Source organism: Phyllobates terribilis, unplaced genomic scaffold (assembly GCF_046119375.1).
Source record: "Phyllobates terribilis strain yellow unplaced genomic scaffold, ASM4611937v1 Scaffold_7__3_contigs__length_470593459, whole genome shotgun sequence".
NCBI classification, from domain to species: Eukaryota; Metazoa; Chordata; class Amphibia; order Anura; family Dendrobatidae; genus Phyllobates; species Phyllobates terribilis.
Window position 1 is genome coordinate 51,211,233 of NW_027362767.1, and position 119,937 is coordinate 51,331,169.

The 119,937-nt window shown below is 46.9% G+C and overlaps 1 protein-coding gene across 1 annotated transcript; it reads right to left on the minus strand.

The window, feature by feature from the left end:
- Positions 1-26,386: 26,386 nt before the first annotated feature.
- Positions 26,387-116,827, minus strand: MAP4K5 (mitogen-activated protein kinase kinase kinase kinase 5). Its single transcript, XM_073638552.1, has 32 exons — positions 116,527-116,827; positions 77,369-77,426; positions 65,090-65,180; positions 63,585-63,649; positions 62,790-62,845; positions 60,844-60,891; positions 60,721-60,763; positions 60,566-60,638; positions 60,350-60,481; positions 60,041-60,103; positions 59,684-59,765; positions 57,592-57,708; positions 57,416-57,488; positions 56,796-56,851; positions 55,844-55,884; positions 55,590-55,632; positions 55,116-55,326; positions 53,251-53,342; positions 52,813-52,854; positions 52,411-52,495; positions 43,174-43,253; positions 43,024-43,084; positions 41,696-41,698; positions 34,326-34,440; positions 33,760-33,818; positions 32,124-32,227; positions 31,465-31,642; positions 30,957-31,025; positions 29,842-29,934; positions 29,683-29,753; positions 28,822-28,877; positions 26,387-27,851 (listed from the first exon to the last, which is right to left on the minus strand). Exons 1-32 carry the CDS (start codon positions 116,635-116,637, stop codon positions 27,764-27,766), a joined length of 2,559 nt encoding a protein of 852 aa, XP_073494653.1. The 5' UTR covers positions 116,638-116,827; the 3' UTR covers positions 26,387-27,763.
- Between the last annotated feature and the right edge of the window lie 3,110 nt (positions 116,828-119,937).

The window sequence follows — 119,937 nt, forward strand, 5'->3', positions numbered from 1 at the left end:
TCTGAATTGTCAATCCGGTGAGGTGCTCCGTTGGGGGCAGGATTGCCATGAGACCTGCCTGGTTCCGGTTCGCCCTGCTCGACCTCCATCTACTCCGGCTAATTTACCTGGTCTACCGGCACCTTACTGGTCCTATGCTGATGTCTTCGATAAGAAGGAGGCAGAGACACTGCCACCTCATAGGCCATATGATTGCCCTATCGACCTGGTACCCGGTGCCACTCCACTCCATGGGCGTATTTATCCGTTGACGTTGGCCGAAACCCGGGCCATGTCGGAGTACATTGAAGAAAATCTGGCTAGGGCATTCATCCGGAAATCTTCCTCCCCGGCTGGAGCCAGATTCTTCTTCGTAAAAAAGAAAGACGGTTCACTACGCCCCTGTATTGATTATAGAGGACTCAACCAAATTACTATTAAAAACATATACCCCCTGCCGCTCATCTCTGAGCTGTTCGACCGCCTTAAAGGCGCGAAGATCTTCACCAAGCTCGATCTTCGTGGGGCGTATAACTTGGTCCGGATCCGCCAAGGAGACGAGTGGAAGATGGCATTCAATACCCGGGACGGTCACTATGAATACTGTGTGATGCCCTTCGGTCTCTGTAGTGCTCCCGCCATCTTCCAAGAATTAATTAACGACATCTTCCGTGACCTCTTATATTTTTGCGTGGTGGTGTACCTCGACGACATCTTGGTCTTCTCTCCAGATCTTCCTACACACCGGAGGGATGTTCGTCAGGTACTGCTTAGGCTCAGGCAGAATCACCTATATGCAAAATTTGAGAAATGCCTCTTCAAGCAGACCTCTCTTCCATTCCTGGGCTATATTATCTCTAAGACAGGTCTAGGGATGGACCCCGAGAAGGTCTCGGCCGTCTTAAAGTGGCCCCGTCCGGAGGGGTTGAAGGCGATTCAGCGATTCCTGGGCTTCGCCAACTGTTACCGTCTCTTCATCCCACATTTCTCTTCCCGGACTGCTCCCATCTCTACGCTCACCCGAAAGGGAGCAAATCTTAAGGAATGGCCGTCCGAAGCGGAGGAGGCCTTCCTCTCCTTAAAACAAGCCTTCTCTTCTGCCCCTGTGCTGCACCGTCCGGATAGCAACACACAGTTCTTTCTGGAGGTTGATGCTTCCTCTTCCGGAGCAGGAGCGGTGCTCACCCAGAAATCTCCAACCGGGAGAATGGTAACCTGTGGCTTCTTCTCCAAGCTCTTCTCCTCGTCTGAGCGCAACTACTCCTTAGGAGACCGAGAACTGCTAGCCATCAAATTGGCTCTGGAGGAGTGGCGTTACCTGCTCGAGGGGACTCTGCACCCGGTAGTCATCTATACTCAGGGTCGGACTGGGGTGCCTAGGGCCCACCAGGGGAACTGACTCTAGGGGCCCACACTACAGCCCACCATAAACGGTTTTATTACTTGTTATGCTTGTTTATAATGCACTATAGTTACATGATTGGTCGCGCTGTGGAGCACTGAGCGGCAGGACTTTGTTCGAACAGTCATTCCGTACTGCCAGAGTCCGTTTAATGGTAACTTGTCACCTTGAAAAACGCTATTTATCTGCAGATATAGGGGTAATCTGCAGGTAAATAGGGTTTAAAGCCTGGTTAGACGGCTTATTGGAAAAGCGTTGGCTACACAGAGAAAATTACATTTTATTCTCCCTGCCGCCACTCGCTTCCTGTCATAGGATCGGTGCAAGGAGGGAGACATTACAGTCACCGCGAACTACAAAGTGAGGGTGCTGCAATAACGTCCGGCACCTGGATTGTGACACTTCCATGGAGCCCAACCTCAGGCTGAGCTTCATTGAACGACTAACATGGCAGCAGCACCTGGTAACTAGTGCTGAGCGAGAATGGTCAGATAAGGTGTGATCCCAGCATGCTCAGGTGTTATCCAGGTATCTTGTAGTGCTCTGCTAATATGCTCGAGTCCCCAGGGTAGCATGTTTTGCGGCGGTAGACAGACGCAACACATGCAGGAATTGCCTGTTTGTTAGGTAATCCCTGCATATGTTGCTTCTGTCTACCGCCGCAAAACATGTTACCGCAGGGACTCGAGCATATTAGCAGAGCACTACAAGATACTCGGATAACACCCGAGCATGCTGGGATCACACCTTATCCGACCACGCTCACTCAGCACTACTGGCAACCCATCAGCAATCTGCAACTGCGTCACAGGGGGCAGAAGGGAGCAGGTGACTGCATGCAGCGGCCATCGTGCTAGCTAAATGCTGCTGTCAGTGATTGACAAGGGCACTTAAATACTCAAAACAGCAGCAATCAAGGCGAGCTCTGATCACTGCTGTTACAGGCAGACGCCGGCTATGTAACACAGCCGACATCTGCCCGGTATGGAGCAGGCTTAGCTCCTGAACCCGCTCCATACAAGTACAACCCTATAGTTATGACAAGGTTAGCAAATTTCACTTGTCTGTTCCTAAATGTGGAAAGACAAATGGAATTCCCTAACACATGTGAGTGAGTCCTAATAGATTTAGTAAAGGTGCCTCAAGCATATGAATGTTATTACACACCACAATGGACTCTTACATACACGCATCTTACAAAATACATATTATTCCAGATACGTAGACGCGCACAAACACGCAGAAGCGCACACACACGCAGACGCGCACAAACACGCAGACGCGCACAAACTCATCAGTACATGAATACATCATCTGAACCACCATCATTTGTAATGTCAGGTCAGCCCCATATATCTTTGTATCACATAAACCTACAACTCCCAGTATGTAACTAACAATAGAGATACTGGGAGTTGTTATCAGTCATCATCAGACTGCGGACCATACAGGAACCACAGTACTGATGAGACACAGGCAGGATCACAAATGAACATTTACATCCAGGTATCTTACCTGAGACGGCTTCTCTGATTAGAGTCGTTCTCTCTCTTTTCGTCTCCCTCTTGTCCAGACTCCATGATGACTTTTCTCATCCACAGATCGTCTCTGCAGACTTCCATCTTCTCCGGTCTTCTGCAGATCATCCCCACACGATGCCCTTAAAGATAGCAGTGTCATTATAATGCTCCTGAATAAAAATATCTACACTGAGCCCCTGAATAAACCTAACTCTTACAATGCTCCCTGCACAAAACATGACATACACTCTACCCCTCTTATGGTACCTGCTCTCCACACTGTCCTCTCCTTACCATACTGGGCCCCCTCTTCACATTGTCCTCTCACACTGTGTCCCCCCTATACTGCCCAGTCTCTATACTGTGCCCCTTCATCACACTCCCCATCCTCAGCATACTGTTCCCTCCTTTCTGTGCCCTCACACTGTTTCCCCCATACTGCCGCATCTCTATACCTTCCCCCACACTACCTAGTCTCTGTGCTGTGTCACCTCACACTTTTCTCCCCCCATACTGTCTCCTCACACTATTCCCCCGCTCTCCATACTGTCTTATACATCCCTTCCCCATTCTGTTCCCGCACCCATTCCCACCCCTCCCCTAGTTCACCATACTGTTTCTTCACACATCTCCCCATTCTGTCTCCTAAAATTTCTCTCCCATCTCTCTCCAAATATAATAAATCTTCGGAAGAGCACACAGACATGCAGAAGCATGCTTACACACACAAAAGCGCACACAGACACATATTAAGGGCTCCTCCACACGTCAGTACATGCGGTGACCGTTTCCACACGTACCAGAGACACTGACACACGTAGACCCATTCACATGAATGCGTATGTGCACATGTCAGTGTGTTTCCACTTTCTACAGACCATGTGGTGTCCGTGGGCAAAACACGCTGGCATGTCTGTTTTTTACCTGCTGTCCAGACCGCAAAAAGTCCCGCACACTGATGACAGTTAGCACCCGGTGCTTGGGAAGAGCGCTGAGCACTGCCCTCATCATAGATCCCTGCAGGCGCTGCGATCAGTACCAGCAGGGTCAATGATGAGAGTAATAGTCTATACAAGCTGTGTCCAACTGTAAAAAGAATAAAATAAAAAAAAACTTATACTAACCTCTACTAAGTGTCACCCACTGTAATCCGTGCGAGCGCTCACGCCGAGGAGAATGTCTCCTGCAGCGAGTGGGCTCCGGAGCTGCGCTCAACAAGCGGTGCCCTGTCATTCACTAAGCGCAGCTCTGGAGCAAGCTCGCTGCAGAAGTCATTCTCCTCGGCGTGAGCGCTCGCACGGATTACAGCGGGGGACACTTAGGAGAGGTGAGTATAAGGATTTTTTTATTTTATTCTTATTTTTACAGTTGGACACGGACACGGTGGTAGTAGACTACTACTCTCATCATTGACCCCGCTGCTGCTGATCACAGCGCCTGCAGGGATCTATGATGAGGGCAGCGCTCAGCACCCGGCTCTTGGGAACAGCGCTAACTGTATACTGATTCCCAAGCGCCAGTATGTGTCACTAAGGATGACACACAGGTGGACACGGATATCTCCAGTCCCGTAAATATCAGGACATGTGAAAGAGCCCTAATATACACACGCAGATACACATACTCACAGAAATGGGGACACGTACACACACAGGCAAGCACACACAGAAATGCACAGACACACTCAGACAATCACTCACAAAAATGCAGACACGCAGGGAAGCACACACACACGTATGTGTGAAGACACATAAACACACAGGCATACACAATGGACACACACAGGCATATACACACACCGGCATATACACACACAGACATATACACACACACACATACAGGAATATATACACACACACACAGGCATATAAACACACACAGGCATATAAACACACTGTACACACAAACAGGTATATACACACACACAGAGACATACACACACAGGCATATACACACACTGTACACACACAGGCATATACACACACTGTACACACACAGGCATATACACACACTGTACACACAGGCATATACACACACTGTACACACACACACACACATATACACACACTGTACACACACAGGTATACACACACTGTACACACACACACAGGCATATACACACACTGTACACACACACACACAGGCATATACACACACTGTACACACACAGGCATATACACACACACTGTACACACACAGGCATATACACACACACACATACAGGCATATATACACACACACAGGCATATAAACACACACAGGCATATAAAGACACTGTACACACACACAGGCATATACACACACTGTACACACACAGGCATATACACACACTGTACACACAGGCATATACACACACTGTACACACAGGCATATACACACACTGTACACACACAGGCATGTACACACACAGGCATATACACACACTGTACACACACACAGGCATATACACACACTGTACACACAGGCATATACACACACTGTACACACAGGCATATACACACACTGTACACACACAGGCATATACACACACTGTACACACACAGGCATATACACACACACACACACATACACATATACACACACTGTACACACAGGTATATACACACTGTACACACACACACAGGCATATACACACTGTACACACACACACAGGCATATACACACTGTACACACACACACAGGCATATACACACAGGCATATACACACACACTGTACACACACAGGCATATACACACACACTGTACACACATGACGCGCCCCCTGGGCCAGTGCTGTAGGGGATACCCGGAGCCGGATCTCGATGGGGGTAGTAGTCCTTGTGGCGGTGACCCGGTCCGTGCCCAGGGTGTCAAACTAAGTGGCAGTCTATGGCAACAGATGTTAACTTGATTGTCGACTACGCCACCCGTTGAGTGCGGCTTTGAAGCCGCCGCTGCAGAGCAGTCCACTGAGGCCGGTGGTATATGTGCAGCAGTGATGGTATAACCCCCAACGGGAGGGGTATGGCCTCAGGGCAGAAGGTGTAGATGATGGGGGTTGTGAAGATGCAGAAGGGAAGACTCAGACAGGAGATGCAGTTCAGGGCTTTTACTTACTGGTGTTCTTTTGGTCACTCTGGCCTTGAGTGACCACCCGAGCCGTGCTGCGTCCACCAGGTCCTGGACTCGGCCAACCCCCAGGCAATTCTGGAGCGTGGTCCTGAGCTCCTTTCTGACTCTCCCTTCCTCTGGCCATTCCCACCAGGGATCCACTTTTGGCCGGCTCCCTCGGGTCTCTTGGTGGTCAAGCCTCCTCTGGGCTCCCTGACCCTATGCTCGGTGTGCCTTTCTAGTGGATTTGGTGAGGGTCGTGGCAGATCCTGCCCACAACCTCCGGTTCCTGGTTAAGGTTCGTTTTGGCCTCTGCCAGCTTGGGTTCCGGTACCCTTGTTCGCCAACCCCTCACCCTTCTGTCCTTATTCTGGGATCTTGGGGTTCCTTCTTGTGTCCTCTCTGGGTCCTTCTCACTCCTCTCTCTCTCTCTCTGCAGGCCTTGCTCTGGAGCTGGGCCCAGCCGGAGCCACAGCTCCCTGTCAGCCCTCCTGGCTGAGCTCCTCTGCTCTTCTCCTCCTGCCTGAACTGACCCTGATCTAAGATGGTGCCCACCTTATATACTCCCTCTATGTGTGAGCTCAGGTGTCCAGCACCCAATGAGCTCCTATCTTTACCCAGACTACTCCCCCTATCTGCCCCTACACTACTGGGATGTTCCACCCCCCTCCCACTCCAGCCAGGGACAGACGCTGTCGTACCTGCACATAAACTGGTGGGAGTACCGTCGTTCTGTCCCCCGGAAATGGGATGTATGTAGTGCATGCAGCCTACTAGCTCAGTTCCACACTCCATCCTTACCCGGGAGTGGAATACCACACCTCTGGCTTGAGGTGTAATACCCCTGTAGCAGTCGAGTCCTCAGGGTGCTACACACACACACAGGCATATACACACACACAGGCATATACACACACACTGTACACACACACGCATATACACACACACTGTACACACACACAGGCATATACACACACTGTACACACACACATGCAGGCAGCATATACATAAAAATCCATACAAACACACAAATATTACAGTACCTTGGCTTGTCTCCAGCCCATACAGTGTACAGACACGCTCCTAATGTGGGAGACTGCAGTGCAGGGCGCGCTGTGACATCACTTTTAGCAGACGTGCTTCCCTGTCTGCTGAGTGTGACGTTGCAGTGCAGCCCCTGCTCTCCTGCTCCCAGGCCCCTCCCGCTTCTGTCCTGGGCATCGCGTCAGTGAAAGTGCGTGCGCGCGCCCTTAAAGGGCCCACGACCACTTTTTTTTTTTTAAATTCTTCAGTTCCCTCTGCATGGGGCCCGGGGCCCACCGGGAAATTTCCCGGCGCCCCGCCAGGCCAGACCGAGCCTGTCTATACTGACCACAAAAACCTGGCATATCTACAGAATGCTCAAAGACTCAATCCGCGTCAGGCCCGGTGATCTTTGTTCTTCGCCCGCTTCAACTTTACCCTACATTACCGCTCGGCGGACAAGAACGTTAAAGCCGACGCCTTGTCTGAATCCTTCCTGTCTTCCGATCAAGAGGAGGAGCCTATGCATATCATCGATCCCTCCAAAGTTATGAATGTGGCCCCCTTGGACCTGTCTCGTCTCCCACCCAGTAAGATGTTTGTAGCAGTTCCAGATCGTAAGAAGGTTCTTCACGGGGGTCATTCATCCAAACTAGCCGGCCATGCTGGCCAGAAGATCTTCCTGCTCATTACCCGGCATTACTGGTGGCCTGCCCTGCACCAGGATGTGGTAGACTTCGTCACGGCCTGTTCGTCCTGTGCCCGCAACAAGGTTCCCAGACATCTTCCAGCCGGCCGTCTCCTGCCTCTTCCCGTACCTGCTGCCCCGTGGCAACACATTGCTATGGACTTTATTACTGATCTCCCTGTTTCTGCCAGTTGTACGGTCATTTGGGTGGTCGCTGACCGCTTTTCTAAAATGGCTCACTTCATCCCCCTGCCTGGTCTCCCGTCTTCATCTGTGCTGGCTAAGGACTTCATCCATCACATCTTTCGTCTCCACGGCCTACCCCTCCACATTCAGTCTGATCGAGGGGTCCAGTTCACTTCGCACTTCTGGAGAGCTACGTGTAAGCTGCTGGATGTCACCCTGGATTTCTCCTCTGCTTACCATCCACAGTCCAATGGCCAAGTGGAACATATCAACCAGATCCTTACCAGCTTCCTCCGACACTTCGTCAACGCTCACCGTACCGATTGGGTGGCGCTCCTACCATGGGCTGAGTTCTCCTATAACAACCATGAGAGCGAATCTTCTTCCAAGTCCCCGTTCTTTGTGGTCTACGGTCAACATCCCCGGATTCCGTTTCCCATTTCCGCTTCAGTGGACAACCCTGTCGCGGAGTCTCTGGTCAGCGAATTTTCCACCATTTGGGAAGACACTAGGTCCGCACTTCTTCAATCCTCCGAGCGGATGAAGAAACATGCTGATAAGAGACGTCTGGATCCGCCTCAATGCTGTCCGGGAGACAAGGTTTGGCTCTCCTCCAAACATGTTCGTCTCAAAATACCCTCCTATAAATTGGGTCCACGGTTCATCGGTCCATTTGAAGTCCTCAAGCAAATCAACCCAGTAGCCTACAAGTTAAAACTCCCGGCCACCTTACGGATTCTCAACTCCTTCCATGTATCTCTCCTCAAACCAGTTGTGCTTAATTCTTTTTCCGACAATCCAGGTACCTCCCCAGCTGCGGTATCCGCTGAGGGCGTCTATGAGGTAGAGAACATTCTGGCCACCAAGAGGGTAAGAGGAAAAACCTTTTTGTCTGGTAGATTGGAAGGGGTTTGGCCCAGAGGAGAGAACTTGGGAACCCAGGGAAAACATCCACGCCCCCCTTCTCCTTAAAAAAATTCTTTCAGGCCTAAAAAAGAGGGGGCGTAAAGGGGGGGGTACTGTAGTATCGGCGTCTCTGCCCCCTGACAGGCAGAGACGCCGTCCCTCTTACCACCGCACTCCCCGCCCGGCGTCCTCCGGCTCTCCTGCTTCTGCTGTTACCGGCGCGCGCAGCTTCCCGGGCACTGTGCTTAGGGCGCGCGCGCGCTCCCTCCCTCTTAAAGGGGCCGCGCGTGCCGTCCTAAGGAGTCCCCGGCCAATGGCCGGAGGACCTCTCATATAAAAGGCACCTCCTCCAAAATGGAGGTGCCCGTGCCAGGTTATAGTTTTGTGTGTTAAACTCTGCTTCAGCCCTCAGGTTCTGCTGCCAGCCTGACTACCAGTCCAGTCCGCCAGCCTGACTACCAGTCCAGTCCGCCTGCCTGACTACCAGTCCAGTCCGCCTGCCTGACTACCAGTCCAGTCCGCCTGCCTGACTACAAGTGCTGTCCGCCAGCTTGTCTACTCTCCAGCCCGACAGTCTGTCTACAGTCCAGTCCGCCAGTCTGTCTATGGGCCCTGCCCACCTGCTTACCTAGAGGCACCTGTCTGTTACCGGCTGTGCCTACCAGCCAGCCTACCTGGAGGCTCATGCTTGTTACCTGCTGTGCCTACCAGCCAGCCTACCTGGAGGCTCCTGCTTGTTACCTGCCATGTCTGCCAGTCCGTCTACCCGGTTCACCCGTCAGCCTGCCTGCCGTGCTCATCTGCTGTACCGGTCAGTCCCTGCCTTCTGACCCGTGGGAGTCACCTGCTCTCATACAAGGTCTGGCCCAGAGTAGCACCTGGTCCCTCTGCTCAGTCCTTCCTGGTCACGGAGTTGATTGAGCCACCGTACAACCTTGGTCAGTCCGAGTTGATACCTAGTCTACGCCCCTCTGGTCCCTCCTTGCACCGCAGCACAGAGGTTCCACCACCCGGATCCGTAACACCCCTGTTTACTGCGGGGCAATGGCTGATACACACCTGTAATCTGAGGTGATGGCCCCTGTGTACTGTGGGGCAATGGCTGCTAGCACACCTGTAATCTGAGGTGATGGCCCCTGTGTACTGGGGGGCAATGGCTGATACATACCTGTAATCTGAGGTGAAGGCTCCTGTACATTTCCCATTCCTTTTACATATACAACTGACTTTGGCTTAAAAAAAAAATCTGCTCCCAAACCTGCCTGTCTCATTCCAGCCTTAGGCCACGGCCCCACTATCAGTATTCGATCAGTATTTTTTCCAGGGGTGGGAGCCAAAACCAGGAGTGGGTGATAAATGCAGAATTGGTGACTTGTTTCTAATATACCTTTTCTCTGATTGTTCCACTCCTGGTTTTGGTCCTGATAGTTGGGCCGTGGCTTTACAGGGTTGTACAGGGAGATCTGGATTCTGAAGAAAACATAATTTGTTAATGACCCGGTTACATGATTCTCCTGGTCAGTACGATTACAGCCATACTAAACTTATACTTCTTTTTGTTATCTTAGGGGCTTAAATTTTTTTTTTTAAAAGTGCTTTGTGTCGCCATGTTCCGAGACCCATAACGTATTTATTTTTCTATTAATTGAGCTGTGTGAGGCCTTGTTTTTTTGTGTCTTTTAATTGATGCAATTTTAGGGTACATACGACTTTTTGATTTTTTATTGCAGGTTTTCATGGCGGTGCGGTGGCCGAAAAAATGGCAAATCTGGTATTTAATTTTTTCTTTATAGCTTTTACCTTAACAGTTAAATCAATTTATAATTTGATATATCAGACCTTTTCAGACTCAGAGAAGCTGAATATGCTCTTTTTTTTTTTTTCAAACTGTTATTTTTTATTTTTTTTTACTCTTTTTCCAACCAGGCGTGTCCACATGGAGAGCTCACGGACTGAAAAGGCTCTAGTCACATCACCGTATTTTCTCTCATCTGAGAGAATCGGGCCAATTATGGCAGATCAGAGTGTGATCATTGTGCGATCTGATTTTTTCTGACGTGGAGCAGATGGAAACAATTCCATTCTGTCAATCAGTGCCGTCTCATTTTTTTGATGGACCCATTGACTTGCATGGCTGAATGCGATCCAATTTACAGATGCAAATCGTGCATGCTGCAATTTTTTTTCCTCGGACACACTCGGTCTGAGGAAAAAAATCGGACATGTGCATGCCCCATAGAATAACATTGGTCCGAGTGAGATCTGATTTTTTGCTCGGTCATCTGCACGAGCCCTTAATGTGCCCTTAGGCTGAATTCAGACAAGTGCATGAAAACGCATTGAGAAAAAAAGGGATGATTTTCATCAGTATTCCATCCATATGTTGGTTTTTACATCCATTCGATATCCGTTTTTAAACATTTAAAAAAAAAGTTCAAGAGCTAATACAGTTTCCTATGTAAAAAAAAAAATACAGATGCAATATGGATTCAATGGTGAGACTGATCTGACACTCTGGTCAAAAATGAACGTCTGTTTTTTGGAGCTGAAAAGCTCCATAAACTATAATGGTTACATGTTCTGTCTGTGAGAACAAAAAATAAGGCGAGGGCTACAAGGCAAATATAAATAAGAAATTCACAGCACATCAAAATTTTGATTTTAGAAGTCCTTTATATTGAAAATGAAGATACAGAACATCCATATCATATTGTTAGTATTTAAATTTACATCACCTTCGCAGTATATCACAGGTCGCAACGCAACAGAATAGGAAATCACTAATTTCAATGTTGCAATGTGTCACTGCGATTTCAGTGTTACATTATAGAACCTGACCGTGAAACACAGGCGTCTGATCAGACCTTTATGTGAGAATACCCTACAGAGTCTGACGGAGCAGATCATGATTTTCTTTGTGTAGTTTCATAAGGAACCTGACATGAAAAGTAGTAAGTATGAATTTGGCGGCAAACAGGTACAGTAGTGGGGTATGCATCTCTCTGCTGTGGGTATGACAGTAATTTGCAATGAAGCACAAAATGTAGAAAATACAGTTATATTAGTAGTTTTGAGCTGTATTCATACATGTCCATAGTTTTTATACTTTTATGACACCTAATCTATGTATTTGATAATTCAGCACCTTTCAATTCCCATTCATGGATGACTTTAACTTTATTTGGTCAGGTGGAGTTGTTACAGTACTTATTTAAAAAAAAAAACACTTTCTCACAGACTAAATGATTAACAGATGCCTGCCTGACTGGAATACAGACCTTAATACATTAACAAAAGCACGTGAGCTTTGAAATGAGAGATCCTTCTTGAAGTTAAATAGCAAGTTTGTTGTAGGGTAAATTCACACAGGTCAGATTTCCTGAAGATATATTCTGCAGCATATTCACAGTGGAAAATTACATATAGCATAATAATTTAATCTCGGCATTGCTTGAACCACTGACATAACATAGATCAGGGTTTTCAAATTACTCACTGACTAAAATCATGTCTGTGGCCAACTTTAGGCAGAAATGGACCTTCGAGCCTCCTAATTGCAATATCTGATTATGTCCTTAATTTATTTTTTTTCTTGCCCATATACCGGTAATTAGAGCACGGTCACCTCTGCTTGTTCACAGATTGCCATGAGGAAATTACTCCAATTACCAATATGACTTTGTCTCCTGGAGTTTCACTAATAAGGATACAAATCCCAGAAGTCTTGTGTTATACATTCAGGAAGCGATTAATGATGTTTGTGAGGAACTTGTCCCTATGGCGACTGCAAAGGACCCAAATAACGATGAAATGATGTAATTACGGTACAATGTACAAATTATATATATGTATACTTATACACATATGTGGTGTATATACTTATTTGTATATACAGTGGGGAAAATAAGTATTTGATACACTGCCAATTTTGCAAGTTTTCCCACCTACAAAGAATGGCGAGGTCTGTAATTTTTATTATAGGTACACTTCACCTGTGAGAGACAGAATCTAAAAAATAAATCCAGAATATCACATTGTATGTTAATTAGCATTTTATTGTATGAAATAAGTATTTGATGTTTCCTGTAGTTCTTAATCAAGTTTTCTCACACTGCAACAGAGATTTTGGCCCACTCATCCATACAGATCTTCTCCAGATCTTTTCAAGTTTTGGGTCTGTCGCTGGGCAACATTGAGTTTCAGCTCCCTCCAAAGATTTTCCATTGGGTTCAAGTCTGGAGACTTTCTAGGCCACTCCAGGACTTGAAATGCTTGTTACGGAGCCACTCCTTAGTTGCCCTGGCTGTGTTTCAGGTCATTGTCATGTTGGAAGGCCCAGCCACAACCCATTTTCAATGGTTTTACTGAGGTAAGGAGGTTGTTGGTCAAAATTTCAAGATGCATTACCCCATCCAGCCTCCCTTCAATACGGTGCGGTCATCCTGTCTCCTTTGCAGAAAAGCACCCCCAAAGTATGATGTTTCCCCCACCATGCTTCATAGTTGGGACGGTGTTCTTGAGGTTGTACTCATCCTTCTTCTTCCTCCAATCACAGCGAGTGGAGTTGATACTAAAAAGTTCTTCTTTGGTCTCATCTGACCACATGACCTTCTCCCATGCCTCCTCTGGATCATCCAGATGGTCAATGGCGAATGTCAAACGGGCCTGGACATGTGCTGGCGTGAGCAGGGGGACCTTGCTTGCCCTGTAGAATTTTAATCCTTGACGGCATAGTCTGTTCCTAACGGTAATGTTTGAGACTGTGCTCTCAGCTCTTTTCAAGTCATTGACCAGGTCCTCCTGTGTAGTTCTGGGCTGATTCCTGACCTTTTTCAAAATCATCTTTACCCCATGAGGCGAGCTCTCGTATAGAGCCCCAGACCGAGGAAGATTGTCAGTCATCTTGTGTTTCTTCCATTTTCTAATAATTGTACCAACAGTTGTTGCCTTCTCACCAAGCTGCTTGCATATTGTCCTGTAGACCATCCCAGCCTTGTGCAGGTCTACAATTTTGTCCCTGGTGTCCTTAGACAGCTCTTTGGTCTTAGCCATGGTGGAGAGGTTGGAGTGTGATTGATTGTGTGGACAGGTTTTTTTTTTTCTACAGGTAATGAGCTTAAACAGGTGCAATTAATACAGGTAATCAGTGCAGAGTAGGAGGCTTCTTAATGAAAAACTAACAGGTCTGTGAGAGACAGAATTCTTTCTGGTTGCTAGATGATCCAATACTTATTTTATGCAATAAAATGCAATTTAATTATTTAAAAATCATACAATGTGATTTTCTGGATTTTTTTTAAGATTCTGTCTCTCACAGGTGAAGTGACCTACGATAAAAATTACAGACCTCTCCATTCTTTGTAGGTGGGAAAACTTTCAAAATCGGCAGTGTATCAAATACTTATTTTCCCCACTGTACGTACACACATATATCTATATCTATATATATATATACATATCTATATATATATATACATATATATATATATATATATATATATATATATATATATATATGACGCGCCCCTGGGCCTACTTGGTGTAGCGTTGCGCACGCGGGGACTACCCGGAGCCGGGCCTGTTGGGGGTAGTAGTCTCGTGGCGGTGACCCGGTCCGTGCCCAGGGAGTCAAACTGTGTGGCTGAGTATTAGCAGTAGATGTTGGATGACTACGCCACCCGTTGAATGCAGCTATGGAGCTGCCGCTGCAGGGCAGACCGCTGAGGCCGGTGGAAGGATTGTGCAGCGTGGATGGTATAACCCCCAACGGGAGGGGTATGGCCTCAGGGCAGCCGACGTGGATGATGGGGGTAGCAGGAACCACTCAGAGACGATGCGGTGTAGTTTTGGGTCTTTACTGGTGACAAGGTAGACCCTCCCGGAGCACTGGCTAGCGATCGGGGCCTGGTCAGTCCGTGAGCTGATGGGATCTCCCCTGGCCAGGCGGAGTTGTAGGCCTCCCCAACTAATCGTACTCTTCTGGCTACCTTGCTAAAGGCGGGTAAAAGTAGCCCACGTCCCTGAGTGTACCGTGTGGTGCTCACCCGTATGGCCGGTGACTCGGGGCCTTTTGGTAGCTTCCGCTCCACGTCGCGGTGCTGGTCCCTTGCGTGTGACCGTGCCTTCGGGTTTCTTGGCCAGAGGACCTGAAATCCCCTGCCGGGCGGTTTCTGCTGCTGGGTAAGGATTAGTCCCCACAGCCTCGGACTCCGGGTCCGGTAAGAACTCTTCAATCAGGGCGAGCTCTACAGCTTCCAGCCCCTGATCTCTTTTAACACAGCTCCCACAGAGCTCCTGATCTTTCTTGTCCCTAAAGCTGCTCCACTACAGACCAGACTGTGTCTCTGTCTGTGTTCTCTGCTCTTTCTCTCCTAACCCTGCCTCAGCCCCAGCTTTATATAGGGGAAGTTCTTCCCTTCCCAGGACTGGGCAGGAGGTGTGGCATGCATAGGATGTCTGACCAGGAAACCTCCCACCTGCTCACAGACGTAATATTGCTATTACTGTGGAAACCAGACCCCTGGGGTGCCACATATATATATATATACACACACATACGCATATACAGTGCCTTGTGAAAGTATTTGGCCCCCTTGAACTTTTCTACCTTTTGCCACATTTCTGGCTTCTAACATAAATGATGTGTTCCTTTTGTCTTCATGATGCTCTCTGCACGTGAAACAGAACCCTGAGACTATCACAGAGCAGGTGCTTTTATACGGAGACTTGATTACACACAGGTGGATTCTATTTATCATTACCAGTCATTTAGGAGAACATTGGATCATTCAGAGATCCTCACTGAACTTCTGCACTGAAAATAAAGGGGCCGAATAATATTGCACACCCCACTTTTCAGTTTTTAATTTGTTAAAAAAGTTTAAAATATCCAATAAATTTCGTTCCACTTCACAATTGTGTCCCACTTGTTGTTGATTGTTCCCAAAAAAATTTGAATTTTGTATCTTTATGTTTGAAGCCAGAAATGTGGCAAAAGGTAGAAAAGTTCAAGTGGGCCAAATACTTTCACAATGCACTGTATATACAGTATACACAAACACAGCAAAAGCACACTTTTCAAAGCTAAGTATCAGTGGCGTACCGCCAATGGCGGCAGGCCACGCGACTGCTATGGGGCCCGTGAGCCGGGGGGGGCCCGATAGCAGTCGCCCCCCCTTCTGCAACCCCCGCTCCGCTGTTTGATTGCCGCCGCCACCCACCGCCACTGTGTTCAGACATTGCCATGCGCTGTGCGGCTGTGTCTTGTAGTAATGATGGCAGGGGCGACACTGCGCCTTTAATTGAGCTTGTGTCGCCCCTGCTGTACCATTACTAGCAGACACAGCCGCACAGTGCACTGTCTGCGGCGGCAATCAAACAGCGGAGCGGGGGGTGCAGGAGGGGGGCCCCGATGGGGGGGGCCCTGTTTAAGGGAGGCCCCGATGGAGGGGGGTCCCTGTTGAAGGGAGGCCCCAAGAGGGTCCCTGTTGAAGGAAGGCACCGAGGGGGTCCCTGTTGAAGAGACACCCCGTGGAGGTCCTTGATGAAAGGAGGCCCTGTGGGGGGCCCTGATGAAGGGAGGCCCCGTGGGGGTCCCTGATAAAGGGAGACCCCGTGGGGGCCCTGTTCAAGAGAGATCCCGTGGGGGGCCTTGATGAAGGGAGGCCCCGAGGGGGGGCCCTGATGAAGTGCCGGCAATCAAACACCGCCGGAGGTCATCTCTGTGGACATGCTGGGGGAGTGGTCTGGGCCCCGACGGCGAGTGGGCCCCTCTGATGGTCCAGAGCCTGTGATGGCCATCAGACATGCCGGCGGCCCTGCACAGCTTAACCGGACACAGGACAAGGGGCAGGTAAGTGAGGCTTGTCGCCAGATTCCCCAGTCCCCATATTAACCCTAGAAAGCATACCTGTGGCCTCGCAGGCCCGCCCTGTTAATTGTTTTCTATTTTCTGCAAGATTACTTTAGTTAGAATTTTGAAACTCTAGGTATTCTTCATGTATATAGTTGTTGGTCATTTTTGTTTGAGTTATTCCATGTTATTTGCACACGGGCCTAAAGGGCCCCAGGTATGTGAAAGTGTAGATTTTTATGGTCATGCGTTCTAGGGTTAAATATATTTCTAATGTGTATTGTGTGTATATCAGTGTGTATTACTGTGTGTGTGTATATATATATATATATATATATATATATATATATATATATATATATATATATATGTATGTCTGTTTTATGTGTTTTTAAGAATGTGTTCAAATATATACGTATCTGTGTATGTGCTTATCTGCATATGTATGTGTGCATATCTGTGTACCATCTGCATGTCAGCGTACTGTGTGTGTACGAGCATGTCTGCGTACTGTGTGCATGCGTGCATGTGTGCGTACTGTGTGTGTGCGAGCATGTCTGTGTACTGTGTGTGTGCATGTCTGCGTGCTGTGTGCGTGTACGTGCATGTTTGCATATGTGAAGGGTGAGGGGACAGCCTTTGCCCTGTGTTGTATACCTACATTTCTCCGCCGTATCTGTGCATCATGAATGCTGTATGTATTAAAGGGGCCACTGAGACTCTTTCGCCCAGGGCCCACGAAAACCTGGAGCCGGCCCTGGTTGAAAGCAATGATGGAGGAGGGATAGTCATATGACACTCCATCTCCCTCATTACTCCTCTGCTTCTGACGCAGTGGGGTGATGACGCTCCATGCTGTGTCAGACAGTGGAGCTGGCAGCTGCTGAGGTGATGAGAGAGACGCGCTGCAGAGACTGAAGCAGCGGGGAACGAGGAGCGGTAAGTATGTATTTATTTATTTTTGTAAATCAGTGAGTACTGATAGTACTGGAGGACTGGGGCTGCATTTTACCCTATGGTGGGGGCTGCCTTTTACCCTATGGTATTATACTGCATACAGAACCATGGGGAGTTCTTTATACTATGTGGAGGACCATGGGGAGTTCATTATACTGTGTACAGGACCATGGGGAGCGCATTATACTGTGTGGAGGACCATGGGGAGTGCATTATACTGTGTGGAGGACCATGGGGAGTGCATTATACTGTGTGCAGGACCATGGGGAGTGCATTATACTGCGTGGAGGACCATGAGGAATGCATTATACTGCGTGGAGGACCATGGGGAGTGCATTATACTGTGTGCAGGACCATAGGGACTGCATTATACTGTGTGCAGGACCATAGGGACTGCATTATACTGTGTGCAGGACCATAGGGACTGCATTATACTGTGTGGAGGACCATAGGGACTGCATTATACTGTGTGGAGGACCATGGGGAGTGCATTATACTGCGTGCAGGACAATGGCGAGTGCATTATACTGCGTGCAGGACAATGGCGAGTGCATTATACTGCGTGGAGGACCATGTCGAGTGCATTATACTGTGTGGAGGACCATGGCGAGTGCATTATACTGCGTGGAGGACCATGGCGAGTGCATTATACTGCGTGGAGGACCATGGCGAGTGCATTATACTGTGTGGAGGACCATATTGAGTGCATTATACTGTGTGGAGGACCATGGCGAGTGCATTTTACTGTGTGGAGGACCATGGCGAGTGCATTTTACTGTGTGGAGGACCATGGCGAGTGCATTTTACTGTGTGGAGGACCATGGCGAGTGCATTTTACTGTGTGGAGGACCATGGCGAGTGCATTAGGCTGCGTGCCCACGATGCGTCTTTCATGCGTTTCCGCTGCGGAATTTCCACAGCGGAAACGCATCAAAAACGCATGGTAATCCGCACCCCATGGTTTCCAATGGCATTCCGCAATGTCAATGCACATGCTGCGGATTATTCCGCAGCATTTCTGCGGCGCTCAAAAATCCGCAGCATGTTCATTAATTTTGCGGAAGCGCCGCCATTGCCTTGCATTGAAACGCATATAATCCGTGTCTGTACATTTGTACACGCGGATTATATGCGTTTCAATGTGCGGATGGTACCCAGTTCTGGAGGAGAGAATACTCTCATCCAGACCTGGGTACCATTGTACCTGTGAAAAAAAGAATAAAATAATAAATAAAGTTTATATTCACCTGTCCGGCGGCCCCTGCAGCACTTCTCCTTCCAGGACCTGAGATGACGTCGCGGTCATGTGACCGCAGGCTGTCTCGCGAGAGGCCGGCAAGCCAGGAAGGAACGCGACGGCACACACGGCAGCATCGACGGCAAAGTATAGCTTTATTTTTTTATTTTCACGGTCACACTATATAAATCCATGCCGGTTGCATGGATTTATACAGTGTGACCTAGTTGTCAAGCACTTTCCAAGTGATGCTATCGCCTGGAAAGTGCTTGTCAGTCGCATGCGGAAACACATGCGTTAACGCATGTGGATACGCATGTGAATCCGCATGTATTCTGCAGGAAAAACGCATGCACAATCTGCATGCGTTTTTTCTGCCAGGGAGATGCAGAAATGCTGCAGAAATTTTCTGCTTAATTTCTGCATCGTGGGCACATAGCCTTATACTGTGTGGAGGACCATAGCGAGTGCATTATACTGTATGGAGGACCATAGGGAGTGCATTATACTCAGTGGAGTGTGGAGAGGTGTGGGGGCCATTATACTGTATGTAGGCCCACTATACTGCATGGAAGGCTGTGTGGGGGTCACAGTTGGGGGACTATACTGTGTTGGGGTCACCATACTTTGCCCTGGGAGTTGAGGTGGGGTACAGTAGGCAGGGCTGTGGAGTCAGTAAGCCAAACCTCCGACTCCTCAATTTCCATGACATCGACTCCAACTGCGACTCCCTCATACATGGCTCATGTTTAAGTGATAAATTTACTGTAGCACAGATTCATCTCAGCTACAAGTCTAGACCCTTAGATCAGGAATAGGACAGACATTTATAGGACATTTCATAACTTTCCCAAATTCTTATGAAAAAAATATTCCCCACAAACTGCATTGAACTACTGTAACCAATTTATTATATATTTTAGGAGTCTGTCCATTTTATACCGACTCCCACTCCACAGCCCTGACAGTAGGGTCATTACACTGTGCATGTAGAGGCTAATGAGGAGGAATGCACCATGGGGGTATCATACTGTGTTAAGGGAGGGGGACACTTTTGTTGGCATCACATTTTATGTGGCAATGAAAGAGGAATCTAGGACTTCAGCAAGGAAGAAAATTGCTATGCAAAGGCTGGAAAGTTGTGAGATCTGCTCTTCTGTGCCCCCAACAATTATTATTTATTTTTTTTTTGGGGGGGTGGGGGCCCAATTAGAACTTCTGCTATGGGGCCCCATGATTCCTATGTACGCCCCTCCTAAGTATCCGATATAAGGAAGCTCACACATAGTCGATGTGAGGTATGTATCACAGAGGTGGTTGTCCTCTGTAATGTAATCCTGGAATGTTGCTCTAGTGCACGTAAGCACTGAGGGGATCGTTTGGTGCATCCGGGTCCTGGTTTTATGGGCAACCTGAGAGACGGGCGGGTCTTGTTGCCCACATTACCCAATTAACCACCCCTGGGTTAAAATTGAGGCTGTTGTTTGGCACATGGTCTGTGTTTGGAGGGAGAAGGCCTCTTTTGTGTTGTGGTCTCCAGATAGAGCCCATCTACTGGATGCTATCCAGCCTGTGTGCCCACAGGACAGGGCTACCTAGAGACTTTGCCTAAAGGACTACTTTGCTTTGCCTGCACTAAAGGCTGTTTGTTTTGAACGGTTTATGAAGCAATAAACCAACAGGGATATTTAAATGAAAACGCTTCCTGACGCACCCAAGTGAGTAGAAACCCTACAATGGACACACATCTTAATCATTGAATTCAAGCTTTTACACCCATTGCCTCTGGTGTGTGAAATTTGGCTCCTAACCATGCAGTCTGTCTTTATTAACATGTGACAGAATGTTTGGTGGTGCAGAGCTCACTGATATCAGCGCGGTCCTGTGATAGGAGCCACCGTATAACAAGTCCATTCATAACGTCTCTTCCTCCTAAATCTCCCCCCATCACTAGTGAGTGATATTATTGAGAAGTGGAAGGAACTGCAGCCACAAAGTGGAGCCCCCGTAATGGTAAAGAGCAGGGTCACCGAGTGCTGAGGAGCAGAAAAGTCACCACCGCTCTGCTGACAGATTTCTACTCCCGAGGAAGCTACACTTGCTGTAGCGATACACGTGGGGCCTTCTCCTCTCTAACATTATAATGGACACAAGTTCCATATAAACCATGCATTTTGGATTGATGTGGGCCCAGTTTTGGCTCATAGGATTGCATTTACTCTGCCTTTATCTTCTTGTGGGATTGTCCTATTAGAGTCATTTTTTTTCTTATTTATTTTTAGGATGTTTTTCTAGAATTATCGGATTTTGCACTTTATTTATGCAAATATATTTTTCCTCACTCCTTGATTTCTGAGATTGCAATCCTACATATTTAGATATATTTTTATAGGTCTTTGACCTATGCATTTGGAGGACCTTATTTGTTTACCTTTGTTGTCGTATTGTTAGTCAGGGTACGCCATAACCTAACTAGGGCTTTTGGATAGATTTCATGTGGCCTTTGAGCTTTTGTTTTTAATTTGTTTGTATATACATTTTGTGCCAATAAAATTATTATATTGTGAGATCCCTCGTATGTGTGAGCGAGCCAAGGCCCTTTCCTGTTCCTCGTGACTGTTCTCCAGTGCACAAACCAAGGTCCTTACAGGCATGGTTGGGGGAATTTGGTGTGGAAGAACTTGACCAGCCGCACAGAGCCCTGACCTCAATCCCTTTCAACACCTTACTGTTTGAAGTTTGGCCAGGAGTGGTCTTCGTGGAAGAATGACAGCCTAAAAATCATACATTCAACATGGAAACTGGATCAAGGCCTATAGACTCAACTCTGCATGAAACTATAGGAACTGTGGTGCAGAAAAATGGCAGCAGGTGCCCTGGACTGAGGAGTCAAAATGTGAAATATTTGTAACAGAAGGCAGTTTGTTCACCAAAGGACTCAAGAGTGGTACAATACTGAGTGTCTGCATGCAGCAGTGAATCATGGTGGAAGTTCCTTGCAAGTTCAGGCAGGCAGCTTCCTTTACTTTTGCCAACTAATGACATCTCAGATGTTCTCGATGAGAGACAAATCTGAAGATGTTGCAAGCCACGATAGCACGTTTAGGCCACACAGGTTGCTCACAGTAACAGAAGCAATACACAGCCTGGCGTTGTCAGGTTGAAAAACGGATTCTGGGACACTTGAGAAATGACTGTACCACTGGTTCCACCTCCAAATCAATGTAATGCCGAGCCGTTAGAGTACCTAAAATGAAGACTTGAGGGGTCCAGTTACCGAACATTATGCCACCCCCCACATAATCCGGTGGGGGCCCCAACTGCTGACCTATAAGATATTACCTATCCATGGATAGATAATACATATCCTTTGCCAGAATACCCTTATAAGAATTTAAAGAAGCTGCTTTGATTGACAAAACAGCATTATATATTTTTTTATGAGCACTGCAGGTCTCACCTGAGGAAGCTATGTAAAAAAAACAAAAAAAAAAAACAAAAAAAAAAAAAACAAATCAGCAGGTGTAACCCTATTAATTATCTCAAAAATAATTAAGAGGTTGGTCAATGCCTCAAGAGATAGTATTTTGCTTGTTCGAGTAACCAAGTTACATTGTAATTGCCAGCAATGAACACAGTATTCACCTTCCTCTATTGTGTCAAAAGAAATTCCTAAACTAAATGCTTTTGACCTAGTATGACTTTAGACGTGTGCTCATTCCCAACATTGTAATAAAGTCCACACCACAAACACTGCTAAAAAGAAATACCAAAAACAATACGATGTACAGTTTTTGCATGGTTTTCATTGGCACTATAAGAGACACATTTGGAGTATATACAATGGGAACAGTTTTAGGTGTATAGACTAGAAGCATGCACTGCCTCGTAATTATATAATTGAACCGTACGCTTAGATGGTGCAAAGTTATGTACTCTTCAGAAAAAAAAAAGTTATAGAATTGAAATAGTTCATCCCTATAAAATGATCTACTTAAGTAACTTAAAAATAGTTTACTTGCTACACTCAGTATTTGCACTATGCTGGTGATCTATCTGCCCCATACTTATAACCATTGCAGACTGGTGCTATATGCAGAATGTATAGCGTTGTGACTGCAAGCAAAGTATGCCTCCTGCTGGCTGATGAAGACAGTACAAGTCCTACAACTCTTGGTAAACTGCTTGCAGGACGGGACCCTTGCAGCCATGGGACCATTCTAACAGTCTGTGTTTGTCTTATTTTGAGAACCCCTTTAAAAAAAATAAATAAATAAACTACCCAGGGTTTACATTTATGTTTATGGAGTATCTTAACCACCTTAGCACAATACAGCTAAGGAATATATACACCTTCAGAAATAATTTATTGTGTATTTGCTCACTAAACACAAGGTTAAGCAACTTTGTAAATGGTCTTCGTTAAAAATACATATTCAACTATTTAGTTGCAGCAGTGTCCATAAGTCCTTTATATAGAAGAGTGCTTTTGCAAAAAATGTTTCAAGTCCATCAAAGTTCCCATTCAGTTCTGACTGGCTTGCTCTGTTCTCTACCTTAGCTCAGTGAGATATCAGCAGTGAAGAGACATGGATGTACACAGATCTTAAAAACAATAGAGGGTTTAGTTTAAAGTATCTACAGATGCAGAGAAAAATGGCTTTAGAGAAGAAGGAAAGCTCATGAAGGTTAAGTGCAGGACGGAAAAACGCTGATACACGAGCTATTGAAGAGTGCAACACCCCGGATACACACAGACATCACATCCAGCCTATATTACTGGGAGAAGACACTCCCACGAGAGAAAAATATGAAATGTGAATCAGGCTGCAACTGGCATATTGGGGGGTCTGAAAATGAAATTAGATTGCGGACTGAAACTTAGTGGTTAACTTTAGTTAAACTGCACTAATATGTAAAAATGTTTACCATGTCAAAAGGTCTCTATTGCCTTTAAAGGAAATGTCAACAGAATATAATTTTATTGTTTTTAATAGAGATAACAAATCAATTCACAGGACCTTGATCCATCAGTCGTCTGTGGTCAGCAGGAGCCCTGCGAACCGTCTACCTGCCGGAAACCCCAGCGGCCCCCTTCTGATTAGTAGACCAGTGCCTAATCATGCATGCGTCATACCGCACTGGTTAAGTTGCTCCTTGCCTACAAGTCTGAAAAGGTGCTGGGATTCTTGAACGTAGGAGGCAGATCACGGGAATCCTGTCCGTCAGCCACAGAGACGTACATGGCCGCTGCCCCATGGGCCATGCGAATAAATAAATTCACTGTCTAGTTTTTATGTGAAATGTATTTTTATCTTTTTTTTTTTTTTTTTTCATTTTTCCAAATCACTTGCCTATATGGAAAAATAAAAAACAAGAGATTTAATAGAAGCCACTGATTTCCTATTCTGTACCGAAAGCTTTTCAGTTTCATCCTCACAGACAGGATTACAATGTGAAGTAACATCCATATACAGTAGACAACAGTATCCACCAATCACAAAAGGTGAAGTCACAGCTTACCTCCTCCCTCTCCCTTCATAATAATCTTTGCCCAGATTAGAGAATGTACAGTAAATACTTCTATACACACAGGGGTTCAGTCTATTGCAAGATTTTGTTTTTGGAATAGTGATTTGAAAAAAATTATAACCCTCCCCGATAATAAGAAAATTACCATTAAAACTGTATATAAACAAAATTAGCATATGCAATTGAACCAATCATCCGCAAAACTCCCTTCAGACATCAGTAAACCCAAGTGAAGGTCCAACTTTATTAAAAATACAAAATGTAACACCACGTGAAATATTAGCATTGTTTATTTCAGTATTCTCATTCATGAAAATCTCAATACACATGATGAGTATTCCCTGGAAATAAAACAGAACATTGGAGATCTTACAGATGAGGAAGCCTTTGGTAATTTTTTGTTTTCAAACAGGGAAAAATAAAATCTAATTCCCTATAATGTTAAACTCAATGGGGGGAAAAAAAAAAACCCCCCACGATATGTAGAAATACAAATGGCTTTGGGCTCCTTTGGTAAAAGCGCTTTGTGCAATGGTTGTATGTGCGGAGAACGTAACGCTGGTGAAAGCTCCAAGACGCTTCCCTTGGTGGCAATAAAAAGGCACACAACCCACATTGCCAGAAATAGAAACAACACTTTGGCCTCTAGTATTAATACTAAGATTAGGAGGATGCATAGATTAGAAAGGCCAATAAATTCAGCACACGAAACAATATTTACCAGGATCCTCAATTCCCTTATTAAGAACTGTAATAATATGTAACCTACACTTTATAAAATGACCTTAGCTGAGAACTCGCAATTGCCCTCATACACCAGAACCGCTATATCCTAAGTGGGTATTATCCCACGTTCATAACTGCGTCGTCCAGGTCTAGTAACACATTCCCCGCTTTACAGGTCCACTTTGTACAGAACGGATTCCCGCTTGGTATAATAAGGCACTAGCACTAAAACCAGAATACACATGAAAAGTTCCCCTATACAACAGTTAAAAATACAAATCTGCTGCGAAAGTATCTTACGGATAAGCAGATATGTTACCCACTCAAGCACAGATGATTAATAAATAAGAATAAAGTGGTCTAATTTACAGAAGGCAGAAGTACGACTTGGCTCTAAATCTATAGGTAAGACATGCCCTGTAGTGTCAAGCACTCGGCAAACAGCGAGGATATAGCAAATCTGCCAGGATATCACTTTTTAACACACACAGTGGATTTTCCTCATTGTCACTAATCAGATTGCAACCCTCATTTGGAAAGTAAAAAAAATTGGCACCAGATTAGCACCAGTGCATTTATCTATACATGAGCCCGTAGTGCTTTATCGTGCCAAGGGGCTACAGCTAGCCAAGGGACAGTTGAAAAAAACAGTCACAGTAAAAGGTTTATGGGGGGAAGTACGTTTGTAATAGCAAGAAATTGGTTTATGACAGTCTGCAGCCTTATAGCTCGGATCAAGACAGGGCTGTAGCAGTTTGGAAATTACAAATTGCACAATGCTGGGAGTTGTAGTTTCAGTTTCCTTAACAGCCTGAAAGCTACATGTCGCAGAACAGTTTTATGAAGGGAGATATGCAACCGTGGCAAGTATGACTGGCTGCTACCATTGGCAATATCACTCTAAAATAAAATATCATACAGAAAATGCTCTACCCAGACTACATAATAGAGGGGAAAAAAAAAAAAAAAGATCATTTAGCAATAAAAACAAAAGGTTAAAATATTTTTGGAGTCTATGATGGTGAAGGCCCGACATGGTGAAGACTGCATCCCCTTTATGGTTTATGCAGGCGCGGCGCCATATGTACGAGTGAGGTTACACCTGGTAATGCAGCAGCAAGCAGACAAACAAGCGGCAATGCCATTGTGTAGGGGCTGATGTACCACTCCGAAATCCAAGGGGTCAGACCCAAAATTATTCAACTTCCAGAAAGCTTTGCTGAAATTGATGTAAATGTTGTAAATGCATTCACGATACTTGGGGTAAAACTAGCTTATGATTGGTCTGTAATGACTGACCTGAAATGATTTAGCTCTGCAGTTACTGCTTACGAATACTAAGTCCATGTTCACACTTTGTTGATTTGGTGAGAATTTTATGCACACATTTGTAAACTGAAATCTGCAGCGTTTCTGCATCTAAAAATCCACACATTTTCTGCACTTATTCATTGCTTGCAGCAGAAATGCACCAAAATGTAACAAAACAATCCCAGCTTGGAGCTTTGACCTACAGACATAGGATCCACATTGAAATGAACGGGTAAAATCTGCACTATAAGGGTGCATATATGCAACAAAAATGGATATGCTGCGGGTTAAAAAAAAAAGAAACAAAACAACACTGCATCAAAAGTTAATTTCTGTACGGATTCTACACAAAAAAAAAAAAGAAAAAAAAAAAAGCCGTATGTGGATGAGATCAACTTTAAAACTCATCCATCTTGCTGGTACTGTAAAACGTGGCGGATTTGATTTGTGGAAAATCTGGGTGTTAAATCCACAAGGTGTGAAGCTATCCTAAGAATTGCATCACACTGTGCATCTGAGGATTTGCATGTGGAAAATCCCCAAATAGAGAGCGGAATTTGACCTGCAAAGCAAATTTTTAAAACCTGCAGCATGTCAACTCTTTGTATGGATTTTACCCTTTGCAACAAAGAGAAATTTGAGGCAAACCTGCTGCTAAAGCGTGGCTTTTGCTGTAGATAGACTGCGGAAAAATCTGCACCAAATAAACAATGTGTGAACTTAACCTAAATGTCCCATCATTGTAATGCCTATATGACAAACAGGTAAAATACAGTATGGGACTATAAGGAAGATCTTGATCCGCAGTTTGCAGAATCTGGTTACATCTCTTTTAGGTTTAGGAGCGCCATGTAGAAATTGGGGGCTGCTGCCCATAATCAGAGATGCCAATACAAAGATCTACTCACATAAAGAAAATGGCAACTGCGGTGAAAGCTACAGATTTTGCCCAATAGAAATATCCAAGCTGATATTAGCATTTTGTCAGGCAATGAAAGAAGAACACATCAAGGCACCCCTTTATCTTTGCTGGAGGAGAAGGTAATCCGCCATCTCCCGCTGCCCCCTTCCACTTGATCGTATAAAAGGGCTGTAAATCACAGCTTTTTATTAAGCAACCAAATAAAAACCAACACCACATAGTGGTGAAAGGAGATCTAGCTGTTTTCAGCAGCACAAAAAAAAAAAAAAAAAAAAGTTAAAATCAAGAATTCTACCAAATACAGATATAATACACATACAGATATGATCAAAAAAATACAAGTTGCAATACAACTCGTCAGAGTCCCAAGTTGGAGAAGTTTATGATGGAATTGAAATTCCTATGTCATTTGTATCATGCCATGCCCAGTGCCTAGTAGCTGTTCTCATGCCCGGCCAGGATGTACAGGTTGCTGTGAGCTGTAGGATTTGAGGTCGGCCTGCTTTCCAAGACGACGACCCTGTAAAAGGCAGAAGAACGAAATTGCACATTAATAACTTGCATATAGCGAATCAACAAGCGCAACCCACATGTATTTTCTAGCAGCTAAACGCTCACATAGAAAACCACAAACCGAAAGAAAAAGACCCAAAGCTGTAAGAATAATAGCAGCGCACACTATGGGCATCTAGAAAAATACTATTTTATTACAGCTTCAATGCAAAACTCAAGGAAACAACACACATGGTTAGAAACTCCATATTTTGCTACACACAGAAATTAAAGTGTCTCACCATGATGAGTGGTCAGATTTACCCCCTGCCGCCTGTAACCACAGGTCCGTGGCCAATGTAAAAAAATGCCATAAGTGCCATATAGCATAAAGTGCAATTATGTAGTGTAACAAGCTCCATGCATACAAAAACCAGGAATAATATCAAAAAGTGTTTGCGTAGGTAATGAATACCATTTAAGATCATAGCTGATGTTTGTATGTCCCTTCCCCAGAAGAAGAAGCCACATGTGCTGTGGCGATATACGTAGGACATACAGACCCATCAGCTCCCTAGGGTCTGTGGTATTACATGCTATTTATTCTTTGCACTAACACACATTTTTTATATTATTCCTGGTTTTGGTGTATTTGCTTTAAACATGCATATCCTTTGTTACACTACAGAATTGCACTTTATGCTTTGTGGCACTTACTTTTTTTGTGTTGGCCAGGAACCTTTCTTTACAGAAGGTTGGGAGTCATTTTGGCCACTTATTATGGTAAGGCAGGTTAATTTCTGTATATAGCATACTATTGCTTTTTTAAGCATTTTTAACTCTGTTTGTTTGTGTTTTGCATTGAAGCTTTAATAAATTGTATTTTTCATGTGTGTATTGCTATTATTTTTATAGCTCTTGGTCTTTTCCTTTAGCACATTATTAACTCCTGAAGGGAGTAAGTATATAGGATGAAGAATATACACATTCAATATTACCTGTCTGATCCTAGCAGGCGGAAAACTCTGGACTCATCAGATATCTCTTGTGTAACCTTAAAAGAAATAATATAAATAAAAAAAAATAAGGACAAAACCTAGTACTAAGTGTTACATTTCTTTTAACAAGATTCCGCTTAAGTCTAGCTTACAATTCTCCATTTCAGATAACCCCCTTTGAAAACACCATATTAAAAGGGTTTGTCTCACCATCATGAATGAATAAAATTGCAAAGTGCTTGTAAAAGCAAGCAACTTTTCAATTTACCTCGTATTAAATATGTTAAAGAGTATACTGCTCATTACCAAGGTAACCAGCCGCCGCTGCAGTCTATTTATTAGCAGTAGCTAGTTCCCTAGTCAGCACTTTGCTATAAGAGATTGTCAGCGCATTTCTGAAGCTGGCCAGATCAGAGGATACCGCAAGCTCCAGTGCCCTTGTGCTCATCCAATGTTAGAGGCAAAGCTGCCTTTTCTTGCAACATAGGAGAGTGCACAGTTTGGGGCAGTGGTGCAGCTATGCTGATGGTCCAAACTGTCAAGCATCAGGAGGGCACTGCCCCCCAGCAAGGAGGAAACTGGGAAGCAGGGGAGTGGTGTGCTCCAGAAGATCGATCATGAGAATAACCCTTCAAACAGGTAAGAGAATTATGTAGCCTAACGGAGACCCGGGCTATCTCCCGAGATCAAGAAAATAAAATAATATAAATTTCAGTGCCGAGTTACACCACCAATAAATCACATGGAAACTAATGTGAATGGCCAGAACCTGCACAATGCTGCACCATACAAGCAGCAGGAATAATAATAAAAAAGAAAACACAACAAGATTTATGCCGCAGATAAATAAAATGCCCTCACCTCGTTGGACTTGAAGTTCTTTCCCTGCATACCATGTTTCCAGAAAGCCAAAACACTGTCCTGCAAGCAGACTGTAAGAAAGGAGAATGTGCAAAAAGTTATCGGAAAGTTCTGTTGCTGCCCCACCGATGTGTTCATCAGTCCTCGCCTAACACTCACCTACAGACACAATCTGAAAGTTGAAGCTCAGTTCAGAGGCCAGCTTCTTACTGGATTTAAGTTTTCCCTGAAGGTTGACTATTTTTACATAATCTGATATAGAAAAAAAAAAACACCAGTCATTTAACATGTTTACAATGTGGTAATATCTGTATAATCCTTAAAGGGACTTTTCCATCTTATACAGGGATGACACTGAATCTGAGAATAAGGTTACATTCAGAAGAACGGTGTGCTGTCTGTGTGCACATTGGCACATGGACCAATACAAGCGAATGAGTTCGTGCATGAGCCATTAGGTCCGAATAGGTGAAGTGTGGGAAATGAAAAATTGCAGCATGCACAAGTCTTGTGACAAGATTGTGCTGCTTGGCAAATAGCATAATGTGGACAATCACACGGTGCTGCACACAAACGCAATATTGTCTGCAATTTGCGTGATTGGCTTGAACTCACATGCTCATGTGGGCTGGGTTCACGTTCTGTATTTGGTGCAGATTTTATGCACAGAATTCTAAACTAAAATCCGCCGTGTTGATGCATCTAAGATATTTTTTTCGCACATTTTTTACATTTATGTTTATATGTGCAGATTTTTAGTTGTTGTGGAAACACACCAGAAAACTCAGCAAACCATGCCAGGACCAGCGGTTCAACCTGTGCATTTAGGATCACACAGAAATAAATAAGATACAATCCACATCAAAAAGGTGCATTTCTGCAACAGAAATTGACATGCTGTGGATTAAAAATAAGACGCAACAAAACCGAATTTCTGTGCAGATTCTGCACCAATAATAAAACAAACAAAAAACACAGCATGTGTATGAAATAATGTAAAACTCATCCACTTTGCTGGTTCTGTAAAATCCAATCAAATGTGCAATGAGTGATCCTAGCCCAAAGCGGAAGCAGCTCAGTTTGGTCTCCCCTGCACATTTACAACCCGGATGTGCAGGGGACTGCGGCACAGTGAATGGGGTCAGCAGCAGTTTCCTGCACAGTCGGGTGACCAGGAGCGCTGCGTCCCCTTTATTCTCAGACTCATATGTCATTACTTTATCACATGGGAAAATGCCTCCAGCATATCAAAGTTGGGTAATTTGAAGACTTACGATCAAGGCAGACCAGGACAGTATCCCTCTCCAGCTGTGTCACGTGTATAGCGTCAATCTGATGACCCTCTGCTGAGAGAAAAAGAAAGAAAATGTTAAACGTCAAAAAAGCCATCAAAGCTTCAAACAGATCAGGCTTTTTATAATGATGGAGGAATAAAAAGATAATAGATATGTTTATTATAGTCAAGAAAACAGCAATATATATATAAGGTCCAACTGAAATCAATAGGCCCTCCACTGATCTAACTGGGGAACCAGTAACTCCTCTGCCTATTGACATCATTGGTGTGCCATGTAATATTGCTTAGCAGACCAAACCCTGGCAATATCAAATGCAGAATATGCAACATAGCAACTTTGCAGGGTCGAAAGTAAGTCTTGATGATCACCAGCCCTCCCTGATGCAACATTAGTTCTCTGTGCTACTGAGAGACTATGGCACCCAGAAGCTCTAAATAGCAATCATGGAGGTGAATATTACAAGTTCACGTTATGGGTGTGTTACCTGTGCCAATCTTTGTAAACCAAGAAGAAGCGGAGCTCAGATTGATGGTCTCAAACTGTACGACCTGATTAGGTTCCATGCCTTTGCTAACGGCGACACACACCATAGGGTACTCCTGCTCTGGTATTACCAACATTTCGAAGACCCTCAAAGGATTCGGAAGGGGGAAGTCAAAGTGCTGAAAAACAAAAAGTTGAAGGCATGGAGCATTAGACTACTTCAAAAGGTCCAAGCGATCTGACATCTGCACACCGGCGAGGCAACTGTATGACACACCGTGAGTATTGAGCACTGGTCCCATTAGACCCCATGCACCATACATGTTGGACATTGGATGATTATGGAGGCTGAATGTTACAGAACATTTAGGTAGGACTATCAGTTTACTGACTGATTTTTCCAGCTACTGACAAAGGAAGGACACCCCATACTCTAATTTTCGCCCGCAGGTATGACCAAGGACGTCAGCTGATTGTCCAGGTAATCTGACCACCTAGCGTAATATGGATTTAGCATATGATAGCACTAACATCTGATACTTAGGTGTAAATGTACTTTAGGGAGATATACATACACACACAGCATCTAAACAGCAACAGAATGAGGATTTATAAAATACAATGGCAGCAGGTAATGAACTCATTCACTAGGATACCAACCCGTATCAACATGAACTTCTGCATGGGTTCATACCACTGCAGCAGCACTATGCCAGATGGCAGCGCCCCACACAGATACTTGTGTCCTGTATATGGGTTTCTCACTATATGGAAAGAAAAGAAAAAGTTATTGTATGACCAGATATTTTCAGAATACGCTATATTATCACCACTTTAGGCTGACCATAGATACAAGAGTCATCATTTCTGGAGTTTTCTGTGAATAAAGGTTATTTTTTAATCACAAAAATTTCTGTAACTTTCTAACTACACATTAGCCTGAATCATCATTTTGCATGCCAGTTTTAATAAAGCATGTGCTGGATTAAGATGCGGTACATACATTAATAGAAGTTGAATGTGATTCATCTCTCAGCTACGGTGTGTCAGCGTGAGACATGTACTGCAGCCAGGGACCGGAGTACATTTCTGTAGAAATTTACTCCACTTTTATGATAAATGTGTTGGCTGATGCTCAGGGACGTCCCATTCCGACAAATCCCCACATATTTTTCCAAAAGGTCAGCGAAGTCGGCAAAGACTGGTGTAAAAACGTCAAAAGTTAAAATATATTTGTGCAACTATGAGTTGTCCAAATATTTTGAGACATTTCGAACCATTTTATGCCAGAAATCTGGGGAAAACTGATGAATTGGGGCTTGTGTGTTTCAATTCCTCTCCGCTTTCAAGATCTCTGCTTTCTGCCACTCCAAGGATTCGGATTTATTAGAGGAAGTCCTATAATCCGTCTACTGCACCGTACCGTGTAATGCTGCTCTCTCTGCACTACAGTTGATTAAAAAGATTCGAGCTACTCTGGTCTAGCACCCAGTCTGGTCAGGGGTGTACATAGAAATCATGGGGCCCCATAGCAGAAGTTCTAATTAACTCCCCATGGTCCTCCATACAATATAATACAGCCCCCCATACAATATAATGCAGCCCCCCATGGTCCTCTATACAATATAATGCAGCCCCCCATGGTCCTCCATACAATATAATGCAGCCCCCCCATACAATTTAATGCAGCCCTCCCCCCCCCCACAATATAATGCAGCCCCCCATGGTCCTCCATACAACATAATGCAGCCCCCATGATCCCCCATACAATATAAAGCAGCCTCCACGATCCTCCATACATTATAGTGCAGCCCCCATGGTCCTCCATACTCTATCATGGCCAACAGTGACTAATTGTAAAAATAAGTACTACAATACTCACCTCTCCTCATTCCACCCGGTGCTCCGGTCTGCTGAGGGTGTGGTGTGAAGAGCCGCACATCTCAGAGCAGCGGGCACGCTGTAATGATGTCAATGCACCCGCTGTCGCCATTGGAGATACGCCACTGAGTCCTGTCTTCAGTGGCAGCCAAACTAGTCTCAAAGTTTTGCAGCTGGCATCCTGGGTGCTTACTAGACCCTGTGACCCATAAATAGTAAAAAGACTGTGCAAAACAGACAAATAAGCCTTAAGGAATTTGTCCACTACTTTTTCATTGATGCTCCGTAGGCCAATAATTGAAGAGTGACCAGTGCCATGAGGGTTTTCTACCCCTTTAATTTCAGTCATAAAAAGGTTAAGTATGTGATCAATCCCTCCTATCCTTGTGCCCTTACACTTGCTGGATATACTCACCAATACAGCACTTGTGGCAGCCCTTTGTATCTGGGATCTTTGTAGTGAGGGCAAACTTCCTGAAGAGAGAAATTACAACAATTTTAGGCCATTTATGGTAAGTTCTCTGAAATTACTTCTTCACTTTACTACATAATGAATTGTATGATAACAGGAGAGGGGAAAAAAAAAAAAAGATAAAAGGAAAGCAGAAAAAATAAAATGTGAGAGCAAGGCAAAAGAGAGAGCACGAAAAAGAAAGAATACGGAGAAAGCATAGAAAAAAAGAAGAAACGGAGAGCACAAAGTAAAAGAAAAGGGATAGAGAGAAAGCATGGAAAAAAAGAAAGAACAAAATAAAAAAAGCACAAAAAGAAAAGGAAGGAGCATGAAAAAAATAAGAAATAGAGCACGTAAAAAAATAAAAAAAAAAAAGGTAAAGGAGAGCAAGAAAATAAAGCAAAGGGATAGGAAGAAAGCACAAGCAGTAAGAAAATAAAGTGGGAACAAAAAAGGAGAATGAAAGAAAGAAATGAAGGAAGGTAAAGAGGAAAGAAAGTTAGTTTTTCATAAAAATCTTTCTTTACCTAGGTAAAATTCTATCTGGAAAGCGATGGGTTTGGATATGTGCAGCCAGTCCGGGCTTTTTGGCTTGCTCAAATAGACCAATCAGATTATGTGAATAAAGCTGCAAAGTTTTACCTAAAAAGTAAAATCAAACAAATCATCATATCTCCCCTGTAACGCCAGCCTACAGAAGGGGCAGTGAAGGCCAATTCCTGTACATTTCCAATTCTAGGACACTCCAATAATAAATGCTACCATTTATCACATCACAGATCCATATTTACATGAGGCTGGAGAAGTCTATACAATGTGAGCAATGAGCATCAGTGATGAGCGAGCACTAAAATGCTCGGGTACTCGTTGCTCGGGTCGAGCACATTGGAATACTCGGGTGCTCGACCCGAGCAACGAGCCCAATGTAAGTCTATGGGAAACTCGAGCATTTTTCAGGCGGCTTTCCCCGGCGGTCTGCAGAGGGCCTAAAAATTGCCCAAATTGATGGGAACAATGCTCAAATGACATTGGAACAGCATGGGGAAGACCCCTGGAAGCATTTCTGCCCCCAGGTCACTTCTGTCAACAACGTTGTCAGAGTATTACACCACTTTTACGGACTCACAATAAAACATACAAAAACTAAACCAAAATGGATTTTCCTGGGAAATATGTTAAGGAATATCCTTTCCAGGGTAATGACTTGTATATAAGGCAAAATAAATAACCAAAATCAAAAATGCTCCTCCACACCTTGGGCTATGTTCACACGTAGCGTTTTTGATGCGTTTTTTTTGCACTTTTGCATTGCTTTCAACCGTGACAAATGCATTCACCAGGAAATGTAATTGTAACATTTTACAACCTTATCTGGCCATGTGGTGTGTGAGATGTCATCAGACATCGTGTTTAATTTATGAAGGAGGGACTCTGAAAGTCACAAAGCCTATTTTTATAGGGCCATCAGGCGGCCTTTACTATTCTTAGAGAGCCATCAGCCAGCTATGTTTTATGGTTCCCATTACTAGAGTGGGTCTCCTATACTGTTATTGCGTATGCAGTGAGTGGCAGGACTGCCCAAAATTTGGACGCACCCCAATACCCCTTTGAAGAGACTTAGAGGAGGGCCTCCTGAAAACAATGTTCCCATTATTAGGAAGTGGGTCTCCCATTGTGTTTGCCTATGCAGTGAATGCAAGGGCTGCCAAAAATTGGAAGGCACTCCAATGCCCCTTGGAAGAGACGTGGAGGAGGACCTCATCAAAAAGATGTTCCCATTAGAAAGGAGCGGGTCTCTTTTACTTGTAATGCCCATGCACTAAGTGTATGGGCTGACAAACATTTACCCCTGGGGGGTATACATGAACATACTGTATAAAATTTTTTTTTTTTACGGGCATCATAAACACCCTTTAAAAAAAATTAAGTGGGTGTTGCATCACGGACCATGGTCACCCTAGTGATATGGTGTTGGAGGATGAGGAGAAGGAGGAGGACCAGAGCAAATAGCCAAAATCAGGACGCATATACCCATGTGTGGATGTGAAGAGGTGCATGGGAATACACCTCCCAAAAAACAAAAGACACTGGATTTGAGTTTATGTTAAGCTGCTATCATTCGGTGGTGTTGAGAAGTCTGGCCCAATCCAGCCCTTGTTCATTTTTATAAGAGTCAGCCTGTCAGCATTTTCAGTTGACAGGTGGATGCGCTTAACGTTTATAATTCCACCAGCGGCACTAAAAACCCGCTCTGATAAAACGCTGGCGGCAGGGCATGCCAGGACCTCCAAGGCGTAGAGAGCCAGTTCATTCCACGTATCCAGCTTGGATACCCAATAATTTTAAAGGCACAGAGGAATTAAAGAGGACGTTGGTACGGTTGGCAAGGTACTCCCTCAGCATCTTCCCAAACTTTGCACTCCTTCTGAGAGTACCCTGCGCCTCAGGGCCTGTGCAATGGGAGGGTCTGAGAAAATTCCCCCAGAACTTTGACAGTGTTCCCCTGCCTCTGCTGGATTGAAGTTGTGTCTCTCTCGCCTGTACTCCTTGGTTGTCCAACGAACTGTGACCTCTGCCGCCAGTGTTTTCAGATGGGAATTTTTTTTTAATAGTTCTGCAACAAGGGCCTTCTGGTACAGCCCAATTTTTGTAGTAGACCTGTCCGCTTCCGGAATAAGAGATATAAAGTTCTCCTTGTAGCGTGGGTCTAGAAGTGTCACCAACCAGTAATGACTGTCACTCAAAATTGTGAGAACGCGAGGGTCATGGGAAAGGCAGAGTAATAAACTCAGCCATGAGTGCCATACTGCTAACAGGCAAGACTTCCATGTCCTCACCAAGAGGATGACTGGCCATGCTCTCCTCCTCCTCACTGTTCTTTGGCCATCCACGCTGAACAGACTGTATGACAGCTGTGCAGGTAGTACCGTCTATAGCGCATGAAACTAGCTCCTGTTCTTCCTCCTCCTCCTCTTCCTCATTGTCACCCAATCCATGTTGGGATGAGATGAGGTTGGGCTGTGTGTAATCACCCTGTATGGTTCCTTGCTCAGTCTCATCGTGCTCCGCCTGCAATGCATCCTCTTTGACTGTGAGCAGAGAGCATTTCAGAAGACAGAGAAGCGGGATGGTGACGCTAATTACGGAGTCATCGCCGCTCACAATCTTGGTGGAGTCCTCAAAGTTTTGGAGGATGGTACATATGTCTGACATCCATGTCTACTTCTGAGGTCTTATATGTGGAATTTGAACTGAATACCAACGGCCTTGTTGATGCCGGTACTCAACAACTGCCCTCTTCTGCTCACAAATCCTTCCCAAAATCTGCATTGTAGTGTTCAAACGCGTGGGGACATCACACACCAGTCTGAGCCGGAAGCTGCAAACGCTGCTGAAACACGGCAAGGGCGGCGGAAGCTGTAGGTGACTTTCTAAAATGGGCACACAGGCGGTGTACTTTAACAAGCAGATCCGGCAGCTCCGGGTAGGATTTGAGAAACAGCTGAACCACGAGGTGAAGCACAAGGGCCAGGCATGGTACGAGTGTGAACTCGCCTCAGAGCCGCCACCAGGTTCCGGCCGTTGTCACACCCGACCATGCCTGGCTGTAGGTTCAGCGGTGTCAGCCACAGATCTGCCTGCTCTTTCAGAGCTGTCCACAACTCTTCAGCATTGTGCGGTTTGTCACCTAAGCATATTAGCTTCAGCACAGCCTGTTGCCGCTTGGCCGAGGCAGTGCTGCAGTGCTTCTAGCTTGTGATTGATGTGGTCATTTCGGAGATGGACGCTGAGGAGGAGGCTGAGGAGAAGGAGGTGCAGGAGCTGTAGACTGGGGGGGCAACCCTGATTGACCTAGGGCCCGCAATCCTTGGCGTCGGGAGGACGTGTTACATCCCAAGGTCCGACTGGGTCCTGGCTTCCACTATGTTAACCCAGTGTGCCGTCAGCGAGATGTACCGTCCCTGCCCACAAGCACTTGTCCACGTGTCCGTGGTTAGGTGGACTTTCCCGGTAACTGCGTTGTTGAGGGCACGGCTAATGTTGTGGGACACGTGCTTGTGTAATGCAGGGACGGCACACCGGGAGAAATAGTGGCGGCTGGGGACAGAGTACGGTGGGACGGCCGCCGCCATCAGGTTGCGGAATGCTTCAGTCTCCGCGAGCCTAAAAGGCAACATTTCGAGCGCAAGCAGTCGTGAAATGTGGGAATTTAGTAGTGTGGCCTGTGGGGCGTTGGCTGCGTATTTGCACTTGCGTTCCAAGGACTGGGGGGGTATGGACAACTGAACGCTGCGCTGGGACAAGGACATGGACGGGCTTCCTGATGCTGCTACTTGAGAGTGTGCAACGACAGGTGCATGGCAGGAGGCATCTTCGCATGCACCATGGACAGGGGATCGGCTTGCATGCACAACAGCGGAAGAAGCAATGGTGCCACCTGCAGACACTGTTCCTGGACCCTGGGGTTCGGCCCACAAAGTCAGGTGCTTTGCTGCCATGTGCCTGATCATGCTGGTGGTGGTCAGGCTGGTCGTTTTGCCACCCCTGCTGATGCTGGCCTGGCAGGTGGTGCAAATGGCCTTTTTGGGGTTATCGGCAGAGTCTTTAAAAAACAACCAGACTCGGAAAGACATAATAGTTGTACTGGAAACTTCCTTCGTGTTGGTGGGGAACGGTTGCCCGCCTTCTGTCTGCGGCCACCACACTGCTTCTTCCTGCCTGTTGGGGTGCTCTGCCTCCCTCCCCCTGTGTGCTGCTGTCCTCACTCTGCATGTCCTCCTGCCAGGTTGGGTCGGTTACTATATCATCCACCACCTCGTCTTCCACTTCCGCACTCTGGTCTTCCTCCTGACTTTCTGGCAATTGTGTCTCATCGTCCACCTCTTGTGATACTTTCCCACTGTCGCCTTCGTGTGACCGTGGCTGCTCAAATATTTGGGCATCGCTACACGCGATCTCCTCTTGCCCCGCTTCAAGTGGACCGGGCGAGACGCCCGAATCTATAAATGGAAAAGTGAACAGCTCTTCAGAGTGTCCAAGTGCACTCGGCATGATGGGAGGAAGGAGGTTCAGGGTGAGGAATATGCGGTCCAGACTCACAGCTACTGAGACTTGACAGTGTGGAAGACAGGGTGGTGGTGGCTAGCATTATGACTGGAAGCATTATCCGCTATCCAACCAACAACCTTTTCACACTGCTCTGGGTTCAATAGTGGTGTGCTGCGGTCCCCTAGGAATGGAGACAGGAAGGTCAGGCGAGAAGATGTGGATGTTTGTTGTGGCACAATTTCAACTTGCCCACGGCCTCGGCCTCAGCATGCAACATCACGTCCAGTTCCCCGTTCCTTGCCACACGCCTTGCCCATTTGAAATGGAGGACAATATCTTCCACGCTCACTACAAATGGCTGAATTTGGAGCGAAGTTATATGTAATCCGTGTGACAGAGAAACCACAGTTTCAAATACCTGCCCTGTAGGTAACTATTTTGAACAGCAAACCGGTGTCAAAAACTTTGCTGACACACTGAAAAAAAATTTGAATGGAGGCCAAAAATGGCAGTATTTTCAGCAAAATTATAGGTGATCCGTGTGACGGACAAACCACAGTTTTAAATATCTGGATTTTTAATGCTGTAATATGGAAAGCACCTGGCTATATTCTGCAGTGCCAACAAGCAAATGGTACAGAAAAACGGTGTTCTCTGGATTGCTTTTTAAGCAAATAATGAGGATTAAGATCCTAAAAATATTATTCCTGGCCCCTGAGACCTGGGCCTATCTCTAGAAATATAACAGCAGCAGAAGGCAGAACTGGAATGGAGCCTCTTGTGCTATATGCACTGCAGTCTGCTATATACCCTGCCTGCCTGATATCTTTGCAGATGGATTAGTCCTCAGAAGGACTGTTTGTTAAGATGGATATGTGTAATGTACTTGTTTTCTCCCTACACTACCTAATACACAAGTAAATCTCTCCCTAGCTCAGCAACAGCTCTCCCTACACTGTATGATTCGGGAGTGACTGTGATGAACACAGCGGCGCCAGGTCTGATATAGACCTGATGACGCTGTGTGGCCAGCCAGTCACTGTAATGCCACAACCAACATGGCTACAGCATTACAATGACTGGCTGGCAATCCCTGCATGTTGATTGGATCTCTAAAGAGCGCCAAACATGCAGGGAGGGGACCCGAGCATCCGCCCGAGCATCTCGCAAGCTCCGAGCATCTCGAGTACGGAGATGCTCGGGCGAGTACAGAGTACTTACAAGTATGCTCGCTCATCACTAATGGGCATTTCTCACAAACATTAATTTCACTTATAAAAAAAACCTGTTGGAAATTATTCTGACTTCCTAGAGAAGTAACAGAAGCCAGGTCACAGCTAGCAATGGCAGCAACTGTTCCCGATGCGACGGTCACTACAATCCTGCATAGCATTTATTTTAAAGATGATTAAGACACACTTACCTTCTGCAGAATGGCCCAATGGGTACACAGGATCATAGGAAGAAAAAAGGAAAATAATAGTGACACATATCCCATATTTCAGAGTCAATACAACTGATAATAGTTACAGCAGAGACGTCAATGTCGGATATGATACATTACATACAGGTGTATTTGAGTCGCCCTCTGCTCACAAGTTATTTTCTTATAGCTGCTATCTGGTTCAGCTAAATATGGCAACCATTATAGCTAAAATAGGGGTTGTTGGCCGCGTCACAAGGAACTGCACACTACACTATTCCTTACATTACTGTAGGATATTATTATTATTATTATTATTATTATTATTAGGATACTAGAATGATGGAATATATAGCGCTATGGGACGGCCAGGCATTGCACCTGCATAGCTAAACACCTGATGGGGATAGTCAGTGCCTCGCACCTCCATATTAATAGGGGACATGACATCGGTCAGCCGTGTACCAGGTATCATGCCCAGCAGGGTTAGAATAAGAAGCATACACAATACACGGCCTCTCACCTCCTGATGTGGAAGTAAGTTACACCATCATAAAAAAAACCCATTATACTAAGAAGAATGTGAAGTGAATGGTGTCATTCAAAACTACAGTAACTAGAAAAGAAAAAAGCCTCATGCGGCTGTGCTGATGACAAAGTAAAATAAATGGTATCCCTTAGAAGAGGAAAGAAAGATGAAAGCACAAAAAAAAACAAAAACACTACCCTTTCATACATGAATTTAATGGGGACTCCAGAGTTTTGGGTCCACTTTTATAAGTTTTACTTTGTAATATGAAAGTTAGTCCTATATTCTTTGGGGCAGGGGGTTTATTATATGTACGGTGCCAGCTGCAGGGCGTCCGGAGACAATGCAGGACAATAAATGCTGCTCATTGCTGTCTTCATATTGGCAAGTAAAGAGGAACAGACTTAACAGTGAAGGAACGGAGCCAAAGCACACTGTTCTCAAGCCATTTATTAGCTTCTCCTGTCCTCAGCACAGTGTGTAAATGTCACATCCTGCATTAGAATGAGTGCGATGGAGCTCTGCCATCTGACATCTAATGTGTCCTTTGTTCCCGGCATATAAAAAAAAAAAAAAAAAAAAAAAAGTCTCCCCCACAGTGACGATAGACCCTGACTTTACCAGCCTGGTTTCCACCTCGCCTGATGCATTTAACACCAACTTTCCAGGTTGCATCAATGTCAACATCGGCTGCTACAAAAACATTAGTAAGTTTTACTAATTATTTTAACTGCAGCAACAGGACAATTGAAAACACTAGTATGAACTAATATGCATATTATCTCTGTTTCAGTATGTTCCTACCTCATATCAGGCAATGAAAAGACTAACGCATTAGTAGGATAATGGACAGTGAGTCTACCATTGAAATCAGGACCATCTCACAGATCCGAGACCCTCTAGAAGTTTGCATATGCAGGTGTAGAAGAGAAAAGTTTGCAAGGGTAATAGAGAACACACCATGACACTAGTAGGTTATGTTGAATGAATTCTCGGCTGTAAGATTTTTCACAGGACTACAGGTAAGCCTGCTGAGTTAGGCTAGATCACATTGGTACTTCTGCAGACATAACATATGCGCTGAATGTATATAATAAAAGTGTATGGAAAGGTGTGCTATATGTCAACCTATGTCTGCCTATATATTGATGCATCTATTACGTTATTCTACGTCTGTTATGGTTGTTTTTTTTTTTTTTTTTGTTTTTTTTTTATAAAGTATTCATTTCTCCCCACCATATTTAAGGGCTTGCCCCACTTTCAGAAAATAAACCATACTTTACTGACCCTCCCCGGGTCCAGCGCCAAGTCTCTGCCGCCAATATCAAAGCCCGGTATTGGCTGCAGCACTGATGTCATGATGGCACCCATCTAACAGCTCAGCGGTTCTGAAAAGTGCGTTCCCTCTACACAGACAGCGGCTGAAGCTCACAGTGTGCCGCCACGCTGTCGACAGGACGTCAGCACCGCAGTAAATGCTCGACACCAAGAGCAGAGCCAGAGATGCAGAGCGGGGAGGGCGAGTAAAGAGAGGTTGCAGATGATACCTGTAATTAAAAACCATGTACTTTATAGACGAATTGGAACATACTGCTTTATGTTTCAATTCGACTCCCATTAAAAACTGTGGAGTAAAAAACACAAATATAATTAGTAAAAAAAAAAAAAAAAAAATTGTGTTTTTTTTTTTTTTTTTTTTTCAGGGAATGAACTGTAAAATGTGAACCCAACCTTAAAGGGGTTACAATACTGATGACATATCCTCAGGATAAGTCATCAATATCATATTGGTTGGGGTCTGACACCCGGCATCCCCATTGATCAGCCATTTTCAGCTCCGGTGAAGGCCACTGTAGCTGACAGCAGAGTGGGTGCTGGTTGTCGGATACCTGCCATTCTGATATTGATAACTTACCCTGGATATTTGTCATTTATATAAGCCAGGACATCTCCTTTAAAAGAAGAAACATTTTACTCTGTAAATCACAAATTTAACTCTGCTACATCTGTATGTGTGAATGATACCAGCAGTCTTTTCTAAACTGTGCCCTTTAGTTGTGTCGCTCAAATAAAGAGGATCTGCCACTAAGGAAAGGGAGCTCTGCTTTCTTCCGCTTGGGTTCAGAGTTAATGCAGTAACACATACACTGGGGAAGATCAAATCCTTAATCAGGAACTGAGCAATGTAATAATACAGGACATCACAAATAAGCATAGGACATACCTGATAGTGACATTAGGGTGTTATTGATAACATACAGCCATGTGCACTTCCGGGGGAATAGCTACAAAATAAACACATGGATGAGATATTGATCAAGGAGTCTGATATCAGCGGCCCACCCCGATATTAACAACACATTCCTGATCATACCTGTTCCATTGTGGCTTCATGTAATTCATTCAGATTCAGAGTGTAGATCCCATCCTCAGTGCCGAAGATCAGGTACTGGTCTGACGGGAGGAAAGGACTTCCGTTATTGGACCTAACTTTCCACTACATGGCAATATGTTATGCCTAATATTCTTCATGCAAAAAAACTTTGTTGGATATCACTAGTATAAGGAACACTTACCTTATCCATGGATATGCTGTGTATGAATCAAACCATCAAATATAGCACCGTTTTGTGAATACAGCTCCTCTGCAGACCTGCTCCCATTACAAAATTGCATACAGCCAGGATATGCCATCACTTTAAGATTAGTGTAGGTCTGACCCCTGGGTCACACAACAATCCTAAGAATGAGGCTGGGGCTCAATGTTGACTTTGGCCGTGACATATATCGCACGGCCAGAGATCGCTGTATGCTGCTGGTACATTGCAGCACAGTGCAAGTGAATGGAGTCACATTGCAACTAGCATTGTGCGAGTCACAAAAAATTGCAGTTAGATTTGTTATGCAACTTTGTTACAGGACCTTGCAGGTCGCAATGCGACGCCATTCACTAACACTATGCTGCGGTATGGCAGCAATCTTCCCCGACCTATGTCACAGCTAAAGTCGCCATATAGTCTCACCCTAAAGGGGAACCAACACTGCTTTTCACTGCATAGTGCTTTAAAGCCGCCAAGCTGTGCAGGGTATTGTATCCTTTTCACACTCAGTATGTGAAATAAATAATGGTATGTATGTATGTATGTATTGTGAGGCAGTGACTGGGATCGTACACGAGGGACGTCATATATCCCCCAGAATGTGTACAGATACCTATTAAATCCATTGGAGTGCATTGCAGTCACAGACACAGCTGCGGCTGCAATGCAGGAATGAAGGTGAGCATTGACCTGGTCAGGCTATCTGGCTAAGGCAGATTAAGTAAAACCCAGCAGGGCCTTCATTTCTTGGGGGAGGCTACAGGAAGGCAGTGGGGCGGCCTCCTCCCTCCAACCCGGGTTTTCCAGTGGCTCTTGCCACAGGTCCTTTAAAAACCCTGCATTAAGGATTAGTGTTGTTCAGCGTTGGGACCTGCTAGGAGCACAGCAGGAAAGCTTGGCGGGCCTGTGAGTAGCTGAACCCACGCCTGGGAAGGATCTGCACCCGTTAGGCTCTGAGCGGCGCGGCCGTTGCCCACAGCAACAGCAGGAGTGGGAACAGCAGCAGCTACTGTACCATCAGCAGCAAAAAAGCAAATAAACTGTTGCTGCAACAGATTGCTGTACGTTCGTAGATGGTCAGAAAGGCTTCCACATCGTCCTCCGGTCCCATCTTCCTTAACGCTGAGCGAACCTTGTCCCGGGCCTCTCAAAGTTCCGGACTCGGCGCCTTAGCCGTTTCCCGGCGGACAGCAGAGCGGGAAAACCTACCAGCCGGACAGTGGGCAGAAGTGGTGGCTCCGTTTTTGGTCGGAGATGCCCAGAAGGCCTACTTCGACCTCAGTCGGGAGGACGCCCAGGACTACCAGAGGCTCAAAGGTGAGAACCTTGCCCGACTGTGGGTCAACACATACGTGAGGGCTCAGCGCGTATTTTCATGGGCCTATGTGGAGACCCAGCCTGCCCGTTCTCAGGCTTACGACCTTTTGCAGCAGGTAAAGAGGTGGCTCCTGCCCAGATGGTGGAGAAGGTGGTGCTCGAGCGGCTGGTGAGGAATCTGCCGGCCGCTATCCAACGTTGGGTGGTGCAAGGGGACCCCGCCACCCTCGACCAGGTGATCAGCCTGAACGAGCGCTACTCGGCCACTCAGGACTTTATCCGAGACTCTGCCCCCTCGCGGCAATCACGCAGATCCCTGCCAACCCAGTAACCGGGAAAGGGGTCACGTCCCTCTGCTGAGAACAGTCAGCACTGTACCCGTGCTAAAGGGGTACCCCGTAGTGAGAGTGTCAGGAGACAGATTGCCTCACAAACAGTCATAAGAACAGAACCCCCACCATTAGGTGCTGGCGGTGTCAGGGGCCGGGACATGTGGTTGCTACAGTGCCGGCAAAAAAAATCTTTACACTTGCGCAGCAAAAAAAAACTTTACATATAAAATCCACATCATAATTTCACTTTTTAAAAGTGTACACAATGGGGGAGATAATAAAAAACTGTCTAATATTAAAGCTGGCTTTGTTGCAAATATCAACCAATCAATGCTCAGTTTTCACTTCTCTGTTCAAGCGAAAGCTGCACTCTCATTGGTTGTTATGTGCAGCTCTGCCAGTTTTGCTATTAGGCAGTCTTTTATTATCTCCCTCAGTTTTTATTATCTCCCACAATGGGTCGAAAGAAGCTTAAAATGGAAGAGAAATCCCGTGCCTTGACTCTGCTCGTGGAGGGGAATTCAGTGATTGCTGTAGCTAGAGATCTGGGAGTGTCAAGAGAAGCAATTTTCAACTGAAGCGGTCGGCGGCATCATTGCCTCCTGGGATGGTACCGCAGAGGAAGTCAGGCTCTGGCGCACCTAAGAAGACTTCAACAAGGACTGATAAGCTTCTGGAGCGTGAAGTGATGTCACATCCTTCTATAACTGCCGTTGAAATAAAAAATAAGTACCCTATGCTCCTCCAGAACATCTCAACTAGGACAATTCGTCACCGCCTGCAGAAGGACCTGGGTCTATCAAGTTGCCGTGCCGCAAAGAAGCCCCTGCTCACAGCAGCAATGAAGAAGAAACGGCTTGCATTTTGTAAGAAATATCAAGATTGGACATCTAAAGAGTGGAAGAAAGTGATGTTTAGTGATGAGAGCACTTTCAGGCTGGTCAGGGGAGGCTCAAAGGTTGTGCGTCGTCCGAGTACAGTGTCACGTTATGACCCAAAATATACAGTTAAGACTGTTAAACACCCTGACAGTGTGATGGTGTGGGGTGCATTCAGTGGAAGAATGGGCAGGGCAGGTTTGTACTTCCTTCCCAAGATTATAACTATGAAAGCAAGCAATTATATTACTGTTTTGGAAGAACACATGCTTACTTTTTGGGTCATACATCAGTGTGATTACTTTATGCATGATGGAGCCCCTGTCCACAAAGCCAAGGCCGTGAGAAAGTTTCTCAGTGACCATAACATTAACATTTTATAGTGGCCAGGTAATTCCCCTGACCTTAACCCCATAGAAAATGCCTGGAATTTAATGAAAAACAAGGTTCAACAGACACGACCCAGCAACATCAACAATCTAAAGGAGGTGCTGAAGACACTGTGGGTAAACATGGACTCCACATACTTAGCCAGCCTTGCTGAGTCCATGCCTAAACGACTGCAGATGGTGATAAAATGTAAAGGTGACATGACAAAATACTAATTGTAATAAAATATCCACAATAAAACACTTGAATCCACTTGAATATTAAGATTTTGTGGTTCCATTGAACTTGTAAAGATTTTTTTTGCCGGCACTGTAACTGCCCCGACTACGGAGCCCATGGACTGCGGGTATAACCGCCGGGTCTCAATGTACGCCCAATCAGTCTGCACTGCGAGTGCCAACCCCCCGGACAGTGAACCCCAACTGTGCCAGGTACCGGTTAATGGGTACCCCACGGAGGCCCTCCTAGACTCGGGGAGCCTAGTGACTTTGGTACATGGCTCGCTGGTGGCAGGAGGCAACCCCAGTGGACGGACAGTCAGGGTTGTGTGTATCCATGGGGACCTCCGAGAGTACCCAACCGCGGAGGTAGTTTTGTCCACGCTATGTGGCGACATAAAACATGTGGTGGGGGTGATAAAAACTCTTCCCTATGGGACTGTGTTGGGAAGAGACTTACCCCTGTTCTGGACTCTGTGGGAAAACAAAAATCACTCTTCTTGGTAAAATTTATTACAGACGCAGTACCTGACGAACCTGAGTCAGGGGTACCTGCCGCAGGAGTGTCCAACCTAGGGACAGAGTGTGACCCTGATAGGTCTTCCCTAGAGGTGCTGGCAGGAGAGGTCGAGGAGACCCCATCGATCCCCGAGCTGGAAGTGTCCCGGGACACATTTGGGACAGCTCAGCTACAGGATCCCACCAGGCATGGGAAAGGGTGGTGGAGGTAAATGGTGTAGCTCAACAGCCCAGTGCAGATACTGTGTTTCCACGCATGGTGGTCAACGGTGAGTTGCTCTATAGCAGGGGTCCTCAAACTACGGCCCGCGGGCCACATGCGGCCCGCAGAGGACTTTTATCCGGCCCGCCGGGCTGTGGGCAGAGGGGAGTGGTGTCAGCGCCCGCCCTTCCCCCCGCTTTCTCAGAGCCCCGGCAGCCCGATACTTACCTCTCCCCGTGCCTCTGCAGATCCGCTGTCTTCCTGCTGTGCGCTCCCTGTGACGTCTCAGGTCAGAGAGTGCGGTGACGTCTTTCCACCGCGCCCTCCCCTGAGCCGTCACAGGCAGCGCAGAGCGGGCCGCCGCCGCCGTGACGCTGGAGTCCGGACCTAAGCAGCGGCAGCGGGCAAGGAGGGAGGTGAGTATTGGATTTTATTTTTTTTTAATGTATGGAGGCATGGGACATAATATTAGGGGTGACATCCTGCATGTGGCATTATATGGGGGGGGGTTTGACATCCTGAATGGGGCATTATATATGGGGGGGGTGACATCCTGAATGGGGCATTATATATGGGGGGGGGGGGTGACATCCTGAATGGGGCGGGGGGGGGGGGTGACATGCTGAATGGGGCATTATATATGGGGGGGGGGCTTGCATGGGGCATTATATATGGGGGGTGACCTGCTGCATGGGGCATTATATATGGGGGGTGACCTGTTGCATGGGGCATTATATGGGGGGGTGACCTGCTGCATGGGGCATTATATGGGGGGGTGACCTGCTGCATGGGGCATTATCTGGGGGGGGGGGGTGACATCCAGCATGGGGCATTATATGGGGGGTGACATCCAGCATGGGGCATTATATGGGGGGGTGACATCCAGCATGAGGCATTATATGGGGGGTGACATGCTGCATGGGGCATTATATGGGGGGGGGGGGTGACATCCTGAATGGGGCATTATAAAGACAGGGGGGTGACATCCTGCATAGGACATTATAAGGGGGAAACAGCCTGCCTATTGATGACCTATGTGCCTATTGGGTACATTTACCTGCCTATTGAGGACCTATACGGCCTATTGGGGACATTTACCTGCCTATTGAGGACCTATACTGCCTATTGGGGACATTTACCTGCCTATTGAGGACCTATGCTGCCTATTGGGGATATTTACCTGCCTATTGAGGACCTATGCTGCCTATTGGGGACCTATGCTGCCTATTGGGGATATTTACCTGCCTATTGAGGACCTATGCTGCCTATTGGGGACATTTACCTGCCTATTGAGGACCTATGCTGCCTATTGGGGACATTTACCTGCCTATTGGAGACCTATGCTGCCTATTGGGGATATTTACCTGCCTATTGGGGACATTTACCTGCCTATTGAGGACTTATGCTGCCTATTGGGGATATTTACCTGCCTATTGAGGACCTATGCTGCCTATTGGGGACATTTACCTTGCCTATTGGAGACCTATGCTGCCTATTGGGGACATTTACCTGCCTATTGAGGACCTATGCTGCCTATTGGGTACATTTACCTGCCTATTGAGGACCTATGCTGCCTATTGGGGACATTTACCTGCCTATTGGGTACATTTACCTGCCTATTGAGGACCTATGCTGCCTATTGGGGACATTTACCTGCCTATTGAGGACCTATGCTGCCTATTGGGTACAGTTACCTATTGAAATACCGGTTGATTTAACTTTACTTGTTCTTCATTTTAAATATTGTATTTGTTTCAGTATTGTTTTTTTAACTACAAAATAAGATATGTGCAGTGTGCATAGGAATTTGTTCATAGTTTTTTTTAAAAACTATATTCCGGCCCTCCAATGGTCTGAGGGACCGTGAACTGGCCCCCTGTATAAAAAGTTTGAGGACCTCTGCTCTATAGGGTAGACAAAATCAGGGATGAGGTAGTGGAACATTTAGTGGTACCTCAGTCGTACCGTCGGGCGGTTCTGGAGATGGCACACACACCTGCTAGGTGGACACTTGGGGGTTAAAAAGACACAAGAGCGTATCTTGCAGCGGTTCTTTTGGCCTGGGGTTTACGCGGAGGTCCAAAAGTACTGAGAATCCTGCCCCGAATGTCAGCTGACCACACCCACCGCCAGTTTCCGTAGCCCATTGGTACCTCTGCCAGTGATAGAGGTACCTTTTGAACGGATTGCAATGGACTTGGTAGGGCCCATTGTAAAATCCGCTCGTGGACACCAACATATACTTGTGGTCGTCGACTGTGCCACCCGGTACCCGGAGGCTGTACCGCTACACCACACCTCGGCGAAACTGATTACACGGGAGCTGTTTGCTATGTTCTGTCGCCTTTGGCTACCTAAGGAGATCCTGACGGATCAAGGGACCCCTTTTATGACCAAGATGACGAGGGAACTGTGCAAACTGCTAAAAATAAAACAATTGCGCACCTCGGTGTACCACCCTCAAACCGACGGGCTAGTAGAACGGTTCAATAAAACCCTCAAGTCCATGTTAAAAAAGGTGGTTTCTAAGGACGGAAGGGATTGGAACATGTTGCTACCCTATTTGATGTTCGACCTCCGTGAGGTACCCCAGGCTTCCACAGGGTTCTCTCCCTTTGAGTTATAGTACGGCAGATACCCTAGGTGTCTGTTGGACGTAGCCAAAGAGACATGGGAACAAGAGCCGACTCCACATAGGAGTATAATTGAACACGTGGCTAGTATGCAGGACCGGATCGCGGCGGTCATGCCCATCGTGAAAGAACATCTGTTAGATGCCCAGGCAGCAGAGAGGCGCACATATAATAAAAGAGCCAGAGTCAGGTCTTTTAACAAGGGCGATCGGGTGTTAGTACTGGTACCCACAGCCGAGAGTAAGCTCATGGCCAAGTGGCACGGGCCATATGAGGTTCGAGAAAAGGTGGGGGAGGTAAATTACCGGGTGTATCAGCCCGGAAGGAGGAAACCTGAGCAGCTTTACAATGTAAACCTGCTAAAGCCTTGGAAAGATCGAGAGTGTTTAGTTACAGACGTCACTCTGGGCATATCACCAGAGAGTTCTCTACCTTCAGCCAGGGATGCGTCCGGGGGAGAGGTCCGGATAAGTGATGCTCTCACTAAACAGCAGCGATGGGATGCTCGCTCACTGGTGCAGCACAATACCGACGTGTTCTCAGAGCTACCGAGTAGGTCTACGGTTCTCCAACATGACATTGTCACCAAACCTGGGGTAAGGGTACGAATGAGACCGTACCGGGTACCCAAAGCCCGGAGGCAAGCCATCATGGCGGAGGTAAAACAAATGCTCCAGTTAGGCGTCATCGAGGAATCCACGGAGTGAGTGGGCTAGCCCCATCGTACTGATTCCGAAACCAGACGGATCGTTACGCTTCTGTAACAATTTTCGGAAATTAAATGAAGTGTCGAAATTTGACCTTTATCCAATGCCCAGGGTGGATGAGCTGATTGAGAGACTGGGGCAGGCCCAGTACTTTACCACGCTCGATCGCACCAAGGGTTACTGGCAGGTACCTCTCACAGATTCGGCGAAGGAAAAGACCACCTTCATAACTCCGGAGGGTCTATATCACTATGTGGTCTTACCTTTTGGGTTACATGAGGCCCTGGCTACATTCCAGAGGCTGATGGACATATTGCTCAAGCCCCATCAGGAGTACGCGTCTGCGTATCTAGATGATATCATCATCTTTAGCACCGACTGGCATGCGCATCTATCCCAGGTACAAGCGGTGCTGGATTCTCTCAGAGCCACGGGGTTAACGGCAAACCCCAAAAAATGTGCGATCGAGCTAGAGGAAGCCCAATATTTGGGGTATGTGATTGGCCGAGGAATTATCAAGCCCCAAATCAATGAAGTTGAGGCCATAAAAAACTGGCCTAAACCGTCAAGTACAAAGCAGGTGAGGGCGTTCCTTGGCATCCTTGGGTATTACCGCCGGTTTATCCCTAATTTTGCTGGGAGAACGGCGGCTCTGACCGATCTCTTGAAAGGAAGAAAAAAAAAATAATAATAATCGGTAATGGTTCGGTGGAAATCTCAGGCAGAAGCAGCGTTTCGGTCCATGAAATTGGCCCCGTGTGGACAGCCGGTCATCATCAGCCCCAACCTTCAAGGAAACCTTCATTGTACAGACAGATGCCTGAGAGGTGGGCCTAGGAGCGGTAATGTCACAAAAAGTGAATGGTGAAGAGCACCCGGTCACCTACTTGAGTAGAAAGCTTACCCCGGCAGAGAAAAACTATAGCGTAGTAGAGAAGGAGTGTTTGGCTATTAAGTGGCCTTGGAATCACTATGTTATTTGCTCGGGTGTCAGTTCCGCTTGGTGACGAACCACTCACCCTTGGTTTGGATGAGAAACGCCAAGAACAGGAATGCGAGAGTCACCAGGTGGTTCCTGTCACTGCAAAATTTCAGTTTCTCTGTAGAACATCGCCCTGGGAAGTCGCAGGCAAGAGCGGATGCCCTGTCCCGGGCACCCTGTATGGTGTCAAATGTTCAACCCCACAAGTTTGAACAGAGGGGGGGATATGTGAGGCAGTGACCGGGATCATATACGAGGGACGTTATATATCCCCCAGAATGTGTACAGATACCTATTAAATCCATTGGAGTGCATTGCAGTCACAGACACAGCTGCGGCTGCAATGCAGGAATGAAGGTGAGCATTGGCCTGGTCAGGCTATCTGGCTAAGGCAGATTAAGTAAAACCCGGCAGGGCCTTCATTTCTTGGAGGAGGCTACAGGAGGCAGTGGGGCGGCCTCCTCCCTCCAACCCGGGTTTTCCAGTGGCTCTTGCCACAGGTCCTTTAGTATCCCTGCACTAAGGATTAGTTTTGTTCAGTGTTGGGACCTGCTAGGAGCATAGCAGGAAAGCTCAGCAGGATTGAGTGTGTCTGAACCACCGCCTGGGAAGCCTCTGCACCTGTCAGGCTCTGAGCGGCCCGGCGCGACCGTTGCCCACGGCAACCGTTGTTTATGGACTTTTGTTAACCCGGCTGCGAACCGTAAGACTTTCTGTTTACCCGTGAGTGCTGAATAAAAGCTGCACATGTTGGACTTGCTTGGGTCACTGCCTCAGTTACTGCACGGTGTGAACACCGCCGTCTTACAGTATGTATATGCATATAATAGTACCTTTAGTATCTGGGTGTATCCAGGACGTTGCACAATTTATCTTTAAAGGACAACCATCAAACACTTTGGAGAAACAGGCTCCCATCTAAAAGGCAAAATTATAAGTTGTGAAAAACATTAATCAGAATTAATTTAAAAAAAAAAGGTAAAATTAACTGGGGGACAGGACATCCTCTAAAACACAGACAGAGCAGTGTCGAAAAGCAGCACTCAGTCTGGAGCACCAGGTACATGCATGCATTCCTATGGACGGTCCATTGATACCAGCTAAGGGTGTATATAATGCCTCCGCTCCGCAGGGCACCAGCTGCAGGACCCCTCACCACCACTTTATCATCAGAGAAAACTGGTCTCACCAAACACATTACTGCCATTTCTGTTTGGCAGACTAATCATACTTACCAGCACCTTGGGAGTGGGTGGTAAACCATTAATCGTTGGTTTCTAGAAAAGAGAACAGTAAATTAGAATAGCAGAGGCATAAACACAAGAACAACACTCAGCACCAGAATCTTATGGAAGACTGAAGGTTTTAAGTGTGCACCTTATACCTTTTAAATCATGATGGATTAAAAGTTATATTTTAACTTTTCATTCTTTTTTTGTGGTTGCTGGATTTTTGCAAACATATGGATTACAATTTTTCCACAAAGATCACCAAAAGTCATTTTTTAAAAATAAAATCTTGACTACTAGGGGGCAGCTATTATAGGGAATGTAAAAAAATAATAATAATTCCAACTACTAGTGACTGTGCACAGGTCGACCTGATAATCGGGCCTCAGTGATTGCTGCCAAGAAAATACAAAGCTGTGACGACACCTGAAACACGTCACGTACTGGGAAATCCTTCTTATCCTTCTTCTGTTGGAGTTGGGGTTTCGGGCTCTCTCCAGTTGGACTTCCAAGTCTCAGAGGACTTTCTCCATTCCCTGCAAAAGAGGGGATGATAAAATTAGTGCAATAAATAGAACCATCAAATTAAAGGGCTTCTCCAGTTTCAAAAACCTCTTTGAATTTAAGGGCGGCACAGTCATTTTAATGGGATCTTTCTGATTATAATGTGCATGTATAAAAAAATATCTCAAATGATCGAAACTGGACAATCCCTTTAACACAGTAACGAGCTGAGAATCTGGTATCCACATGACAATGAAGATAAGCAAGTAAATCATGCACATGAGGGTGACTACCAGAGGATGGACAGAAATGCAAAAAAAACAGGTTAATGAGGAAAATAGCCCAATATAAGCTCAAATACACATTGACATCTGTATAATCCACCGTTGTGATGCAGTAAAGGCCACAAAGCAGTCAGCAAGGAGATATGTGGAAGAAAACCCGTCCTGTAAGACGGCTGAAGTTAGAACGCACGGTACTGAAATGTGCAAATGGGTGAAAATGTACATTGTGACAGTCTCATATAATGCGGATTATAATGGAGGGTGGAGTGAGCAAGGCAAGGTGAAGTGCGAGAATGAATAGTATGAGATGGAGGCCATGCCTGCACACTTCCACGTGGTGACACATTCACTCTATTCCCTTACTGTTGTGTGAACGATGGCCTGCAGATTGTTACCGGACCAGAGGGATGACTATCAAGCTTTGATAAAGAAGGCAAGTTTTGCGTTCGAAACGCATAGCCCTAGACTTTTATGGAAATTGGCTATGGAATCTGATTTTAATTTTCAATACATTTTTTTGACTATATATGAAGCTGGAATTCCTTCTTCCTTTCCAAAGGTCCCTCTGCCACATAAGGCATCAGTATAAAAAATGGCAAATGGTAATAGGGGGGTCACGTTATCAATTTTGCATTGAGGCCCATTTTTATTTGTTGTTCTTAGGGTTCACTTAGAGGGAAATATTACTTTTTGGGTGGTACTCAGGGGGCAGTATTACTTATTTGGGGGAAGACATGGCATTACTAAAGAGGTTTCCGGTGTCTATTATCGTCTGCAGAGCTGACATCAAGTTGACAGCACTGCAGACAATCATACTGTTGACTCAGGGCAGAGTTGCTGAGCTCAATTACTGGCTCCAGGGATGTCTAAAATGTCAGCGCTGCAGACAATAACACCAGGAGCAGCGAAGGAGACTCATCCCAGGACACGAGGAAGCAGAGTAAAGCCAACTGCAGATGGGGTAACAGGGGTTTTTCCAAAACTGGATAACCCCTTTAATTATTAGAGTGGACACTCGGGGGCATTACTATTGTATAAGGGGAACTCAGGATAATCTAACTTGATAAGGGATGTTCAGGGTATTACGACTTTTAAGGGAACACTATACATTACTTATTGTTGCACTCTGCAGCCATCTACCATGTATTACAGTTCGGCCATACCAGTTGCAAATCCTGAGTGATGTGTAAATCCTTTCTGCCACCAAATATACTCATCCTGCAACTAACAAACCACTAACCGTGACCAAATATCACCCAGAAAAAAAGAGAAAATTGCTCTGTAATATTCCGGCTGGATGTGGCTGGTTTTGGGTCCATGTGTAATGATCGCTCCTGCCACCACATGAAGTGTGATGCTGGGAAAATGCAGAATTAGGGTGAGGCGAGTGATGGAAGCATGTGGTCACTCATTCCTGGTTGTGCTCATAGTCAGCCAGCCATGTAATGATGTGTTATCCCTTGTATTTGCAAGGTCGCAGTGGAGTTTCCGTCCTCCCTGCCTCTGCTTTGTGCTATTTACCCAACTGATAGAGTTTACAGCGGTACAATCCAGGGGAGCGGATGCTGCTAGTGAGGAAATTATTATTGGGGGGAGCGGTGTGGCGACCACAACCTGGGGAGCTCTGCCTGCGGTAGAACGGGGAGGCTCGGTTATCTGGTTGATGTTTGATGGTGTTGGCTCGCTCGTCGTCAGCCATGCTTTCATCTGGGCAGCTGTTCATTCTCATTGGCTGTTGGAATAAAAGACCCCATTAGTGATGTCCAGGATATTCTATTAATAGTCATATCAATAGGACCTCAATTTATGGGAAAAAAATAAAAAAGGTTTCATGACTTAACACAGGAGGCAAAGAAGGGCAGTGTAAACAGTCGGCAGCAGCGCTTTCTTTTATTTAGATTTTCGTTCTGTTATAATTCCTCTTTATTTGGAAAAAAACTACATTTCATATAAGTTCTACAATTTTCTAGGAGAAATGACACAATTATACTGTACCTTAGGAGGCAGCGGCGGAGGAACAGCCCGTTTCATGGTGGAACTGAAATAAGAATGAAAATAGGTCTGACTTCCTAATATGCTGGATTGCAGCAAAGATGCACAGGAAAGAATAAAGGAGGGCAAGTCATGCAAAAAGTGACAAAGAAATCCCAAAATGTTGAGAGGATACTGTTACAGGAGAATGGTTAATAACATAAGAGGTGCTCAGAAACATAAGCTAACTCCAGCTAAGGCACAAGTAAAAGCCATACTCATGGTTTGCTCCATTCGCAAAAGGATTCCAGTTGATGCCCTAAAAAAAAGAAATGACATAAGATTGGGAGATGCGAGAAGCAGCAGTATACACACAGGTCTTACTGTAATGAACAGCACAGGCGGCCCATATCCAGAATAATAATAATAAATCATTTCCAAACATGGCTAAGGAGCTGCACCCCAAACATATCTGAAAACCTGGGCAAACGCTCTAAACAAATATGTTCAGGCACAAATGTTCTATATTCCCCTATATTGCATCTCAACATTAGGTTTTCTACCTGTATTTTAGATTATACATTTCCCACAAAAGTTAAAGTAGGAGAAAAAAAACAAAAAAAAAAACAACTTTCCTAAAGTATAACGAATAAGATTGTCCCTGATCCATGTTACAATAATTTCCAACAGTGCCCGACCCTTGTGTCCAAGGCATCAATGGAGTCCGAGAGCACACACAGATCCAAACCACGCTGTTCACATTATCGCTGCGGTTTCAATTATAATTGAGAGCATGACCACGTGTCAGATCCATTACAAGAGACACAACAATGTCGTCTCACAAATCCCACTGACTTTTAATGGAGTCAGTCATGGCATCTGTCGTTTTGTTGAAAATAAAAAGCATAGCATGCGGCTATGTGCAAGCTGAAAGAGGCTCTGGGTCTTGAATGGTAGTGTGAACATAGCCTTTAATGGTCATAAATAGTAAAAAGAAGAAAAGAAAAAAAAACTATGTAGAACAATTCCAAGCTCCACCAGCAGGTGTCGCTGCAGAGCGGCAATGATCTGCCGAATGACCATTAGTCTGCGGCTGGTGATGGCTGCAGGCACGGAGCAAATCTGCCGCGATCTCCAGAGCATGGTCGCCGCAACATGTAAACGTGACCATAACAAAGGCGTTTTTTTTTTTTTTTTTTGGGCATTATATCGTCAATCTTACAAACTCACCACTTCATTGGCTTCAGTTTCCTTCCTGAGTGGAGGCTCAAACTGCAGCTTGTCAACTAGAACAGAGAGATGTGGTTACCACGATAGACGGACGTGCTAGCAGTCTACAGAGCAAGACCCCAGTCCAACACACAGAAAAGAAAAACGAATACTTTTAGAGGAAGTACCCTGCGCCGAAGGACCTATTCTCTGTAGATACACAAAGCTTTAGGATACAAAGGTCTACTAATCCAGTTCTTCTTTCGTCTCGGCTATGTAACTGCAAGCAACTCAACTTCTGAAGAGTATAGAGGGGCTGAATGATCGGGAGCCGGAGCTTTCACTACTCCGTTATTATCGTAAAGAGGAAACTATTATTTTCTAATTTGCTCAGACGAGATATATTGCATCGCTCACTCCTCCTAATACGGCCAGATAAAGAGAAAAGGGGATCCCCATCCTCCTGTGCAGTGTGGGACACAGCGGTGAAGACCCCAACTTGTTCACCTACGCAACTGCTGAAAAACAACTCTCAGCATGCATTGAAAGCGGAGATGTTGGGAGTGGTAGTTTTGCAATAGCCATGGAGCCATTGCATTATATTATTATAGATATCCATGTATTTTTGACTGGCTACTCACAGTTGAGCTCAGACACAGTCTTCTCGGCTCTTTTGTTAGTAGACTTGATGGTATGGCGCACAGCAGATATGGGCTGCAAGAGATCAAAATGCAATTTATTACTTCTGACAAAGTGCACATTATTGGGAGTTTCAGTACACTTAACCAACTTGAAAAGATTGGTAATTCCCACTTACCTCTAGATCATCATCATCAGGCTCGATATAATGGTGGTGGTGGTCTGGATTGTTGACCTTGTCCAAAAGCTCCAATGCAAGTAATCTCGAGAGACCTCCTTGTGCTACGAAAGTGTGCTGAAATGTAAGAATACTCCTTATTAAGGTCACGGGGTATTAAATATATCTCAGTAGTAATAATACCAGAAAGAGGGTCCCACAGCAAAACCCAGAATGAGCCTGAGCCCCTCTGAAAGCACGGCCACATGCACTAAGCTTTTATCTATAGTTGCAATCAAAATTATCAACTTCCATTGCAAATTAGGTGTATTAGCAAAATTGACAAACTTTCTGCTGTTTGCATGGTCACAGCAGCATACGCCTACGGTTCCTGTGTCCCCCAATGAAGAGACAGAGATAAAACCATCAAACAAGAACAATGTAAAGGGATCAACACAACTAATATTTACAAGTGGTTTCTCCACATTCAGCACAAAGTGCCATTTTCCTGAATACTGCAGTCTCAGGAATTATTCACGCCTTCATGAGGAGCGTCTTTAGCACTTAGTGGAGCCTCTCTGGCTGTTATGACCTTCTTGAAATGTTTTTCATAGAAAGGCACAAGCTTCTAGCAGAGTTCCTGAGGAATCTTAGCCCAATCCTCATGGGCAATGTCCTCCATGTCAGTAATATTCTTGGTTTGTGTGCTGGAACCGCCTTTTTCACATCCCACCAAAGATGATGCATGGGGTTTAAGTCAGTTGACTGACGGCCACCAGAATCTTACAGGGCTACTTATGAAACCCAGACTTGATGGACTTTGAGGCTTGATATCATTGTCCTGTTGGAAAGACTAATGACGGTCAAGCTTCATCTTCCTCACAGAAAGCATGAGGTTTTCTCATAGGATTTCATAATACTTAATTAAATCCATCTTATCTATCACACGCTGCAGATTTCCAATGTCAGAGGAAACAAATCAGCCCCCGAGCATCAACGAGCCCCCACATGCATCACTGTAATTCTCACCAAGCCACTGCCATACGTCACTGTACACATCCGATCACTGCCATTCTTCCCTGCAGGCATCACCGAGCCCCCGCTATGCTTCACTAAATTGTCACCAAGCCACTGCCATACTTCACTGTACACATCAGACAACGGCCATGCTTTCCTGCAGGTGTCACCGAGCCCCCGCCATGCTTCTCTGTAATGCTCTCCAAGCCATCACCATGCTTCCCTGCAGGCAACACAGAGCCCCTGCCATGCTACTCTGTAATTCTCACCAAGCCATAACCATGCTTCCCTGCAGGCATCACAGAGTCCTTGTCATACTTGCCTGCAGGCATCACAGAGTCCTTGTCATACTTGCCTGCAGGCATCACATAGCCCCCACTATTCTTTACTGTAATTCTCACTAAGCCATCGCAATGCTTCCCGACAGGCATCATCGAGCCCCGACCATGCTTCCCTGCAGGATTAACCAAGCCCCCGCCATGCTTCACTGCAGGATTAAACGAGCCCCCACCATGCTTCCCTGCAGGATTACAAGCCCCCATGCTTCCCTGTAGGCAGGGTGTGTTTTTTCAGCATATGCTTCCTTCTTCCTACGCCAGATACTGCTGATGCATAGGCCCAAAAAGTTCCAGCGTCATTTCATTGCTACACAGGACAAAATCCCAAAACTTCTGTGGCTATTTATATGGCTTGCACATATTGGGAGCAGACTTTTCTTCTACTTTGGGGTCAGGAGAGACACATGTCTTTGAAGATCGGTCATGAAGACTGTCAGTGTTTACTTTCTTTGCATTGTCATAAAGCCAGCCCCCTTAGCCTTTGATCACACTCAAACATTGGATGAGGTAGACCTTCCTGGGTCACATTGGCCTCCCACGAGATATCAAAGGTTTTTAATCACATATAAAATTTGAAATAACAGAAATAATCAGCTCTGCAGCCCCTCTGTTCCAGCAATTAATGGGGGGGGTCTTGATTGATGAACTCAGACCTCTACCTAAATGCCATGCCAGTAGTTGCTTCAGTTGTGACTGGATTAGATTTTTCTGTATGGCATATTGGGTTTAACTATTCAAAGGCCAAAACTGGTACTTACAGTTAACAGTCGCTCTGCAGTTGGTCGTTTCTTTGGGTTCTTCGTGAGGGAAACTTTAACAAAGTTATGAAAAACCGGCGTCCTGCAAAAGAACAAATGCAAGAGGCAATGAACTTTACACGAAAAAATCAAATGAGGAGCTCGACCAGTCAATGCAAAGATCTGATTCTCACATAAGACACATAAAGGGGTAAGCTTCCCCTAGCTTCCTTCTCTTCCCCATGACAAAGCCCCATAGGAGTAATACAGTTTGTAAAGAAGGCCAAAACATGGCTCTTAGATTAGTAGTTGCCTAACCTCTATGAACACCGCTACTCTTTGGGTGGTGAAGATGTCAGATGTAGGCGCTCTACTTACCATTTCAGCTTCTCTTTTAGTTTTGGAGGCTGGAAATTGCTCTTTGACATGAGGAATAAAGCTCTATGTGAAATAAAACATGGAAATATAGATTTAATCCTGAATAATAAAACTTATTTCCATGCAATATAGTAGATTAGTACACAGGCATGCACTTCCTGCGTTAGGCATCAGGGTTTCCTGCAGTCATGTGCAGCTTGCCATAAAGTAAACAGCTGAGCAGCAGATATAAAATATAATCTTTACACTCACGCAGTGGATGATCCCTTTAAATGGAGAGCAATGATAATATATGACATAATAACAAACCTCATTGGATGCAGATCAAACAATGGCGGCTGCAGCTCTGCCAGTTCTATTGAGGTGATGCCGACAGCCCAGATGTCGCACAGCTGGTTGTAGCCTCCGTTTTTCTCCACTGCTGCCACTTCTGGAGCCATCCTGTAATGCAGCGAATATAGTTATATACAGGCTACATACAGAGGATCTTAAAAGAAAAAAATATACAAAATAAGGTCTCATTACCAGTATGGCGTCCCGATAAAAGACTTCCTCTTGGCGATCGTTGCAGTTATCTTTGCTGCCACCCCGAAGTCGGCTACAAGAGAAACAGGGGAGTGAGCTACTATGAAGATAAAGAAGACCCTGCCCCATAGAGAACATAGAAGATAAGATGGTACCTAGTTTGACATCCCCATTGTCTGTGAGTAGTATGTTGGCACCCTGCAAGTGACACATATATGGCATTGATAAAGGAATCTTATGTGAATAAATATATATCATCACATCCATATTCTCCGTACCTTGATATCTCTGTGCATTTTACCCTTACTGTGTAAATATGCCAGACCCTAGAGGGAAAAAAAAAAAACATGAGTAAAGGCGGCAGTAAAGCATAAGGATATGACCACATTCACATTGAAGAACAGTATCAGGCTTTAAAAATAACATTTTTTTATCAGAAGCTACACAGCGACTTTAGCCAACCTGCAAGTAACAGCATCAATATATAATTACCAATCCATAAGGATGAAGACTTCACCTACAGATTGCCCTTTTGCAGATACAATAGCTTCCATTCTTCTGGGAAGGATTTCTACAAGATTTTGGAGTTTTCTGTGGGAATTTTTGCCCCTTTATACAGAAGAGCATTTGTGAGGCCAGAACCTGATGTTGGGGAGAGGTTGAGCTCACAATCTAGTTCTAGTTCACCTTACAGGTTGGATGGGGCTGAGGTCCAGGCTCTGTGTGGCCGCTCATGTTCCCCCCTCCATGTCTGTATGGACCTTATGCATTGGGCACAATTATAGGAAATAAAAAAAAGGCGAACCCCAAACTGTTCCCGCAAAGCTGAAAAGTTACAACTGTCTTCTGCTGAAGTGTTAAGATTTCCCTTCACTGGAACTGAAGGCCCGAGGCCGCCCCCTGATAACAGCCCATAGCATTATCCTCCTCCACCATCTGTACAGGGGGCACAATGCAGACAGGGGGTAAAGCTCACCTGGAATCGCCAAACCCAGACTCCTCCATCATAGATGTGCGATCCATCACTGCATAGAAGACGTCCCCTGCAGAGTCCAGTGGTGGCGGCTTTACACCACCCCATCCTACACCTGGCATTGTGCTTGGTGATGTACGGCTACATGCAGCTGCTCTGCCATGAAGCTCCCGGCGGGGGCGAAGTGTTTGTGCTGATGTTATACCAGAGGAGGTGTGGACTCTGCAGTTATGGGGTCAGCAGAGCAGTGGTGACACTTCAGCTCCTTAGCACTCGGCCCCCCGTTCTGTAATGTTACAGGGTCTCCGCTTCGTGGCTGCGGTTCCTTCAATTTCTCAATAATATCACTCACAGGTGATGGGGAAGATTCAGGAGGAAGAAATGTCATGGACGGATTTGCTCCCCCGGTGGCTCCTATTACAGGACCGCGCTGGTATCAGTGAGCTCCGCACCACCGGCCAGTCTGTCACATGTTAGTAAAGGCAGACGGCATAGCGGGGGCCATAGATTATACGACCGGAGGTTATACATGGAGGGGGGCTAATAGGACTGAAAGGAATACCTGAACTCCATTCATATATGCAGGCAAATGCAGAATATTGTGGTATCGGTTAACACAAGACGGGCCGCGTGTCAGTCGGGTCAGCATTAGGAAAGAACTAAAAACCCACATCCTCTTTTCTCTACATTAAAAGCTGAAAGCTACAGTCACATAAAAATCAAATAGTGCAAAAGCAGAAAATCGGATTCTGGATCTCATTATACTACAGAAGATAATAGAAATCATCCGTCAAGGAGAGCTAAGCTGTACAACTATGATATCCTTGGGAGTGAACAGACATCCTGAGCTTTACACTTTCCTCTCACTCGGAAGTAAACGCTGGTGATCAATTTTCCGCACATTTTTAAAAGATTCACAAACAGATATATCTTTATCTATATCTCTATATATCTCTCTAGCTAAAATAATTAAAGAAAATTTGGCAGCACTACAATGTTTCGGCAGATTTCTCTTGGCTTATCTATCTCTATTTCTCTCTCTATATCTCTATCTTTATCAGGGAAGGAGCTTTTCCCTCCTGCACATGGAGGTGACCATGGAAGGTGTTCATCAATCCCTGTTGATGGCTGCTCTAAATCATTGGCAAGCATAGTTCCCATTACAGAATGTACACCTTGTGAATATTTGCAATGGCAAGCAATTGTCACAGGATTTTTCTCTTTCTGGAGTTTGCATGAAAATACAAATACCTGCAAGGTTTCCCGGCACATGTAGGAGATTTGGTTTTCTGAGAGTGGTCCAGTGACTGCAAGGAGAAAAATGACATGGATAAACCCATATTCATGGTCAAAGATCAAAGTTTGCCAAGTAATACACCAATAACCTTTCAAAACGTGGGCTCCTTAAACAAAGGATTGTTTTGCCAGTGGCCAACTTCTACTCCCACAACCGGCATGGTCATCGGAGGCAAGAATATAGGCAGATGCTCCCTCTGATGACATTTATCTCAGGTAAGACAATAAAGGCTTATACCAGTTGTAATCCCAACTTTTCCAATCAGAACTTTCCCCAACAGAAAACATTAAGGGTACAGCTGCATATATCTCAATAGGGTTGGTTCTGTAGAAGGTGAATATAATTTTGCAAACCACATGGAGACAAATGGGATAGTCGGGTCATCCTGACACAAATGATGTACTCCAGGAAAATTGTGGGAACCGGACACCAAAAATTTAAATTTAGACTGATTGGAAAGGAAGATCCGGCCCATATATACCAAAGAGGTAGTTAGCTTAAGTATGGAGACCTCTCAGTTATGACTTCTGATCCAAGCACAGTCCATGTTGACGTTATTTCCGGCTAACCAGTCTAGCTGCTGAAGAGTTATATTGGGTTGACACCAACTGGACAATAATGCTTGTTAAGATCCATGGTTTTGTTGAAGAGTCTCCAAACTGGACATTGTACCCAGTGTCGGTAAAAAAGTGTTTGAGAGAGATTACACGTCAATTGTGATGTGCTCAGATTATAGGACGGTACCTTACCATGATATATGTCCTGGAGAGACCCTCCACCGCAGTACTCCATACAGATCCATAGCTTCTCCCGGCTTGAAGAGACAGAAAAGGGAAAACAAATCACTAGATTAATGGAAGCATCCAGCAGAAGACAGATTCACCGGTGCATATCTGGTAATTAAAACGTATACGCCTTTCTAGAGGGATACAAAAGACCGACCTTTCACATCACAATGTAAGAGATTAGTGTTCTAGAACCCGAGACATGGACATCTATACACCAAGTCTTTAATATAGAAGAGCATCAAGAAATTATTTGAAAAAAATCTTAAAAGGGTTATTCCTAACCTTAAAAGTGATCACCTATCCGAAGGATAAGTTATAACTTGTGGATCAGTGGTGGTCTAACAGCTGGGACCCCCAGTGATCCCAAGAACAGAGCTCTGAAAAGCTCCATTCTCTCTCTGTAGGACTTCTGGAGATAACTAGCGCTGAACTCTGGCAATTAAAGAATGAATTATGAGTGGTGGCACGCATGCACGGATGCCCCTCAATTCTGATGGAGCATTTTAGAGGCACCTTTAGGGTATTGTCCCATCAGTCGGTTCCCCACGAACCATAATTTATCAACTATCCAGAGTCACAGGGGTCAGTGGATGATCTCGTCCGCTGGCCTGGCCGTCTTTAGAAAGATCGCATGGACCAGGGCTCATCCCACTGAACACTCGCTCTCCTTCCCCGTGGGCAGAATACTACTCAGACAACACAGGTTGAGGGTAAAACAGTGTGGCAATAATCAATTCAAGAATCAACGTTCAGCTTCTATGAACAATGGCTCAGGTCTCTTGATTTACTGAAGAAAAATATGTGTGGCCTAATTAAAATTAAATGCTGTGTCATCACAAAGGGTTATCCCCAACGTAAAATGTTATCTTAATTTGTGGATCATGAGAATCCAACTGCTGGGATGGTCCCAATAATTTGCCTCTAAAATGCCCCATTGGGCTGAACTCTCTCCCTTTGGGCCTGCCGTAGATAGCTGAGGAACTAACTCCCATAATTGGGATCGCTGGGTTAGGAATAAACCTTTATGCATAAAGCATATTATGAAGTATCAGTAATGTCGTTAGGATATGCCATCGCTTTATGACCAGTGAGGTCAAACGTTTGGGACCGTGATTGATCCAGAGCATGAGGGTGATGCAGTGCCTTAATTACCGCATTCTCTTTACTGTATTTCCCTGTGACTCGTCAGCATGGCCACCCGGCTGTGCAGAAAACTGCGGCTGGCCCATTGAGCCGGGAAAGACAGAAAAAGCACAATGTGGGGAACCAGCAGATGTCCGGGAGTGCTGGACTCCCAGCAATGATAGAGCAATGGCATACTCCTTACAAGATGGGAATCCCCCTGTAACAGCAGCCCCTCGGACCTGCCCAACAAAGGACCTGTGAAGAGGAAGAACTCAGAAAGCACTAAAATGGACCGGTCTCTAATCGCTGTATATGGAGGGGTATCAGAAACCGAACTGTACCAGAGATAGCTGCCGAAGTAGGCCACGATGTTGGTGTGCTTACACTCCTTCACCATGAAGATTTCTTGTTGTATTAGAGAGAAGTCATCACCTGCAGACAGAGAGGAAAGGAGAAACCGGAAATTCCGGCATGAAGAGCTTCCACAAGCGTACCTCATTTATGTGGGGTCTCTAAGGGTGTGTACATCCATGTTACAGTTTTTTACAATTATATAAACTTTTTTTCTTTCTTTAAAAGGATATGGACACCTGAAGGTTTATTATTATTAGTATATTCATTCAGTTGAGTGGCTTATATTGAAAAAAAATTATCCATTTAAAAAAAAAAAAAAAAAGGTCTTAGCAACCACAAACCTCAAAATTTTGCTGACCTTTGATGAAAACTTATCTATTTTATGATTTATGACCACATCAGACATTTAACTTTTTGTGTGTGAATAGTGACGTCCGGTCCGGCCTCATAGGCGTATGAGCTCGGGTTAGGAGACACACAGCCAGTCTGGACATTATGACCTGTACAAAGAAGCATTACATACGCTACTGCAAAACGAGTTCACTGACGGATTCTCAGTGAACTCATTCTGCAGCCAGAAATGTGCAGCTAAACAGAGAGCTTGTAAAAAAAACTAAACAAACACAGTGCAATATATTTAAGTGAAAAACAAATAGTTAAATATTTAGTCCAAAATGAATCTCATACAGATCCACCATGCTATGTGAGCCATATAAATTCTATCTTGACATCAGTGAAAAGTTCCTGTAGGCTTTTCATATTCCCAACAATCAGAGCTACAGACGAGATGTGCAGACAAACCTTGTGCACCATTTGTCACGAGCTTCACGTCCCGGCTGGTGTCACAGATGAAGTACGTGAGTCATCGGCTGAAGATCGCTGTACATGGTTAGCACAACTAAGAAGCAAAATCAGCCACAAGCTACAGACGTCTTGCATTTCCTTAGTTGCAGAAGAAGAAAAATGATTTCCTGTAGCTCCTCTGCTTTTTACAGATGGATCATACTTAGAATATAGACTGGGTTTTAATACAAATCCCACAAAAGCAGGACACCAAGTATGAGCTGACATGAGCCTACACTTACTCATTACTGCAATGTATAAACTTATTATTGGAAATGATCTATTAAATGGCAAAAGGTCCAATAAAAAGCACCATTGTATTACATATCCAGTTGCAGAATATAGGCTGCAGTTTACAACATTTGGCTTTGCAAACTATGCATCGGCGTCATACCTTTTAACTGGATTATTCTTAATAAATGGAATAATAAATGAAATATACCTTGATAAATCGTTTAAAGGGGTAAGTTAAGGCATACTTTTAAGATGTACATTAAAGGGTTATACCCCATCCTAGCCAATGGATGGAGAATAAAGTTGTTTTTTTGGGAATAACTTGCGGATTGCTGTGGATCTGACTGCTGGGGCACCTAGATCCTGAGATTGTGGCTCTACAGCACAGTCTTTAATATGGTGCTCGACCTCCGCTCCATTAATTGTCAAATAAAACAGAGTATAGTGATACACTATATCTGTCAGCCCCATATACAATGAATGGAGCGGATGATGAGCAACGCGCACCTACACCCCAATTAAAACGGTGCAGAGCCCTAATCTCAAGATTGCTAGGTGTCCCAGCAATCAGACACCCATTGATCAGCAAGCTATTTCCTAGCCTATGGAAAATGCACATACTAAACTGACCACAGTATGTCAATTTATATTATGGCTTTAACTGTGGATTTCACCCTTCGCAATGCAAAACTGCAGAAAAAGCTGCAGATCACATAGTATTACATGCAGATTGGATGCCAATGTCACACTATGCATTCACTATAAAAACCTGCAGAAAGAATTGACATTTTCAGGATTTGAGTCGGCATTCCAGGCCAATTTCCTATGCGTGACTGACCATGGTTGTGCGCCGAACACTGTCTATCCATAATGATAGTATAATGTCCAAAGCATAAAACGTGACCATTAGCTAGAGTAGCCACCTTCACTGGGTGCAAGTCCAGAGCCATCCACAGTCGCTCTAGAGAATATTTATACTGGGAAACGCCACTTGTCGCTCAAGTCTTCCTAAATTCCAATGCACGTCACAACCCAACAAGAAGAGTGAAACGCCACTCCCAGTTAACCCCTAACTATAATGATCTCAAATTAATACATATATTGGGTTGTCAAGCTACAATCCGGCTGTCAAGACTCGTGCCAAAAATACATTTACACTTCTTCTTGGAGCCGGCGCTATCACGTTGCATGTGCATACATGTAGCACTGCAAGCAAAGAACTACCTGTCAAGACTCAATTCCCTTTGCAATGCAGTTCTACGAGGAGGACAAGCCGGGACGAGGAGGACAAGCCGGGACGTGCCATGGAATGATTTGTTTACAGAAGTTCTGTCAATTGTCAGTGGCGGGTCCAACGCCCAAGAGCGCTGCGATTGTCTGGGGAGGAGATGCTTCACCTGCTATTCCAGAACAACGCCAGGGAGCGGCATCGTCTGATGGGAACATGGTATTAAACAACAATGCAAAGGAATGCAACAAGGGCTCACACGTCAAGTCACAGTCCTCTATGGATATGGAAGCAACAACTACAAATAATAATAGAAGAAAAGCTGGAAAAAAAATGCACAGAATGGAAGTCACTTAGAGGAAGCGAGGAGAACAATGAATCAGCGGGGAAGCCTTTGAGGACGGATTGAGTCCAAACTGAGCGAGAAGAGTCTACAGAGACACACACCGGCTACATATGGCGGCAGGACGGAAGAAGCTTTGACTTAAAAACGTGGAAAAAAAAAAAAAAAAGAAAAAAAAGAGCATGAGGAGGAGGAACGCAGAAGGCAAAACTAAGAATCTTAAGGGACGATTCATAAAGGGTGAAAATCCCAACAGCTTCCCAAAAAGTTTGCAAGCAAGAAGATTAGTAAAGAACGGATGTTATTTTCCGGTGTTCACACATGTACTCGTGGAATATTTGTGATTTTTACAGATGTCGCCCTTGAAAAGCTATTTGTGACGTAGAATGAACCGTCCTATCTGCGGGAAGCAGGTGATGGAGGAGCGGAGTATATAGTTATAAATCTTTGTGGGACCTAATGACAGAGTTCCCTGCTAACTGCAGGCTCAAGAGTCAAGGGGGCGGAGTCATTTAATGATGAGGGAAACCACCCCTTGGACTCCTAAATCCAAAGCAGGGATTTAAATAATTAAAGCGACAAAAGAAAAAAGGGAAGTGGCATTGTCAGCCATCAATAACAATCCTACACAAGTAACATAAATCCAGATCTAAGATTAGGCTCAGATGTATCATAAAGGAATTACTGATAATACGGCCAGTCCTTATTCACCAGCTCCAAAGCATTATTGTTTGCCATGCACAGACATAAAGGAGTTACTGATGGACTATAGTACGGTGCCACTAGGTTCTGGATCAAACGCCGTTTCAGTTGATCCGTGGGGGTTCTGGCTCTTGGCCCCCAATTCTCTCATACTGATGACTAATCCTACAATTAGGACATCAATAGGCCAGTCACAGATGACGCCTTTCAATGGGTTGTCCACTACTGGACCAGCCCTTAAACAGCTCCACTGTCCATCATAATATATATAAACTGCACCCCTACCTCCCGGACCGGCACCGTTGTTCCAACTGCAGTGCTGTGTCCCCCAGCGGCCACGTGACTGTTACGGGACTGCCACCGTTTTTGGAAAATATGTATAGGGAGTCTGCCTATTCTTCCCCAATAGATGATGTTGGGGAAGATAAGAATTGGGTGCAGAAGAAGATAATTTGATTAAATGATTCTTTTGATCTGCAGATAGTCAAGTTGCTGCCAAATGAGTCTGGCAGCAGCCCACTCCACTTTCCCTATAGAGAACAGACGCTCGGCTGCGAATAGGGGGGAGTCAGGAGTTTGGTCGTCAGTTATCTAAGCTATATGGACACTATTTGCATGCAGTAAATTTTGGTTTAAACTGCATTTAAATGGCAAAATAGTGAGGAAGCATAACCCTGTCCACTAACGGCCCAATTCATTATTGCATTGGCATTTAATTTTTTTTTTCTAATTTGTGGTGTTTTTCATTTTCATATTATTCTTCCTTTAATTTACGCCTTACTATCTTGTATGCGCGTTCCTTTATTTTTTATTTTTTCTTACATTAGCCCCTTTGGACATGATTTGGCGTTTCCAGACGTTTTAGGCAACTTTTTAAAAATCTGTCAAATTTTGGATTAAATTTTTCTCCAGTCCCCCTTTACAGTGATATTATTCACTCCTGAAAATGTTGCACAATTCTGGCAACAATTTGCCAGAATGTGTGACGTTTTATGTTAAAAATGACCATAAAAAAAAAAAAAAAAAAAAAAAAAAAAAGACGCATTTTTGATTTTGTGCAAAATTCATGAACGACTAACACTATTTAAGAATTTGGACCAAAAACCAAACTAAGAAACAAGACCACAAGACAAAAAAGAAAAGTGGTTTTAAAAAAATTAAACATGAACCTCACAAATGATGAATTGGGCTTTATATTCTGCCCTATATTTAGTGCATTTATTACCAGACAGAAACCAAAAGAGCATAAAAAAAATAGCAGAGCAAACTATGAAACCACATCCTGTTAATTCCAGCACATAAAAACGCAAAAAAAAAAAAGTGTAATGCATATTGGGTGTTTTATGCCACTGTACGGACATCAGGATTGGGTTAATAAAACTCCAACTAAGCTCAACATCTGAATTTTAGGTCCAGAGGTTGGAAGCAGCAGCAATAATCTGGGATAATGAGGATGTCATCCAGATTATGAAGCCTCTGGGCTACAGAGATTCCCTGTCACTCTTCCAGCCGGCGGCTGTGGATGAGGTCACCCTGTGATGTACGCCGGTTACATGAAACCACACTGACCTCAGAGCGATACCAGCGTACCTACAGTCCACAATGACACATCCGCATTACCAGGGATCCTCCCTGTATAGAGTTACACTCACGTCCTGGAGAACAAGAGCTGGTTACATCAGTGACAGGGAGACGGCACACCGCTCAGGACTTGTGTGATCGGAAAACCTCACCTGTCACCTGGGGACGTGTACACTGCCTGGCATTGTACCTGCAACATAGTCGAGACTGGGAATGGCAAATAACACGACGGAACGTAATAAGACACAGGTATTGTCAGCACGCAGGACACCTTTTATCATGTCTGATCACCTGCAAAATCACCTACTGCAGCGGAGCGTTCCTAATCCGATGCACAGTCAATACAATGCTGTATAAACAACGTAAACCCAACATAAGACATCATTTACATTTATGGCTTATCAATAACATGCCATGAATGTATGAAGATGCAGGTCATATTCACTTTCAAGGACGATCCGGAGCACATTTGCCTGTGCTGCAAATCAGCAAATCCTCAGCTATGAGAAGATTCAGGTCAAAACTAGTGTTGAGTGATACCTTCCGAAATCAGGAAATATCGGATCGGATTGGATCGGACCGATACCCAAAAAGTATCGGATATCGCCGATTCCGATACCGGAAACCAATGCAAGTCAATGGGACACAAATATCGGAATGAAAATAAACCCTTTCTTTCCTTGTAGGTTAATTCTACATGAAGGAAAACAACTAACAATAATGTAGAATGTATTGGGGGAGGTGGTTGCCCAAATCGATGGCAACAGTGCTCACAGTGAAACATGAAAAGCCGGCAATTCAGCAGCGGCATACACCGGTACCCGACAATTTAGAACAGACAGAATAGAGTATCACACATAGATTAGATAGATAGAAACATGTCAGTCACATATATAAGAAGTACAGTGATAGTGTTGATTACTGTACTTGTCATTTAGTGTTAAAATAAAGGATTTATAAAAAACAAAAAAAATTGGCGTGGGGTTCCCCGTAATTTTAGTCTCTAGCGGAGGTTAAGCAGACGGCTGGGGCAGATGTTCGAAGCCTGGGAAGGGGGTAATACCCACGGAGCTTCCCAGGCTACTAATATCAGCTCCCAGCTGAATACCTAGCCTTTACCAGCTATTAAAATGGGGGACCCCCCCCAAAAAATGACGTGGGGTTCCCCCTATTTTAATAGCTAGCAAAGGCTAGGCAGACAGCTAGGGGCTGATATTAATAGCCCAGGAAGGGAGCCATGAATATTGGCCCCCTCCCAGGCTAGAAACACCAGCCGTCAGCCGCCCCAGAAATGGCGCATCCATAGGATGCTGGCACTTAGCCTTGCTCTTCCACGCTGCCCTGGTGCGGTGGCAGGGGGTAATAGGGCTGGGGTTCATGTCAGCGCCAGCTGCCATGAAGCCCAGGTTAGTAATGATGGGCATCTATAAGACACCCCCATTACTAACCTACAAAGTGTTAAAAAGAAAAAACACACACTACACCCAGAAAAAAATAATTTATTTGAAATAAACCACACCATTTTATTTAATTCTTAGTTTACTAAAAAAAAAATAGTTACCTGTCCACGTTCCTGCGCTGATCTCCCATGCACAGCTGTCACATCTGGAGATGGTGACAGCTGTGCATGGCTGCTGTAAGCTCACGCTGCCGGGAACACGTCCGCTCCCGGCAGCGGGAGCCACTGACTGAGGTCACCGGAGTGCATTCAGGCAGCGCAGCTCCGGAGACCTCCTTTATGGCACTGATGTACCGTGGGAATTTCTCACGATACAGCAGGGCCGTAAAGGAGCTCACCGGAGCAGCGCTGCCTGAACTCCGGCGAACCCGCTTATGCAGTGACGGGGCTGCTTTACGGCCCCAACATTCTAGCGGCGGCAGCGGTTCAGAGCGGTCACATTCTATGTGGCTGCTCTGAACTGGAGATCTTCGTGGGACACTCGTGGACTACTACGGAGGGGTAAGGATAAGGTTGTGGTTTATTATTTTATATTTTATTACAGGAGATCGATGGCTTCGGGGAATTAGGTGTCTAGGTGAGTATAGGTGTAGTTTTTTATTTTTTACTTTATTTTAGGTGGCGATCGGCGGGGACAGGTAATGTATGAACTAATTTATTGTAGGCAACCACTGGCCACCAATGACATGTATTTAAAATTTATTGGGGACACAGTAGGGCAATTTAAATAGCAGGATCAGGCTGATGGGAACTACTGCTCCCATCGAGCTGATCCTGCTGGCACGAGTGGACGGGGGACAGACATAGGCCGATGGGAGTAGTAGTGTCACATCGGCCTATGTCTGCCTGCACGCACACACCAATCATGACGGGCTGATGGTCTGGGAGGTGAGGCTGACCTGTGTGGCCGTGGGAAAGTTCATGTGAGTTCATGCAATGCAGTCAAGCATGAACTCATATGAACCCTCTGAGGGCACCGTGGCTACTTCAAATGAACAGCTGATCAGCATCACCTGATACCTCAGCTGTTCATTTGAAATAACCGGCGGGAAAGCGCAGCACAGAACGGGAAAGCCGGCGGTGAAGTCTTTTCACTGCCGGCTTCCCCGCCCGGGTCCTTCGCTCCCCGCTCCTTGGTGCAAGCGAGTATGGGGCTGAGTGATTGTTTAAAAGCCGGCGGGCGGTAAAAAGCCGCTGGCTTTTAAACAATCAGGAGAATTCTCCCACGCTGGGATGGCATTCTGATGACAGGCTGGATCGCAGCTGAGCGCTGCCATCCAACTTGTCATCCTTCAGAGACACTGCAGAGTGCAGGCATTATGGGAACTTCCGATTCCGGTATCAGATATTGTAAAAATATCGGAACTCAGTATCGGAACTCCGATACCGCGAATATTGGCCGATACCCAATATTACAGTATCGGAACGCTCAACACTAACGGATGTAAACACGTAGGCTTCTATTTAGTGGATTTCAACACACGGTAAATAAAGTGTACATAATGATTTATCAATATTCAAAAATTAAAAGGGATAATCCAATACAGGGCCCAGCAGACAGTTACAAAACAACACATGTCTAAAACAATTTTGGTTCTCAAGTCCTCTGACAGTTCTCTTCTCCTCTTTCTGTTCTCCATACTTAGTGTGGCGCGCACAGACACAAAATGCAAATATTGTGTCAACTTCTCCCCTTTTTATATGATTTCAAGTGCGATTTTCATATTGCCCACTCCTGTTACTTGTCACAGGGGAGTTTTAACGAGCATCACATGCTTGAAACAAAGTTGTTTACCCACAATTTTGTCCGGCCCATTTTTGGGGTTTTGTGTGAAATTATGTCCAATTTTCCCCCTTTCTTTCTTTTTGTTTTGTTCCAATACATACAAAAGGAAATAAACATGTGAATAACAAAATGTGTAATTGCAATAATTTTCTAGGAGAAATACTTAATTTTCTGGAACAATTTCAAGGGTGCCAACACTTTCGGCCAAGACTGTACACTGTATTGCATTGTTGCACTGCATGCTACTCCACTGTAGCAAAAACAACATCTCCAGCTGTGAAATGTAACATGATTCATAGAGACACTGATCCAGCAGGAGGGACCAGGAGTTGTGGACTCAGAGCTGGTAGCAGAAATCTGAAGCTGAACCGGATGTGAATGGCGTCTTAAGCATAAAGATATAATACACATAAGCGCCATTTAAAACACAACTTTAGTACATAAAAATATCTCGGCTTTCAATCTCGGTTTTGTTTTGGAGGGAGGTGGGGGGTTGTTCTTTTGCTCTTCCTGTTGGTTTACAAACCCACTGATGCGAACTCTTCACACACCTCCATCTACTCATGTGGGAATACATCTGCTTTCACTGCACCCACTCAAATAACAGTGGTCTACTGTAGAGAGCAGTGAGGAATCGATACTGGTTTAATTTCATTTTACTTGATCTATGCAAATAAGCAGATAAAAAGCACCATAGACATTACACATATCAGATCAGAAATGTGCAGCAGGTTCAAGCCTAGGGTCATCACTGCTGGGCCCGGAGGGCAACCAGGGAACTTACTCGAAAATGACCGTATTATGCAATGAACTGTATCTTGTACACCAATGATATAAAACCTCAGACTGCAAACTGGTTACGCGCTAAAAGGGAAAGTCTAATAAAAAACAATAGGTGTTTTAATCTTTTTTTCATTTCATATCACTAGGAGAAAAATAAAACTGAAATCTTGCAATTTTTACAGTTATATCATTATTACAGCCAGGATTACAATGACTGATAACATCTCTATATACAGTAGATAGCACAAGATCCAGCATTCACAATGGGTGATATCACAGCTCACCTCCTCCTCATCCTGTACAATGACTGATAACACCTCTATATGCAGTAGATAATACAGGATCCACCATTCACAATAGGTGATGTCACAGCTCAACTCCTCCTGTACAAGGACTGATAACACAGGATCCACCATTCACAATAGGTGATGTCACAGCTCACCTTCCCCCTCCTCCTGTACAATGACTGATAACACCTCTATATACAGTAGAGAGCACAAGATCCATCATTCACAATAGGTGATGTCACAGCTCACCTCCTCCTCCTGTACACGGACCTTAGCGCTGATTAGAGAATGCTCAGATAACACTTCCTTAGAAAAAAAAAATAGGGTCTGGATCAGTTTATTGCTGCCCATGTCCATTTGCCCAACAGGAAGGAGTCTATGCCCAGTTGTCAGTGTGAAAATGGCAAGATTTTTTTTAAATTCTAATAGATATATTGAAATGGAAAAAAAGATAACTAAACAAGGAAAAAAAAAACAGGTCATTTTTCTGCTAACATATTTATTTTTTCTAAAGGAAAAGTAATCTGACAAACTGCGGTTCAGAGTTTTCTAACATCCGGTGACCGTTTGGCTGTGTGCACACACTGCAGATTTGGTGCGTTTTTGCCATGCAGATTTGCTAGAAAAACCTGATGCCAGCAAAGTGAGAAACCTGAAGCGTCAAGCACACATATTTTTCACTTTCAGATTTGGTGCAGAAAATAATCTGCAGCATGTCAATTCTCTGGCCGTTTTTGCCTGCATAATTCACTCATTGAATGCACTGAACAAATGCAATGTTTGTGAGGCTTCGTTTTCCTGCCAAGAGATGCAGAAGAGGTGCAGAAATTTCTGCACACAAAAAATACTCAACGTGTGAACATACCCTTATTCCCCAGGAACCAACTTACTGGCAAAAAAAGTGGCGCAGAGATGAGCAGGGTTTGCCAGAGCAACACTGCGTTCTAGGCATGAAGAAGTATATGTCTATAGGTCAACATATATGGCATTTGGAGAGGGGCTGTCTTAGGCCACAGCCCCACTATCAGTATCCGGTCAGTATTTTTTCTCAGGAGTGGGAGCCAAAACCAGGTGAGGAACAATCAGAGAAAAGGTATAATAGAAACAAGTCCCCAATTCTGCAGTTATCACCCACTCCTGGTTTTGGCTCCCACCCCTGAGAAAAACTACTGACCGAATACTGAACAAATACTGATAGTGGGGACGTGACCTTAGTGAAACGAGCAACTAAACTTTGGTAACCTTGGAAAATTCTTTTACAGTTTTCTTTCCCTCCCCCTCCCCCCATGTCTAAGCTCCCAGCATCCTATCCACCTCCCAATAGGAGCAGTCGCATGGACAAGATACAGCAAAGGCCACATGGGGTCTAGCTGCAAAACCGGTTATGTATTTATCCAGGTATTTGTGCTGCAGCCTATTTATACTTGGCTCATTGAACATCTTGTACAGGATCTCTGCATCCAATCGTATGGAAAAATCAGACAGTGATGTATTTTGGCCTTTGCAGCTTGCTCCATTGTAATCACAGACTTTCATTACAACAGACTCTGGCCGGCAGCCACCCAAGACACAATAGTCATGTGAGAAGGTTTCGACTGTCTATTCACGGCACCTGTCGGGTTTGTGGTTTTCGGATATTAATTATTACTCAATTACCTAAACAGAAATCAATGTCATACTAATACTTCACCTCTCTCATGTGCCTGTATGGGCAAAATCACCAATGACTTACAGTTGAAACCAGAAATTGACATACACTATATAAAAAGACACATATGCATGTTTTTCTCAATATCTGACAAAAAATCAGAATAAACCTTTCATGTTTTAGGTCAATTAGGATTACCATCATGTTTGTACAGATGAACGAGGCACCTTCAGGTATCTTGATATTGTACCCAAGGATGAGCCAGACTTGTGCAAGGCCACAATTCTCTTCCTGATATCTTGGCTGATTTCTTTAGACTTTCCCATAATGCTAACCAAAGGAGTGTGTTTCAGGTGTGCATTAAAATACATCCACAGGTGTCTCTTTAATTAACTCAGAAGTTAGCAAAAAAAACGATCAGAAGCTTCCAAACACATGACATCATCATACGGGCAGTCCAGAATTGTTTAAAGGCATAGTAATCTTAATGTATGTAAACGTTTGACTTTGCAGTAAGTAATAAAAATGCCTTAAAACATTCTCTCTCTCATTTTGCAATTTGGCAAATATTAAAAATTATGGTAATCCTAACTGACCTAAAACGGGAAAGGTTTATTCTGATTTCACATCAGATATTGAGAAAAACATGGATATGTGTTTTTTATTATAGTGTATGTAAACTTCTGGTTTCAACTGTACATACGGCTGATACGGCTTTAAAAAGGTCCTGTCACTTGCTGAAAAAAACTGAACTAAAAACCTTGTACAAATCCCTGAGCGCCCCCAATTCTTTTTTTCTTTTTTGCGCTGCGCCGCTCCAATGCAGAGATATTCACATCTGTTGCTTTTAGAGTGCGGTATGTGAAATCTCTGGGGCAAAAAAAAATGACAAAAGTTGGAAAATTCTGGAGACTTTTCAAAGTTTTTATGCCAGAATTCTGAAAGCTTTGATGAATTGGGCCAGTTTTTTTTTTTTAGGACAGGCAACCAATATTGGATCAGTGGAAATCTCTCAGCACCTTTTTGAAGCAACTGTGGCTCCATTGTGAGCACAGCATGGTTTACTACATTGAAGGGGCTGCAGCGCTCACACACACCCTCACGCTCACACGCACGCTCACACGCACGCTCACACGCAGTCCATTCAAACATGGATTGGTGGGGGTGCTGAGAGTCTGACCCTCACTGACCCAACATTGATGGCTAAGGATAACCAGCAATATCCTGATACCAGGAAATCCTTTAACTATGATGACTGCTGCAGAGAAACGCTCAACCAATAGGACGTCTCATTGAACAGCAGACATTTGGATCAAACACATTCACATTAAGATTTGTGACACCTCTTCCTGTACATTGTGAGAGAACTCACCAGGCTCCAGTTTAATAATCTTCACCGCAGCCAGCTCTCCCGTCTGTAGATTCCTGGCCTGGAAGCAAACACAAAAGGAACAGTTCGTTATTTTGCCTGTACAAAAAACAAAAACAAAACAAACAACATCTCTCCGTTATTACGTCTGCGAGACGGGCGTTCAGAAAAAGTGCAGCGCCAGCATCTCTCCATTATGGTGTCTGTGAGACTGCCATTCAGGAGGAGGAGTGCAGCATCTCTCCATTATGGTGTCTGTGAGATACATGCCATTCAGGAGGAGGAGTGCAGCATCTCTCCATTATGGTGTCTGTGAGACTGCCATTCAGGAGGAGGAGTGCAGCATATCTCCCTTATGGTGTCTGTGAGACTGCCATTCAGGAGGAGGAGTGCAGCATCTCTCCATTATGGTGTCTGTGAGACTGCCATTCAGGAGGAGGAGTGCAGCATCTCTCCATTATGGTGTCTGTGAGACTGCCATTCAGGAGGAGGAGTGCAGCATCTCTCCATTATGGTGACTGTGAGACTGCCATTCAGGAGGAGGAGCGCAGCATCTCTCCCTTATTGTGTCTGTGAGACTGCCATTCAGGAGGAGGAGTGCAGCATCTCTCCCTTATTGTGTCTGTGAGACTGCCATTCAGGAGGAGGAGTGCAGCATTTCTCCCTTATGGTGACTGAGACTGCCATTCAGGAGGAGGAGTGCAGCATCTCTCCCTTATGGTGTCTGTGAGACTGCCATTCAGGAGGAGGAGTGCAGCATATCTCCCTTATGGTGTCTGTGAGATACATGCCATTCAGGAGGAGGAGTGCAGCATCTCTCCATTATGGTGACTGAGACTGCCATTCAGGAGCAGGAGCGCAGCATCCCTCCATTATGGTGTCTGTGAGATACATGCCATTCAGGAGGAGGAGTGCAGCATCTCTCCATTATGGTGTCTGTGAGACTGCCATTCAGGAGGAGAAGTGCAGCATCTCTCCCTTATGGTGTCTGTGAGACTGCCATTCAGGAGGAGGAGCGCAGCATCCCTCCATTATGGTGTCTGTGAGATACATGCCATTCAGGAGGAGGAGTGCAGCATCTCTCCATTATGGTGTCTGTGAGACTGCCATTCAGGAGGAGGAGCGCAGCATCTCTCCATTATGGTGTCTGTGAGACTGCCATTCAGGAGGAGGAGCGCAGCATCTCTCCATTATGGTGTCTGTGAGACTGCCATTCAGGAGGAGGAGCGCAGCATCTCTCCCTTATGGTGTATGTGAGACTGCCATTCAGGAGCAGGAGCGCAGCATCTCTCCATTATGGTGTCTGTGAGATACATGCCATTCAGGAGGAGGAGTGCAGCATCTCTCCATTATGGTGTCTGTGAGACTGCCATTCAGGAGGAGGAGCGCAGCATCTCTCCCTTATGGTGTCTGTGAGACTGCAATTCAGGAGGAGGAGCGCAGCATCTCTCCCTTATGGTGTATGTGAGACTGCCATTCAGGAGGAGGAGCGCAGCATCTCTCCCTTATGGTGTATGTGAGACTGCCATTCAGGAGGAGGAGCGCAGCATCTCTCCCTTATGGTGTCTGTGAGACTGCCATTCAGGAGGAGGAGCGCAGCATCTCTCCCTTATGGTGTATGTGAGACTGCCATTCAGGAGGAGGAGTGCAGCATCTCTCCCTTATGGTGTCTGTGAGATACATGCCATTCAGGAGGAGGAGTGCAGCATCTCTCCCTTATGGTGTATGTGAGACTGCCATTCAGGAGGAGGAGCGCAGCATCTCTCCCTTATTGTGTCTGTGAGACTGCCATTCAGGAGGAGGAGCGCAGCATCTCTCCCTTATGGTGTCTGTGAGACTGCCATTCAGGAGGAGGAGCGCAGCATCCCTCCATTATGGTGTCTGTGAGATACATGCCATTCAGGAGGAGGAGCGCAGCATCTCTCCATTATGGTGTCTGTGAGACTGCCATTCAGGAGGAGGAGTGCAGCATCTCTCCATTATGGTGACTGTGAGACTGCAATTCAGGAGGAGGAGTGCAGCATCTCTCCATTATGGTGACTGTGAGACTGCCATTCAGGAGGAGGAGTGCAGCATCTCTCCATTATTGCGTCTGTGAGACTGCCATTAAGGAGGAGGAGTGCAGCATCTCTCCATTATGGTGTCTGTGAGACTGCCATTCAGGAGGGGGAGTGCAGCATCTCTCCATTATGGTGTCTGTGAGACTGCCATTCAGGAGGAGGAGTGCAGCATCTCTCCATTATGGTGTCTGTGAGACTGCCATTCAGGAGGAGGAGTGCAGCATCTCTCCATTATGGTGTCTGTGAGACTGCCATTCAGGAGGAGGAGTGCAGCATCTCTCCATTATGGTGTCTGTGAGACTGCCATTCAGGAGGAGGAGTGCAGCATCTCTCCATTATGGTGTCTGTGAGACTGCCATTCAGGAGGAGGAGTGCAGCAGCTCTCCATTATGGTGTCTGTGAGACTGCCATTCAGGAGGAGGAGTGCAGCATCTCTCCATTATGGTGACTGTGAGACTGCCATTCAGGAGGAGAAGTGCAGCATCTCTCCCTTATGGTGTGTGAGACTGCCATTCAGGAGGAGGAGTGCAGCATCTCTCCATTATGGTGTCTGTGAGACTGCCATTCAGGAGGAGGAGTGCAGCATCTCTCCATTATTGTGTCTGTGAGACTGCCATTCAGGAGGAGGAGTGCAGCATCTCTCCATTATGGTGTCTGTGAGACTGCAATTCAGGAGGAGGAGTGCAGCATCTCTCCATTATGGTGTCTGTGAGATACATGCCATTCAGGAGGAGGAGTGCAGCATCTCTCCATTATTGCGTCTGTGAGACTGCCATTAAGGAGGAGGAGTGCAGCATCTCTCCATTATGGTGTCTGTGAGACTGCCATTCAGGAGGAGGAGTGCAGCATCTCTCCATTATGGTGTCTGTGAGACTGCCATTCAGGAGGAGGAGTGCAGCAGCTCTCCATTATGGTGTCTGTGAGACTGCCATTCAGGAGGAGGAGTGCAGCAGCTCTCCATTATGGTGTCTGTGAGACTGCCATTCAGGAGGAGGAGTGCAGCATCTCTCCATTATGGTGACTGTGAGACTGCCATTCAGGAGGAGGAGTGCAGCATCTCTCCCTTATGGTGTGTGAGACTGCCATTCAGGAGGAGGAGTGCAGCATCTCTCCATTATGGTGTCTGTGAGACTGCTATTCAGGAAGAGGAGCGCAGCATCTCTCCCTTATGGTGTCTGTGAGACTGCCATTCAGGAGGAGGAGTGCAGCATCTCTTCTTTATGGAGTCTGTGAGATACATGCCATTCAGGAGGAGGAGTGCAGCATATCTCCCTTATGGTGTCTGTGAGATACATGCCATTCAGGAGGAGGAGTGCAGCATCTCTCCATTATGGTGACTGAGACTGCCATTCAGGAGGAGAAGTGCAGCATCTCTCCATTATGGTGTCTGTGAGATACATGCCATTCAGGAGGAGGAGTGCAGCATCTCTCCATTATGGTGTCTGTGAGACTGCCATTCAGGAGCAGGAGCGCAGCATCCCTCCATTATGGTGTCTGTGAGATACATGCCATTCAGGAGGAGGAGTGCAGCATCTCTCCATTATGGTGTCTGTGAGACTGCCATTCAGGAGGAGGAGCGCAGCATCTCTCCATTATGGTGTCTGTGAGACTGCCATTCAGGAGGAGGAGTGCAGCATATCTCCCTTATGGTGTCTGTGAGATACATGCCATTCAGGAGGAGGAGTGCAGCATCTCTCCATTATGGTGACTGAGACTGCCATTCAGGAGGAGGAGCGCAGCATCTCTCCCTTATGGTGTATGTGAGACTGCCATTCAGGAGCAGGAGCGCAGCATCTCTCCATTATGGTGTCTGTGAGACTGCCATTCAGGAGGAGGAGCGCAGCATCTCTCCATTATGGTGTCTGTGAGACTGCTATTCAGGAGGAGGAGTGCAGCATCTCTCCATTATGGTGTCTGTGAGATACATGCCATTCAGGAGGAGGAGCGCAGCATCTCTCCCTTATGGTGTATGTGAGACTGCCATTCAGGAGCAGGAGCGCAGCATCTCTCCCTTATGGTGTATGTGAGACTGCCATTCAGGAGCAGGAGTGCAGCATCTCTCCATTATGGTGACTGAGACTGCCATTCAGGAGGAGGAGTGCAGCATCTCTCCATTATGGTGTCTGTGAGACTGCCATTCAGGAGGAGGAGCGCAGCATCTCTCCCTTATGGTGTCTGTGAGACTGCAATTCAGGAGGAGGAGCGCAGCATCTCTCCCTTATGGTGTATGTGAGACTGCCATTCAGGAGGAGGAGTGCAGCATCTCTCCCTTATGGTGTATGTGAGACTGCCATTCAGGAGGAGGAGCGCAGCATCTCTCCCTTATGGTGTATGTGAGACTGCCATTCAGGAGGAGGAGCGCAGCATCTCTCCCTTATGGTGTCTGTGAGACTGCCATTCAGGAGGAGGAGCGCAGCATCTCTCCCTTATGGTGTATGTGAGACTGCCATTCAGGAGGAGAAGTGCAGCATCTCTCCCTTATGGTGTCTGTGAGATACATGCCATTCAGGAGGAGGAGTGCAGCATCTCTCCATTATGGTGTCTGTGAGACTGCCATTCAGGAGGAGGAGCGCAGCATCTCTCCCTTATTGTGTCTGTGAGACTGCCATTCAGGAGGAGGAGTGCAGCATCTCTCCCTTATGGTGTGTGAGACTGCCATTCAGGAGGAGGAGTGCAGCATCTCTCCCTTATGGTGTCTGTGAGATACATGCCATTCAGGAGGAGGAGTGCAGCAGCTCTCCATTATGGTGTCTGTGAGACTGCCATTCAGGAGGAGGAGTGCAGCAGCTCTCCATTATGGTGTCTGTGAGACTGCCATTCAGGAGGAGGAGCGCAGCATCTCTCCATTATGGTGTCTGTGAGATACATGCCATTCAGGAGGAGGAGTGCAGCATCTCTCCATTATGGTGTCTGTGAGACTGCCATTCAGGAGGAGGAGCGCAGCATCTCTCCATTATGGTGTCTGTGAGACTGCCATTCAGGAGGAGGAGTGCAGCATCTCTCCATTATGGTGTCTGTGAGATACATGCCATTCAGGAGGAGGAGTGCAGCATCTCTCCATTATGGTGTCTGTGAGACTGCCATTCAGGAGGAGGAGCGCAGCATCTCTCCATTATGGTGTCTGTGAGACTGCCATTCAGGAGGAGGAGTGCAGCATCTCTCCATTATGGTGTCTGTGAGATACATGCCATTCAGGAGGAGGAGTGCAGCATCTCTCCATTATGGTGTCTGTGAGACTGCCATTCAGGAGGAGGAGCGCAGCATCTCTCCATTATGGTGTCTGTGAGACTGCCATTCAGGAGGAGGAGTGCAGCATCTCTCCATTATGGTGTCTGTGAGATACATGCCATTCAGGAGGAGGAGTGCAGCATCTCTCCATTATGGTGTCTGTGAGACTGCCATTCAGGAGGAGGAGTGCAGCATCTCTCCATTATGGTGTCTGTGAGATACATGCCATGAGAATTTAAGTGGAAACAACAGAAAGGAGGCATCTGATGGCTGAAAACTCAGCACAGACGTCACAAAATACAAAACTCATTCAAGTCAGGAAATGTTCAGAATTAGTTAAATATATATCTGCTTTCATCCAGAAATAGCGCCACATCTGTTGTCCCTGGTATTACACCTCAGCTTCATTACAGTGAACTGGGCTGAGCCGCATTACCACTCACAACCTGTGGGCAGGTGTGGCGCTGTATGGAAGAAAGCCGACAAAAGTTCTTATCCTAGACGAACGTTTCAAAACTTTTAGCCGTTAGCGAGGGGTAAAGCAGCACTTCAGGAACAACATACTTTTAGGGATCCAGATTAATGGCAGCGTATGTTCATTTTCATCAGTATTACATGTATTGTGGGATGTGCAGACAATGCTCTAGGATTAAAATCCCCCTCTTTGGGATCAGTATACTGAACATTAACTAAACAGATCCCCTTCCCCTATGTCCCAAAATGACGACGCAACTGCAAACTGCACAAAACGCAGCAGCAGAGAGACGACTGCATTTCTGACAGATCTGTTCCTGTTTTATGACCGGGTACAAATATGCACAAGCAACTGATCAACAGCCATCTCCTAAATGATTGGGAGTCGGTGACAGCTTTGTTCATCCTTAGCTTCCTGGTTCATAAACTGGAAGAACAGCAACAAAGGCAGCACAGTAAGGCTATGTTCACACGTTGCATTTTTGCTGCATTTTTCTAAAGCAAATTTAAGCTACGTTTTACAGTACCAGCAAAAGCTACGAGATTTCACAAATCTCATGCTCGCACTTGTTTTTTCTTCCCCTGACCGAATTGGAAAACTGCTGCGCTTTTGATTACTGCAGTATGTCACTTTCAGCATTTTTTCACCCATAGAAAGCAATGAGTAAGTGAAAAACGCAGCAAAAAAACGCAGGTATCAGATCTTACTGCGTTTTTGGTGCAGAAAACTCAAGAAGTTGCATCATGGATTTTTTTTGGTGGGGAACTCAACTTTATCAGCATGCACAAGAGACAAATGTACCTGAAATAGAAGCAGTAAAACCAGCTTTTTGTAAGCAGCTTCTTTACTGCCAAGAGTGCAGGTTTTGCTTGCACAAAAAAAAGCAGCAAAAACGCAACGTGTGAACATAGCCTAAGAAGAAGGAAAAAGGAAGAATGTAAATGTCTAACAATGCAATTTGCCTTTAAGAGCAGTACATTGAATTTCATATGATTTCCCTCATTCCAATAGGCAATATCTACGCCTGACTCTGGTCTTACTTGGCTGCAAACACAATGCTGGCTCATGTGATGGGAATGACATGGGGTGACAGACATGTGCACTAGGCGTTACAATGTATCAGGAAAATCCCAAACACTAAGGATGCAACTTTATATCTAATGGCACATATTCAATATTCATCTCCAGTTAAGAAACCTTGTCTCCCAAAGTCATTATATCGCTTCCTCCAGCTGCATAATGAACGCCCAACTTATGCCCAGGGCAGGGACTGTTAGATCACTTCTTACAGCACGCTCAGTACTTGAACACCCATCTCTAAATCTGGGGCAAGCAATTTGTGTGTTCAGTACAGGGTGCAATGCACTAAATATAGAAGACAATATACATAAAAAGGAAAGAACTGAAAAATAAAACAGTAAAGTAATGTAAAGGGTCAGGATCAATGTGCACAGACAAAGAAAACATAGTAAAAGCTCTTTATCAGTATCGTCTCATACCACAGACAGCAGTACAGCAGGCTTGGATCATTGCATTATCCTTTTAGTCATTGCCAATGTTTGTTTAGGAACCAGATTCCAGGACTCCAATCTGTAGGAATTGCCCAACATTAGGCATGGATACAACTACAGTTCAGAGGTTTTCAGGAGCCAGCTTGGAATTTATATAGTTTCCAATTATTAAAACTCCTCCAGGTATCAATCATAACCTACCTGAAAAGATAGGTGCAACTATTAAAAGGACGAACCTCTGACATTTTAATGCGATTTTTAGCCTTTAGGTCTTCTTCACGTGTTGTATTTTTTTTTTTTTCTTACACCAGTTTTACATGAAAATCTAAAATTGTGCATGAAGTGAAAATGATGTATAACACAAAAAAAAGACGGAAAAAGGTTTCCTAAACACTTCCTCACAGCAATCCATAAAAATCCATGTGCGGTCCGTTTTTTTTCTTCTTTGCCATTCAAGTGAATGAGTCAGAGTTTGGTTTGCAAAATAGATCAGAGTAGGAGAAAACCCAGTGTTTTTGGATATGTGAATAGCCCCATATAACACATTCATTAAAATATTATATAAAAAAAAACAAAAACCACAAACCACCACACAAAAGGGCAACCTTATATTTGTAGGATAAGCTGTGCTGCTAGTACAGCAAATTGCAGAAGCGAGTTGGAGGGGGAAGAAGTTTTCCAAGCTGCATGAAAAACTCCAGTGAAAAGAGAACCCTGCAGAGCGTCCATAGTAAGATCCCAATAGAGCTGCGGATGACTCTAATTCAGTGCACAGATGCAAGTGGCCGTAAGAAAGCAAACGGGATGGGGGCACTCACTGAAAATTCAGCTGGTGCTCGAGACGTCCCAGAAGCCTCCCCCTGTCGTGTGCCAGAAGACTTTGGTATTTGGCCTTCAGTGGAATCCCAGCTGCTTATGGATTAAGGTTCAGGATCGGATCCTGCAGAGATATCACCAATGTAATAGAATATTCCTGGCAAACTCCTTCTGCCATACCGGACTGCAGGCAAACCCAGAGTCCTGGTCATGTAGCTAAATGATTCGTCAAGCCAGTTAATTTAAAACGTACTTGTTGTTTCAGGTGACTTTTCAGAATAAGCCGTCCTGTGTGGACGTACATAAGGAATAATACTATTTCTGGTCATTATATGACTTGTATCCTGCATGTTTCGAAAGTATTCCCCTCAGAAGGACCCATTTTCGGCAGTGTTTTAGCTAATGGGTGCAGACTAGCTCTCCTGTCTCCCGATTTCAGAACCTGCGTGTTCACGGAGTATATTATACAGTAGTATTGAGCAAGTGTGGCTGTGAATCCAACACTTGTTAGAAACTATCAGCACAGGATTGTCTCTCTTTCTCTCTCTGCTCCTGCTCACCTGATAAGCTTCAAAAGGCAACTGTAATCTGATCCCTCAGTAAGATGATGATCACCTTTGTTTTGACCAAGGGTGGATTTGAGAAGTTTTTCAGAGTGAATGATGAATTTAAGTGTAAGGGGAGAACAAAAAGAGGAATTTCTCTGCTAACATATATTAGATAGTTTCATAGCTTGAACTACTGATTTATGCAAAGTTTATTGAAAAGACAGTGGCCACTCAGATCTGGACATACAGTGCCTACAAGTAGTATTCAACCCCCTGCAGATTTAGCTGGTTGACACATGCGGAATTAACTTGGCATTGTGACATTTGTACTGTAGATCAGCCTGGAAGTGGGGAAATGCACTGCAGCAAATTATTTTTTTTTTTTTAAAAACGTAAAAAGTTAATTCAGAGTGTCATTTATTATTCAACCCCTCAAACCACAAGAATTCTGTTTGGTCCCCCAAAAGTATTAGGAAGTAGTTCAGGCACCAAGAATAATGAGCTTCACATGTGTGGATTAAAGATCTCTTTTGCCAGCCTTTTCTGACTATTTAAGACCCTCCCCAAACTTGTGAACAGCACTCAGACATGGTCAACATGGGAAAGACAAAGGAGCATTCCAAGGCCATCAGAGACAAGATCGTGGAGGGTCACAAGGCTGGCAAGGGGTACAAAACCCTTTCCAAGGAGTTGGGCCTACCTGTCTCCACTGTTGGGAGCATCATCCGTAAGTGGAAGGCTTATGGAACTACTGTTAGCCTTCCACGGCCTGGACAGCCTTTGAAAGTGTCCTCCCGTGCCGAGGCCAGACTTGTCCGAAGAGTCAAGGCTAACCCAAGGACAACAAGGAAGGAGCTCCGGGAAGATCTCATGGCAGTGGGGACAATGGTTTCAGTCAATACCATAAGTAACGTACTCCACCGCAATGGTCTCCGTTCCAGACGAGCCCGTAAAGTACCTTTACTTTCAAAGCGTCATGTCAAGGCTCGTCTACAGTTTGCTCATGATCACTTGGAGGACTCCGAGACAGACTGGTTCAAGGTTCTATGGTCTGATGAGACCAAGATCGAGATCTTTGGTGCCAACCACACACGTGACGTTTGGAGACTGGATGGCACTGCATACGACCCCAAGAATACCATCCCTACAGTCAAGCATGGTGGTGGCAGCATCATGCTGTGGGGCTGTTTCTCTGCCAAGGGGCCTGGCCATCTGGTCCGCATCCATGGGAAGATGGATAGCACGGCCTACCTGGAGATTTTGGCCAAGAACCTCCGCTCCTCCATCAAGGATCTTAAGATGGGCCGTAATTTCATCTTCCAACAAGACAACGACCCAAAGCACACAGCCAAGAAAACCAAGGCCTGGTTCAAGAGGGAAAAAGTCAAGGTGTTGGAGTGGCCTAGTCAGTCTCCTGACCTTAACCCAATTGAAAACTTGTGGAAGGAGCTCAAGAATAAAGTCCACATGAGACACCCAAAGAACCTAGATAACTTGGAGAAGATCTGCATGGAGGAGTGGGCCAAGATAACTCCACAGACCTGTGCCGGCCTGATCAGGTCTTATAAAAGACGATTATTAGCTGTAATTGCAAACAAGGGTTATTCCACAAAATATTAAACATAGGGGTTGTATAATAATTGACCCACACTTTTATGTTTAAAATTTAATAAAATTCAACTGAGCAACATAACTTTTTCGTTTGTAAGATTTATGCTTCTGTTCATAAAACCTACTCTCGTTTGCAGTTTGAAGGCTCTAACTTATTTGCATCTTATCAAACCAGCTAAATCTGCAGGGGGTTGAATACTACTTGTAGGCACTGTAGACGTAAAAGACTTTGGGTCTTTCCAAATTGCATGTGTGAATTATACCATAAAGACCACCTAGGAATGGCAGCCTTCGTATTAATAGGGAATGTCTGACATCAGCGGGTTAAGCAGGGACATTGCATGAATACTAGAGCTTGCATGATGCTAAGAAACCTAGCCAACATATGCACTGTCTGTCTATGCAAGTACCAGCCCGTGCCTCCATCAGAGGGTTATGGGAGGCGACTGCTTCACTGTCACCAAGACAGGGAGCCGAGTGTTTCTCCGGGAAGCCAGGACGGTGGTAGACAAATGGGGTCCTGTCACTCCGCAGCTACTGCATATTGTCCACACAGGCCCCGCACCATGAATGCACAAAGAATCTGCATTTTATTATTATCACATGAGATTCCTACGGTCTAACCATGTGCAGATGTCTAAATCTATCAACCAGTCCCTATAGAAAACCAACAAGCAAATAATGCTGGAATCTACTGCAGGAGGTGTCCCCCAAATCCTGCACAATGCAGTCCTTGCTCCCCTACTGCTGCCATTCAGAAGTCTTGGCAAGCTGGACACCACCCACAAGGACGCAGCAGCATAATGTTTAGAGGGGAATGGCCCGCTCTCCCGATGTGTCTGCTTTAGTAAATACTTGTATTCTCAATGAAGCATCTTTTCTTAAAAAAAACCTTTGCTTTGTGATGTTCCTCAGTTGTCCCTCCTGGAAATTGATATGCACTTGAGTTTTACAAGTCTTTATAGTAAATAAAAAGAAGTTAAAACTTAGAGACCATTTTCCAAGTGGTGCATTAAGTCTAAATGTACAGTGCACCAATAAGAGCATGATTAATCATGGAGGGACTATTCGTGTCTGGGAAGCCGGGGTGTCCTTGTAACTATAGGAGAACTGGTTTCTATAAATTTTTTAGACCCAGCTGCTAAATTCTGACTAAACGGAGGTCCATAGGCATCATCATTCAGGATGCTGATCAAACAAGGCCATGTCTGCTGCTAAATAACTGCATCATGTATATAGGATTTTCTAGAATTTATAACTTTTTTTCCTACTGTTATTGTAAAATCATAACCCCATTCGAGGAATTTTTGGAGTACCGTAGATTATTTTCAAGCCCCATCTATAGTAAATGCTGAGAAAAGAATTATCAAGGAGCACGGAGGTAATCATTGTGTAGCTGCGAGTGCTGGAGCGTGTGGGGCATATTTCTAGCAGGCTTCCCCTTAATCCATGACTAATTATATAGAGAACAGCTTACTGCGAGCGCACGGTCTGGAAAACGTGCCAGATCCCTGCAAACCATTCGAAAAGACTGGGTCACAAAACCCATTCATCAGCAAAATACTGCGCCGCGACACCGGCTCTGGGCGAACGTAACCCCAAAACGCAGCTACAGGGAAACCTCACCGAGACGACCACCAAAAATTACAGTGGAAAGTGGTCTTCCAGTGTGCAGAATTTATAATGGAGAAGGGAAGGGATCTTCTCATTAAAAAAAATAAATAAATAATAATAATAATAATAATTATATTTATTTTGGAGACGTTTTATTGAAATAAATTAAAGAGGTATTCCAGTCTACAAAGATTCCTAAGGGACCTTCAGGGTCATCATGTACAATCCCCTCGCTCAATACAGGATTCACTAAACCATCTGATCCTCTATCCATTGGATAGTCATTGACTGTTAGAACGGTGGGAGACACAGCCAACAGGACCTTGTTTTCCCCTTGTCTTGTGGCGGGGGGTGCTGAACGAAGTGGCCGGTCATGAATGCCCCCTGCGGCTTCATTCTCAATTTATAGCACCATAAATATGAAGACGGCCAAGTGTGGCGCTGCGCTCAGCTACCTTGGTCAGTAGCATGGAGCAGTAGGGAGTATGCGGCTCCATTTAGCTCCTCCAGGCAATAATCTTGCAGCCAGAGGAGAAGCAAAGACGATGGAAACCGATCTAACAATTAACTATTCCGTGGAGGATACCGGAATCACCTTTTAATGAACTTTTCTACCAAAACAAAAAAGAATAGAACACAAACTTCTGTGTGACAAGGGGGAACTGGTGATTACATTTTATCCCCCCTTCCTAAAGTAATCTGCTTGTTCCCAGTATGGCGGTATACCTTATAAAATAGAAATATAATATTCCCGCAACAAAAGCAAATAAAGCATGATGTGTCTGCTGAGCGCTGACGTTTTTTAATGCTAATCTAGCCCACTTTATCCTGACGCCTCCAGCGCCATCCACAGATTTCTTCTAATCTCATGACTGCAGTGATCCGATGAATGAACATTGGGCTGTCCATGCAGCGGACAGAGACTATAGCTGATCTCCAGCTTTCATCAGTCTCGTGTATTTATCCCTGACCAGAGAATCTCGGAGGCTGACTGATAGTTTTGATGCTTTTTTTTCCATTAACAATTCCCCTTCACTATATTGATGAAGAATTGGCAGCTTAGCTACTGAAATGAGCAGCCAGCCCCCTTCACAAGCAGCGTCGGTCACGTGCCACATGAAACCCTCTCCTGTGCCAACTACAGGCGGAAATTACACGTGCTGGAAACGGACCAATGCGGACATTTGAGATGGGAAAATCTCTAAGTGTATCAGTAAGTTATATTTAATCTAAAAAAAAAAGACCATATATTCACCGACAGCAAGCAGAAATCTATCATATACTTTGTATCGACTCATTGCCTTATTAGAAAGTTGCAGAACTTTGCACTGAACTATGACAAAGCTATTTTACATAAGTTTGGAAAACTCCCTTAAGTAAATTATATAAATGTCACATTCTTCCTTGTCTGCAGAAAGCCATGATACCACGAGAAAGCTAGAACTAAAAACGTGCTCAAACTATTGGGGGGGGGGGGGGGGGGGGGGGAGGAGGAAAAAAAAAAAAAAAAAAACAATGTACGAAGAGCCCGATCGAAACAATTAAAATTCTCTTCTGTAAAACCAGCCGGGCGTGATTTCCATGAAATCTGCAGAAGGACATGTCACAACTGCAGTACATCCTCCGTAACCAGCATGGCCATTCCTCCGGCTCTGACATTTATAGACGGCAGAGAATACCCCTTAGGGGGGATTATAGCGTCACTTCTTGTTTGGATGAGGGGTCTAAAGGGAACCAACCAGCTACAAGTTCAGTCACTTAATCTGAGCACCAAACACATTTAATATATTCTCACTGCTCATCTTCTGATTATAATGGATGCAAACCTCAACGTCCATCTACCCCACGTGACAAGTCTGCAGACAATCACTTACTGCAGCAGTCAAAACCCTTCTTGGGTTTATTCACATTGGGTTTGATGGGAACTTAGAAGTATGTGCCGGAAAAAGCTCCAAAAGCTCCCATTAATCCGACAAAGGTACTCTTCGCCACTGTTGGGCAGAGAAGCTTTTTTTTTCCAGCATAATTGCATAGCTGATTACACCATCTTATACAAAGGCAACAACAGAAAAAATATATTATAAAATCAGTCCAAATTATTATTTTTTGCACTGGCACCTGTAAGTGTTTATACAGAAAAGAAAAAGGAGCAGATGCAGAGTAGCTCCAATCAATATTTACTCACAGGCCAGGATGTAAGATACATACTGCCCCCAGAGAGGCCACTTTCTGGCTCTCTGCACACTGTGTCATTACCCTATGTTTGGAATATATACTGGAGAAAGCTCTCGGCACAGATATACAGGGGTCCATTCATCCCACGTGGGCCAAAAGAACTTTAGCGCCCATCACACACCACCCCACCCCACTCCTCCTTCTATTTTCACAGACAGAGGTTCAATGCAGAAAACAGTTTACTTCCCAATGTTAGATAAGAAACAGAGACCAAGGTGTCAAATATTACAAGTCTTTGCAACATTTTTGCACAAGTTGTAACTTTGGAAGTACCAAACGACATGTATACAATGTCAGACAGGAGCGGAGGATCAAATGTGGCAAATGTCGCACCTTAATTTGGAATTTGCAAAAATTGTGACCAACGCGTGTTAAATATGATTGCGACACTAATTTATTTGTTCTGCGTTTTTGTTTTTTTAAGGACGGCTATGAACAGTCTAGAATAGGCGACTTCACGCCAAAGGGTTAAGCACGCCACCTTTTCCTTATCAATTCAAAGGGTTAGCTTTAAAAAAAAGTAAATAAAATGTAATAAGTAAAACGTTGAAAAAGATAATGAAATATCACAATTTACACAAATCTGTACTTATCACTAGGATATACTGCACGTCCTGTAATGTGCACAATGCCCTGGGAAAATGATTTAGAATTTTTACTAAAGTTTTTTATTATTTTTTTATTTTGTATGGAATAGTTGATAAATGCATGATAGATTGAGACCCATCACAATAAGAATTACTGCTTACTTCCAGGTACCACACCTGTCCATGGGTCGTACAGCTCAGCTCTATTGAAGTGAATAGAGCCAAGCTGCAGTACTGCACAAAACCTATGTACAGGTGGGGCGCTGTCTTGGAAGTAAGCAGCCATGCTGATTGTGATTGGTGGGGCTCCTAGCAGCTGGATCCCCAGAGAGCCATTATACCTAATAGGCCAACCAAATAAAACTCCAGGTTTAATATTTGCTCGAAGTTGATAACATCAAAGCAGATATCCGAGAAGGCGACGATGTCGCTTTTAATTACACAAGATCAAAATCAGTCACCTTCTTCAAGATCAAATGCATGAAGACGACATATAATTATTTTTTTCAAAGTTTGTTCAGTGACACATAAGAAATTCCAGTGATATTTTGGAAACAGGAGCCTGCACCCGGATATGGGGCCAGAGTCATCCTTCAACGCTCCAACATAACCACAGAACATCGGAGAGGTCAGGATATAAAAAATACAAGATGTTAGTGAGTATACAGTCAGCAAGCAGAGATACTGAAAAGTGAAAGACAGTATTTAGTCGTTTCTCACAAGAAATGTTTATTTCTCCTCTGGAGGTGGCTTATTTCAACTGTTGCCTATGGATTAAGCTATATCATGGCCCCCATCAATTAGGATGCTGCAGCCCTAATACAATACCACAGTAAAGGCTCGGCAGCAGCAAAACATGGCGTCCATGACATGGCAGTAACCTAAATAGGGCAGCCGCAGGTACAGGATAGGGGGCATTCCTAATCTGAATACTAGAGAATGGTAATATGCTTCGTGAAAGGCAGTGACTGCTTCTTGCTGCACAAAACCATCGATCTCTTTCTCCCTTTAGTGGTTTAAAAATTTGGTGGAAAATTTGCCAAACTGGCGTGTCACAAAATGCACCGCTTTATGCCGCTGTCAGCAATTGACAGCAGCGTTTAAGGGGGCTAAACAGCAGTGACCAGAGCGAGCTCCGAATGCTGCTGCGTACATGTATAGTGGCTGATGGGAAGGGGTTGATAAATGAAAGTTAAGCTCTGATTGGTTGCTACAAGTCACAATGACAGTTTTTGATAAAAAAAAAAAAAATAAATAAAAAAAAACTAAAAAAAAACACCACACACTAAATCCATTTTAGTAGATCGATGATAAACACAGACAGGAACCGACTTATCTAGAAGGACTAGTTCTGAAGCACAAGCGGAAATATGAAACGACACATTTGCTTGTTAAATATTAACAATCTGCTGGTCGTACAACTTGCCAAATGCACAGAAAAGTAGCAAATATAAACAACGATCGTGCATGGCACTAATAAAGCAATCACACGCCGCGCCAGGACGAGGGCACATGCCGCGCCAGGACAGGTGTGTGTGTGTGCTTGTGTAAGGTATAGAAGGCAAGGGCACAAGTCGCGTCAGGACGGGGACTTTGCAACGGCTAGACAAACGAGCATCTGCAATTTGGCCCTTTTCTAAGTCTAAGTAGCTTTCCACAGGTTAACATCAAGATCTGACTGTTTATTCACTGCCTAATATACAAGTGCTTATCACTACATTAGAATATCATCAAAAAGATAATTTATTTCAGTTCTTCAATACAAAAAGTGAAACTCCTATATAATATAGAGTCATTACACACAGAGGGATCTATTTCAAGTGTTTATTTCTGTTAATGTTGATGACTATGGCTTACAGACAATGAAAACACAAAAGTCATTATCTCAGTAAATTAGAATACTTTATAGCAACAGCTTGAAAATTATTTTTATTGTATGTTCAGTAAATGCCCTCAGTACTTGGTCAGGGCTCCTTGTGCATAAATTACTGCATCAATGCGGCAATGTGGCATGGAGGTGATCAGCCTGTGGCCCTGCTGAGGTGTTATGGAAGCCCAGGTGGCTTTGATAGCAGCCTTCAGCTCGTCTGCATTGTGGGGTCTGGTGTCTCATCTTCCTCTTGACAATACCCCATAGATTCTCTATAATAGATTCTCTATGGGGTTAAGGTCAGGCGAGTTTGCTGCCAATCAAGCACAGTGATACTGTTGTGTGTAAACCAGGTATTGGTACTTTTGTCAGTGTGGACAGGGGCCAAGTCCTGCTGGAGAATGACATTTCCATCTCCAAAAACCTTGTCGGCAGAGGGAAGCATGAAGTGCTCTACAATGTCCTGGTAGACGGCTGCACTGACTTTGGTCTTGATAAAACACAGTGGACCTACACCAGCAGATGACATGGCTCCCCAAACCATCACTGATTGTGGAAACGTCACACTAGACCTCCAGCAGCTTGGATTGTGGCCTCTCCACTCTTCCTCCAGACTCTGGGACCTTGATTTCCAAATGAAATGCAAAATTTTATTTCATCTGAAAACTACCGAGCATCAGTCCAGGTCTTCTTCTCCTTGGCCCAGGAAAGACGCTTCTGGCGTTGTCTATTGGTCATGAGTGGCTTGACACAAGGAATGCGACACTTGTAGCCCATGTCCTGGATACGTCTGTGTGTGGTGGCTCTGGAAGCAATGACTCCAGCAGCAGTCCGCTCCTTGTGAATCTCCCCCCAAATTTTTGAATGGCCTTTTCTTAACAATCCTTTCAAGGCTGCGATTATCCCGGTTGCTTGTGCGCCTTTTTCTAACACACTTTTTCCTTCCACTCAACTTTCCATTAATATGCTTGTATACAGCACTCTGAACAGCCAGCTTCTTTAGCAATGACCTTATGTGGCTTACCCTCCTTGTGGAGTGTGTCAATGACTGCCTTCTGGACATCTGTCAAGTCTTCCCCATGACTGTGGAGCCTACTGAAACAGACTAAAGGCCCGGTCACACTTAGCGATGCTACAGCGATCCCGACAACGATACGACCTGTCAGGGATCGTTGCTGCGTCGCTATGTGGTCACTGGTGAGCTGTCAAACAGGCAGGCTCACCAACGATCAGGGGAGCAGGGACATCGTGGAAAGAATCTTTCCACGATGTCCTGCTCCTGGTTACCAGCCTGCTGAAGCAGGAGCAGGCTGGTAACTATGATAAACAGCAGGTTACTAGGGGCACACGCGCACCTAGTAACCCGCTGTTTATCATGGTTACCACTCTGCTACGGTGAGCGGGAGGTTACCGCTCACCGTAGCAGAGTGGTAACCATGATAAACAGCGGGTTACTAAGTGTGCGTGTGCCCCTAGTAACCCGATGTTTACCATAGTTACCAGCCTGATCGCTGTGTGTGACCAGCGGGAGCAGCGATGTGTGCTGACCTGCGGGAGGGCAAAGACCAAAAAATGGTCCAGGACATTCTGCAGCGACCTCACAGCAGGGGCCTGATCGCTGCAAAGTGTCACACATAGCGACATCGCTGGTGAGGTCGCTGTTGCGTCACCAAAACCGTGACACAGCAGCGATCTCGCTATGTGAGACGGGGGCTTAAGGGACCCTTTTAAACACTTAGGAAGCCTTTGTAGGTGTTTTTTGTTAATTATTCTAATTTACTGAGATAATGACTTTTGTGTTTTCATTGGCTGTAAGCCATAATCATCAACATTAACAGAAATAAACACGTGAAATAGATCCCTCTGTTTGTAATGACTCTATATAATATAGGAGTTTCACTTTTTGTACTGAAATAAATTAACTTTTTGATGATTTTCTAATTTAGTGAGAAGCACTTGTATATATTATAGCTAAAGGATATATATTTTACGGAACATTTAGCAAATATTTTGGTAAAAGGTTGCTACTCCTTCAGATGAATTAATGAGTTGGTAGTAGAGGATGACTGTTGATTTTATTTTCTTTTTTTTAAACGCATCTGCCATCAATAGCCGACAGAGTCCCCAATGCCTGGAGATGGGCTGCAGCTGAAGGCTGCAGGAGCCATTGCTCAAGTGTAATCATTGGCTAAGTGTTCAGTTTTCCTGTAGCGCCACGAATGGGGACTCTAGGTAATACACGCTGCCCATCCACATGCGCACTGTTTATATAGTGGAGGACAGGACAGGTCCTCCAGAGCGGGAGACGCTCTTCATTACTGCTCTCCACTCCAAGTCTTCTGTTTGGGATCCTCATCTCTTTATCAGAGAATTCTTCGTGGACCAGCAATAAGGACTTTCACAGTCACTGGTGGATAAAAATACTGATAAATCTGTTTAACACAAAGAAAACGTAAAACTTGGCAGAAAACCTCAGCTCCCGGTGGACGGCCAAGTAGGTCACAGGAACACAAAACAATCTGCGCAAAAGAAATGATGTCTAGCCAAAGAGAAAGATAGCAAAAATCTTTGGCACCTAATAAACACTACTGTGCGGATCTTCTGTACAGATTAAAATTAACAAGTTTGCACAACTGTAACATTTATTTCTGTGGGCTTTGATGGTGTAGTGCCCACCATAGCACCCCTAGATTAAATGTCTGGTCATAATGCATGTAATACAGACCCCCTTACTCATAAGAAAAATGGTCGATTTCAACCATAACAAACGACTGCCAGTTATTTCAGTCTTGGATTGTCGGCCGGCCTTCAGGACAGATGAACAAGAACAAACGATCATCGTCGTTCAAAACAACGATCAAACAAGTTATATCTTTTTTCCTGACAGTAATAAAAACTGGCTGCATCATTGGCCGTAAAAAAAAAAAAAAAAATCCAACACGATACGGTCTGAAATATTTATTTTTTTCCTTGCAGATGAACGACCCATTTGTTCGACTGATGATTGCTCACGGGGCCATTATTTTTTGTGTTATGTGTATGGGGACATTAATAGATAGACATGGTGAAAAACAGCAACTTGTACACAACTTAGTGGCCGCTACAGAGTTCTACAATTTATCTCTCAATAAATAAGCACGCCCATCAAAGTTTTTATCCTCTTAATATATTTCAGTCATCATACTAGATAGCACTGTGTACTTAGAATTGCTCATTTTGCCTTTCTACCCCGCTAATTCTTCTCTTTTCTTTGCTCTAAGTCACAGGAAGTCTCTTGTCCCTGCATTTATTATCCCCCTCTTCAGACCCAGCTGTTCCCTCCTCCACCATGCCAGGGACTTTTGCAGTGACTTATGACTCATACAGAGAAAAATTGACCTCCTGTTTCTACCTAGAGCTTAGAAGGATTCAGCTAGTCAGTTTTTAATCACGCGAGGTCATAGACCTAATGGAAAAGAGAAGAATTAGCGGGGTAGAAAGGCAAAATGAGCAATTGTAAGTACACAGTGCTATATAATATGATGATTGCAATATATTAGGAGGATAAAAACATTGATGGGAGTGCTGCTTTAAAGTGATGGCCTATGAATAGGTCAATAAATTTTAGGTCCTGTACAGGGAGGGTATTCCAGCAGTAACACAATCACCTATGCACAAAATAAGTGATAACTACTAGATTGATAGGAGACTGTACAACTGCCAAGACTCCCAGCGATTGCAAAAACGGGGGACTTTTGTTCTGTGCTTGAATTGAGCAGCAGTCATTGTGCATGGGGCTGCAGAAAATAGAGCGATGTATCCGGCTATCTCCACCAGTCCCATAGTGAATGGATGAAATGCATAATCACGCTTCATTCAAACAAGGGCCAGATAGCCCTCATTTGGGCAACTGCTGGGGTCTTAGTAGTCGGAGTCTCGCTGACCTAGCAGTTATCTTGCTGTTATTGGAGCATCCACTTAAGGCTTATACAGACGGCAGTGCGCTGTCCAGGTCCACAAACCTGCAGTAGTCACAGACACAACTCATTTGAAGGATATGCCACATGGATCATGTTGGGGGAAAAATAAAATCAAGGCACGCACCATTGTAGAGGCTGGATGAGTAGAACTGTACCAAATATGACACCAGCAGGCGCGTGTGGACCGGTGCACGGTACAGCACACCAGATGCAAACACTATCTGCACACATCATGGATGATACTTCACATGATCATCTGAATTTAGCCAAACAGATAGGGATACATGCAACATAATTCAACTCTCTGCATAAGACCAGGCACCTTACGTCAGCCTGTGGGGCGAAATTACCTCTGCTACAGGAAAGGTTTCCACCCAGGATCATTTCACCCCCAACCAGTTTGTTTCTGTGCAGGAATGTAGTACAACATATCCAAAGCCTGGAAAAATAAGGATTCACCTTCAATTTAAAAAAAAAACCCTCCTGACAGAAGCCAGCTGTGAAATCCCTGGCAGAGGGGCACGCGTGGAAAGATCTGAAACGTGAATGGGTTAAAGGGAGGGCGGCTGGGCACGGCTCCTTTTCCCCTGTGTAATTATCAAACCAAACTTGTTTGACAACGCCAAAAATAATAAGTGGGATCGAGGTGCCAAGAAGCTTGTCAGCCGCAGTGCACTTTTCCAAGGCTTCTTCACATCTGCTTTCTGCATTTTCTTTTCAGAAGATGGTACTCGCTGCCGGAAAGTATTTGTTTATTGGCCGGTGAACCTTCCTCTCATAGAGAAGAGCAGACACAAAGCAGAGACGCACAGACGCAGGACTGATCCAGGAGTGGAGGTGGCCGTGCACACCAGGTGAAAGTTGACTGAGCCACTTGATAATGATTTTTGTGGGGATCATAGCGCTCCCCAATGACAGATTTCAGAGGAAAAAACTATCAGGCATGCTGGATTTCAACAAGTCCAATCCATTTGCACTCATGGAAGATAAGCGGGGGCAGGGAAGTCAGGATTTTTTCACAAGTGGGTGGACGAGATATCATAAAATCTCATCCGCAACATCAGAGTATTACTTCTCTGTTGTTAGAACAGTCTGTATTTACTATGAGACGTGTTCCTTTCAGATCAGTTTCATATATCCTTCACTGTACTCAGCATTGCACATGGCAGTAATCCTCCACCGGCCGTGGTGCACTGGAGAGGAAGTCAGCAGGAACTGTGATTCTTTAAGAAATTATTTGGTGTGGAAGAGGGAAAAAAAAATACTTCCTTTCTGAAATACAATGGATTCTGACAAACTGCAGTTTTCACCTTTTTTCAGATTCTTTAAAAGGGCTGTCCGGTTAAGACAAGCCTGAATCTCCCCACAGGATAGGCGATAACGGCCTGATCGGTGGGTGACCCTGTTACAAGATGGCGCGGCAGATCACCGACCACTGCTGGAAAAGCCGATCGCAGACCTCAGCAGGCGCGAGGAGCGAAGGAGCCTACAGGTCAGGCGCGAGGAGCAAAGGAGCCTACAGGTCAGGCGCGAGGAGCGAAGGAGCCTACAGGTCAGGCGCGAGGAGCAAAGGAGCCTACAGGTCAGGCGCGAGGAGCAAAGGAGCCTACAGGTCAGGCGCGAGGAGCAAAGGAGCCTACAGGTCAGGCGCGAGGAGCAAAGGAGCCTACAGGTCAGGCGCGAGGAGCAAAGGAGCCTACAGGTCAGGCGCGAGGAGCAAAGGAGCCTACAGGTCAGGCGCGAGGAGCAAAGGAGCCTACAGGTCAGGCGCGAGGAGCAAAGGAGCCTACAGGTCAGGCGCGAGGAGCAAAGGAGCCTACAGGTCAGGCGCGAGGAGCAAAGGAGCCTACAGGTCAGGCGCGAGGAGCAAAGGAGCCTACAGGTCAGGCGCGAGGAGCAAAGGAGCCTACAGGTCAGGCGCGAGGAGCAAAGGAGCCTACAGGTCAGGCGCGAGGAGCAAAGGAGCCTACAGGTCAGGCGCGAGGAGCAAAGGAGCCTACAGGTCAGGCGCGAGGAGCAAAGGAGCCTACAGGTCAGGCGCGAGGAGCAAAGGAGCCTACAGGTCAGGCGCGAGGAGCAAAGGAGCCTACAGGTCAGGCGCGAGGAGCAAAGGAGCCTACAGGTCAGGCGCGAGGAGCAAAGGAGCCTACAGGTCAGGCGCGAGGAGCAAAGGAGCCTACAGGTCAGGCGCGAGGAGCAAAGGAGCCTACAGGTCAGGCGCGAGGAGCAAAGGAGCCTACAGGTCAGGCGCGAGGAGCAAAGGAGCCTACAGGTCAGGCGCGAGGAGCAAAGGAGCCTACAGGTCAGGCGCGAGGAGCAAAGGAGCCTACAGGTCAGGCGCGAGGAGCAAAGGAGCCTACAGGTCAGGCGCGAGGAGCAAAGGAGCCTACAGGTCAGGCGCGAGGAGCAAAGGAGCCTACAGGTCAGGCGCGAGGAGCAAAGGAGCCTACAGGTCAGGCGCGAGGAGCAAAGGAGCCTACAGGTCAGGCGCGAGGAGCAAAGGAGCCTACAGGTCAGGCGCGAGGAGCAAAGGAGCCTACAGGTCAGGCGCGAGGAGCAAAGGAGCCTACAGGTCAGGCGCGAGGAGCAAAGGAGCCTACAGGTCAGGCGCGAGGAGCAAAGGAGCCTACAGGTCAGGCGCGAGGAGCAAAGGAGCCTACAGGTCAGGCGCGAGGAGCAAAGGAGCCTACAGGTCAGGCGCGAGGAGCAAAGGAGCCTACAGGTCAGGCGCGAGGAGCAAAGGAGCCTACAGGTCAGGCGCGAGGAGCAAAGGAGCCTACAGGTCAGGCGCGAGGAGCAAAGGAGCCTACAGGTCAGGCGCGAGGAGCAAAGGAGCCTACAGGTCAGGCGCGAGGAGCAAAGGAGCCTACAGGTCAGGCGCGAGGAGCAAAGGAGCCTACAGGTCAGGCGCGAGGAGCAAAGGAGCCTACAGGTCAGGCGCGAGGAGCAAAGGAGCCTACAGGTCAGGCGCGAGGAGCAAAGGAGCCTACAGGTCAGGCGCGAGGAGCAAAGGAGCCTACAGGTCAGGCGCGAGGAGCAAAGGAGCCTACAGGTCAGGCGCGAGGAGCAAAGGAGCCTACAGGTCAGGCGCGAGGAGCAAAGGAGCCTACAGGTCAGGCGCGAGGAGCAAAGGAGCCTACAGGTCAGGCGCGAGGAGCAAAGGAGCCTACAGGTCAGGCGCGAGGAGCAAAGGAGCCTACAGGTCAGGCGCGAGGAGCAAAGGAGCCTACAGGTCAGGCGCGAGGAGCAAAGGAGCCTACAGGTCAGGCGCGAGGAGCAAAGGAGCCTACAGGTCAGGCGCGAGGAGCAAAGGAGCCTACAGGTCAGGCGCGAGGAGCAAAGGAGCCTACAGGTCAGGCGCGAGGAGCAAAGGAGCCTACAGGTCAGGCGCGAGGAGCAAAGGAGCCTACAGGTCAGGCGCGAGGAGCAAAGGAGCCTACAGGTCAGGCGCGAGGAGCAAAGGAGCCTACAGGTCAGGCGCGAGGAGCAAAGGAGCCTACAGGTCAGGCGCGAGGAGCAAAGGAGCCTACAGGTCAGGCGCGAGGAGCAAAGGAGCCTACAGGTCAGGCGCGAGGAGCAAAGGAGCCTACAGGTCAGGCGCGAGGAGCAAAGGAGCCTACAGGTCAGGCGCGAGGAGCAAAGGAGCCTACAGGTCAGGCGCGAGGAGCAAAGGAGCCTACAGGTCAGGCGCGAGGAGCAAAGGAGCCTACAGGTCAGGCGCGAGGAGCAAAGGAGCCTACAGGTCAGGCGCGAGGAGCAAAGGAGCCTACAGGTCAGGCGCGAGGAGCAAAGGAGCCTACAGGTCAGGCGCGAGGAGCAAAGGAGCCTACAGGTCAGGCGCGAGGAGCAAAGGAGCCTACAGGTCAGGCGCGAGGAGCAAAGGAGCCTACAGGTCAGGCGCGAGGAGCAAAGGAGCCTACAGGTCAGGCGCGAGGAGCAAAGGAGCCTACAGGTCAGGCGCGAGGAGCAAAGGAGCCTACAGGTCAGGCGCGAGGAGCAAAGGAGCCTACAGGTCAGGCGCGAGGAGCAAAGGAGCCTACAGGTCAGGCGCGAGGAGCAAAGGAGCCTACAGGTCAGGCGCGAGGAGCAAAGGAGCCTACAGGTCAGGCGCGAGGAGCAAAGGAGCCTACAGGTCAGGCGCGAGGAGCAAAGGAGCCTACAGGTCAGGCGCGAGGAGCAAAGGAGCCTACAGGTCAGGCGCGAGGAGCAAAGGAGCCTACAGGTCAGGCGCGAGGAGCAAAGGAGCCTACAGGTCAGGCGCGAGGAGCAAAGGAGCCTACAGGTCAGGCGCGAGGAGCAAAGGAGCCTACAGGTCAGGCGCGAGGAGCAAAGGAGCCTACAGGTCAGGCGCGAGGAGCAAAGGAGCCTACAGGTCAGGCGCGAGGAGCAAAGGAGCCTACAGGTCAGGCGCGAGGAGCAAAGGAGCCTACAGGTCAGGCGCGAGGAGCAAAGGAGCCTACAGGTCAGGCGCGAGGAGCAAAGGAGCCTACAGGTCAGGCGCGAGGAGCAAAGGAGCCTACAGGTCAGGCGCGAGGAGCAAAGGAGCCTACAGGTCAGGCGCGAGGAGCAAAGGAGCCTACAGGTCAGGCGCGAGGAGCAAAGGAGCCTACAGGTCAGGCGCGAGGAGCAAAGGAGCCTACAGGTCAGGCGCGAGGAGCAAAGGAGCCTACAGGTCAGGCGCGAGGAGCAAAGGAGCCTACAGGTCAGGCGCGAGGAGCAAAGGAGCCTACAGGTCAGGCGCGAGGAGCAAAGGAGCCTACAGGTCAGGCGCGAGGAGCAAAGGAGCCTACAGGTCAGGCGCGAGGAGCAAAGGAGCCTACAGGTCAGGCGCGAGGAGCAAAGGAGCCTACAGGTCAGGCGCGAGGAGCAAAGGAGCCTACAGGTCAGGCGCGAGGAGCAAAGGAGCCTACAGGTCAGGCGCGAGGAGCAAAGGAGCCTACAGGTCAGGCGCGAGGAGCAAAGGAGCCTACAGGTCAGGCGCGAGGAGCAAAGGAGCCTACAGGTCAGGCGCGAGGAGCAAAGGAGCCTACAGGTCAGGCGCGAGGAGCAAAGGAGCCTACAGGTCAGGCGCGAGGAGCAAAGGAGCCTACAGGTCAGGCGCGAGGAGCAAAGGAGCCTACAGGTCAGGCGCGAGGAGCAAAGGAGCCTACAGGTCAGGCGCGAGGAGCAAAGGAGCCTACAGGTCAGGCGCGAGGAGCAAAGGAGCCTACAGGTCAGGCGCGAGGAGCAAAGGAGCCTACAGGTCAGGCGCGAGGAGCAAAGGAGCCTACAGGTCAGGCGCGAGGAGCAAAGGAGCCTACAGGTCAGGCGCGAGGAGCAAAGGAGCCTACAGGTCAGGCGCGAGGAGCAAAGGAGCCTACAGGTCAGGCGCGAGGAGCAAAGGAGCCTACAGGTCAGGCGCGAGGAGCAAAGGAGCCTACAGGTCAGGCGCGAGGAGCAAAGGAGCCTACAGGTCAGGCGCGAGGAGCAAAGGAGCCTACAGGTCAGGCGCGAGGAGCAAAGGAGCCTACAGGTCAGGCGCGAGGAGCAAAGGAGCCTACAGGTCAGGCGCGAGGAGCAAAGGAGCCTACAGGTCAGGCGCGAGGAGCAAAGGAGCCTACAGGTCAGGCGCGAGGAGCAAAGGAGCCTACAGGTCAGGCGCGAGGAGCAAAGGAGCCTACAGGTCAGGCGCGAGGAGCAAAGGAGCCTACAGGTCAGGCGCGAGGAGCAAAGGAGCCTACAGGTCAGGCGCGAGGAGCAAAGGAGCCTACAGGTCAGGCGCGAGGAGCAAAGGAGCCTACAGGTCAGGCGCGAGGAGCAAAGGAGCCTACAGGTCAGGCGCGAGGAGCAAAGGAGCCTACAGGTCAGGCGCGAGGAGCAAAGGAGCCTACAGGTCAGGCGCGAGGAGCAAAGGAGCCTACAGGTCAGGCGCGAGGAGCAAAGGAGCCTACAGGTCAGGCGCGAGGAGCAAAGGAGCCTACAGGTCAGGCGCGAGGAGCAAAGGAGCCTACAGGTCAGGCGCGAGGAGCAAAGGAGCCTACAGGTCAGGCGCGAGGAGCAAAGGAGCCTACAGGTCAGGCGCGAGGAGCAAAGGAGCCTACAGGTCAGGCGCGAGGAGCAAAGGAGCCTACAGGTCAGGCGCGAGGAGCAAAGGAGCCTACAGGTCAGGCGCGAGGAGCAAAGGAGCCTACAGGTCAGGCGCGAGGAGCAAAGGAGCCTACAGGTCAGGCGCGAGGAGCAAAGGAGCCTACAGGTCAGGCGCGAGGAGCAAAGGAGCCTACAGGTCAGGCGCGAGGAGCAAAGGAGCCTACAGGTCAGGCGCGAGGAGCAAAGGAGCCTACAGGTCAGGCGCGAGGAGCAAAGGAGCCTACAGGTCAGGCGCGAGGAGCAAAGGAGCCTACAGGTCAGGCGCGAGGAGCAAAGGAGCCTACAGGTCAGGCGCGAGGAGCAAAGGAGCCTACAGGTCAGGCGCGAGGAGCAAAGGAGCCTACAGGTCAGGCGCGAGGAGCAAAGGAGCCTACAGGTCAGGCGCGAGGAGCAAAGGAGCCTACAGGTCAGGCGCGAGGAGCAAAGGAGCCTACAGGTCAGGCGCGAGGAGCAAAGGAGCCTACAGGTCAGGCGCGAGGAGCAAAGGAGCCTACAGGTCAGGCGCGAGGAGCAAAGGAGCCTACAGGTCAGGCGCGAGGAGCAAAGGAGCCTACAGGTCAGGCGCGAGGAGCAAAGGAGCCTACAGGTCAGGCGCGAGGAGCAAAGGAGCCTACAGGTCAGGCGCGAGGAGCAAAGGAGCCTACAGGTCAGGCGCGAGGAGCAAAGGAGCCTACAGGTCAGGCGCGAGGAGCAAAGGAGCCTACAGGTCAGGCGCGAGGAGCAAAGGAGCCTACAGGTCAGGCGCGAGGAGCAAAGGAGCCTACAGGTCAGGCGCGAGGAGCAAAGGAGCCTACAGGTCAGGCGCGAGGAGCAAAGGAGCCTACAGGTCAGGCGCGAGGAGCAAAGGAGCCTACAGGTCAGGCGCGAGGAGCAAAGGAGCCTACAGGTCAGGCGCGAGGAGCAAAGGAGCCTACAGGTCAGGCGCGAGGAGCAAAGGAGCCTACAGGTCAGGCGCGAGGAGCAAAGGAGCCTACAGGTCAGGCGCGAGGAGCAAAGGAGCCTACAGGTCAGGCGCGAGGAGCAAAGGAGCCTACAGGTCAGGCGCGAGGAGCAAAGGAGCCTACAGGTCAGGCGCGAGGAGCAAAGGAGCCTACAGGTCAGGCGCGAGGAGCAAAGGAGCCTACAGGTCAGGCGCGAGGAGCAAAGGAGCCTACAGGTCAGGCGCGAGGAGCAAAGGAGCCTACAGGTCAGGCGCGAGGAGCAAAGGAGCCTACAGGTCAGGCGCGAGGAGCAAAGGAGCCTACAGGTCAGGCGCGAGGAGCAAAGGAGCCTACAGGTCAGGCGCGAGGAGCAAAGGAGCCTACAGGTCAGGCGCGAGGAGCAAAGGAGCCTACAGGTCAGGCGCGAGGAGCAAAGGAGCCTACAGGTCAGGCGCGAGGAGCAAAGGAGCCTACAGGTCAGGCGCGAGGAGCAAAGGAGCCTACAGGTCAGGCGCGAGGAGCAAAGGAGCCTACAGGTCAGGCGCGAGGAGCAAAGGAGCCTACAGGTCAGGCGCGAGGAGCAAAGGAGCCTACAGGTCAGGCGCGAGGAGCAAAGGAGCCTACAGGTCAGGCGCGAGGAGCAAAGGAGCCTACAGGTCAGGCGCGAGGAGCAAAGGAGCCTACAGGTCAGGCGCGAGGAGCAAAGGAGCCTACAGGTCAGGCGCGAGGAGCAAAGGAGCCTACAGGTCAGGCGCGAGGAGCAAAGGAGCCTACAGGTCAGGCGCGAGGAGCAAAGGAGCCTACAGGTCAGGCGCGAGGAGCAAAGGAGCCTACAGGTCAGGCGCGAGGAGCAAAGGAGCCTACAGGTCAGGCGCGAGGAGCAAAGGAGCCTACAGGTCAGGCGCGAGGAGCAAAGGAGCCTACAGGTCAGGCGCGAGGAGCAAAGGAGCCTACAGGTCAGGCGCGAGGAGCAAAGGAGCCTACAGGTCAGGCGCGAGGAGCAAAGGAGCCTACAGGTCAGGCGCGAGGAGCAAAGGAGCCTACAGGTCAGGCGCGAGGAGCAAAGGAGCCTATGTAACATACCTGGCGGCGTCCTTGCATAGTGGTCCATCTCCCACTGTGCAGGAGCGCGCACTTGATCTCCTGTCCAGAATGTCTCTCTGGCTTCCCTCCATGCTGTCTGTTTGTGTCTGTCTCTGCTGCTTAAGGGCGGCGCCCGATCACTTCCTGCTTTTTGTACCTGCTGTGGGTCACACCCCTTGTGCGTCCTCAGCCTATTGCTGTCTGACACTTGGTATATAGCTCAGCAGCTCCCTTCTATCCCTGCCTGTGCATATTGTTTCCTTCAGTGTGTGTTTGCACTCTGAAGGTGCCAGGTCCCGTCTTTGTTTCCTTATCTGCCTTTCCTGGAGGCTGTATTTCCAGGCCTGTCTGAACTGAGTCCTGTATGTCTCCTGCTTTTTGTATCAGTTCCCGTGTCTGAACTGAGTCCTGTATGTCTCCTGCTTTTTGTATCAGTTCCCGTGTCTGAACTGAGTCCTGTATGTCTCCTGCTTTGCGGTATCAGCTCCCGTGTCTGAACTGTGTCCTGTATGTCTCCTGCTTTGCGGTATCAGCTCCCGTGTCTGAACTGAGTCCTGTATGTCTCCTGCTTTGCGGTATCAGCTCCCGTGTCTGAACTGAGTCCTGTATGTCTCCTGCTTTGCGGTATCAGCTCCCGTGTCTGAACTGAGTCCTTTCTGTGCTCTCTTGTCTGTCCTGTCTGAACACGCTCCTAGCCTGTTCCTCTCGCCTTCTAGTGGCCGATTTCCTAGACCCGCTCCTGTGTCTGGTCTGTCCTGTCTGAACACGCTCCTTGCCTGTTCGTTCCGCCTTCTAGTGGCCGATTTCCTAGACCCGCTCCTGCGTCTGGTCTGTCCTGTCTGAACACGCTTCTTGCCTGTTCGTTCCGCCTCTCTGGGGGCCGTATTCCCAGACCCGCTCCTGTATCCCTCTGCAGTGTCGGTCTCCTCCGTACACTCAGTTCCAGTCTGAACTCTCTCCTGTCCTTTACCTGTTTTGCCTCTATGTCCGTTCCCTTCCTTTTTCTGCAGAGTCTGAACTCGTACCTAACTCCTGCTTGTTGTCTCTGCAAGTACCCTGTGGGTGTCTGGCTCAGTCTTTCCCTTCCTGTCTGTTCCGTGTGAACAGAGTCCTGTCCTGCCCTGCTTCTGCCCGCTGCTCCGGCAGTCCTGTCCTGCCCTGCTTCTGCCCGCTGCTCCGGCAGTCCTGTCCTGCCCTGCTTCTGCCCGCTGCTCCGGCAGTCCTGTCCTGCCCTGCTTCTGCCCGCTGCTCCGGCAGTCCTGTTCTGCCCTGCTTCTGCCCGCTGCTCCGGCAGTCCTGTCCTGCCCTGCCTGTACCCCTCTGCCTGTAATGTTCCTGAGTCCCAGTGTGTACTGGGCCCTATCCCGCCTGTGTTCCTACCTGCTAGTGCCTCCCTGTCTGCACTCTAGCTGTGCTTGCCTTTACCCCCCTGCCTGCATACCCGCCTGCCTGCATACCAGTCGTGCCTGCCTATACCCTCCAGTCTGTGTGCCAGCCTACCAGCCTGTTCCTGTATTCCCCTGTGTGGGTCAACAGCCGTGTCCGGGGTCTGTCCTGGAGTAGCACCTGGTCCCTCTGCTCGGTTCCTCCTTGGTGCACTGGCGTCGTATGCCGTCGTGCGACCCTGGTCGGATCGGGTGAATACTTAGTCACGCCCCTCCAGGCATTCACTCTCCGGCACGGTCCAGTGGAATCACTACCAATCACACGCACACGCCGCTTAGCCCGGGCGTGTGCATAACAGCATGCTCAGGCCATGGTTCCCGTTGAGCCCCACGGCCTTCGCCCTCTGAGAAGTTTTCCAGCGAATATATGCATTAAAATAAATAAATAAATTTTTTTTTTTCCTTAGCTGAGTTCCAGGCGAATTACTTACCGTCCAGATGGATCTATCAGCTCTCGTTCCTGCGGATCCGCCACGTTACTATGGGGATCCAAGACAGTGTCGTGCATTTGTGGAGCAATGCATGCTACACTTTAAGGCCTACCCTCTTTATTTTCCTTCCGATTGGGCTAAAGTGGCCTTTATGATGTCTTACCTGGCGGGTGATGCCTTGGAATGGATCAACCCCCTATATGAAACACAGGATCCAATCCTCCGGGACCTAATGGCCTTCCTGGTGGCCTTTCTAATGGTCTTCGATGATCCTAACCCGGAGGCTCCTGCTGAAGCTTCACCTCCCAATATCCCGGAGCAGTCCCAATGGGTAATGTGTGTGGGTAGCGCAATAGTCCTCCAGCCCAATGAGACTACTGCCCACCCAGAATCCTCACAGGGTGACTACGCTTTCCGGAATACTTCTCTCAACCTCAAGAGGCAGTCCAGACGTGCTAGACTTAGAGGCAAGCCGTCACGCCAGGGTCTGTCCTCCCTGAGACCTCCTGACCCCAACCTTGAAGTCCCTACTGAAGCTTCATCTCCCTGTATCCCGGAGAAACCCCAATGGGTAATGTGCGTGGGTAGTGCACCAGTTCTCCTGGCCGAAGAGACTTCTGCCCATCCAGACTCCACACAGGAGAACTTCCTGCACCCGGCATCAGATGCTTCTTTCTCTTTAACCGGTGTGCATGTCCAAGGATGCTCCAAAGCTGTGGTTACCTCAGAGTCTGTGCACCTCTACTACCTGGCGGAGGATCCCCTGTTGCCTCCTGAACCCTCCGGGATACCACTCGATGACAAATGGAGAGAGACTTCTCTACACCCGGTACTCAATACTTTGTCCGCTTCGTCCTGTGAGCCTGACAATGGGTACCCCAAAGTGGTAGTTACCTCCGAGTCTCTACACTCTTCTGACCCGGCGGAGGACCTCCAGTTGTTTCCTGAATCCTCCGGGGTACCACCAGATAACAAAGAGACAGTGACTTTTCCTCATTATGTACCTGATAACCCGTCTATTTTTTCCTGTGAGCTTGACAAGATGTACCTCGAAGCAGAGATTACCCTCAAGTCTCTGTCCCCCTCCAACCCAGTGAACGACTGGTCCTCGAATTCCCTGCGGAAGATTCTGGCAGGCCTGAAGAAGAGGGGGCGTAAGGGGGGAGGTACTGTAACATACCTGGCGGCGTCCTTGCATAGTGGTCCATCTCCCACTGTGCAGGAGCGCGCACTTGATCTCCTGTCCAGAATGTCTCTCTGGCTTCCCTCCATGCTGTCTGTTTGTGTCTGTCTCTGCTGCTTAAGGGCGGCGCCCGATCACTTCCTGCTTTTTGTACCTGCTGTGGGTCACACCCCTTGTGCGTCCTCAGCCTATTGCTGTCTGACACTTGGTATATAGCTCAGCAGCTCCCTTCTATCCCTGCCTGTGCATATTGTTTCCTTCAGTGTGTGTTTGCACTCTGAAGGTGCCAGGTCCCGTCTTTGTTTCCTTATCTGCCTTTCCTGGAGGCTGTATTTCCAGGCCTGTCTGAACTGAGTCCTGTATGTCTCCTGCTTTTTGTATCAGTTCCCGTGTCTGAACTGAGTCCTGTATGTCTCCTGCTTTGCGGTATCAGCTCCCGTGTCTGAACTGTGTCCTGTATGTCTCCTGCTTTGCGGTATCAGCTCCCGTGTCTGAACTGAGTCCTGTATGTCTCCTGCTTTGCGGTATCAGCTCCCGTGTCTGAACTGAGTCCTGTATGTCTCCTGCTTTGCGGTATCAGCTCCCGTGTCTGAACTGAGTCCTTTCTGTGCTCTCTTGTCTGTCCTGTCTGAACACGCTCCTAGCCTGTTCCTCTCGCCTTCTAGTGGCCGATTTCCTAGACCCGCTCCTGTGTCTGGTCTGTCCTGTCTGAACACGCTTCTTGCCTGTTCGTTCCGCCTCTCTGGGGGCCGTATTCCCAGACCCGCTCCTGTATCCCTCTGCAGTGTCGGTCTCCTCCGTACACTCAGTTCCAGTCTGAACTCTCTCCTGTCCTTTACCTGTTTTGCCTCTATGTCCGTTCCCTTCCTTTTTCTGCAGAGTCTGAACTCGTACCTAACTCCTGCTTGTTGTCTCTGCAAGTACCCTGTGGGTGTCTGGCTCAGTCTTTCCCTTCCTGTCTGTTCCGTGTGAACAGAGTCCTGTCCTGCCCTGCTTCTGCCCGCTGCTCCGGCAGTCCTGTCCTGCCCTGCTTCTGCCCGCTGCTCCGGCAGTCCTGTCCTGCCCTGCTTCTGCCCGCTGCTCCGGCAGTCCTGTCCTGCCCTGCTTCTGCCCGCTGCTCCGGCAGTCCTGTCCTGCCCTGCTTCTGCCCGCTGCTCCGGCAGTCCTGTCCTGCCCTGCCTGTACCCCTCTGCCTGTAATGTTCCTGAGTCCCAGTGTGTACTGGGCCCTATCCCGCCTGTGTTCCTACCTGCTAGTGCCTCCCTGTCTGCACTCTAGCTGTGCTTGCCTTTACCCCCCTGCCTGCATACCCGCCTGCCTGCATACCAGTCGTGCCTGCCTATACCCTCCAGTCTGTGTGCCAGCCTACCAGCCTGTTCCTGTATTCCCCTGTGTGGGTCAACAGCCGTGTCCGGGGTCTGTCCTGGAGTAGCACCTGGTCCCTCTGCTCGGTTCCTCCTTGGTGCACTGGCGTCGTATGCCGTCGTGCGACCCTGGTCGGATCGGGTGAATACTTAGTCACGCCCCTCCAGGCATTCACTCTCCGGCACGGTCCAGTGGAATCACTACCAATCACACGCACACGCCGCTTAGCCCGGGCGTGTGCATAACAGCCTACAGGTCAGGCGCGAGGAGCAAAGGAGCCTACAGGTCAGGCGCGAGGAGCAAAGGAGCCTACAGGTCAGGCGCGAGGAGCAAAGGAGCCTACAGGTCAGGCGCGAGGAGCAAAGGAGCCTACAGGTCAGGCGCGAGGAGCAAAGGAGCCTACAGGTCAGGCGCGAGGAGCAAAGGAGCCTACAGGTCAGGCGCGAGGAGCAAAGGAGCCTACAGGTCAGGCGCGAGGAGCAAAGGAGCCTACAGGTCAGGCGCGAGGAGCAAAGGAGCCTACAGGTCAGGCGCGAGGAGCAAAGGAGCCTACAGGTCAGGCGCGAGGAGCAAAGGAGCCTACAGGTCAGGCGCGAGGAGCAAAGGAGCCTACAGGTCAGGCGCGAGGAGCAAAGGAGCCTACAGGTCAGGCGCGAGGAGCAAAGGAGCCTACAGGTCAGGCGCGAGGAGCGAAGGAGCCTACAGGTCAGGCGCGAGCACTACCGCCCTTTTCTAATGGGGATAAAAGCTCCCCAAATCGGTACCAGTCCCAGCAGTTGCAAACCCATCGATCAGCCAGTTATCACCTCATGCGTTTTAACCAGACAACCCCCTTCTTCACTCTTCTGATATCTGCACAGACTTTTCAGTAACTCCATTTGTAGTCTGTGAATGGGAACATGTTGACTTCCAGAGGCAGAATGCCCACACAGACCGAATATCGAGACTTTGCTACAGCTCAATCTTTGACAGCTACATAACCTGGATTTAAAAGGAATTGTCCATTATAAGGAAAATTGAGGAAAAGCCTAATAATGCTTAGAGAAAAAAAATACACAACAAACATATACATGCAAAACAAGTGCCCTGAAGCTTCAGCGCCACTTTCTCCACTGTGTTTACAAGGCTGCTGCTGTGATGTCTCGTCTACAATATGTGACTGCTGCAGCCAGTCAGAGCGCCCCGGCATCACCGACGAGCCCAGAGATTGGCTGCAGCAGTCACGTGTTGCAGTCGGGACGTCATCACGGCATTTCTGTAAGTGAAGATCAGCCAAGAGGAGACTGGATTTGTTATTTTTAAAGCATTGGTCTCAATTTTTCCTCAAAGTGTAAAATCCCTTCAATTTTTACCAAATTTCAAGACCTATTTGCCATGAGTGAATAGGAGCATTTTAGTTTGCAGCCAGAGGTATTTCTTAGCTAAGAGTCTGATTGCAATCCTCTAAACTGGGCACCAACCTCTTTCCTATCCTGATCATTTGCAACAATGTACCAGGCGTCTTTAAAATAGAGAAACTGAAACACAAAAAGGACCTGATTCTCCAAGAAACACCAGTGGTGGGGAAGGGTACGCTGGAATAAGAGGGGTTTGGCCATATCTTTCAGCTCCTGTTGGCGACTGGAGAACATTTGTCGTCATTTACACCCCTTTTTTGGTGTAAACTATGATCAACCTTTTCAGGCCAAGATCCACCTACTTTCCAAAAGTTGCAGGCATTGGACAGGATTGATGTGAAACGGACCTAAGTTGCTACATTTTTTGCGCAACTACGAGTTGTACAAAAATCTGTCAAAATTTCAAGCAATTTTACACCAGAAAACTTGATGAATCACGGCCATTATTATTATAGGGGGTGCCTCGTGTCTATAAAACCCTTCCATGTGTCGAACATCTGGATGCTGCATTTTTTCCACTACAATACAAAAAAATGGGCAGAAAAAGAGCAGTGACATTCCAAGTAATAAACTGGCCTTGTAGTCAGACGCACAAGAACCTTAAAGGTCTCCTGACTTGCTGCATGCAAGAGCCGCCGCACATCTCTCCCCATTCATAGCAATGGGAGAACATGCTTATACGTCCTCTAACTCCCTTAGCAATGACGAGTGCGGCCACTTTTCCATTTACTACCTGGAAGCAGCAGCCTTCTCACCATGAGAGTCGGGAGACTCCTCCATTCTTCACCAAGGTCAATGTCCCAGAAGTCGGACCTGCATCTATCAGACATTTCTCAAGAAGTTGGGAATATCCCTTTAAAAAACAGGGATCTTATAAGCACATGGTATGAAGTATTAATTATTAGAAAATTTATCCTGAGCTACAGCATATGCAAAACTACAACTCCCAGCAAGTCCAGGCAGCCTTCAATTGTCCAGGCATGCAAGGAATTGTAGATTTGCAGCTGGACATCATTGGAGTTCAAGGCTGATACAAAAGTGTGCCAGTGCCCTTAGACGCCAGATCTTTGAGGTCCTGCACCTCTTGGATATCTTGATGGTCCCCACTTTCAGGAGACAAGTTGCTACTGAAGCCAAAGAAAAAAAACCTCATGTAAACCTACTATGAGAAAAGTTTGCTATACGCTTAAAAGGGTTGTTCATGAGTTTGAAGTCTCCCATACACATTAAAGTCAGCCTGTCCCAGCGATTGCAGCTGGTCCGGTCAGCCATATAATCTGTTCGGGGGCCCCTGATAGGATGAATGTTACATGCCTGATCCTTTTAACTTACTTTCATTTCCCCGAAAACAAGTGCATTGGAAGGGTGGGCATACGTACCAATGAAATCCCTACTACTTCAGCATCAGTGCTCCAGTGGTCCCTACAAAGCATTCGTTTATTTTCCTGCAGCAATGACACGCCGATCACACGCGACCACTGCAGCCAATCATATCACCGTTCAGGACATCCATTGGCTGTGGTGGTCACAAGGCTGGATGGCACATCATTGCTGCAGGGGCACCGGAGAATGGAAATAGAGACAGGGGGATAACAAGCGAGTACTATTGGATTTATTTTTACATTTCCTGCTGCTGCTTCTAGCTTCTTAAAGCCTTGGACATTCCCTTTAGAGGTTTGGATCAGCTAGAATGCAACCAGTCAAGTCTAAACTTGAGCTAAGTGACAAACCGATGATCTTACATGGTCTCAGGATGCAAATTACTAGGTTCTTGGAGGAACCTGAGGACATCACTCAAACATAGTGGCTTGAAGGTAACGGGCGCATTTTGCATACCGGCATTGTAACATCAGGATGCAGGTATAATTGGTGCGAATCGATTCGCAGGACCGGGTACATCGGCCATTTCAGTAATCTCTGGCCGCGAACCATCTCTTACAGGATCCGCGTCTTTTTTGATTAGTCAAAGAAGAGCTGCGGATCCGGAACAGACGGTTCTCAGGGCCCCATCCAGCGGCCATTGATTACCTATGTGAGCGAAGGACCAGGTCCTGCAAATCAACTTGCACCAAAGATAGATGCAGCTCGTATTAGATAATCAGCAGCGTTTATAATAAATCGTGACGTAACACTCTGGACAGAAGAAGCTCCAGGAGTCCAATTACACTCATCCGCGGGAATACGGCTCCCATGGGAGAGAAGCAGCATCAGTCATATTTGCCGCTCATCTCCTCTTTTGAGAGGACATGCACGCTCCTAAGATATACAGGGAAGACATTGGAGTTGCACTCCTCAGATTACTTCCCATGTTAAGCGATGGCGTCTTCTACCCTCATTCGTCAGAGAATGCAGTAAGTGCACGGTGTACATTATTTCTCCCAGACACGTCAAACAAGTTTTTAACTCTTTTGGTTCTGGGGAACGTGCATGTGTCTGAGGCCTGTGCATTCCAACTCAGCGGCAGAGACACTAACGCAGGTTGTGCAGCGCCTCTGGAAGTCTGTTGATGGGTAAATCGCCAGCTCACCACACATGCTAACGCTATTTCCTGATGGGATGTGGACGCCAAATAAATCCAAGGAAAAATATCACTCCACCTGGATCAGTAAAGCTGGTAGCCGCAGTGTCACCAAAGCCATCTTCACTTTGCAACCTACGCGTTTTGGACATACGTTCTTAATCATTAGGGAGCCGTCTGTGCAGCAAAAAACCCTGGGGCGTCCTGCCAGACAAAGGACTACAGGCTGTTTAATGGTAATCCAAAACAGGCACACTGTAAGCCCACGGACTACAACCACCAGCAGAGCCACATGAATTGTACTGACTTCCTGCAGCAGCACATCGCAGATCAGGTAAACGTCCATGGTGCAAAAATGGAGGCATCTTTTTAACATTCTTGTTGCCTCTTCAGGTGGATTAAGGCTTTATACACATTAAATAAAAGTTAACCAAATGCTCCAACTTCGGCAGGATCAGCAGGTCGTCAAATATCACATGGGGGCCTCCCCGACTGATCATCTGATGGGGAAGAGAAGGACAAGTCCGGCTGGATTTGTGGTTACGCTGCCAAAAAGTCGACACGGCGCCGATAAAATCACTTCACGATTATCTAAAGTGCCGCACCGCGATTGTGCCGAATGTTTATGGTCAAAATGTGTTACGATGTCTACACCCTGGTGGCTCCGCAACAATCTCGAGTCTACATGGCATGAGCTAAAATTGAGCTATACCTCTGCGGCATCACAGCACAGAGCGAGTGTGGCCCACCCCGGCTGCAGGTTGCTGCAGTGCGATCTTTAGCTGTGCCATGTGTGTCATTGCAGTGCAGACCCAGGCATTAAAAGTGAATGCAGACATGTGACTTAACAACTTAATGACCTACATTGTACATCTTTGTCAAAGGTCAAGCATGGAGCAGACTCAGGAGCTGATCCCGCACCGCACCAGGCAGATGCAGGCTGTGTTACACTGCTGGCATCTGCAGCAGCTGGAGCTGAACTCTGATTGCTGAAGTGTAACTATTTAATTCCTGCTGTCTACCTCTGACAGCGATGCCATCACCAAGATTAATCACCTCTCTTCAAAAATGGGAAAAAAAACCCTAATACGTCCAACTATCATAATGTAAAGTTATTTAAATGTGGAGAAAAAAAGTGATTGTGAGGATTGCCTTTATTTTGGTTGTCGCATATCCCAAAAAAATGGACTAAAAAGTGATCAAAATGTCATATGTACCCCAAGATAGTATCAGTAACAACGTCCACTCAGAAGGCAACAAAAACCCCAAGATCCATGGGTGGAAGAAAAAAAAATAAGTTACGGGTCTTGGAAGAAGATCAAAAAATGGTTTTGTTTTTAAAAAAGGATGGAAAAAACTTCCCACAGTGAAGTCGCAGAGAGTCACCCGGAAGGTTTGGCGTTTTTGTAACAGACAATCATTGGTCACACGGCACCACAGCATCTTCAGGTCATAGGACTACGGTCACTGCGCCTTATGCGGTAACGGAATATACTGATGGGGGGTCAGATGTGGCCCCTACATAGTGCCCAGTGAGGGGCCACATTACTGCCCTGTGCCTGGCCCCTACATAGTGCCCAGTGAGTGGCCGCATTACTGCCCTGTGCCTGGCCCCTACATAGTGCCCAGTGAGGGGCCGCATTACTGCCCTGTGCCTGGCCCCTACATAGTGCCCAGTGAGGGGCCGCATTACTGCCCTGTGCCTGGCCCCTACATAGTGCCCAGTGAGGGGCCGCATTACTGCCCTGTGCCTGGCCCCTACATAGTGCCCAGTGAGGGGCCGCATTACTGCCCTGTGCCTGGCCCCTACATAGTGCCCAGTGAGGGGCCGCATTACTGCCCTGTGCCTGGCCCCTACATAGTGCCCAGTGAGGGGCCGCATTACTGCCCTGTGCCTGGCCCCTACATAGTGCCCAGTGAGGGGCCGCATTACTGCCCTGTGCCTGGCCCTTACATAGTGCCCAGTGAGGGGCCGCATTACTGCCCTGTGCCTGGCCCCTACATAGTGCCCAGTGAGGGGCCGCATTACTGCCCTGTGCCTGGCCCCTACATAGTGCCCAGTGAGGGGCCACATTACTGCCCTGTGGCCTGGCTTTTCACAAATTTCATAACTGTAACTCCCAGCAACTGTCAGGCGCCGCTGGGAGTTGTAGTGCCACAGACGGTCCCGGGCTCCTACCTTGTACACGTCCCCGTAGGTGCCGCTGCCGACCCGCTGGATGAGCTCGAAGTCCTGCTGCGGGTTCTTGCGGAGGATGTCGGCGCTGGGCCGGCTCAGGGAGGGCTCCATGCTCCGGGGCTGTACGCGGCGGTCACCGGGGGACTCACTGCTCCAGCGCTACACCGTGGAGCCGGCCACAGCGGGAGGCCAAGCACCGTGCCATGTCCGGACAATGAAGCGGAGAGACGGAGGCTGAGCGGCCGATATACAGCGGAGGAGGAGAGAGGAGAGAGGAGAGCCCGCCTCCCCCCCGGGCCGCCGCCACCTCCTCCTCCCCCTCCCCGCACCGTGCTGCACTCACCAGTCACCAGGCCCAGGAACGCAGGAGTCTAAGAGCCCCGGAGCCCAGGAGTCCAAGAGCCCAGGAGTCCAAGAGCCCCGGAGCCCAGGAGTTCAAGAGCCCAGAAGTCTAAGAGCCCAGGAGTTCAAGAGCCCAGGAGTCCAAGAGCCCCGGAGCCCAGGAGTCCAAGAGCCCAGTAGTCCAAGAGCCCCGGAGTCCAGGAGTCCAAGAGCCCCGGAGCCCAGGAGTCCAAGAGCCCAGTAGTCCAAGAGCCCCGGAGCCCAGGAGTCCAAGAGCCCCGGAGCCAAGGAGTTCGGCTCCGGCCACTCGCTCTGCTTTCCACTTCTTTATTTCTTTGGCACTTTTTCTAGTGCATTTTTTAAACTCTGTGATAAAACACTAAGGTGTTGTATGATTGTGTGCTATGTTACTGTATGTTTGGTGTGTGTGACTGTGTGTGTGTGTGTGTGTTTGTGTTTGTGTGTGTGTGTGTGTGTTTGTGTTTGTGTGTGTGTGTGTTTTCTGGCCATGTTCCCTATACCGCCGGCCGTTTCTATTCCCTATACCGCCGGGCTGTGTCTGTTCCCTATACCGCCGGCCGTTTCTGTTCCCTATACCGCCGGCCGTTTCTGTTCCCTATACCGCCGGCCGTTTCTATTCCCTATACCGCCGGGCTGTGTCTGTTCCCTATACCGCCGGCCGTTTCTGTTCCCTATACCGCCGGCCGTTTCTGTTCCCTATACCGCCGGCCGTTTCTGTTCCCTATACCGCCGGCCGTTTCTGTTCCCTATACCGCCGGCCGTTTCTGTTCCCTATACCGCCGGCCGTTTCTGTTCCCTATACCGCCGGCCGTTTCTGTTCCCTATACCGCCGGCCGTGTCTGTTCCCTATACCGCCGGCCGTGTCTGTTCCCTATACCGCCGGCCGTGTCTGTTCCCTATACCGCCGGCCGGGTCTGTTCCGTATACCGCTGGGGGACTTATTCCAGTAGCGGCTTCGCTGGTGATTTCCCGTAGGACTTATCTGAACCCTGTAGTGGTGATAGAGAAGATGTCACCAGGTTTTCCCAATATAAACTACTGTCGCCACCTTTAATGCTTCTTTTACATCATTCTAGTGACCTGCACATAAGTCCCAACCCCCTCTTATCATCCCCTCTATCCCCTCTATCCTCTCCATCCTCCTTCCCTGCTCCATGTGGATGGCACGTCCTGTCCTCCATCTTGCTCCTGCACAGGCGCTCCTCTGTCTGCCCTGCCGAGGGCAGAACACAGTACTGTAATGTGCATCGGGAGCGTGTACAGAGCGCCGGTGACCCAGCAGTGCATGAGCGTTACAGGACCTGGTTCTGACCCCCTTAATGCAGAGACGTGCTCAGGAGCGCGATGGGGGACATTGTGAGGACGTAGGACACATCATCCACATGAAGCAGAGGAGGAGGACGGCGATCGCAAGAAGAGAGGAGGCGCTGTATCAGCACCAGAGACGCCATCGGATCGCGCTGCGCTGTATGGGGATAATAAAAGGTGTTTTTGTGCTCTGCGGGGGACTGGGGACTTAGAATGATGTAAAAGAGGCATTAGAGGAGGTGGCTGTACTGTATATTGGGGAAACCTGAAGACAGGTGACCCCAGCGCAGCCATTGCTCACACCATAATAACGATGACCCTCAGTGTGACGGACACATTCACCGCTCAGCTGCCTCCTGTTTTTATACCATGGTATGTGCCCATGTAGCGTTTTACCAGCGTATATGCTGCGGTATTTCTGCAGCGTAAACGCTTGTTAATCCGCCGCCCATGGTCCCCAATGACAAGCCGCAATGTCATTGCCCATGCTGCGCTCAAAAATCTGCAGCATGTCCATTAATTTTGCGGACACGCATGCGGAATTGCCTTGTCAATGCAATAAAAAACGCAAGGCAATTCTGCATGTCCCAAATGCATCATAAACGCCCGAAAAACGCTTGGCAAATTCCGCATGTGTTTTCCCGGGAGAGGACATAAGGAAATGAAGCAGACATTTTCTGCTTCATTTCTGCAACGTGGGCACATAGCCTTAGAAAATCTATTTTGTTGATCCCTGCTCAGGATCCGCATGTGGCGTGGTCACAAAGAGCGTCTCTTGCTCTGGAGGACCCGACCTGTCCTGCATTACACAGACATCACAATAGATATGAATAGGGTAAAGTGTAATGCCTAATCTCCTCCTGTGGTGGCGCTGCAGGGAATCCAAACACATCACCTCTGAAGCAGTTCATGCCATAGTTTTCTTTTATTACTGGCTCCAATGAAAGTGACGTCACAGCAGGAAGTCATTAGGCTCCCTGCCCACCAAGATCATGGCTGAAAAGCGAGGCGCGGAAAGTCACGAGGGGGCTGGTGACGTCATTACGCAGCCTTATTCTAGTTTCGATGACTAAGCTAATCACGTGATGCGCTTTCCCTCCCACTGCCCTTCACGAGTTCTGTTCTCTTGTATAAAAGCAATAAAGCTGGGGAAAAAAAAAACCTCGTATTTTTCCACTGTTATCTCACTCTTTGCCACGTGCGCGGCTCGTTAAACGTTCAGTATGAGCGGCTGCGATTGGATAGTTGGCCGTAGAGGGTCGGGACCGGAGCGGGGGAATATTTTATATCAATAGGGTAATTGACTCAATTTCTTAAAGGTTTATGTAATAATCATGTCGCCATCTGGTGGCCAAACTTTGGTATTACAGCATTGCGTCCAATAAGGAGGGGACTGGACTAATGCCCCCAAATGTAGGATGTGGTGGGAGCTCCAGTGTGAGGTGTCATAAAGTACACTGCAAGCTGAACTACTAGTCCCAGCCTCTGCTGACAGGCTTACCACACTGAGAAATGAGCCCTGTAGCAGCAGCAGAGGTGTGCGCGTATTGGGGGGCCTCATGCTCTGACTTTTGTAGGGGTTAATATCTGCATAATATGGTGGACGATGGAACGTGTTGTATGGCTTCCACCAAAGAAAATAGATAAAGGTGCAGCGTTGCTACATAAGGGCCCATTCACACGTACACAACTTTATGCCCGGTGCCTCATACCATACGGCAGGAAACCCACATTGATACA

What these genes read in the sequence shown, in the direction of transcription:
- MAP4K5 (XM_073638552.1), bottom strand. Translation starts at nt 116,637, where the DNA reads ATGGAGCCCTCCCTGAGCCGGCCCAGCGCCGACATCCTCCGCAAGAAC. An exon ending in CTAAAAGAGAAGCTGAAATG is followed by an intron (nt 59,766 to 60,040) that starts GTAAGTAGAGCG and finishes GTTCTTTTGCAG; the next exon opens with GACGCCGGTTTTTCATAACT. An exon ending in CTGTAAACTCTATCAGTTGG is followed by an intron (nt 53,343 to 55,115) that starts GTAAATAGCACA and finishes CCTCTTTTGCAG; the next exon opens with GGAATGGAGAAAGTCCTCTG.